This window comes from Odocoileus virginianus, chromosome 16, assembly GCF_023699985.2.
Source record: "Odocoileus virginianus isolate 20LAN1187 ecotype Illinois chromosome 16, Ovbor_1.2, whole genome shotgun sequence".
NCBI lineage: Eukaryota > Metazoa > Chordata > Mammalia > Artiodactyla > Cervidae > Odocoileus > Odocoileus virginianus.
This window is the reverse complement of record NC_069689.1, coordinates 46,671,816-46,815,994: the sequence shown is the minus strand read 5'-3', so window position 1 is coordinate 46,815,994 and position 144,179 is coordinate 46,671,816. Positions and strand designations below refer to the sequence as shown.

General features: G+C 37.5%; 1 long non-coding RNA gene across 2 annotated transcripts; it reads right to left on the bottom strand.

Moving 5' to 3' along the window:
• Nucleotides 1-23,160: 23,160 nt before the first annotated feature.
• LOC110150017 (uncharacterized) lies at nucleotides 23,161-26,264 on the bottom strand. Of its 2 annotated transcripts, none has more exons than XR_002317618.2 (3): nucleotides 26,123-26,264; nucleotides 24,857-24,965; nucleotides 23,161-23,922 (listed from the first exon to the last, which is right to left on the bottom strand). It is a non-coding gene; the product is annotated as an uncharacterized lncRNA (long non-coding RNA). The 2 variants fall into 2 exon arrangements; XR_002317619.2 differs by having other exon boundaries at nucleotides 26,160-26,264.
• Between the last annotated feature and the right edge of the window lie 117,915 nt (nucleotides 26,265-144,179).

Below are 144,179 nucleotides of genomic sequence, written 5' to 3'. Positions count from 1 at the left end.
CACCACTTGTTAAAGAGATTGTCTTTTTTCCATTGTACATCCTTGCCTCCTTTGTCGAAGATAAGGTGACCATAGGTTCGTGGATTTATCTCTGGGCTTTCTATTTTGTTCCATTGATCTATATTTCTGTCTTTATGCCAGTACCATACTGTCTTGATGACTGTGGCTTTGTAGTATAGTCTGAAGTCAGGCAGGTTGATTCCTCCAGTTCCATTCTTCTTTCTCAAGATTACTTTGGCTATTTGAGGTTTTTTGTATTTCCATACAAATTGTGAAATTATTTGTTCTAGTTTTGTGAAAAATACCGTTGGTAGCTTGATAGGGATTGCATTGAATCTATAGATTGCTTTGGGTAGTATAGCCATTTTGACAATATTGATTCTTCCAATCCATGAACACGGTATATTTCTCCATCTGTTCGTGTCCTCTTTGATTTATTTCATTAGTGATTTATAGTTTTCTATGTATAAGTCTTTTAAAATAATATGTATTTTACTGTTGTCAGTTTAGAATATGTGGGTTGATAATTTTGTTCTGTTTCTATCCTTATTGGTTTTTCTCTAGTTGTTCTATTAATGATTGAGAGAAGTCTATTGAATTCCCTAGCTATTATTTTAGAGTTGTCTATTTCTCCTTGAAGTTTTATAAATTTTACTTTGGTTATTTAAAATGTCATCATCAAGCACATAGATATTTATGACTGTAATGTTTTCTAACAGAAGTTTACCTCTTTATCATTATAGAAGAATGACTTTCTTTATCCCAGGTAATATTCTTTGCTCTAAAGTCTGCTTGATATGATCATATTAAAATCACTATAGATTTCTTTTTATTAGTGTTAGGATAGTATGTCTTTTTATCCTTTTAGCTTTTAAATGGCCGTGTCTTTATAGTCAGCATAAACTTGGTTTACTTCTGATCACTCACATTTTCTTCCTTTTAATGGGATGTCTGAGGCACCTACACTTGCCTCATTTATTGACATGTTTATATTAAGCCTGTTTTCTCACTATTTTTATATTGGTCTCCTCTATTTCTTTTTTTATTTATTTCATTGCCTTCTTGTGTATCAGTTGTGTGTTCTTAAATGGTTAGATAGCATCACTGACTCAAGGGTCATGAATTTGAGCAAATTCCGGGAGATAGTAAAGGACAGGGAAGCCTGATGTGCTGCAGTCCATGGCATTGCAAAGAGTTGGACACAACCTATGGGCTGAACAACAACAACTCAGCATTATCCCCTCTATTGGCTTATTATCTATAATTCAAAAGGGATCTGAAATGGTATTTCTTTTGCACTTGATTTATCTTTCAGTACTTCGATTCTTCACTATCTGTATGTTTGGATTGTGTCTGAGGAGAAATGCTGTATAATTCTTACCTAAATACTTATGAAATTAAAGTGATGTTTTCCTCTAGAAACTTTAAGATTTTCTTTCTTAATTGATTTTCATAAATTTAAATATAATTTGGTGTAATTTTCTTCATGTTTCCTGTGCTTGGTCATTTTTGATCTTCCTGCATTTATGGGCTCATAACTTTTATCATATTTAGAAAATGTTCTGCCACTGTTTCTTGGACCATCTTTTTGGGTTCCCCTTCTTCTTTCCTATATGGACCTCCCAGATGGCCCAGTGATAAGGAATCTGCCTGCCAGTGCAGGAGATGTGGGTTCAGTCCCTGGAAGGGATTGATCTCTCAGGAAGATCCCTTAGAGAAGGAAATGGCAACCCACTCGACTATTTTTGCCTGGGAAACCCATGAACAGAGGAACCTGGCAGGCTACAGTCCATGGGATTGTGAAGAGTCAGACACAACTTAGTGGATAAACACCACCAACAACTTCTTTTCTATAAAAGTCTCTAATTAGATGTGTGTTAGGCTACTTGATGTTCTTTTTAAATTTGTTGTGTTTTTCTTTGAATTTCCTTTTAGATTGTTACTATTGTTCTGTCTTTAAGTCACCTAATCTGTTGTTAATACTATCCAGCATATTTTCAACCTCACTTATAGTTTTAACCTCTAGAAGTTTGAGTTTTTTTCATTCATATTTTAATGTTTCTATTAAACCCTCTGAGCTTATGGAATATAGCTAAAATCTCTGTTTTATGTTCTTGTACACTAATTCTAATTCTGCATCAGTTATTGGTGAGTTTTACTTGATTGTTTTTTTTCTTTTTATTATGGCCTTAGTTTTCTGCTTCTTTGTGTGATTTGTAACTTTGGATGCCAGACATTAGAAACTTTACCTTTATTGGTACCTGATATGTTTTTTCTTCTGGTAACCTTCTTGAGCTGTGTTGTGGGATGCGGTTAAGTTATTTGGCAGCCGTTTGAACGTTTTGGTCTTAATTTTAACGTTTATTAGGTGAGATCAGATTTTTTGTCTGTGCTTAATTATTTCCTATTACTGAGTAAAGACCTTTCTGAATACTCTACACAGTGCCCCATTGATAGAAATAGGAACTACTCCCAGCCCTGTATAGGTACCATGTTCTCTATATTCTTTATAATCTTTTTGAATGGATCTTCTGGTTTTATGGGCAGAACAGCACTTTGCTGAATATTCACAGAAACTCCTTTAAGTACTTGGTTCTGAAAATTTTTAATTGTTCTGGTTTTCCTGAATTCAAAAGCCATCTCCTTAACTCAGGAAATTGACCTCTCTGCACTACAGCCTAGAAACTCTCACAAGTTAGTGATCTTGAGAAATCATAGGACTTACCACCTTTGTTTGCCATTTCTCAGAAATAAATGTCCTTTTTTGCCTGATGTCCAGTGTCTTGAAAACCAGTACTAAAAGTGATTTGCATTTATTTATTATTATTTATGGGGAAAGAGGATCAGTCTGCTCTGAGTTCCTCCCTTTTGACTGCAAACACAAGTCCCAAAATAATTTTATCAAGTAAATAGTTACTAATGGAGAAAATATTCATGGAAAATGGCTTTGTAAATTGAGGAGAAATAAGTAATAGCAACGATGAGGGTAATGATGATTGATGTTTGCATTTGTGTATCTCTTCAGAGTTTAAAATGATCTGCTTTCCATTTTCACAAAGTGGGCCCACTTCTAAGTTAAAATTCTAAGGACTTGGATTTGTATACTAGATTCTGTGGAAAGAGTGTTAAATGATTTGAACACACACCTTAATAATGGACCCTAAAAATGCGTTAAGAATATTAGTTTCTATACATACCTACTAGTAAACAGAGCCCTTAAAGAGATTCCAATCCCATCTTCACTGCTGTAGGTAAGACAGGTATTCATAGACTCTTAGCTAAGTCTCACTTAAATTCAGTCACTGAATAACTTGACATATAAACCATATTTTCTTTTAATGTTTATTATTTGTTAAGAGGACTACCAAGTTTGGGGGAGCTTTTTAATAATGTTCATCGCAGCACTGTTTATAATAGCCAGGACATGGAAGCAACCTAGATGCCCATCAGCAGACGAATGGATGAGGAAGCTGTGGTACATATACACCATGGAATATTACTCAGCCATTAAAAAGAATTCATTTGAATCAGTTCTAATGAGATGGATGAAACTGGAGCCCATTATACAGAGTGCAGTAAGCCAGAAAGATAAAGACCAATACAGTATACTAATGCATAGATATGGAATTTAGAAAGATGGTAATGATAACCCTGTGTACGAGACAGAAAAAGAGGCACAGATGTACAGAACAGACTTTGGACTCTGTGGGAGAAGGCGAGGGTGGGATGTTTTGAGAGAACAGCTTGGAAACATGTATATTATCAAAGGTGAAACAGATCACCCGCCCAGGTTGGATGCATGAGACAAGTGCTCGGGGCTGGTGCACTGTAAAGACCCAGAAGGATGGGATGGGGAGGGAGGTGGGAGGGGGGAATCGGGATGGGGAACACATGTAAATCCATGGCTGATTCATGTCAGTGTATGACAAAAACCACTACAATGTTGTAAAGTAATTAGCCTCCAACTAATAAAAATAAATGGAAAAAAAATACAGTCAAAATGTAAAGACAAAAGACAAACTGCAAAATATAGGAAGGTTCTTTGGTAATTCTTCATTTGATTCTGAATTCAGAGTACTGCTTGTGCAACAGTATCTCTTAATAACCTTGTCTCTTTGTTGGTGCCTTCCTCTGTCTTATCTAGGTAAGTACATCTCCATGTGGTCCGCCGACTATTTTACTTCCACTGATAACAGCGCAGGTATTCACCTATAAAGCAAATCCCAGGAATTTCTCCTCTCCCCAAGTGTCATGCTTTGAGGAAAGAACTTTGCTCAGAGTGTCTGTGTTGTGATGAACAGATTTAATATTTCCATTCCAAGTATATTTATTTCCAGAAAGGAAGAAAAAAATATGTATCAAAAATTTCAGCATGCAGTGAAAAATCAAAGAAGTATGGGAGCACCTCAACAAGACTTATTTTCTATTATGGTATCTGAGAAAGCAGAGAGATATATAAGGGGTAATTCTTCAACATCATCTTCAAATGAATTGCCTAATGACTACTGGATATACTTCTGTGGTTTTGTATTTTCAGACTTCTTTTTAAGTTAAATTGTAGGAAAATCTTTACTAGCAAAGCACAACAGTAGAACTACAGAGTGAAGTAAAGAATAGTAGCTATCACATGAACTGGAGAGTCACACAGTCACTTTAGGCTGAAAATTCTGAGCCTATTAATGACTCCATAAATTAACATATAATTACATCACCAGTTTTGGTGAAGTCTTTTGTACCAGATGTGGTTGCACAATAATGTACTAAATTTGAAATCTGAATTACTTATTTAAAGAAAGATTCCCCTGTTCAAAAAAAGAAAAAAGAAAAAAAGGAATCCTGAGAATAGAGAAACACAAACGTCTAACATGGCTAGGAGCAAGCCAAGAATCAGAAGAAAAAAGCAGTGTGGGTATTCGTCTCTAAGTGCATATGAAATAGATTTTTAAAGCTGTTTTCATCCTTCTACCATGAAGAGAATGCAACTGCCCTCCTTTCTCAGACTGTTCTATAGAGTCACAATCCTGATATAAAACTTTCAGATTTTTAAAAAAGTTTCTTTCTAGTCACATCCCAAGTATAAGGAAATTCTAGGCCTAACTCTTAGAGAAGATAAAAGAAACATTTTTGTTATGGGAACAAAAGGTGTGAGAGAGACCCTCAGTACAAAATAATAAACTATACGGGAAATAAAATTGCTTGTTTTAACCACCAAGTAATGACTTACTTTGAATACATAAATAGAATGAATCCAAGACAGGTTTTCTGCTTTACCAGCCATGGTTTACATGAAGAAATGTTTTTAACACTTCCATAAATACTGCTAATATCAAGGAAAGAAAATGATTGGGTTAGAAATAAGCACAGTGGAAATGCAAACTGGGGTGATCTTACCTGCAGTCAAACCTCCAGAAAAAGCATTTGGAGCTGACCTCCCACCCTCACTGCCTGAGCCCTGATCACTCCCACGCCTCCTGTTGAAATACTGAGACACCACAGGTGCTAGACTTAATTCTCAGGAGAAATCCTGTTTAGAAAAGAAAATGAATAAATGCATACATACATACCTACATACATAAGTGAAAGAAGGCAGGAAGCCCAAGCACACACCTGGGCTACCTCTCTCTGATGCACATTCGTACGTTGGGACCACATTCCCAAGAGACCCAAGGTTACTTCTCTTCAGAAGCTGAAGACAGTTAATACAAGAGAATGGAGGGTCATCCCATACGCTTTGTGTTGCCAGCTGCAAAGTGTTTCTCAAGCAGCAATTAAGCACACGCTGGGGACCATCACAGGACCCATAGCTGGGGAACTGGTGCCACTGACGTGGAGAATCTCAATCTCAGGGTCCTTGGGTTGCAGCTTATCAGGGTGAGGGGTGTCACAGGGCTGCAACCCATTCCCAGGCACTGACCTCCCTTCTGTTGAAGTGGATTTGTTCTGTCACTTGCAGTGAGGACCTCTTCATGTGCCAGGAGCACCCCATAACCTTTGTGCTAATTCCCATGACATCCTCTGTGTCTCACTGTAGGATTCTGTGAGCAGATCTTTGGAGAAGCCGGGAGAACAAAAGATTCTTCGGCACATCTGAAGAGAGCTGCTTGTGTGTGCCTGAATGTGGGGTCATGGTTTGAAAAAGACGCAGAACCCCCTACCTTGCACTAAAAGGTTTTCAATACACTGAGACACATTTTTTTAAAAAATGCACTCCTATAGGCCATGTTAGGCCCAGTTCATTTGTGAATTCAGTTCAATTGCATCTGAATCATCTGGTTCCCAAGTGAGTGGTTGCAAAAAATTCTAAGATGTCCTTTTCACTCTCTTGTTTTCTTCCCTTTTAAAAACTATAAATTAGCTACCATGAATCAAAACTTTGTTATAGATCAGAGATTTCTGATGAGAAAGGGTGCTACAATAAGTAAATTACAACCCCAGTATAATTCACATGTAAAATCTCCTGGGTGTTAAAAATTCTCTGCAGTTAATTTCTTTAGCTATTTCTCAGAAGTAATGATTGCAGTAATATGGGAATCATGTGAATGTTGGTTGGAAGACTATTTTCTTCAGCTCACTTCATGTATATTTTAAATCACTGTAAGAGCTGTTTAATTGTTATGTCAGTGAGGATGCTAATCATAGGAAATGAAGTTGTGTGTGTGTGTGTGTGTGTGTGTGTGTGTGTGTGTATGTGTGTGAGGGGGAGTGTATTGTGCCAATATGTGTTGTAGAGACCAAGGGCATTTGAATTAATGATTGCCTGATAAACTGGAAATGTATAACTGTATCTAAATATAAAAATAGTGTAACAAATCCAGGGAAGATCTGTGAATTTACTAACAGTATTTGTAAACATAATAAACTCACCTCTCTTTTTCATCTCCAGTAGAAAATATTTGATGTTGCCTATTTACCCATTCTCATTAATGGACCTGAAAAATAGAACCCTATTAAAGTGACAATCTCAAAAATGTTCATACTAGATAATTATTGCATAATTTTATTATGCAATTTTAATACTTAAAATAGCTAAATGACTTTAATTTACACAGTATAATAATTAATATTATAGTGGATAGTCTCTATTATATATATTTATTGATAATTTAATTAATATATCAAATTTAATCAATTTAAAATGAGTGTACTGATTTTTAACACCTAGGAACTTACCTCATTCTATGACATGAGCGTCCATTGACTGAGCACTCTCTTATGTGCCCTGGCACTCTTCTAGGCACAGTTCAGATGTCATGGCTAAACCTTGAAAAACTCTGTTCTACACAGTTTATTGACCTTATTTGGTAGAAAATCAATTGCAACTCATAGAACTTAAGTCTTGTCCTTACACAAGGACACAGAAGTCAAAAGCAGAAAATCCAGGTCTTCTCTTGCTTCTCAAATCAAAAAACATCTGGTTTTATGTACTTCCTAGTGGCAAGAAAACATTATGGATGGATGAACCTAGAACCTATTATACAGAGTGAAGTAAGTCAGAAAGAGAAAGATAAGCATTGTATTCTAATGCATACAGAATCTAGAAAAATGGTACTGAATAATATGCTTACAGCGCAGCAATGGAGAAACAGACATAGAGAATAGACTTATGGACATGGGGAGGGGGAGGAGAGGGTGAGATGTGTGGAAAGAGTAACATGGAAACTTACATTACTATGTGTAAAATAGATAGCCAATGGGAATCTGCTGTATGGCTCAGGAAACTCAAACAGGGGCTCTGTACCAACCTAGAGGGGTGGGATGGGGAGGGAGATGGGAGGGAGGTTCAAAAGGGAGGGGATGGATGTATACCCGTGGCTGGTTCATGTTGAGGTTCATGTTGACAGAAAACAACAAAATTCTGTAAAGCAATTATCCTTCAATAAAAAAATAAATAAAAAGAATGTTTAATCTGATACAGCATTAAATATAATACTCCAAATAGAAACACTTAACGTTCATCTTCCTGCTTAGTTACCCCACCAGGGAGTGGCCACTGCAAGCACTGCTTCTGGCCCCCCTTAAGACCTCAGTGTGAAGGCAAGAGCTTCTGATGAGAACCTGAAAGTCACTGGAACTGGTAGCTACCTCTACCCATTGCAAATTACAATGATTATCATGCTCCTACAGTCCTACTGGTGGTTGTTATTAGTGACAAGGGGATACACCTATATGACTGTCAGCAGTTGATTCTGGTAAATATCATGCCCATTAGAAATTCATGTTGAATTGAATTTGTCTACAATTAACATGGTAGTGTGTTTTGTAATTAAAATGGGCATTGCTATTGTTGTCTAGTAATTAATGTTGCTGAAAATACATCAAACTACTTTTTAAATGTTATATTTTTGGCAGAACACCCAAACTGGTTTTTCCAAACATTACTGCTCTTAATTCTTGAGCCCATGTGTACTTTGAGGAGTATTCAATTTATATGTGTCTGATGTTTTTGCATTTAACTCACCAATTGCTTTAAAGAAATTACATTGATGTCCAAAAGTATTTTAAATATAATTTTACAAGTGCTTTGTAAAGCCTATCTTCCTTTTAAAAGGCTAGTTACCAAAAAAAGTCAGTGAATCAGAATAAAATACTATTATATTGTGAGTACATTTCACACTATCAAGACAGTAAAATGGACGTCAAACATGGCCAGGGCCTCCCCTACCACTATCATACAGTGTTGTTACTATAGAAATTTTAAACTGCTGTCATATGTTAAAAGTACAGGAATGCCATTTAAAGCATATTAAGATGTTTGTTATATTGCTCTCTAAATACTAAAGTGAGGGAAGAACAGAAAACACATTGTGTGTATTTTAGAATCAGCAAAGTGACAGTCCTTCAAATCACCTTATTCTCAGAAGAACTAGATTCATCAGGAAAAAAAAAAAAAAAAGGAAAAGGTAGCCATATTCAACTCAGCAGTTTTATCTGCTCCAAAGTAATGCTCAAAATTCTCCAAGCAAGGCTTCAACAGTACAGGAACTGAGAACTTCCAGTTGTTCAAGCTGGATTTAGAAAAAGCAGAGGAACCAGAGATCAAATTGCCAACATCTGGTGGATTATAGAAAAATCAGGAGAGTTCCAGAAAAACATCTACTTCTGCTTTACTGACTATGCGAAAGCCTTTGACTGTAGATCACGACACACTGTGGAAAATTCTTCAGGAGATGGGAATATCAGGCCACCTGACCTGCCTCCTGAGAAATCTGTATGCAGGTCAAGAAGCAATGATTAGAACTGGACACAGAACAACAGACTGTTTCCAAATTGGGAAAGGAGTACATCAAGGCTTTATACTGTCAGCCTGCTTATTTAACTTGTATGCAGAGTACATCATGAGAAATGCCAGGCTGGATGAAGCACAACCTGGAATCAAGATTGCCGGGAGAAATATCAATAACCTCAGATATGCAGATGACCCCACCCTTATGGCAGAAAGCAAAGAGGAACTGAAGAACTTCTTGATGAAAGTGAAAGAGGAGAGTGAAAAAGGTCACTTAAAACTCAACGTTCAAAAAGCAAAGATCATGGCATCCCGTCCCATCGCTTCATGGCAAATAGATGGGGAAACAGTGGAAATAGTGACAGACTTTATTTTCTTGGGCTCCAAAAATCACTGATGAAAGTGACTGCAGCCATGAAATTAAAAGACACTTGCTCGTTGGAAGAAAAGCTGTGACCAACCTAGACAGCATATTAAAAAGCAGAGACATTGCTTTGTCAACAAAGGTCCGTCTAGTCAAGGCTATGGTTTTTCCAGTAGTCATGTATGGATTTGAGAGTTGGACTATAAAGAAAGCTGAGCACAGAAGAATTGATACTTTAGAACTGTGGTGTTGGAGAAGATTCTTGAGAATCCCTTGGACTGCAAGAGGATCAGACCAGTCCATCCTAAAGGAAATCATCCCTGAATGTTCACTGGAAGCACTGATGTTGAAGCTGAAACTCCAATATTTTGGCCACCTGATGCGAAGAGCTGACTCTGGGAAAGATTGAAGGCAGGAGGTGAAGGGGACAGACAGGATGAGATGGTTGGATGGCATCACTGACTCAATGGACATGAGTTTGAGTAGGCTCTGGGAGTTGGTGATGGACAGGGAAGCCTGGCATGCTGCGGTTCATGGGGTCACAAAGAGTCGGACACGACTGAGCAACTGAACTGAACTGAACTGATCCACTCCAATGCCACTTCCAGATGTGTGCTGACTCCTATATGCACCAAAGTGATTCTTATTCATGCACAATATATAGATTAACTATTTAATTTTCAGAAGATTCATTTATTCTGGTTCAAAATTTTAAAAATATGAACATATTAAACTAACTGAAGTACTTTTCAAACCACAAGAAAACAAATCCTGGGCTCATCAGTTCCAGGACAGCATTTTGTGTTGTCCTTAGCATGAAAGAGGATTTTAGAGAATATATAATATATTAGAGAGTGAATGATTATTCACAGCCATGAGGCCAACCCATGTTTCAATAAGACAAATTACCCTGGAGTGTTCTGGTGGCAACCAATGATAACTCATGATCCCAAGACAGAGTGGGTGAAAATTACAGAGAATTGATGAAAATCAGGAGCAAGAGGACAAATGACTTTAAAGAGTAGAAACTGTGATTATTATTTTCTAAGCCTTCATTCTGATAGAGCTTGAATCTATTTCCTTTGAAAAATCCAGAGAGCGATAGACACTATATGTCAGTGTGAAAATGGCTGTTACTTGTTTCTTGCCAATGGCAAATGATTAACTCCTCAGTGTGTTTGCAGGAATCAGCCCCCAAGGGAAGATGCATTTCCAAGGAGATGGCTTATACTGTTTATAGTTTCCTGATTGGTCAGATCAGATTCAGATCTCTTTAATCCCTCCTACACTATTGTTGAACAGTAATTGAGTTCCATATATTTTAAAGAAATATGCACATTTGTTTCAAAGCAAGGGATGATTTACTAAATAATAGAACACTACTGTTTTATATATGCTATATATCTGTTATTCTAATTATTTGAAAATGAGAAAGGACACTGAAACACAGGTAGGATGCATAGTACACTGGCAAACACATTATATACATGAATGAGTCTTCAAAACTGAGTGCAGAGAGTGCTGAAAGCTTGAAAACTGTAGATGGTGTAAGTTATTTCCTTGTGTGATATGAATATGTTCTCTGGAATTGCCTAAAAATAGCATTATACAGCAAGGTATTTCCTGGGACTTGTTATGGGGTCATTTCGTTTTGTTACCTCAGAATTAATCCTCAGTGTCACTGTCCCATTAAGGACTTTTCTTTGCCTCCATTATTCCTCCTGAAAGAGTAGGAGTGCCGAACACCACTGCCTCCTTAACTCTGGAAAAATTAAAGGACGTGCTTAATTGAGCACGTCCAAATCTAATTCCCATTTGGATGTTTATATATGGTTAGACTCTGAATGCAAGTCTCCCTTGGACTCCCTTGGACTCACCAGTTTGAAATGAGTGTGCTAATTTTTAACACCGAGGAACTTACCTCTCTAATGACATGAGCAGCCTACATGATAGCACTCTCCTATGTGTTCCTGGGAGCTACTCTTCTGCTTTTCTTCTGTTCTAACAATGTATGTCTTTTCCCAAACCCAGCACTTTACTCAGCAGGAATTGCTCAGTGTCTCTCTTTATTCCCTGTTTTGAAACATATATGTGTTGTCGCATGTTGGAATTTGTTTTTTCCTTTTTAGAGAGAGAGGTCAAATAATATTACACAGTATATATACCACAGTTCGTTTATGCAGTCACCTTTTAATGGACATCTCAGCTTCTTTAAAAGTTTTTTTCATAGTTACATACTGTTTCACTTGGATAAATATTTGATAAAATTGAATAAATGATAATAATTTACTTGGATGGATAGATGAATGTTTAAATTTTCCAAAGTGCTTAATCATCATGTATGAAATGTCTGGTTTTATAAGATACTATCCATAATTTGGCTTTGTCAGTTTTTTTTCTTTTTTTCTTTTTATATTTTGGCAATATGGTGGTTGAGTACTGGCATCTTATAATTTTAATTTCAAATTCTCTCATGAATATTGATGTTGAATGTCTTTTCATTTTCTTGCAATCTAATTCATATATCCTCCTTTGTGTGGTATCTGTTAATAGTTTTTGCCTATTTTTATTTGGATATTTACTTTTTTATTAGTGACTTATAACAGTAACATATATACAGAAGGTTGTTTCTGTCAAATACATGTTTAGCAAATATTTTCTTCAAATCTGTACTTCTTTTTGATTTTATGGTGTCTTTTGATGAGCAGAATTTTTTAATTATGGTGAAGTCTAAATTGTTATTTTTCATAAGAAAACTTTGCCTGTACCCAAGTCATATGTACAGTCTATCTTATCTATACTAATTGACAAACTAGACTTTAAGAGAAAAATTGTGAATACGATAAAGAAAGATACTTTATAAAAATAAATGATCTTTCCATTGAAAAGATATAGCAACTGTATGTATATGTAAATAAGAAGAAACCCAAAATACTTAAAGCAAAACTGATACAATAAAAGGGAAAGATAGGCAATTCAACAAAAATGGTTGGAGAATAAAATACCCCACTTTGAATGATAGCTGGAACAATTGTGTGGCAGATGTAACAGAAAACAGAAGACTTGAGAAGTGCCATAAATTAACCAGACCCAGCAGTCGTCTGTAGCATATTTGACACATCAGAAACAGACATTCTTAGACATGGAACATTTTCCAGAGTAGGCCATATTTTAGGCCAAAAAAATGTCCATAAATTTAAAAGACTAAAATTGTATGAAGCATTTTGTTTTCTGATTACAATGGAAGAAAGTTAGGAATCAATAACAAGGAAAATTTACAACTTCTTAAATGTGGAAATTAAACACTCTACTGAACAACAAATGGGTCAAAGAAGAAGTCAGAAGAAACACGTGTACCCCAATGTGCATCGCAGCACTGTTTATAATAGCCAGGTCATGGAAGCAACCTAGATGTCCATTGGCAGACGAATGGATAAGAAAGCTGTGGAACATATACACAATGGAATATTACTCAGACATTAAAAAGAATACATTTGAATCAGTTCTAATGAGGTGGATGAAACTGGAGCCTATTATACAGAGTGAAGTAAGTCAGAAAGAAAAACACCAATACTGTATACTAATGCATATATATGGAATTAAAAAGATGGTAACAATGACCCTATATGCAAGACAGCGAAAGAGACACAGATGTATAGAACAGTCTTTTGGACTCTGTGGGAGAATGCGACGGTGGGATGATTTGAGAGAGTAGCATTGAAACATGTATGTTATCATATGTGAAACAGATCGCCAGTCCAGGTTCAATGTATGAGATAGGGTGCCCAGGGCTGGTGCACTGGGATGACCCAGAGGGATGGGATGGGGAGGGAGGTGGGAGGGGTTCAGGATGGGGAACACATGTACACTCATGGCTGATTCATGTCAATGTATGACAAAAACCATTACAATACTGTAAATTAGCCTCCAATTAAAATAAATAAATTATAAAAAAATTTTAAAAATAAATAAATAGAATAATAATTTTAAATTATAACTTTTTATTAAAAAATTTAAAAAAAGAGAGAATTAGGTAACATTTTGAGGAGAAGGAAAAGAAGACAGCATAACAAAGCTTATGGGATTCAGCTAAAGCAGTGTTTAGAGGTGAATTTACACCTGTAAATGCCAAATTTAAAAAGAAAGTCATTAACTTAAATTTCTACCTACTGAAATTAGAAAAAAAAAAGAGAAAACTAAATGTGAGGCAAGCAGAAGAGAATAATAAGAGGTAAAATGGAAATTATCAAGACAGACTAGAAACCAAATAGAAATAGCAACAAAATTGTTTTTGGAAAATATTTGCAAAATTGGCAAAACTTTAGCTAGATTTATGGAGAAAAAGCAAGTGGTCTTAAATTACAAAATCAGGAATAAAGGGGGACATCACTGCCAACTTTATAGAAATAATAATAATTATAAAGGAATACAGCAAACAATTGTATACCAATAACTTAGATAGTCCAATTAAATGGACAAATTCCCATAAAGATAGAGCTATGTTAACTGCTTGATGAAGAAATAGAAAAAAATGAATTGATCATTAAAAAGTAAATATACTGAATTAGTAATAAAAAATAAGAAAAGCCCATGTCTTCACTGTGACTTCTAACAAATGTTTAACATGATTTATTCAAATCCTTCAGAAACTTCCCCAAATGAGCAGATGATAAAGCATTTTAAAGCTCATTCTATGAGGTTTCTATTACCCCAGCTATCCTATTTTGTTAACAGTTCAGTTCAGTTGCTCGCTCATGTCCGACTCTTTGAGACCCCATGAACCGCAGCATGCCAGACCACCTTGTCCATCACCAACTCCCAGAGCCCACCCAAACCTGTGTCCATTGAGTCGGTGATGCCATCCAGCCATCTCATCCTCTATCTTCCACTTTGCCTCCTGCCCTCAATCCCTCCTAGCATCAGGGTCTTTTCCAATGAGTCAGCTCTTTGCATCAGGTGGCCAAAGTATTGGAGTTTCAGCTTCAACATCAGTCCTTCCAATGAACACCCAGGACTGATCTCCTTTAGGATGGACTGGTTGGGTCTCCTTGCAGTCCAAGGGACTCTCAAGAGTCTTCTCCAACACCACAGCTCAAAAGCATCAATTCTTCTGCACTCAGCTTTCTTTATAGTCCAACTCTCACATCCATACATGACCACTGGAAAAACCATAGCCTTGACTAGACAGACCTTTATTGGCAAAGCAATGTCTCTGGTTTTTAATATGCTGTCTAGGTTGGTCATAACTTTCCTTCCAAGGAGTAAGTGTCTTTTTTTTTTTTTTTTTTTTGAGTAAGTGTCTTTTAATTTCATGGCTGCAATCACCATCTGCAGTGATTTTGGAGCCCAGAAAAATAATGTCAGCCACTGTTTCCACTGTTTCCCCATCTATTTGCCATGAAGTGATGGGACCGGATGCCATGATCTTAGTTTCCTGAATATTGAGCTTTAAGCCAACTTTTTCACTCTCCTCTTTCACTTTCATCAAGAGGGTTTTAGTTCTTCACTTTCTGCTATAAGGGTGGTGTCATCTGCATATCCAAGGTTATTGATATTTCTCCCAGCAGTCGTGGTTCTAGCTTGTGCTTCCTCCAGCCCAGCATTTCTCATCATGTACTCTGCATATAAGTTAAATAAGCAGGCTGACAATATACAGCCCTGATGTACTCCTTTCCCGATTTGGAACCAGTCTGTTGTTCCATGTCCAGTTCTAACTGTTGCTTTCTGACCTGCATACAGGTTTCTCAAGAGGCAGGTCAGATGGTCTGGTATGCCCATCTCTTTCAGAATTCTCCACAGTTTATTGGGATCCACACAGTCAAAGGCCTTGGCACAGTCAATAAAGCAGAAATAGATGTTTTTCTGGAACTCTCTTGCTTTTCTGATGATCCAGCGGATATTGGCAATTTGATCTCTGGTTCCTCTGCCTTTTCTAAAACCATCTTGAACATCTGGAAGTTTACAGTTCATGTATTGCTGAAGCCTGGCTTGGAGAATTTTGAGCATTGCTTTACTAGCGTGTGAGATGAGTGCAACTGTGCGGTAGTTTGAGCATTCTTTGGCATTGCCTTTCTTTGGCATTGGCATGAAAACTGACCTTTTCCAGTCCTGTGGCCACTGCTGAGTTTTCCAAATTTGCTGACATATTGAGTGTAGCACTTTCACAGCATCATCTTTCAGGATTTGAAATGGCTCAACTGGAATTCCATCACCTCCACTAGCTTTGTTCATAGTGATGCTTCCTAAGGCCCACTTGACTTCACATTCCAGGATGCCTGTCCCTAGGTGAGTGATCACACCATCCTGATTACCTGGATCATGAAGATCTTTTTTGTACAGTTCAGTTTTTTCTGTGTATTCTTGCCACCTCTTATTAATACCTTCTGTTTTTGTTAGGTCCATACCATTTCTGTCCTTTACTGAGCCCATCTTTGCATGAAATGTTCCCCTGGTATCTCTAATTTTCTTGAAGTGATCGCTAGTTTTTCCCATTCTATTGTTTTCCTCTATTTCTTTGCATTGATTGCTGAGAAAGACCTTCTTAACTAACCAGTTGTTCCTAAAATTCATGTGGAAATGAAAAGCACCAAAAATAGTCCAAATAACTTTGAAAGACCTCATGCTTCCTGTCTTCAAACTTTACCACAGAAACTATGACAACAGATAGTATGATACTGAATAAGGACAGATACAGAGATCAATGGAGTGAAATTGAAGATCCTAAATAAGCCCTTACATTAATTTTTCCATGGGTGCTAGGACAATTGAAGGCAAAGCAATTGTCTTTTCAACAAAGGGTGATAGAACAATTGGATATCACACGATGAAGATTGAAATCAAGCACCTACAACATGTTCTAGTTTTTAAAAGTCAACTGAAAATGGATCATAGACCTAAGTGTAAAGGCAATACTTATGGAACTCATAGAAGAAAACAGAGAAGTAAGTCTTTCTGGCCTTGGGGTAAACAATGCTTTAGAATGCAGCTTGGCATTTCCTCAGAATGATAAACATTGGTCAAGCAAATTTATTCCTATCTATTGACATATAAGAGGATGAAAAATGTATGTCTACACAAAAGCATGAATATTCAGAACAGTATTCATAATAACCAAGAGATATAAACAACTCAAATATTTATCAATGGATAAACTGGTATGTCTGTTCAATGAGTTGTTAAGCCCTAAAAAGAAATAAAATACTGATATGTGTCACTATTGTTTAGTTGCTAAGTTGTGCCTGACTATTTTGTGACCCCATGGACTGTAACCCCCCAGCCTCTGCCTTCCATGGGATTTCACAGGCAAGAATAGTGGAGTGGGTTGCTGTTTCCTTCTCAAGGAGATCTTCTAAACCCAGGAATCAAACCCATGTCTCCTGCATTGACTGGCAGATTCCTTACCACTGAGCCACCATGTGTAACTATAGGAATAAACTCTGAAAATACAGTGTTAAGCGAAAAAAGCCACATACAAAAGACCATGCATTCCGTGATTCTGTATATGTGAAATGGCTAGATTTAACAAATCTATAGAGACAGAGTATAAATTTGTGAATGCCAGCGACTGGAGGAAAACCAAAATCAGGAAAGATACTAATCAGTTATCGTATCTCTGGCCCTGTTGGTGACGCCAGTCTATATATTTATTTTAGTTTTCAGTACTAAGCATTTTCCTAGATAGCTAATTGATGACTAATTTAATATTATTATGGTAATAGAGCAACATTTTATATGATTTCAATGTGTTTAGAGTTGGTCTATGGCCCAGAATATAGAATGCAGTCTATCTTGGTGAATAGGCCATGTGTGCTTTAAACGTGTGTGTATGTATGTGATAGTTTTGAAGTATAGTATTTTTAAATATTTAAATATTTAATATATTTAAATATTTAAAATATAAATATTTGAATATTTAATATATTTAAAATATATATAAATATTTAAATATTTAATATATTTAAAAATATATAAATATATAAATAAATCTAATATAATTAAAATTATTGTGCTGTTCAGTCAATAACACTGTTTTGCAAACATGGACTGTAGCCTGTTTGGCTCCTCTGGCAAGAGGACTGGAGGGGGTTGCCATTTCCTTTAACAAGGGATCTTACAGAGCCCAGGAGCAGATCTGCATCTCCTGCACCTCCTGCATTTCAGGATTCTCTACCATGAGCCACCTGGGAAGCTCCTAAAATGGTTGATATTATTATTCAGATGTTTTATTTACTGTATTTTAGTCCACTTGTTCTACTGAAAGGAAAATCGTTAAATCTAATGAGTGTGGAATGTTCCGTTTCTCCAATTAATTCTGTTAATTTTTCATTCAGTATTTTGAAGTCTTGTTGTTAGGTGCATATACATTTGTAAAAATGGAACGTTTTCTCAGTATGAAACGTGGAGTTCTATCTCTGATAACCCATTTGTGTCTTGAAATCTAGTTTATTTGATATTATACTTAGCCAATTCAGCGTCCTTATGCTTATTGCTTTATGTATTTTCCCATCTGTTTACTTTCAATCTATCTATGTGTTTATGTTTATAATATATTTGTTGTACAAAACATCTAGTTAAGTCTTCAGTTTCTATCTATTTTAATTAGGTTGCTTACTCTATTTTTAATGAATATTTGATGTTACTTTACCATTTGTTTTGTTTTCAGTTTTGTTCAAAGTATTCTTTTGTTCCTCCTTTCTTACTTTATTTTGGATTAACTTCATTTTAATGTATGTATTGGATATATTCCTAGGTATGCTTATTGACACTCTTTTTAAATACATTTCTATGGATTACATGCTATATGCAAGCTTGCAGTTTTGATATTATGTAACATCATAGAAAATGTGGAATCCTTGGAATGATATAGCTTCATTTGCTACCCTTTCTGTCCTTTATTCCATAGTCTTCGTTTGCATGCATTATAAGTTCCAGAATACTGCATATTTGCTTTAAACGGCCCTATACATTTTAAAGAAATTCAGAGAAGTTTTAAAAATTTTACCCAATTATTTACCATTTCAAAAATTTCATCATTTTCCAAACGATCTGAGTTTTCCTCTGGAACTATTTTCCTTCAGCCTGAAAAACTTCCTTTGCCTTTTTAGTACTGTGAGTTTGCAGTTATTTCTCTTAGTTTTCATTTGACTAAAAAAATCAATTTTGACTTAATTCTTGAAGGGCATTTTTGTTGGATAAGGAATTCTGGATTGTTCTTGTTTCTAGGTGTTCCACTTTGGCCTTCTACCTTGTTTCTGATGAGAAGACACTGGTAAATACAATAACAGTTCTGCATGCCTGTGCTCTTCTGCATACACTGTGCTTTTTCTCTGGCTGCTTTTTAGATTTTCTTTTTTAAAAGGTTGAATATATTGTGCTTAGTATGTTTTTCTTAGCATTCAAAATGGTTGGGTTTCACTGAGTTCCATGTATCTGTAATTTTGTCTTTAATCAAAATTTGGAAATTTTTGGTTAACAGTTCTATGATTTGAGGGAGGTTTCTTTCTTCCTTTTTTGTTTCTGCTCTGATAAACGTCAATATGTTGACTTTTCAATATTGTTTCATAGGTCCCATCATTTTATTGAATGCTTTTAAAAATTTTTCTCTTGTCTTCTTTCATTCAAATAATTTCTGTTTATCTAATGGCAAGTTCAATGATTGTTTTATGGAGGAGTATTGTTTTTGTGTGTGTTTTTTTTTTTTTCATCTCCATTCTGCTGTTAAGATCATTTGGTGTATAGATAGATAAATAAATATATGTAGAAATATAAACTTATATAGATATTTGATTTTATAGTTCTAGAATTCCCATTTTGTTCTCTTTCATACCTTGTCTTGTTCTGTTGAAATAACAAATCTGTTTCTTTACTAAAAGCATATTTTATTTTACTTCACTGAGTATCATCATTAAGAGCTGCATAAATATCATTTCTTATATTCAATATTCAAATGTTTGGTCCATCACAAGGTTTGTCTCTAAAAGGAGAAAAGGAACTATCCATTTGAATGGAGAGTCCCAAAGAATAGCAAGGAGAGATAAGAAAACCTTCCTTGGTGATCAATGCAAAGAAATAGAAGAAAACAATAGAATGGGAAGGACTAGAGGTCTCTTCAGGAAAATTAGATACCAAGGGAACATTTCTTGCAAAGATGGGATCAATAAAGGACAGAAATTGTATTGACCTAACAGAAGTAGAACATATAAAGAAGAAGTGGCAAGAATACACAGAAGAACTGTACAAAAAAGATCTTCATGATCCAGGTAATCAGGATGGTGTGATCACTCACCTAGAGACAGGCATCCTGGAATGTGAAGCCAAGTGGGTCTTAGGAAGCATCACTACGAACAAAGCTAGTGGAGGTGATGGAATTCCAGTTGAGCTATTTCAAATCCTGAAAGATGATGCTGTGAAAGTGCTACACTCAATATGTCAGCAAATTTGGAAAACTCAGCAGTGGCCACAGGACTGGAAAAGGTCAGTTTTCATGCCAATGCCAAAGAAAGGCAATGCCAAAGAATGCTCAAACTACCGCACAATTGCACTCATCTCACACGCTAGAAAAGTGATGCTCAACATTCTTCAGGCAAGGCTTCAGCAGTACATGAACCATGAACTTCCAGATGTTCAAGCTGGTTTTAGAAAAGGCAGAGGAACCAGAGATCAAATTGTCAATATCTGCTGGATCATCGAAAAAGCAAGAGAGTTCCAGAAAAACATCTATTTCTGCTTTATTGACTATGCCAAAGCCTTTGACTGTGTGGATCCCAATAAACTGTGGAGAATTCTGAAAGAGATGGGCATACCAGACCATCTGACCTGCCTCTTGAGAAACCTGTATGCAGGTCAGAAAGCAACAGTTAGAACTGGACATGGAACAACAGACTGGTTCCAAATCAGGAAAGGAGTACATCATGGCTGTATATTGTCAGCCTGCTTATTTAACTTATATGCAGAGTACATGATGAGAAATGCTGGGCTTGAGGAAGCACAAGCTAGAATCACGATTGCTGGGAGAAATATCAATAACCTCAGATATGCAGATGACACCACACTTATAGCAGAAAGTGAAGAAGAACTAAAACCCTCTTGATGAAAGTGAAAGAGGAGAGTGAAAAAGTTGGCTTAAAGCTCAATATTCAGAAAACTAAGATCATGGCATCTGGTCCCATCACTTCATGGGAAATAGATGGGGAAAGAGTGGAAACAGTGGCTGACTTTATTTTGTGGGACTCCAAAATCACTGCAGATGGTTATTGCAGCCATGAAATTAAAAGATGCTTACTCCTTGGAAGGAAAATTATGACCAACCTAGACAGCATATTAAAAACCAGAGACAATGCTTTGCCAATAAATGTCTGTCTAGTCAAGGCTGTGGTTTTTCCAGCAGTCAGGTATATATGTGAGAGTTGGACCATAAATAAAGCTGAGTGCTGAAGAATTGATGCTTGTGAACTGTGGTGTTGGAGAAGACTCTTGAGAGTCCCTTGGACTGCAAGGAGACCCAACCAGTCCATCCTAAAGGAGATCAGTCCTGGGTGTTCATTGGAAGGACTGATGCTGAAGCTGAAACTCCAATACTTTGGCCACCTGATGTGAAGAGCTGACTCATTTTGAATGTCCCTGATGCTGGGGAAGATTGATGAGATGGTTGGATGGCATCACGGACTCAATGGACATGAGTTTGGGTAAACTCTGGAAGTTGGTAATGGACAGGGAGTCCTGATGTGCTGCAGTTCATGGGGTCACAGAGTCGGACACGACTGAGGGACTGGACTGAACTGAATTGAACTTCAAAGAGATTAATTGCATTCATTCATTCCTTCTTTCTTTTTGTTTTGTATATCTTATATTTTTATATTTTGTTCTCTATATTGGACATTGTGAAGAATATTCTATAGAAGTTCCATATTCTCTTCTATTATTTTAAAGAGGATGGCTTTTTAAAATGTAAGCAATCCATTAATTTGACTGAATTCAAACTGTAGTTTTTGTTTTCCCTGAGAAGAATTGAAATAGAATCTCAAGTTCAGTTCTTTAAGATGTAGCAGCTGGTGTATTAGGACTCTACCCTGTGTGTGTATGATTCAGGTGTCAGCCAAAGATTTAAACAAAGTTTCTAAGTTGAATTTGGTGCTTACTCAAGATTCTCCAACACAGCTCATTGCCATTCATTCCTGGTGTTTCAGTTCAGTTCAGTTCATTCGCTTGGTCACGTCCAACTCTTTGTGACTGCATGGACTGCAGCACGCCAGGCTTCCCTGTCCATCATCAATCCCAGAGCCTACTCAAACTCATGTCCATTGAGTCAGTGATGCCATCCAACCATCTCATCCTCTGTCATCCCCTTCTCCTCCTGCCCTCAATCTTTCCCAGCATCAGGCTCTTTTTCGTGAGTCAGTTCTTCACATCAGGTGGCCAAAGTATTGGAGTTTCAGCTTCAGCATCAGTCCTTCTAATGAATATTCAGGGTTGATGTCCTTTAGGATGGACTGGTTGGATCTCCTTGCCGTCCATGGGACTCTCAAGAGTCTTCTCCAACACCGCAGTTCAAAAGCATCAATTCTTCGGTGTTCAACTTCACTGTCATTAAAATAATTGTTTAAAAGCACAGCTATATAATACCTTGCCTCTTAGTAAGTACTTGCAATGGTCTCTGCTATGTAAAATATATAATCTTAATTATTATATTGATATGCAGTATTAATCACAGTGTTACCCCAATTTACTTCTCCAGATGATCCTATCATATACATTATCTCAAATAGCTCTATTTTATGTTTATGCTCTTTTGACCTTAAAATCATCATCGTATCCCAGTGAGAACTCTTTTGCATGACTTCTTGCCCACCCACCCCCCAGTGGAGTGACAGTTTTCTCGTTACCATTTGTTTGTATGTTTGCTTGTTTTTTAAGTTTCCCTGACCTAACAGTTGTTTAAAATAGACATTTTAGGATTTTTAAACTAGTGCTGGGATTTTAAAATAGATATTTCTAAAATTATTAAATATCACTCAAGCTATACTGAGTAAATGAAGGACAATTATAAAAACTGCATTTCTTCTTTTCAGAAACATGTCAATTTTTTTTTCTTTTTTTGAAACATGTCAGTGGATTGTTTTTAACCTTGTTATCTGTGATCTTGGTTGGAAATTGAGCCATAACTTAATATTTATGGGTAAAAGGAATTTGACCAAGAAAAGACCTTAGAGATGTCTGGGGACCAGTAGGATTTGAGTACAGTTGTTTATTAGAGACCCTGGTTATAGAATTTGCATTATAAAAAGATGAGTCCTTTATGAGCACATGCGTTCTAGATGTCGTAATCTTAGGGATATTGCTTTGTGAGTATCTCAGTGATATAGAATTGAGAATCATAAAATTCTTGCTTCCAGGGATTTATACAGGTTTTATGGGATTTTCAGCTTCTAAGACTTGGAAAACTATCTTTAAAATTAGAATCTAAAATTATGAATGCAAAATATGTGCAAAAGTGAATATTTGCTTCATGTGTAAAAAGAAACCATAACAAATTTTGAAATTTAAAAAGCTGAGAAATATCACAGATATTATAAAATCAAGCCAACAATAGAACATTTTTATTAGCTTATCTTCTGGCACAAGTCATAATAACTTTTTCTCCATTTTGGGCTGAATATTTCTAATAGTTTCTTCATATGCAAATAATTTTGTAATATTTTCTGCACTGAAAATAAAAAATTAATCCATAGTTTCCTTTAGTATGTTTGATCAACAATTTTTTTTGTTTGTTTCATGTTTTAGAAAATTCTTTTCAAATTTACCTGTTATTCATGGTTGTATCATTTAATTTTAATACTGTGGTCAAAATGGGAAAATTTTTACAATACATTGTAAAATGCATTTTACAATGCATCATCTCATGCATTGTTGTTAGAGATTTCCTCTTAAAGGTACTGTTACAGATTTATATCCTAGAAACACAGGGATTCAGATACATTTCATTTTGTGATGATCTCACTCAAAACAAAAAGAAAAAAAATTTACAGCATTTATAATTATATACACTGTGTTCTCGATTATATAACTGACAGAATAGAAATTTTGTTCTGAGTATGCATTCAGAAGAAAAAAATTTTTGGCTTACAGTTTTAAATGTTTACTGTTTGAAATAAGTTCTCATATGTTTGTATTCTTCAAACCTTGTGCACTTGTTGTAGCTAAATATTTTAGGTATTGTAAGACGTATTCACACAAAGATAGGTCCTTTGGACTGAACTTTGTGTTATAAAGCATGATGGGATGAAAAACGAAATATAGAACTATCCATGGAAGCCTTTCCAAGACAGGACACCGATACCTAGACAAGAACATATATCACATTAGACTCAATCTGAATAAATTCATGACTCAGATATTCTTTAGTCAGATTCTCAAGGCACCCACAGTCATCTCAGTGCTTCAGTAGCTATGGGGAGATAACAGTGGGAGAATGTACTGAGAAGTAATAGCCAATTACAATATAAATTTCTTTTGTGATATTTATAAATAGAAATGATCACATAAACAGTTTGGTCTGAAACTTAAGTTTCTTTAGCTCCACGGTAAATCCACCTCCACTTGTTTTATCTTTTTGTGCCAATGAATTTTCAATTTGAGGAGGGAAACTAAAATAACACTCAGTATATGCTCATTAAAGTCTGTGTAAAAAAAATAATGAAATCAATAATATGTATATTTTATAGATTTCATGCAGTCAGGTTTTATTGATTGTGATTTTACATTCAGCATGTTTTATAGTTTTTCTCTACATGCTAAGATAGATAGGTTAAGAGAAATGTTTTTCTCATTTACTCTCCAAAACAATATTTAAAAGGTTATCAGAATCACAAACAGATATGTGAATATCCCATCATAAAGCTCTGGATGTCAACGTATTTCTGCTTTTAAACTAAGAACAATGAGAGATGGCAGGAAAGAGAGCTTAGTTTCATTTTCTCTGTCTTTGTTTATCACTTGTCTCACCCATCATTCTGTACTCTTGTCTGTTTATAAGCTTTAGCCCAAATAGGGAAACAGCGAAGAGAAGGAATGCTGATGGCAGCTGCAGATGTGATTTAATCTAAAGCCTCGCCACGGCTCCATGTTTCTGTGTGTACCCACATCACATCTGTGCGGAGTGTTGCCTGTTAGGTTGGGATAAGCTCTGTGTGTTTTACCCATTTCTTCAACTTAACTCCATGTTGAGCACATAAGCCTCCCTACTTAGATGTTTGATCAAAGCTCTTACTTACTAGGGAACGGAATGACTCCCACTGGGGTATAGTAGCCACAAAGATTGCTGCTAAATTACCACCATTTTCACCAAATCACCTTCCAGATACCATCTCTCCAGTCTGCCACCTAGAGAAGATATTAAGCAAGGAAGCAAAATGAGTCAATGTATCTCATTGGGGGCCAGGTCACTGGGCCTGATGTGGTGAACTGAATTCATTTTATGTCAAGTCTGGAGACCTTTGGAAGACATTGCTTTGAAGGGAGCTGTTACCATAAATCCAGGCTTGTTGAGTATAAAAATGTTTTCCCCTTATAGTGAATGATTCTGTTACATGTAAACACTTGTATGAAATGACTCAAATTACCCTTTTTGTTTTTTTGGATGCTTTTTAAAAGTGCAATTAATTGCAATTCAGAAAGTTTTAAAATGCATACATTTGAGTGTTAAAGCTTAACTGTAATCAGCCAGCTTGACTCAGAGGCCAATTTTTAAATGTAAAAGCTTAAGAAAATGGTTAATAACATTTGGATTTTATATGCCCATATTACAAAATACTGGATATATAATTAAAAATTAGGACACCATTCCAAAAAATATTTAAAATGATAATCGGTTTTGGAGACCAATATTGTAACTCACTCATGAAAGTTTGGTTTCAGTAATCATCTGTGTTCAAACATTAAAGGATTACATGTCTTTTTCTGTCTTAGCAGATTAGTGACTATTCTCTGTGAGTGAAAAGATGCTGTGTATTAAACAGATACTCACTTGCATGGGTTATTCAGTACATAAATATGGCGTATTTAGTATAAAGGCAATGAAACAGGAATATGACCCTCTGATTGTAAACATTATAATACTAAAATTACTTTGAGGCTTTAAAATTCTTAAAAGAGAAAGTGAGAAAAGGCAGATAGGGCATGCTACTTTCTCACTATTTTATTTGAACTTTTTTGAGTCTCAGATTTATCATCTTTAAATTCACATAATACTTATTTCACTGGGTTAGTAGGAAGATCAGTTAAATGAGAATGCATGCAAAGTGCTTCACACAGTATTTGGAAATAAAAAGCACCCAACAATACTGACTTTCATAGCTTTGAAAAAATGATTTTCTTAAGAAGGGCTACTTTAATGTCTCACATTTTACTCAATAATATAAAAATTGTGTGTAAATTAGTTATTTTCAAAGCATGAAAAAATTATTTCCATTTCTCTTCCAAAGTGTCCTTACACACAGAGAGACACACAAAATATCAAAACATTTAGAACTCCTCCTCACTTTTATTGGGGTTGTCATTGTCTTAATCCATTCTTACTTTGATATCTGCTTCAGTCATTTAAACCACATTTGTTTTGGTCTTCTTATTTTATTTGAAGTGAAAGAAAAACACAACTGCGATGAGCTGGTAGTGAAAAACATACATAGAATTCAAGAATCATACATGGTTTGTTGTGGTTCCGTCACTAAGTGGTTTAACTCTTTGCGATCCTGGGGACTGCAACACGCCAGATTCCTCTGTCCTCCACTATCTCCTAGAGTTTGCTCAGATTCATATCCACTGAGTTGGTGATGATATCTAACCATCCCTGCCTCCTTCTTCTTTTGCCTTTAATCATTCCCAGCATCAGGATCTTTTCCAATGTGTCAGTTCTTCTCATCAGGTGGCCAAAGTATTGGAGCTTCAACTTCAGCATCGATCAATCATTCAGCATCAGTAAATATTCAGGACTGATTTCCTTTAGGATTGACTCGTTTGATCTTCTTACAGTCCAAGGAACTATCAAGAGTCTTCTCCACCACCACAATGCAAAAACATCAATTCTTTGGCACCCAGGCTTTTTTATGGTCCAACTCTCATATCTGTACATGACTACTGGAAAAACCATAGCTTTGACTATATGGACCTTTGTTGGTAAAATGATGTCTCTCCTTTTTAATATGCTGTGTAGGTTTGTCATAGCTTTCTTTCCAAGGAGGAAGCGTCTTTTAATTTCAGGGCTGCAGTCACCATCTGCAGTGATTTTGGAGCCCAAGAAAATAAAATCATGGTTTAATAAGTGGGAAATCTTCCTTTGACATATCAGTTAGAAATATATGTTACATAACAAGAAATACAGTCATAGCTATATGCAAAACAGAAAAAGAGACTCAGATGTATAGAACAGACTTGTGGACTCTGTGGGAGAAGGCGAGGGTGGGATGTTTCAAGAGAACAGCATCGAAACATGTATATTATCTAGGATGAAACAGATCACCAGCCCAGGTTGGGTGCATGAGACAAGTGCTTGGGCCTGGTGCACTGGGAAGACCCAGAGGGATCGGGTGGAGAGGGAGGTGGGAGGGGGGACAGGGATGGGGAATACGTGTAAATCCATGGCTGATTCATGTCAATGTATGACAAAAACTACTGCAATGATGTAAAGTAATTAGCCTCCAACTAATAAAAATAAATGGGGAAAAAAAATAAAAAAATAAAAAAATAAATATATACGGAAAAAAAAAAAAAAGAAATACAGTCATAGCTTTCAATAGGAAAATATTGCATGGAGGTGATACCTTACATGGTTGCATTTGCATCTCTCAGGCTTTAAGCACTTCTAAGTTGAAACTGAACACAAGGAGTACATGGGAAAAAATAGTGATTAAGAGTGTGAGTGTCACAGTCCAGAAGTTTGGTTCTCCCACTCAGTATCCGTTTGACTTTGTTGTTGTTATTGTTTCGTCACTAAGTTTTTTTTACTCTTTTGCAACCCGTGGACTGTAGCCAGCCAGGTTCCTCTGTCCATGGGATTTTCCAGGCAAGAATTCTGGAGTGAGTTGCCATTTCCTTCTCCAGGGGATCTTTGGGAAAATTTAATTAGCTTCTCCTTGCTTTCATTTCCTCTTCCCTTAGAGGGTTGTTTGAAGATTAAATGAGATGTTGATGTAAAGACATTAGAATAGAACTGAGACTTTACTAACTTAAATTTAGCTGTTTTGTTCAAGTTATGATTGTATCACTTCATGTAAAAAAGTGCAAATTGTCTCTCTTTAACACATAAGTATTCAAACAACAAACTAATAAAAAAATAGGTGCAGTCATTTGACATCTAAAATTTGATTCTCCACTATTTTGTTTTATTAGAATAAATCGCTTTTTTTACTCTAAATTCAAGACAAAAAAGCAGAAAGAGAAAAAGTAAAAGAGAGTTTTAAACTTAACATTTTAGGTGTGTAAATGCAATTCTAATTAACTGTGAGATAGTAAAGGGCAAAACTAATGTAGATTATTAAATAAACATTTAACTATGATTTAGATTCAATAAAACAATTATGTACATTAACTTATAATTGATCATTATTAAATGTATAATTAGTGAGATTGAATAACCAAGGAAAAGATAAGAGTCTACCTTTAATCTATTATTCATTCTCAATATGTAGGATTCTAATAATCATTGGCATATAATATAATTATGAAGTTATAAATAAGGTTACTTAAAAGATGAATTTAAAATCCTTCTGCATGTTATCTAATTATTATAAATTTGATTATGGATAAATAGCTAAACTATAATATGGCATTTGAGTAAAGCTTTTCTGAATGTTAATCTCAAGCTGTTTGATTTTATAGTGCTTGAGCAGCTGATTAGAGAATAAGACAAAATTGTAAATAATAGATTATGACTAAATTTGAGTTTCCATGCACAAAGGTAAAAACTTCGGAAAAATAAGATTTATTGTAAGACTGAAATAGTCTTATGAAATTAAATTATCTTTTGTTTTTACAAAAGCTCCTGATGAATCACTCCTTTTAATATGAGCAACCTCTTCCCTATAATTAAACTGATGATATTTCCTGTCACAATTATACCTACAAGTAAGGCAGCATGACCCATGAGACAACCCACACCATAGCAAATGTAGAGACAATTTCAATATCTCCTCATCATCAAAGGGCTTCAAAAAATATATGCACTTTCTTCTTTGGTACTGAAACTCTCATTACTTAGTATCCAAAAAAACTTTTAAGGAACTATAATCAAAGAGAAAAAATTCACATTAATTTTAGTTATTTTTATTTCAAATATTCAGCCTTTTTTTCCAAGCATAGGAAGAACTTTTAAAATTGTTTTAGGAGGGTAATTAATTCATAGTGAAAATCTATAAGAAGATTAGGGATAATACATTGAGAAAATTCCCACTCACAACGTAGTAAATCTATCAGTTACTCAAAGGAAAGTGGATAGGTCAGTTTCAGCCTAGTTAAGGAGTTCACTCAACTACATAAAACAATGCAAAGCACTTCCTTGGGAGAAGTGGGAGGAAGTGTGGAATCTACCTTCCCTGGCCTGTTCCCTCAGCTGGCAGTGTAATAGCAGCTATCACACATGTTGTTGTGAGCAGCAAATCCAATCAATCATGTGTCTAAAGGTCCTAGCACAATTCTTGGCACGTACTATTATTCTTTTAAAAGTAGGAAAATTACTATTGTAATTATCCCTTCTCCTACTCTTCATATCTTGAGAAGATGCTTACTAAGATGGATAACGTGGGAGAAAAAGAGACATCTGTTTTTCCTACTCCTGATCTATCAGTTTTAATATATTCTGTTTCCACCCTTGTCTCTGCATGAGGCAACCTTTAACTGTTAGAAGCACTTGCCACCCTTATATACAGCATTACATGTGAGTTACAGAGTTTATATGGCTGCCTTAAGACTCCTTTTGGCAGGAAGGGATGATCATCTTACATATCGCTAAAACAGTCAACTTTAAGGAGACATGGAAAACTAGACATTGTCTCCTAACCTTAATAAGAGATTTTGTTTTAGTAGAAAGTGTTTTCTGCATACATACCAAGTAAAGTTTTGCTTATTTTCTGAAATTAGTATAAATGAAATTTTAGAGTGAGCATTCTTTTCTGTTCAATTTATTTTACTATTTATATATTTCTGATGCTGTACTAACTTACTGAAATTTTATAAAGTCTTGTTTTGTGGTAGAACACTGTTTTTGTCCTTCATTATGATCCTGTTTAATTTTTCATGTCAGTATACATTTTTTAATCCATTTACAAGTTCTACTCCCCCCCTCCCCACACACACCTTCTTGGATTTAGGAAGCCTAAATCAGACATAGAATGTCCCCAAATTGAATATGACTTTTTAAGTGAACAGATTCTAGCTTTTATCAAATACTTTATTGCATTTTTGAGTGACCATTTGATAATAGTGGGGCTTCCCTGGTAACTCAGCTGGTAAAGAATTCACCTGCAATGCAAGAGACACCGGTTCAATTCCTGGGTTGGAAAGTTCCTCTGGAGAAGCGATAGGCTATATTCTGGGGCTTCCCTGGTGGCTCAGATCGTTAAGAATCCACCTGTAATGCAAGAGACGTGGGTTCAATCCCTGGGGTGGGAACATCCCCTGAAAAAGAGAACAGCTACCCAATCTAGTATTCTGGCCTGGAGATCTCCATGGACAGAGGAGCAGGCTACAGTCCACGGGATCACAAAGAGCCTGACACAACTACGTGACCTTCATTCATTTATGATAATATTTATTTCTTTTAACATCATGTTCAGGTCAATTGTACTGACTAGTTTTAAACTGTTAAACCAATCTTGTATTCCAAAAAAATGCTGAACTCTTGGTTTTATATATTTGTCTCCTGTGTATAGCTCGGTTTATTTTATGAATTTTATTTGTTTGTTTTAGTGAATGTATTTTATGATGATTCATTAGGAGCTTTTTCCATTTTGAAATGCCCTTGTCAGGTTTGAAATCAAAGTTATGATAGTCTCATTATTTAAGTTAAAGAATGTTTCCTCATTTTTACACTCCAAAAAATTTTGTGAAAGACTAGTGTTGTTTCTTTTTTAGAAAGAATTTATGTAAGTGCAACTACTATATCAAAATATACATACTTTCAGTTGTGATACATATTACAAAATGGATCTCCATACATGTGGTAGCAGTTTACCTACTTAAAGTTGTCCTTAGCCTGCATATAGTCAACTGGATGATAACAGAGTCTTCTAGCCTTTAACTGAAGCATAAGGTTTTAGTATTTTAATTTGGATTTAAAAATTACCATTAACATTAAAATTCTCTTCTAAATCAATTAACCATTAGTATATTTTATTTCTTGCATTCTGTCTGTGTTATTTGCCTATTTTCTGCCCTGTGGGAGAGCTTATTATTTATTGGCTGGTTAGTAAGTAAACTAAATGGGCATAAGTTTAAGCAAAGTCCAGGAGATAGTGAAGGACGAAGAAGCATGGTGTGCTGCGGTCCATGGGGTTGCAGAGTCAGACACAACTGAGTGAGTGAACAACAACAAATAAATAAACTTTAGATGTTATATATTAATATGAATTACATATAATATGCATGCATTTATATAGTAGAATGACTAGTTCTAATGCTATCATAAATGTAAATTTATTTTCCAGTATTTTAAAAATTTAGTACCAGTTAATTACTAGAATGCATAAAAATGTAAATAAAATTACCTGAAAGAAAAATTATTTTATTTATTGATTAATCTAAAGTTCTTCAGATATTTTATATGCCCTTTTTGTTACACATTAGTTCCCCATATTTGATTGATTAACTTCAGGGTTGTTTTTTCCATGGTCCACAATGTCTACTCTTGAACTATTACTGAAGTATGAGAATTTGATAACATTTTAGTATGCTTTAATAAATGTTAGTGCTAGTTTATCATTTTTTCAATACACTGCTGCATATTTTCCATTATTTATTCATCTGAAAGAACTTCAGATTTATTTTGTCCAGGTATCCAAAGTTTTCAATTAGAATTTTAACTGCAATTTTATTGAAATAATTAAGGATGTAAAGGCTTACTTTCTTTTATGGGGTAATTGAAAGTTATTAAATTTTCCCTTATTTTCTTAATTAAAATATCCCTTTACCCTGTGCTTTCTTTGTAGATACTTTACAAGATTTGTAGTTAAAGACTTGATTCATGTAGTCTTTCTAAATTATTAATATATTTAGTATTAAGAAATTTATATTCTGTGTATAGTTTTGGTCAAAATACTTTTTGGTCAGTTTAGCCCTGTCTGCAGATATAAGTTTAATATCCTATTGATTTGTTAGGTATTTGGAAATTTTTTTTTAAATGGGTTAGAAAGTTAAAACTTTTGATCTAGAAAAAAGTTACCAGGTTTTAGTTTTCTTTATTTCTAATATGTGCATCCAAACTTTCCTATGTAATTTGTACTGTGTGATCAAATTTGGAACCATGGCTTCTAGAATAGACTGACCCAAGTTTGAATATCACTTTTGAAGTTATTAGTTACCTGATCCAGGGAAAATAACTGATATCCAATGTCAGGTTTTTTTGTTTGTTTGATTTTTCGTGGGTCAAATGAATATAATAGAAATAATCCCTCAAGTAGTTATGAACATTATCTTGAATAACCCATGTAAAAACTCATGGAATAGGCAGGCCTTCAGGCAATCCTAGCCATTATTTTTATAGAGTAGTAAGAAAAATTAATATATATGAAGTCAACTTATGTTTTCTTATATTTTCTATTTATCGTGTTTTTATTTTTGCTGTATTTTTGAAATATCTAAAATATGTATCCAAATCTCCCAAAATAAGTTTGTTTCAGATAGTTTTCCTCGTATTTCCGATAGTAGACTTGCCTTTCTGTTGTGTGTTATTTGGCCTGTGATTGTCTATTGCTTTTATTGCCGTTGTGAACCGCACCTTATAAATATAAGTAGGTAAAAACTTGTATCCTGGTTAGTGACTCCTGATGACATCATCTTTGTAATAATACTCTGGAGCTCCTTATTTTCTGTTTATATTTTCTTATAAACTTTGCCCATTTAAAAACTTTTTTTTTTCTTTTTAATTGTGTCTTCTGTGTGAGTCCTGTACAAAGCATTTAGTTTTTATTTCTAACTTCTTATTTGTTTTGAATGGGTTATTAGAACTTTTCTTCATAGTGCTAGTATTTTATTTCTTATTACTTCTGTAATATTCTCTTATATTTTAACTATTTTCTTACTGTACTTTTAACTTTGCTTTCTAGTCTTTTGGAGAAAATAAGTTGGGTTTTTTTAATCATTATTTTTAATGGGAAATTTCTTCAACTTTCTTTGATTTTCAGTCCCCCACCTCAGTATTTTCAAGATAACCATCTTATACTAATTTTGTCTATGATTACTAAGCTTACCAAGAATGTTAGTTCATATTTTTCCAAATAAAGTTCAAATTTGTTCTTCTAATGAAAATAAAAATTAGACGTATAATTTTCCCCACTAACCCTGTTATTTTATTTTCTCTTTTTCCTTCAGAATGTGCCTTTGTTTCCATTTTGTATTACTCAATTATTTAATGCTCCATAATATTTTTAAAACAATAACCTCTGAAATTTGAACTTGATATTATAATCATATTTAGCATTGCTCCTTGCTATTCTTTGGATCTCTGCATTCACATGGATATGTCTTTCCTTTTCTCCTTTGCTTTTTGCTTCTCTTCTTTTCTCAGCTATTTTTAAGGCCCCCTTACACAAGCACTTTCCCTTCTTGCATTTCTTTTTCTTGGGGATGGATTTGGTCACCACCTCCTGTGAAATTTTACAAACCTCCATCCATAGTTCTTCAGGCACTCTTATCATATCTAATCCCATGAATCTGTCACTTCCACCGTATAATCCTAAGGGATTAGATTTAGGTCATACCTGAATGGTCTAGTGGTTTTCCCTACTCTCTTGAATTTAAGTCTGAATTTTGCAATAAGGAGTTCATGATCTGAGCCACAATCAGGTCCCGGTCTTGTTTTTGCTGACTGTATAGAGCTTCTCCATCTTCAGCTGCAGGAATATAATCAATCTGATTTCAGTATGGACTATCTGGTGAGGTCAATGTGTAGTCATCTCTTCTGTTGGGAGAGGGTGTTTGCCATGACCAGTGCGTTCTCTTGACGAAACTCTGTTAGACTTTACCCCGCTTCTTTTTTACTCCAAGTCCAAACTTGCCTGTTACTCTAGGTATCTATTGGCTTCCTACTTTTGCATTCCAGTCTCCTGTAATGAAAAGGACAATTTTTTTTTTTTTTGCTGAGACTTCTAGAAGGTCTTGTAGGTCTTCATAGAACTGTTAAACTTTAGCTTCTTCAGCATTAGTGGTTGGAGCATATACTTGGATTATTCTGATATTTAATGGTGTGTCTTAGAAATGAACAGAGATCATTCTGTCATTTTTGAGATTGTACCTAAGAATGTACCTGTACATTTTGGACTCTTTTGTTGTCTATGAGGGCTACTCTATTTCTTCTAAGGGATTCTTGCCCACAGTAGTATATATAATGGTCATCTGAATTAAAATTCCAATCCATTTTAGTTCACTGATTGCAAAAATGCCTATATTCACTCTTGACATCTCCTGTTTGACCACTTCCAATTTACCTTGATTCATGGATCTAACATTCCAGCATCCTATGCAATAGTGTTCTTTACAGCATCAGACTTTACTTCCATCACCAGTCACATTCACAGCTTGGCATTGTTTTCATTTTGGCTCAGCCTCTTTATTCTATCTGAAGCTATTCTACTGATCTCTAGCAGAATATTGGGCACCTACCGACTTAGGGCGTTCATCTCTCAGTGTCATATCTTTCTACATTTTCATACTGTTCATGAGGTTCTCAAGGCAAGAATACTGAAGTGGTTTGCCATTCCCTTCTCCAGTGGACCATGTTTTGTCAGAACTCTCCACCGTGACCTGTCTGTCTTGGGTGGCCGTACATGGCATGACTCATAATTTCATTGAGTTAGATAAGGCTGTGATCCATATGATCAGTTTGGTTAGTTTTCTGTAAAATAAGAGGTACCAAGGGAACATTTCACACAAAGATGGGCACAATAAAGGACAGAAATGATATGGACCTATCATATCAGAAGATATTAAGAAAAAGTGGCAAGAATACACAGAAGAACTATACAAAAAAAGGTTTTAATGACCAAGATAACCATAATGGTGTGAGCACTCACCTTGAGCCAGATATTCTGGAGTGTGAAGTCAAGTGGGGCTTAGGAAGCATCACTACGAACAAAGCTAGTGGAAGTGATGGAATACCAGCTGAGCTATTTCAAATCCGAAAAGATGATGCTGTGAAAGTGCTGCACTCAATATGCCAGCAAATTTGGAAAACTCAGCAGTGGCCACAGGACTGGAAAAGGTCAGTTTTCATTCCAATCCCAAAGAAAGGCAATACCAAAGAATGCTCAAACTCCCACACAATTGCACTCTACTCACATACTAGCAAAGTAATGCTCAAAATTCTACAGGCTAGGCTTCAATAGTACGTGAACCGTGAACTTCCAGATGTTCAAGGTGGATTTAGAAAAGGCAGAAAAACCAGAGATCAAATTTGCCAACAGCCATTGGATCATAGAAAAAGCAAAGAAATTCCAGAAAAAAAAGTGTACTTCTGCTCTACTGATTACGCTAAAGACTTTGATTGTGTGGATCACAACAAATTGTGGAAAATTCTTAAAGAGATGGGAATACCAGACCACCTTACTTGCCTTCTGAGAATCTGTATGTAGGTCAAGAAGCAATAGTTAGAACTGGACATGGAACAATAGACTGGTTCCAAATTGGGAAAGGAGTACATCAAGGCTGTATATTGTCACCCTGCTTATTTAACTTATATGTAGAATACATCATGAGAAATGCCAGGCTGGAAGAAGCACAAGCTGGAATCAAGATTGCTGGGAGAAATATCAATAACCTCAGATATGCAGATGACACCACCCTTATGACAGAAAGTGAAGAAGAACTAAAGAACCTGTTGATGAAAGTGAAAGAAGAGAATGGAAAAAGTTGGCTTAAAACTCAACATTCGAAAAACGAAGATGATGACATCTGGTCCCATCACTTCCTGGCAAATAGATGGGGAAACAATGGAAATATTGACAGACTTTATTTTTGTGGGCTCCCAAATCACTGCAGATGGTTATTGCAGCCATGAAATTAAAAGATGCTTGTTCCTTGGAAGAAAAGCTATGACCAACCTAGACAGCATATTAAAAAGCAGAGACATTACTTTACCAACAAAGGTCCATCCGGTCAAAGCTATGGTTTTGCCAGGAGTCATGTATGTTTGTGAGAGTTGGACTGTGAAGAAAGCTGAGTGCCAAAGAATTGATGCTTTTGAACTGTGGTGTTGGAGAAGACTCTTGAGAGTCCCTTGGAATGCAAGAGGATCAAACCAGCCAATCCTAAAGGAAATCAGTCCTGAATATTCATTGGAAGGACTGATGCTAAAGGTGATGCTACAATACTTTGGTCACCTGATGTGAAGAACTGATTCATTGGAAAAGACCCTGATTCTGGGAAAGGTCAGAGGCAGGAGAAGAAGGGGACCACAAAGGATGAGATGATTGGATGACATCACTGCCTCAATGGACATGCATTTGAGCAAACTTGGGAGTTTGCAAATGGACAGGAAAGCCTGGTGTGCTGCAGTCCGTGGGGTGGCAAAGAGTCAGACATGACTGAGTCACTGAATTGTGCTGACTAGTCTTCACTATCAGTAATTAATTTTATGAATTATCTTTTGTGAATTTGATATTAAATTCCTCATGTTATTTACCTGTTGCTTTGACAGGGATATCTTCTCCATATATTATTTCAAAGAAGCATACATACATTTTGTATTTTTTCATCATTTACATACTTGAAATTCATGGTAGAAAAATTTGTTATTTAGAAATGTACTCCATTAAAAAAAATTCCACCTTGTAAATTTGCAGACCTGTTTCTAGTGTCTTTCACCATTCAATACTTCAAAAATATCCAAGTTTAACCTAATTTGCATTTTTAAATATATTTGTCAACCAGAGAATGTTTCTTAACCTATGACTACACTTTTTTCTTTGACAATAAAATTTTTTTGTTCTTCTATAGAATTTGTAAAAGACATAATTTGTTACTTATATCTCAGCTTTTTGTGTGTTTGGGAAAAAGGTTATTTTCATTTTACTGTGTTTTTATTTTTAGTTTCTTGCTATTTCATTTTTCTGAGGAATGCCTAAAATTCTTAGATACTTTTTCATTGTCAGTTTCTTCCTCCATGTTTATCTCTGTGTCTACTTGCTGTTTTAAAGTACATTCTCTGACTACATGTGCAGTGTAACATAGTGATGGGAACAAGTGAGCCACACTCCAACTCACAGAAGACAGATGATGATCATTCTCCTATTTGGCTGAATATCTTCCAGTCCCAACCATCAAACACTCGTGAGTGAATGGCAGTGAGTCTTGGCACTTTGAGGATGACAGGTCTTCCTTAAGCCAAGCATCATGATGCCAGTGCCCATATTTTTAATCTGTCTCAGTATCCTGAAGTTAGTCCCTTTTCATTTCATATACCATAATATTTAATGGATCACTCATAGAAATTAGAATGGCTATATTATAAACAAATAAGTGAATTACTCAGAAGAGAGATGAAAATATCTGCTATTTATAAAGAAATGTGATGAACAAGTACATGTCAAAAGTTAGACAACTAAGATAAAATGGATCTATTCCTAAAAGGTCCAAATTACCAAAGCTGAATTTTGAAGAAATAAAACATTTTGCATACATTGATAATAAGTAAAGAAATGGAGTATGTAATTTAAAACATTTCCAAATAGGAAATTCCAGGCTTAGAGGATTTCTTGGGTGAATACCATAAATATTTAAAGAACACTAATCTTTCCAAAGCTGTTTCAGAAAATAGAGAAAGAAAAAACATGTTGTAACTTCTACAAAGTTGGTCGTTATTACTCTGACACTGAGGCCTCACAAAGACAGCACGAGAAAAGAAAACTGCAGACCAGTATTCCTCATGAAAGGTGACATGGATGTCTCTGTGCTGTGCTAGGCTTAGTCACTCAGTTGTGTCTGACTCTTTGTGACCCCATTGACTGCAGCCCGCAAGTCTCCTCTGCTCATGGGATTCTTCAGGCAAAAATACTGGAGTGGGTTGCCCTGCCTTTCTCCAGGGGATCTTCCCAACCCAGGGATTGAACCCAGGTCTCTTGCATTGCAGGACGATTCTTTACCATCTGAGCCACGAGGAAAGCCCAGGAATACTGGAGTGGGTAGCCTATCCCTTCTCCAGGCGACCTTCCCAACCCTGGAGTCGAACTGAGGTCTCCCATGTTGCAGAAGATTCTTTACCAGCTGAGCTACCAGGGAAGCCCTATGGATGTCTTTAACTAAATATTATTAATGAACCAAGTCCAGCAACATCAAACATCATGAGTAGAGAATTTTACTCCAAGAATCCAAATTTAAGTTAGCATCCCCCCCAAACCAATTAATCCAGTGTCCATCTTGCTAAGCTATCAGGGCTTCCCTGATAGCTCAGCTGGTAAAGAATCCGTCTGCAATGCAGGAGACCATGGTTCCATCCCTGGGTTGGGAAGATCTGCTGGAAAAGGGAAAGGCTACCCACTCCAGTATTCTGGTCTGGAGTTTTCCATGGACTGTATAGTCCGTGGGGGTTGCAAAGAGTTGGACACAGCTGAACGACTTTCACAAAATCACAGCATCACATAAAAAGGCATAGGAAAAGCACTTTACAAAATTCATCATACATTTTTGATTAAATCTTTAAGCAAGTTGATAATACCTTTATTTTATAATGCTAATTTTAAGAAAAATACCTATAAAAAACCCACAGCTAGAATCAAGTTTAAGGGTTAAAGACTGAATTCTTAACCTCTAAGATCAAGAACATGACAAGGGTGTTAAATCTAACCACTTCTATTCAACATTTCTCAGAAATTCAGAAAAGTGCAATAAAGAAAAAAAAAAAGGTACAAAAAGTAAAGGGACATAGAGTTTGAAAAGTATAAGTAAAACTGCCATTATTTGCATATGGTTTAGTCCCACACATAGAATATCATAAGGAACTCACCTCAAAGCTACCAGAACTGATTGATACACATATTTAGCAAGGGCAGGTGATACAACTTTGTCATCCAGGAATCAATGACAGTATACAACCAAGGAATAACTCAAAACTAATATTAAGAAAATGATTCAAATTAATAATACTATCAAAAGAAATCAAATGTTAAAAATAAATTTATTTAAAATATTTTAAGATTTGTGTATCAAAAACATTGCTGAGAGGAATTTTTAAAAGTATTTAAATGAATATATTCAACATTCATAAGTTGAAAGACGAATTTGTTGAGATGGTAATTATACCTGAAGTTACTATGTAAAATTCAAAGTACCCTTGCATGCCTCTTTGTAGAATTTGACAACTCAATCCTAAAATTTATATGGAAGTGAAAAGTATCCAAAACAATTTTGGAGTATCCAAAACAATTTTGAAAAAGGTGAGCAAATTTGGAGGAGTTACACTATATTTAGTAGTGTTTTGTTTTTTTTTTTTTTTTTTGCTATGTAGCAAACTACTATAAATTTATCAGCTTAAAGCAAAAGGCATTTACTGTCTCACAGCTCCATACATCATGAAAGTCCATCATGGCATCACTGGTTTCTCTGGTAAGACACTTTTTACAAAGCTGAAATCAAGGTGTTCTGCAGTTTTGATCTTAAATGGATCTCAGAGTCATTCCAGTTGCTCTAAACTGCATCACTTTTTTCTCAACTCGATCTTCCCTTCATAGCTTATTCTTGTTCTTGGATAAATTCACTTTCCTCCTACTGTAAAACTAAACCATAAGTCAGGGACTGATCTGTGTGTCTAGACTCCACTGCACTTCTTGTCCCATAGTTACTTTCACACTTGGGAAGCAAAGGTATGCTGTATCTTCGTCACACGTGAAGTCTTTCTCAGGTGTTCTCTTCTGCTACCTGGTAAAGAAACCTTTGTGCTTATAAGACACTAAGTTATTAGATTAGGCTCAGCCAGATGAACTCCGTTTTGATTAATTCGAAGTCACCTGATTAGTAAGTGTAGTTACGTATGCACATATGCAAAGTCACTCTTGCCATGTTGTTGTTTTTCAGGCACTAGGCTGTGGCTGACTCTTTGCCATTTCATGGACTACAGGGCACCAAGCTTCTCTGTCTGTCCCTGTCTAGTCCTAGAGTTGGCTCAGACTCATGTCCATTGGGTTGATGATGCCATCCAACTATCTCATCCTGTTGCTCCCTTCTCCTCCTGCCCTCAATCTTTCCCAGCAGCTGGGTCTTTTCCAATGAATTGGCTCTTTTCATCAGGTGGCCAAAGTATTGGATCTTCAACTTCAGCACCAGTCCTTCCAATGAATATTCAGGGTGGATCTCCTTTAGGATTGGCTGGTTTGATCTCCTTGCAGTCCAAAGGATGCTGAAAAGTCATCTTCAGCACTACAATTCAAAAGCATTAATTCTTCGTCGCTGAATCTTCTTTATGGTCCAACTTTCACATCCATACATGACTACTGGAGAAGCCATGGCTTTGACTATATGAACCTTTGTTGGCAAAGTGATGTCTCTGCTTCTTAATATGCTGTCTAGGTTGGTCATAGCATTTCTTCCAAGGAGCAAGCATCCTTTACCTTCATGGCTTCAGTAACCATTTTCAGTGAATCAAAATATGATATATTATTGTATCCACAGTTCCAGGGATTAGGGAAAGAAATACTAGAGAGGATTTTAGGATTCTGCCTACCACATTACTGTAAATTAAAAGATTACTATAAAGGCAGAATAATCAATACAGTGTTGATTATGCAGTCATAAGCATTTAGATTAATGATACAGATTTGAAATTCCTTTACATCTATTTTTTTGACAAACATATCAAGATATTTTAGTTGAGAAAAGATAAACTTCTTTTTAAAAAATGGTTCTAGGGCAAGTAGATACTACATAGAAAGAATATAGTTGACTTTTACCTCACACCATACACAAAAGCTAACTCAAAATGGATTGTATGCTTAAATGGAAGAGTTAGACAATAAAACTTCTAAATTTAAGACATGTTTGAAAATATACTGTTGACTATCAATTCCATAAAACATTCATTAACTTCAAAATTCTGATACAATCAATTTTACTTAATCAAAATTCAAATGAGAATGAAGAAGAGAAGCCATATGGAGAAAATATTTTAAAATCATATATCTGGTGAAAAATATTAGTTCCAAAATATATAAAGAATTCTTAAAACTCTATAATGAGATATACTTTTATTTTCAAAATGAGCTGAGATTTTAATAAAATTTCACCAAAGGCTTAATGAACTCATGAAAATATATTCAGCATCACTGTTCATTAGGGAAATACAAATTAACATGCAATGAGATATCACTACATACCCACTAAAATCCCATAATCAAAAAGTCACACAGTAGCAAGTGACGATGAGAATGTAGAAACACCAAAACCTTTATGCATTATTGGTGGAAATGTAAAACGGTGCAGCTACTTTTGAAAACTGTTTGGTAGTTTCTTTAAAAGTTAAACATAAAATAACCATATAATCCAGAAATGGAGCTCCTAGCTATCTATCCAAAACAAATGAAAGAACATATTCACATGATGACATGCTTGCAAATGCTTACAGCAGCATAATCTGAGAAGGCATTCTATAAGAATTTTTTTCAAATAGAGTGAGTTGAGAAGACAAGTCATGTTTGGGGAATGCATATGAACTGCAATTCGCAGACTGTATAATAAGGTTAACATTTTAGAACAGAATCAATAAAATGTATGTAATTAATTTGAAATCACTTGTTGAACACTTCACAGATGCTAAGCTCAGTACTTGCTACTTAAGGCTGGTTTCATAAGTATAAACTCATAAATAACCTGGTCTACAATAGGAACATACACTTAGCAGATGAAATGCTGAATCTGCTTATGCATAATAATAAGAATTAGCTAACTTTTACTGTTAAACATTTGCCATTTGTCCAGGGTTTCTGTACTTTATATACATTCATTCATTTAGTTTTTGCAAACCTAGATAAGCAAGATGTTATTATTATTGGCATATTGCAAAGGAGAAAAAAAGAAACCTGAAGAAGTTAGTTACTCACGCTAGGTCATTCTATAGTAAATGATGGAAGAGCTCATGTGCTGGCAGTATATTACCAGGACCCATCTCTTAGCAATTTAATGCATCTCTACCAGGACACAAATTACTCAGTGTCTACATTTATTTTACTACCTTATATGCTAGACCTGTGCATGTCCAGGCTAGTAACTCCTAGACAAATGTGGTTACTGAGCACTTGAAATGTACTTAGTCCAAATTGAGATGTGCTACAAATGTCAAATACACAAGATTTTGAAGACTTAGGATAAAAAAATGGAATTAAAAAATAGCTCAGTAATCATATTTTATATAATTACAGCTTCAAATTATAATATGGAGTACAGTCAGGTGGTCAGCTTCACAGGACAGGTGGATACTCAGCCCGGTGGGGAGTGGGGATGGGGGAGGAAGGCCACCTTGGGACTGGGTGTTCATTTTCTCTCAGGGAGGAAATCAGTGCTTTGTGAAGTAATGGGGAAGGGCCCCATCTCAGTAAGGGAAGGTGTGTGCTCACTTGTGTCCGACTCTTTGCGACCCCACAGGCTGTAGCCCACCAGGCTTCTCTATCCATGGAATTTTTCAGGAAAGAACACTAAAGTTGTTTGCCATTCCCTCCTCCAGGGGATCTTCCTGACCCAGGCATCGAACCTGTGTCTCCGACATCTCCTGCATTGACAGGCAGATTCTTTACCTGCTGAGTCACCTGGGAAGCCCATATATGAAGTATATATCTGATTAAATATAATCTTAAAATTTATTTTACCTGTTTTTACTTTTTTTCTACTAGAAAGTTTTAAATGGCATTCACAGCTTACATTTGTGGGCTCATCTCATATTTCTTTTGCACAGCACTACAAGAATTTTTTCAGTGGCTATTATATTTTTCAGTGTCAAATGATCCTGAACAAAAATACTCAGCAAAAATAGCATAATGCATTCAGTGACTCTGTTAATTTGAATGTATTTTCAGAGCTAAAACAAGACAATCATCAGTATTCCTCTCTGAAAGCAAACTATTAATAATAATAATAGTTAAGTAGCAATTCAAACAAGAGGACTGACAGTACATTGCACATTAAAATACACTCAATATTCACAAACAGGTTATAAATTATGCTGAAGAAAAGGGTTCCAAATTTAAGTTTTTGGATACTCATTTTTACGAATTCAGCCATTAAATATGTAACCTGATTATTTGCAGTTTCCTTAAATTTGAAGAAAGATGGACACTTAAAAGAATGAAAATAGATACATGGACATTTGAGGGGAAAATCCCTTTCTTATCTTTTTTTCTCCCTTTTTTCCTTTCTCCTTTCCTTTTTTCTTCCCTCCCTTCCTTCTTCTCTCCTCTCACTTTTTTGTCTTTCTTTCCCTTTTACTTTAAAACTATACCCAACTATTGGGCTTTATCCTGAAGCAAGATATTTGGATATTTTAAAGGTATTAACTTTAAAATTAATTCTTTAAAGCCAATATACTTTTATAATTTGCTACCATATCCCTATAAAATCTCATTAATTCAAAGATATAAGCCACTACTACCTTTTAATTATCAAAGCATGGATAATAGCATAAGATCATTGTAAAGCAGCAGATAAAGATGTGTATTCCTTTTTACCAAGCTATTAATGCATAGATGTTTAGTAATAAATTGTTCCTTAGAGTCACATGGTATTATTATGATCTTGCTGATATGAAAATGGAAGCATCCCAAGAAGAAAGATTTTTCTGTATTTACTTCTATCCATGGACTTATTTCTCCACATACCATTATGGTACAAGTTAAAATTCACAGAAGTACAAAGGATGGAATGCTGAAGCTTCTCGTGTGACCATGTCACACATTAGCTGTTTGCCTACAGGCCCGTCACACCCCCATTCTGGCCTGAATCCTAAGCAAGACAGCATAGCTACTAAATGATCCCTAAAATCCTCTTCACAATCTGCTCCATGAGAGACCGGCTGATGCTTTAGGCACAGGTAACAGTATGTCACAATTTGGATGTGTGTGACACGATGTGTCTTAACCATATAAATTATTGTTCAAACTGGGACCCTTTTGAGAGTGAAAGGGGATGCTGTTATAATTATGCTGAAACAAGCATTTACACAAGACTGTCTCACGCTCACTGGGACATATGGTCGCCCTGCCCATCCATGATCATGTACTTCACACATGCAGTATGACTTCTGGAAATATCAACATTAGCTTTAATAATAGTAATAATAAAAGCTAGCTTGTTAGTAGAAAATTGCCAAGATTTCCTATCTTGGTGAATGGGTTAATTTCATTGTTGGGTGGGTGTGTCTGTGTATATGTGTTTGTTGCTCAGTTGTGTCCAACTCTTTGCAACCCCATAGACTGTAGCCTGCCAGGCTCCTCTGTCCATGGGATTTCCCAGGCAAGAATAGTGGATTGGATTGCCATTCCCTTCTCCAGGGGATCTTCCGAACCCAGTCTCCTAAGTTGCAGGCAGATTCTTTACCATCTGAGCTACTTTAATTGCTTATAAAGACTCTCCCCGTCCCATCTAGATATAGCCACAGGCATGCAGTGTACAGATTATGCTTATATCTCCATGGGTACAGCCTTATATGTTTCATGAGTTCCTGGGGGAACCAATCTTCTGAATATGTGTTGCATCCCAAGACCAGCCCTGCCTGCTTCCTGTGGGTGGTCCACAGATGCTTTTTTTTAGGGAGTTTTTGTCCGGCTGATCTTTTAAGGTTTTGTCTTCCTGGAGATTTGTGCAGGAGCACACTTCATGTTCTTAAATGGGATGTGTTGCTTGGCTCTTCATCCCAAACACAGCTCTGTGGGAAGTGTGGGGTCCATGGATCAGCTTGTCAGGTACGACACTATCTCCACACCAGAAATTCAAATGTGTGACTTCGCCTAAGTACTTCAGTTTCCTCTTTTGAAAAACAATAATCTCCTGTCTCCTGCAGCTTTCATGAGTTTCAGCTCATGCAAGCAATTAGTTTTTTAAAAAAAGGTAAATGTAAACTTGGTAAAACAGTTCTGTACAGAGTGCTAATCTTGAAATCTCAGCTCCAGCATCATTCACAGTGATCCTGGGGCAGTTTCTGGATACTTTCTTGACTTTAGAAAGACTACACCTAAATTGGGTGAAGATATCCTCTTCGTGTGTTCCTTCAAGAAAGAAAAACAAGCCTAAGTGCCCCTCCCCATGACAAAGCTATGACTTTTACAATCTCCTGCAGTGTAAAATCTGGCCTCTCGATTACTTAGGAGATGATTCTCCTACAATGGATATAAATAGTAAGAAACAAATAACTAAATAAGACCTACCTGTATTTTATACACTTGTTCTCTTAGGAAGGGAAGATGAAGAAAGAAAAGAAGGAAGACATGGACTGCACATTTAATAGTTATACGACACTGATGAAATAAAAATCACTGCCAAAATGTGAAACAAAGAACCAGATTAAACTTCTGTCTCTACATAGTTCCCATCCTATTGACATCACCTAAGCAATTGCCACAGAGGCCATTTGTAGGAGATTCAACAGAGAGAGCTTTGCTCCAACGGAATTTCAGCTGCTGCTTAAGTTAAGAGTCAGAAATCTGAGTTCGGAGGGTGATAATCCACAGATGTTTCACTTTACGTGCTATGAGATGGTCTCCCAAAAACTGTTTCCCCTCCAGAAACCCCCTCTCAGACTCACCTTAAAAAAGATGATGCCTGAGCAGCATCATTCCCCCATTTTATCTGCTTAAAATGAAACACTGTGTACCTGCATGCTGACAAAAAGTTTTTCCCTGCCCGCTCAGAGTGATAAATAATTCAAGCAGTGCACTCCAGAGAACGCCAGGATGAGTTTCCTATCTTGTTGCAGTAAAGATATTTTTCTAATCTGGAGTCATCTAAAAAGGTTCTTGAAATATGTGTTTATGTATCATTTGGAAACAAAACCAGTGTCTGTATGAGTGCATGTCTCGTATTATAAGCTTTTGGAGGATAGGAACCAAGTCTGTTTATTTGGCTTTTTAGGTTACATTATACATTTTGACTAACTTTGAGTGAAAAAAAAAAAGCAAAACAATTTTTGAAAGCTTATTGTGGCACAAAAACTTTGCATAGCTGTATTTTTCTTTCATCTCAATAAAGGGCATGCATCACATAAAATGAGGGCTGCTTCTGCCATAAGTCATCATACAATTGCTCTTTTATTAATTTTGGAGTTTCCTGCCTCTGGACATCTTGAAACCTGCCCTGAAATCTGGCAATGCTGTTACTATTATCTTTTTTAAAGTAATATCCCATTGATCAAGTCAAGGAAAAAACTGGATTTTTCATATGCGAGTTATTTTCGTCAAGACAAATTTCCCTGAACCAAAAACAGTACTAATATAGAGACTGCAAAGTCCATGTGATGAAAGCATGTGTCACCATGTGCAAACTGTGAAATGTAATTGAAAGTAAAATGTTTAATTAAAATGGACATTTCTGAGCCTGCTTCTGGCAGCAGCCATCTTGCTGAAAATTATATTTGTTACACTGGCAACCTGGGAGAACAGTTCAAGAGATTGTGAGTGCCAGGTTCCATCCAAAAGTAAATGGGGTGAAAATCGCAAGGAGAGCTTGAATGCTGTTCCTTCCATGGCTGTGCATGTCCCAGACACAGGTGCCCTGGTACAGACCAGGGATTACAGGACGACCTGCCACATATAGCTCCTCCTAAGTCAATATTAATTAAAGCAAAGCATCCTTCTCCCTTCAAATGATTGTCCCTTTCACTCTTGTCAGCAAGTTTCCTTAACAATTGTGCTTTCAGATGCTCTGTTCTTTTCGTACAGCCTGAAATGTGAGGGTACTCATCGTCTCTTAAGTTATTTCTCCTTTGAGACCACGGGGATCTTTTTCTCCCCTCATAAAAGCCACTGATCCCAGATAATCCTCAGACTTGAGTGGGGATGAGCTTCACTGACTTTTTCAGTTCAAATTTGAGAACAGAATTTGAAAACGAGATTCTGTCTGGCATCTAAAGGACAGTTTCCTTCCCTGAAATCTGGGTGTTTTCAACGGCCGATCTGGTTGGGAAGTGCCCAACCTGAGCTGGGCAGGTCTGACCATTTGATGAATCACAGTCTCAGAAGATGTCCTTCTTGGAGAAGAATTACTTTGGCATTCTATAAAGGGCAAGTGAAATAAAGTCCCTTTCTGTTGTATCTCTCACAGTGTCCTCTAAAATCTCAATGGCTGATAGTAAATATAAAACTACCACAGTATTTGTGTATGCCTTCATAAAAGCAAAATTCCAACTTTTATCTGTTTTTTCCCAATGTTACTAGGTTAACTTGCACTTTCTGTGCATCTATCTGCTCTGGAATCCAGTTACCATTCCTAAACAGTGAAGGCACAGACAAACAAATAAATGCATAAACAAGAAATATGCAAATGTAAAACTCTTTAAAAATATTAATAGCAAAGCATTGTGGAAAAAAAAGATCAGAAGATTTGATTGCTATTCTGTAATCTACGATTTGGGTATAAAAACAACTCCCATTGGCTGGATCCAGCAACCATGACATCTGATCATTTTTTCCTACCTGAACTTGTTTAGTGAGCTCTTTCTCTATAATATGCTCTTTATTGCCCAAGGAATGCTCTTTGAATTTACTTTCTTTACAGGGTGATTATAAATCTTCATGACATCCCTCATGATTCATCTCTTTTGGCACAGGGCAGAAGCATAACCATGTCTATAATGCACACATTTCATTTAAGGTGAAACTAGTAGGAAATTTATCAGTCAGCCCAGGCGTTTTAGGCATAGACTGAACTCTGCCACTGTAACCATTTTTTCCTCTCCGTAAACACTTTTAATTTTGGTATCCTTTCTGCCTTTAATAACCCATAATCCTTTCAATCAGAGGTTGTTTTTAATTTGTACATGATTAAGTCCATGTACTGAACTTTTCTTCTACTGAGGAACAGATGTAAATTATATTTTTAGTCATAATATGGAAATATTTAGTTAATGTTAAAATATCCCCCAGATCACTTCACATTCCTTAAACAGAATAGACTACTCAACTCAAACTCTGATCAGCGTCTGTTTTCTGGGTTTTGCAGTATTATTTTTTCAAAAGCTAAATAATTTTAGAGCCACAAAAATGAGAGTGATCCTCTTCTTTATTTGGGGGTTCACTGTGGTGAGACAAATGCCTCATGCTATGAGTCGTTGGCCATGACTTAGAGCCCTGAGCCCGAGATTTCGATTGTTCTAGCAAGGTGTTCTTTATGAATGGAAAACCCGGGAATCCTGTGAGCTGAACACCTCTCCTAAAATATTTGTCGGATTGAAATCTTTCCCCCATTGTATATAATTTTTGTAAATCAGTGGTGTTTGTTTCAATCAGATGTTCTATCCCTCCTGAAAACAGAAAACTACATGAACAGATTAGAAACCCATACGATAGAAGCCAGCAACAGTGAGAGAAAGCCTTCTGCAAAAATACTTTTGAACTTCAGAGGAGGATACACATGCTTGGTCCTCTGAGCTAGAAGACATGGAAATTTTTTTCTTTCTTTTTTTAAAAAATAGACATGTGTAGAACATTTGTTTCCGTTTTATTTCTGCTGTCATAATATGATGGTTTTATTCAGGTTTTAAACATGCTTCAGCTGGAAACACTACATCTTTAAATCAGGCAACCCCGGCGTCTGTGTGAATTCCCTTGCTGCGCTCCCTCACCTTACCCAGGTGCATGTTAAATCAGTATTAATGACAATATCATTCTTGTGCAGTCATCTCCTGCCTGCAATTTGGTTTTAATTACCCGCCACGTTGTCTTTCCCCCTCACTGACAGCCATTAAATAGGGAATGACACCGGAGCCACGGTTGTGCGGAGTGTTCCCTTCGCCGGATTTCGTCCCCCTCATAAAGCAGGCTGCAGTGCCTCCTAGTGGCGGAGGTCGGAAAGGGCCCTCAGTGAAACTGCAGACTCGCCTTGCACTTTTCAGGGTGAACTTGGACAGCTGGGCAGATGAGCTTACTGTTTTTTAAAGGGGGAACGCGGGGAGAAAAACAAACAAACAAACAAAAAAACATTAAAACGTTATTTATCCATTAAGGAAAAATTGCTATTTGGTAAAGTGTTTTTTTTTTCTTCTTCATTGAAATACAATGGTAAATTGACGCGCTACTAAAGCCTTGTTTTGCCCTCCAAAATGGAGGCTCAGAAACAAGGAACTTGTCACCTAAAATGCGTCCGACCAAAGTTCTCCAAGCGAATGTACGGCCGAGGTGCGCGGCAGATCTTCCAGGAATCAGACCTTCACCTCTTCCTCCTGCCCTGCGCTATTTTCTCTTAGATCACAGAAAGGGGTTTGTTTTCTTTCTTTTTATTCCCCTTTCCTCCTCTTTCTGATTTTTTTTTCCCATTCTTATTCCCCTTCACCCCATTTTACAAACGCCTTTTATTTTTAAGAGCGTTTAAAGCATTCTTCTAAGTGATGAGTGTATAAATGTATGTAAAAAGTATCTTTCGTGCAATTATGCAGTTCCTAAATTTTTTTTTTAAAGAGAGTTCTCCATTATACGGGAGTTTAAAAGTGAAGTTGTTTGTTCAAATGTCCAAGTTAGGCAACCATATAGATGCTTTGGATTGAAGCTCTTCGTATAATTGCTATCGCATTTTGCATTTAAAAAATTGGTTAAAATAAATCAGCAGGCGTGTGCATTTCACAGAGAGGACGCTGTCTCTTTGGCACTGTAAATTAAAAACAACATTGCTTACAACAATACATCACGGCGCATTTGGAGAGGGAGCTTCGGTAAGGAACCAGATTCAGTTGTCACTTTCTGGTTTTTCTCCCCAGCATCTTCTCCCTGGTTAGAAGGTTGAGGATCCATGGGTTGGTTGCTCTTTCACAGTTGTTTGCTAGCTTCTTTTTAGCAAGTGTAATTACTCATTTCACATGCTGCTAAATGAGAGTCATAGCTAACTGCTTTAATTAGAATTTTAAGCATACATAGTATATGCACTAACTTATACATACACTTAATTGTGTTTGTATTTGTACGCCTGTGTTTCTAAAAACCCGAGCATAAAATAGAGATACCGATAATTATCACGCATTCTTCCTTCTGCTAACCAGCACAGTCATGTTAAAAGTATATTCATTTGTGGTTATTGCTGCTTCTTTATTTACATTTTAAAAATTAAAATAAAACTGAGCATTTTGTTGAAAAAACGAAATGTTAAAATTGGTTAGAACTTGGTCTCAAATTTTAAGAAAGACTTTGAAGTATGATGTTTTTGCTACATACGAAACTTTAAATTGCCTCATAAACTGATTTTCAGTAAGTCCGATAGCATCACTCAAAGGATAAAAAAAAAATAGTCTTCAACACTTAGGAAATTAACATACATTTTAAAAGGGAAAATGTGCCCAAGTCACACTTTTTTCCTCAGAATATTTGAGCTTTTGAATATTGCCTGAATTGATTCAATTTATTGTTTTAAGGACTATTTGACATTATTAAATAATAGCTAGGAAAATTGTTATTCCTTCTAGACTGAAATGGGAAGCTTATAAATGCAATGACGAAGGCTTAATCTCTGATACGGCTTACATATATTGGTTTACAGCTATATTGAGTTCAGTTAGACTGATTTTTTCGTTCCTAATATGAAACTTGATGCTGGGTAATCTGATAAGTGAGTTTCATTTCCCTGGAAATTTATTGCTTCTATATCCAAGTGCAAAGAAATCGCACAAGTAAAAACAATGAGGAGTCTGTATGCAAGGCATTAATGAGGGCCACTATTTTCTCACGAAGATTCTGCATCGGGGAAAAAGAGGTATTTGAGCTATTAAAATGACAAGGCATGCTATTCCTTTTAGGCACCACCAGCATCCCTTTGCCTGATGGGGGTAAGAGCAAATTGGCACTGTCTTCAGGCACTTTAGATCAAGAAGCAGAAACAGTGTGGAAGACGAGAGGGTCTGTGCTGTTTTCAAGACTCTTGGGCCGAGAAGCGGCCGAGGGCGCTGCGGAGCGGGGCAGGGCTCACCTCCCAAAGCCCTGGGCAGCCCGGTGCCACCTCCCCGGGCCCGCTCCCCACACACAGCTCCTGTCTCGTCCCTGCAACATGCTTTGCACGTTCTGATCTCCAGAGCGCCTGTGCCTGTCGGTTGATACATTACAGATGGGATGACAGAAGCTGAAGAACTTTTCAGAGAGCAAACAGTATCATTACGTTAATTAAACCAATGACTAAAATTGTCCTGTGACTGTGACTATTAAGGCCCAATGCTGGGCATCATGGGAGGGAGACAGCCCTCAGAGTGATGATATTTGTGGAGTGTCCTCGGGATATTCACACAAAGTCTTACTTTGTCCTGCTAGCGAATCCACAGATGCTATTCCAAGGACGACAGTGGGACTCTGAGACGAAAGGCTTGTCTGAAGCTCTACCACCAAGAACAGACTTGGGCTGTGACACTGCATCCATCTATCTGACTGTAAAGTCAGTGTGTGTGTGTGTGTGTGTGTGTGTGAAGTCGCTTTAGTCATGTCCAACTCTTTGCAACCCCAGCAGGCTCCCCTGTTCATGGGATTCTCCAGGCAAGAATACTGGAGTGGGTTACTTTTTATTTTTCTTTTTTTTTACTAAACAGTAACTGATGATTTCAAGAAACTTATATTCCCAACTTGGATTTATAAAAGATGGCAAGCAGTGTGATACCAGATATAAATGGCAGGTAACATATATAGGCAGGGGCCAAAAATATCTTCCCCAGGGCAACAGTCGTTGTCAGCTTAGACATGACAGGGATCTTCATAAGGAGATGGTAAAGCACGTTTTTTATTGTTGGAGATGGGCATTCCTGGTGGCTATGGAAGTGGTCAACTTCAGAAAACACGAGCAGGTACATGCACACACAGAAACATAAACATGTCCGCACACAGATAGAAAATGGGGGGGGGGGTACATGTGTCATTTGACAGAATGTAAATCAGTCTCATGAAATGAAGTTTTCTTTGAAGACAATGTCTGTCCCATTTGTTGAGATTCAAAAGGTATGGAAAGTTTGAGTTAAATGAAATCAAGCCAGTTTCTTTAACACGGGACTATTCAGAGCCTTCAACATGTTAAAGCAGGATGAGATAACAGAGAAACTTAGAATATGTGTTTCCCAAACTAATTTGTCAAATGTTTTTTTTTTTTTTTATACAGTCCCTTTGTCAGGAAAAGGTTATAGACATTGTAGAAAATGTTGCTGCAGGGAGGAGGGGAAATTGAGCTAATAGACAGGAATTCTTAAATACTTGATTAAGACAGACATCATCCTCCAGGCAGTGAAAAGCTACCAAGGGTCTTTGCATGCCGAGCTGATTTCTACTATTACATTAATAATAGTTCCAGTCTCCAAGGTTGAGACAGCAAGAGTAGCATATTCTCAAACACCGTGGGGCCAAACTTGTCAAAACAAATACTATATGCTTCCTTCTTGGTTTACATCATAAGCAAGCATGTGCTTTGCGGTGCTGATTTACTGGAATTAGTCCAAACACTGTGGTTGGAAATAACCCATGCTTTACAGGTCTTATGGAGTACTGGGTTGATATTTTAATCTTGCTGAGTATTAAAGATAGCAGAGAAAAGAAGCTGCCGTAGCTCACCAAGCAAAGCCTCTCAAAGGTTTCTGAGCACATGTGACATCTCACAAGAAGAAGAAAGCAGGAATCGTGAGCCCACGTGAAAACTCAGGCCACCTTAGGAAACACTCAGACGTTTGTTGCTCTTACTTACAGGTCTGAATTCTGAAGATTCCAGACTTCTCCCCAGAAGAGAATTTTCTAAATGTTGCCCATTTTCATGGCAATTTCTTAAGGTATCCATGAGTATAGAAGTATAACACAGGTATTCATTCTAATGATGTTATCAGATATTGAACCGTAGTAAAACATGCTGATGTTTAGGGAATAATAAAAGCTAATGTTTCACGTGCTGGAACTGTTGTAAGCACTTTAGACCAATTTACACATTTAATTCTTATAACCTCAGAACACATACTATCATTGTCCTAGCTTTCCTAGTTAGAAAACTGCATCAGAGAGAGGTTAGGTAATTTGCCAAGATCATGCAGCCAGATTAGTTACCTGGAGTTAGGCTCAGTTGCGTTTGGATTGGGTTAGTGAATGTTGAACTCGGTATGATCAGGTCGCTTGCTCTTAACTACTCTTCTGTTCTGCCACATTCTGGTTAGGAGTGTGGTTTAAAAGCCCTCTCTGTCCTTTCTGGTTCAGTAATGTAATGATAATAACAGCTAACAGGTTTAACTACACACCGGGTACTGTATTGTATGTGAAGTCGCTTTAGTCGTGTTCCATTCTTTGCGACCCTATGGACTGTAGCCTGCCAGGCTCCTCCGTCCATGAGATTCTCCAGCCAGGAATCCTGGAGTGGGTTGCCATTTCCTCCTCCAGGGGATCTTCCTGACCCAGAGGTCAAACCCACAATTCCTGGGTCTCCTGCATTGGCAGGTGGGTTCTTCACCACTGGGAATCTTGGCCACCTGGGAATTTTATTTAATTCTTGCAACTGTTCTGTCAGACAGGCAAACTTGTGAACCCACTAGATATGTGAGAAAACGGAGGCACACGGAGAGAAGTCGTGTGTTCAAGGTCACACTGCTTATAAGAGATCAGTATGCGGTGTGAGCCCAGGTCTAATTGCAGAGGCAGTTGCAACTACCTTTTATTTAACCATATCCTTTGTAAGTTTTCTGTGTTGAGGAAATTATAGATGAAAAAAATCACACATCAGATTTTGTATTTGGTGCTTTAAAGCATTTTTCCTGTATCGATCAAGGCAGTTGGAAGAAAATGGATGTACAAGAACGGCAGCCTATATATAGTAAAATACTTGTGGACTACTTTAAAAACTGAGCGTTGGAAACACTGCAATCAAAATGAAAGTTTCTTACACCCAAATGATTTCTTATCTTGTCATCTTTCTTTGAAGAAGTCAATTGAATATTTCTTTATGAATTCTTTCCTATAAAAATTAATTGCTTATTGCTCTGTGTAATTTCTTTTGAATTAAAAATTTAAACAATCTATAATGAGTTCTCTGATGTTCTTTTGGTCCTTGACAAAATTTTCTCCAAATCGCTGGAGATATTGGTATGTTGTTCTCAGATTCCAACTCTTCCTGCCTATGATAAGGATACAGATGTAAGTCATTATTTCCCAATGAAACATTATGTTGAGTGAAATATTAATACAATTTTCTCGCCACAGACTTTTTACTTGTAAGTATATCTAGAAAGTTTTTGAATACCAGTAAAGACCTATCTCTACAGCAGACTTATCAGTCCTTTGTTAATGATCCTTGTGATTCTATAAATGGGGCTATAATGAGCTGCACTTTGAAACTTGTTGCTGAAGAGTTTTTGATACAAAATATCTGTTAATATTCTTTTATAAAACAGGTATGAAATACTTGTGCTTTAGAGCAACATTTGGAAACATCTATGCAATTATCGACTAATGACTATACGTAATTAATTATAGATGTTTGAGGGTAATGGAGATAAACACAACGTGTGTTCAGGTCTGACTAGTTCTATAAAATGTCATTTCAGGAAAGAAAATTGTATTCAATGTATATAATTGACTACAGTTGTAATCTGTTTTCTGTGTACATGCATGCTAAGTCCCTTGTTATGCACGACTCTGCATCTCTATGGACTGTGGCCCGCCAGGTCCCTCTGTCCATGAGATTCTCCAGGCAAGAATACTAGAGTGGGTCACTATGCCCTTCCCTAGGGGATCTTCCCGACTCAGGGATCGAACTCACATCTCATGTCTCCTGCAATGGCAGGTGGGTTCTTTACCACTAACATCACCTGGGAAGTCCAATCTGTTGCCCTCACAAAGGTATACTCAGTGATACACTCTATAGGGTCATACAAGGAGTTGGACATAACTTAACGATTGAACAACAACCACAAACTTTCAAATGATAGTGTCCATTTGGTCTTAAGAGTTTTGAGATATAAGATCTCCATGCATAAAATAAAATTCTGAGCATTTTAAACAGAAAGGGTTTAAGGTAGAGGATTGGGTACTTTTAAGACCAGAGAACAAGCTTTCAGTTTTGACCTTAGGAGTGATTCCTAGTCGCTTGCATGCTTGATATGCCTGGGAAGCTATGACTCTTTGAGGAATCCCAGGGAGGTGGGAGTTCTGTGTATCGCCAATGGAAAATCGGGTGTGTTGTTGTATGCACACAGTGTTGTTCTATGACCTAAGAATCACAAAGGTGCCTTATTGCTTTTGTGACCAGCACTCCCACACCTGCCACTGGACCATGCGGAAGATGGGCGGGGAGGCTGCACTGTGGTGGCCGGAGAAGCAGTAACACGTCCCCATAAGCTTTTGTGGCAGAAAGAACCAACAGATGTCAGGAATTGGCCTCATCTGATAGACTTCTTCAGAATTTGTTTAAAAGTGCTCTTTACTGGTGGGACCTAATTCCTATTTGGGGAGATAAAAAATGAAGTTTCGGGCTTTGCGACCTCTGTAGTTTAGGAAGACACATTGGAAGAGTTGGTAATGAGTATGGAGGACTGATCGATCATATTTCACACATTCTGAAAAATAGCAGCTTAGATTCAGAAGACTGAGTGGTTCTTATCCACTCTAGGGCTGAGTAGGCTGCAGATATTCTATGATGGTATACCTCTAAGTTAAAGAATATATATATATATATACACACATATAAATAAAATATCTGGAATATTCATAAAATTAAAAAAAAAAGAAAAGTAACACTGAATTTGAGACATGGGAAGGGGAGATTTAAAGGAAATAATGTGTCAGATCAAGTTGATATCTTTCATGGCTGAAATGAATGCTAATGAGAGAGCAAGGTGAAGAATACATGCCAGGTTGACTCATGACATGCAGGCCAAAGGCAGCTTGGGACAGGGCATGCAGAGAGAGAGATGAAGCTAAGTGATCCTGGGCTCATATAAATTTTTGTTGAATTTGGTGAGGCCTTAATTACACCAACTTTCTGGATTCTGGTGTACACCTTGAGAAGATATTTTTAGAGATGTAGACTCCATGTCATGTAGATCACTTTACAAAATATATGATGGCTTTTATCCCATAAAGGGGCTTCCCTGGTGGCTCAGTTGGTAAAGAATTCGCCTGCAATGTGGGAAACCCGGGCTTGATCCCCAGGTTGGGAAGATCCTTTGGAGAAGGGAACAGCTACTCACTCCAGTATTCTGGCCTGGAGAATTCCTTGAACTGTATAGTTCATGGGGTGACAAACAGTTAGACATGATTGAGCAACTATCACTCACTAAGATCCTGTAAAAAATGGGAAATTGTCAATGGTTTTGGGGGGTAGAAATTCACCATGATTATACTGTTTTTTATAAAAACTATTCTGTAAAGCAGGATAAATTTCAATGGGAAAAAACTGGATTATAGTTTGCATCTGGGGTTCGATATCTGGGTCGGGAAGATCTCCTGGAGAAGAGAATGGCAACCCATTCCAATATTTTTGCCTGAAGAATCCCATGGACAGAAGAGCCTGGTGGGCTACAGTCCATGGGATAGCAAAGACATGACTGAACGATTCAGTTCAGTTCAGTCGCTCAGTCGTGTCCAACTCTGCAACCCTGTGGACTGAGAGATTAACAAAAGACTAAGAAGTCTAGTAATTAGGTGTTCAGCATTTTAAAATGGTTTTTGAAAAGAAAAAGAAGTGAATCAAAGACATTGAAATGAAAATAGACTTAAGGACTTTGAGGTTCTTAAGGGCATTCAAACTTGGATGAATAGGAGAAGGGTAATGCTATCCACTGAAATGGAGTCACAGCCTGTGGGGTTGTCATAGTAAAAGAATTGCATTAGAATTGAGATTACATGTTATATATATCTCTCTGTTGTAAATTTCCATTTTCTAGTATCTCTGAAAATTTACAAGGTTGTATTTAAGATCATTGTGAACAAAATAATGTTGTATTTGTAGTTGCTCACTACTCTGGTGGTAACCATCCATACTGGGTAACAAATTACCCTAAAATTCAAAATTCGGGGGCTTAAAGCAATAACAACTTATTACTTCTTCTGAATTTTTAGGACAGTTGGGTAGTTCTGGCAGTGTGGGTTGGACTCACTTAATCTCAGTTTGGCTTTGGCTCACTTATGAGCCCAAGGTCAGCTGGTCTGGGACTGGCTAGTCTACACTGATGTCAACAGCAAAGCTCGTCTTTTCCACTTGTCTTTTACATCATTTCACTAGGGTAGTGAGCGTGTTCTCATGACAGTTGTGGGAGACCAAAAGAAGGAAACGTTTAAACAGCATGGGGAGACACTGCAAGGGAAGGTAACACAGGGAGATACTGTTGGGGTGAATGTGTTTAATATAAAAGTTTTCAGAATCCCCTTCATGGTGTCACTAAAGAAGATGAGGCATCAGATGGTTGTCATCATTTTAACATAGCAAGTGCCCTGGAATTGGCTTGATGATATTTCTGGTCTGTGTTCACAACCTTATCCTTGAAATGTGTCCTACTCTTCTGAAGGTTCTTCCACTGATACCCAAGAGTCAATACCATAGACACACTGAAGCAATGAAAATATTGTTGGAAGTATCCCCTGCTCATTTCCACTTCCTCAAGTCATTTAGATGGTCTTCGAAATATAAGAGAGCTTATATTCCTGTTGAAAATGATCTGTACATTTGTATTTAAGATTTATTTTACTTTTTTCAAGTGGTCAGACTATTTTTTTTTCCCCTGAGGACTTTTCTTCTTCTGATGTTAAATAACTATGTTAGAAGATGTATTATTTTAAGAGTGGTGGCTTATTCTCATGTTTATTTTAATCCTTAATTTTTAGAGCTCAATTTCATTTTTGATACAGACCATTGCTTTGCGAAGCATTTTCCACAACTACGTTCAGTTGTGGGATACCATGTGGACAAGATACAAAACTTTATTCTGTACCTTTTGACTTTCACTCAAATATTAGTCACAAATGAGCAAATGCCCAACCTTCTATCAGGCCTTCTTCTTCTACAGATTGCATGTCTACCAAGGGGTGAGAGGCAGGCTGATGTTCTAGGCTTAGAAGAGCCTTCCGGAAGATGGGCAACATTGATTTATTTCCTACTCATTCTCTTTTAGATGTCAAGAACTTGAATTGCTTTAAAATTTATATTTAAAATACTTGGTTAAATGATTTTATGTCCTGAATGTCATTTCAAAAAATGCTTACTTAATTAGACTGAATCATTTTTATTTTCCCTTTACATTCTATCAGGGGAAAAAAGCAAAGCAAAACTGCTACCTAGTCATGTTTCCTTACTTTTATTGGTTTATGTCACCGTTATATATGCACCAATGTTGAAGACAAAAATGAATGAAAGCAATAATAATAGTGATGATGATGATGGTAACAAAAGAAGGACACGGGAAAGTCCTAACAAAGGGGTGTCTGTGAATTTCTGGGGTAAAAGGGCCATCAGCATCCCAACACGCATTTTTATTATTCTTTCTCTTCCCATGTGGTTTCCATCTGTTGCTTGTGAAAAATTTCACTGAGGTCCAGTTCACAGTAGGGCTAACTGAGTTCTTTAGAAGAGCCTGACCCTCAACTGAGCGTTTGGGTCTAAGGTGTAAGTCTTGTATCTGATTACTTCTCCGATCCTGGCCCAGTTCAGGAAATTGGAACCTGACCAGCTGTGTTTCCTGGTTTGTAGGTTGAAGGTTGTTACCTGGCTCTTTCTCACTCAGCTTGCTGTCCTTTCCTTGGAAATAGACACAGATGTATCCACTAAACAAGTTTTCCCCAATGTTCAAACATGATTTTGCCATGTCAAGTACCACCTATATTCTTATTAACTATTTGTGTGTATGATATTTGGTCATTTTTAAAAATATTCAAGTATATTAAAAAAATAATTTTGTGACTAATCAAATGAAAAACAACTACACTTATCTTAACTAAAAGATGGCTAGCCATAAAAAAATACATGTAAATCCATGGCTGATTCATGTCAATGTATGGCAAAAACCACTACAATATTCTGAAGTAATTAGCCTCCAACTAATAAAAATAAATGGAAAACAAACAAACAAACAAACAAAAATACAGTGACATCAAAGCAAAGTTTCTAAATTTAAGCTATTTACTCTAAGCTCTGAGCCTGAGGTCTCCATTTGGGCAAGAGAAAAATGATCAAATTTTCAAAAGACAAACATCAAAAAGAGCCTTCCTTTTTGAGATAGCCAGAAAGATGCAGACATCTTTGAAAGGAAACTTGCTATTTACCTCGTGATTTACCATTTATTTCAGGTCTTATTGAAGTACCATTTCTAGTAATTGTCTATAGGTGATTGCAACATTTTGGGAAACACTATGTTAAACCCAGTTTCCTATCCCAAGAAGGCAGCGCTGGGCACAGCTGGTATTGCCTGAGGTCCTGTAGGGAAGAGAGATGCTGTGAAATGAAGCTTCTGCGCCTCCGTGACCTCCCTCCCCAGCCTAGACCCTCCAATCACAGATTCCACTGTCTTCTTTCCTTCCACTCTTTTTATTTAGAGCCCTCTCCATGACCTTGTTCCAAGCCAACCGATATCCCTTTCTTTATGAACTAGTTCAGGATGCTGGCTCCTCATATGTTCTTTAAGGTGATGCTATAACCAAGTTTATTCAATTCCTTGGTGACTAATTTGGCTCTGAGAGGTTAGGAACTGGTGAGGCTGAAACAATTGTATACCGTGTCTGGTGAGGAGTAAAGTGCAGATTAATTTGTGAGATAGAGCACTTCTACCCTTTTCCCTTTGGCTTTAAGGTTTATTTAGAATTCATGAAGTTGTGTCTGTACTAAAAAGCTTTGAACCATTAAAGAGAATTATTTAACAAAATTTCTAAAAATGCCAGTGCAAATTGGTTTGTCTTGAAATTCTGGTGCTTTGTTATTTTGCCACCAAGAAAAGAGCTTAAAAAAAAGCTTGAGGGAGAATATGAATGTAATAAATATTTCATTTTTGTAGCACATCGTGCATTGTTCTTTAGTTTCAGACCTTGCCAGCAGTCAACACAGTAGTAAATTTCAGCACCTGTGGACCTGTTTCGGTAATTTATGATTTCCATTAGATTTCCATTAGATATGGGCTGAAACAGTTCAGGCAAGTTCATGCACTCCAGCCATGAGCATGGTTGGCCTGAGGATTGTTTGCATGTGGGTATTTGGCAGCATGTCTATTCTTTGTTGCCTTTTGCTATCATTGTTATCATTTGGGGGCTGCTCAAAACACAGAAACTACAGCCATCTACCACTTAGGATTCTTTTTCTGCCACAATCTGTACTTGTTTTATTCATTCATTTAGTAAATATTTAGTGAGCACTTGTTCACTGCAGGGGCCTGAGTCTCTGGGGTTACGTGGATGGGTAGGAGACACCCCCTTATATCAAGGAGTTCCTAGAAGAAGAACAATTAATTCATCAAAAAGAAATGGAATTAAGGGTGGCATCATAGTACTAAAGACAGTTAAACAAGTAGAATAAATGGCTAGTACAACTAGATACTCTTAGAAAGAAAGAAGAGGCAGGGCTGAAGACAGAAGGAAGGCTGGGTATTCTTGGCAGGAGAACTGGTGTGAGTAAATTCACAGAGGTCTGAAGCATTCTTGATGAGCACAGGGGGCATGGGACTTCTGGAACGTGAACTGGCCAGATAAGCTAGGAGCTTTGCAAGCCATCGGCCTTCTTACAGAGCACTGGAGTGGTTGACTATACATGATGATAATATTTTTAAACATTGTAATGGGATTTTTCTCATGCAGTTTCATGTATTTTAGCTTTTTCCCTAATCATTTCAAGCTGTCATTCTGATAGTAAAAGAGAGAATTGTTAGCGCAGCAAGGAGAGGAGAAATTTCGTGTTCCTTCTTTGACATCCAATAGGGGATCTTTGTCTTCATTCAAGGTAACGTGCTTGAAATTCTGACTTTGTCAAAGGGGAAGAGAAGTGTTCCATCCCTTCCACCTCGAGTCTTAAGAGTTTTACTGAGATGAGGAAATGGACGAGGGAATGAAAGTCCGTAACTCATCACTTCTGAGCCAGAGGAACATGGGCAAAAGAAGGGAGACGATAGAAAGTGAGGGCATGGGAAAATCCCCTTCTAAACTTCACTGTGTGTGGGGAGAGGGAACCTGTCGGTAGTGGTGTAGGAGCACTGAGAGAAGGAATCACGGCTTCTTTTGGAGATTCTCCATACGTAGTCACTGCCTACCCGATACAGAAGTGGTGGCAGGAGTGGTGAGAGAAAGAGGCTAGGAAGCAGAGCAGAGGCTTGGGACGCAAGGAGAGAGGCCCCAGGATGGGGCACCTAGCCACAAAAGCCAGATGACTGAGGCTGTAGACGTTGTCACCTGGCTAAAATCTAAGTGGAAAATGTCCTGCTGGTGCTCAAGCCGAGCAGGGGCCAATCCTGCCATACCAGGGAATCCAGTCTGGTTTAGCCTGACCTTCACTTTCCCCAATTCCTGGCCATCTGGGGGTCATAGAAGCCTGATTCACCTAAACACAATTTGTAGTGAGCAGGAGGAAAGAGAGAAAATTCAAGAAATGGAAAGTTTTACTTAAATAACTGAGCGTGTGCCTAAACTAATATGTAAGTATTTATATTGGGCGATCTTTGCCACCTTGAACTAAGATTTGTTATTTTCTGACACATCTCACTGGATCTATGTTTATTAGAAAAGATAGCTCAATTATTTAAAAAATGCTATGTTTTATGTGCATATCAGCTTTTAATGAGTATATGTGCTACAATTCACTAAAATGCTTAATATAATTTGATTAATATCTATTTTATCCATAGTCTAAGAAAGTCTAGGAGGTTGGCCAAAAAAAAAAAAAGAAAATTAAAGGTGAACAAGTAAAAAATCTAAAATGAAGACAACTCTTGCTGAAACAAAGATATTCATTAAAGCATTATTTAGAATCTATGTGTTAACATGATGTTTATTTTTCTCTCTGACTTCACTATGTATGACAAACTCTAGGCTTATCCACATCACTACAAATGACCTCATTTCATTCCTTTTTATGCTGTATAACACAGGATGCTCAGATCGGTGCTCCGTGATGACCTAGAGGGATGAGATGGGAGTGGGGGGAGGCTGAAGAAGAAGGGGATACATGTGTACTTATAGCTGACTCACATATTGTACCACACAGACTAACAGCATTGTAAAGTAACTATCTTCCAATTAAAAAATAAAAGCATAATTTTAAAAAAGTATTATTTATAATGACGAAAAGGCAGTAACAACTGTATCTCTAATTTTGGCAAGTTATATATATTTTAGACAAACTTTAAAGTGATTATGTAGTTGTTAAAAAGTTTGCCAGGAATTTTCAGCAGCATTAGAATGTTTGTAAAATTTATATTTCTGTCATAATTTTAAATGTATAAGATAACGTGTACCTGAAAATAAGTTACTGTTTTTTCCTATCAATTTTTGTTTTTTGGTTAGTCATTATTCAATTAAAAAAACTAAAGAGGAGAGTGAAAAAGTTGGCTTAAAACTCAACATTCAGAAAACTAAGATCATGGCATCTGGTCCCATCACTTCATGGGAAATAGATGGGGAAACAGTGAAAACAGTGTCAGACTTTATTTTCTGGGGCTCCAAAATCACTGCGGATGGTGACTAGAGCCATGAAATTAAAAGACGCTTACTTCTTGGAAGGAAAGTTATGACCAACCTAGACAGCATATTTGAAAGCAGAGACATTACTTTTTCAACAAAGGTACATCTAATCAAGGCTATGGTTTTTCCAGTGGTCATGTATGGATGTGAGAGCTGGACTGTGAAGAAAGCTGAGTGCTGAAAAGTTGATGCTTTTAAGCTGTGGTGTTGGAGAAGACTTTTGAGCGTCCCTTGGACTGCAAGGAGATCCAACCAGTCCATCCTAAAGGAGATCAGTCCTGTGTGTTCATTGGAAGGACTGATGCTGAAGCTGACACTCCAGTACTTTGGCCACCTCATGCGAAGAGCTGACTCATTGGAAAAGACCCTGATTCTGGGAGGGATTGGGGGCAGGAGGAGAAGGGGACAACAGAGGGTGAGATGGCTGGATGGGGTCACTGACTAAATGGACATGGGTTTAGGTGGATTCTGGGAGTTGGTGATGGACAGGGAGGCCTGGCGTGCTGCAGTTCATGGGGTTGCAAAGAGTCAGACACAACTGAGCGACTGAACTGAACTGAACTGAATTAAAGAAAATTGCAGAAGACTGATGGGAAATATACCAAAATATATTTTAAAAAATCCTTTCTTAGTATAAAGTTTATGATTTGTTATTTTATTTCTTCAATTTAAAAAATCTGTCCTATATAGTGCGTGTGTACTATTTTTATAACTAGAGAATCTAAAACAAGCTTATGTTACTTAACAAAAGTGAAAAAGAAGGCAAGAGGAGACACAGTATAAGAGAGAGAAGAGGTGGGGAGCTTTATTCCCATCCTTTGATAAAGTTAATAAGTGGGGATTTAAGAGATAGAAACATTTATCTCTAATACATCTAAGCTACTTCAGTAAGCTGGTACCTCCTGTTAGGGAAATTGGATAGTCTTGTTTAGGCTTCAGAGACGAAGCTGAGCAGGTCTGACTTACTTCTAACCTATCTGGACACCTCCCTGAGAGTTGAGTGCCCTGACTGCCTGCTATGAGTGCGAGACTTGCAGCCCCATAGACAAGATAGGGGACAAATCTTGAGATTGTTGAGCCCCTGGAGAGGGTCTGGCTAATCAAGTCCCGGGCTTAACGGCATTCCAGTATTATGCATTAACATGAAATCTGAGCTGTAATTTACTCATAGACTGATAATATCAGTTTGCATTCTGGGATTATAAGTGGGAACTTGAACTGTGATCTCTGAAGTCTCACCCATGGAGTGGATGTGCTGCCTGGGACCTTTTCCCAGTTGGGACTTCAGATATGCTGTGTCACAGTACTTCCCAGGGCTGTTTGAATCTAGATGTTGGTCAAACTCAATTTGGTGATGTAATCTCTGCTGTTTCTATTTCTTTTCTCTTTTAATGTTAGTATATTGAAAGTAAGCTAAGTTCAATTCAGTTCAGTCGCTCAGTCATGTCCAACTCTTTGCAACCCCATGATCCACAGCATACCAGGCCTCCCTGTCCATCACCAACTGCCGGAGTCTACCCAAACCCTAAGTAATTCTCTACTAAATATTGGTATTATTTATTTGTATGTAATGAGTGGCTTATTTTGTTAACAAATCCTTTAAACCTGAGACTAAAGTGAAAACTTTCAGCAAAACACCTCTCACAAAATGTATAAATTTATGAATCGTGCAATTTGACACAGTTGAACTATCATTTTTGCAATCTTTCATATGTCCTTTGTCTATTTTTTTAGAACTTTAGCCAAAATGTAAATCATTTCTTTATATTTTCAAATGTAACTTTCTCACTAGTCCTGGAAAAATATAAAATTTCATAAATTCCTCTCAACTAACAGTTGTCAACCTTCCAGGTGTAAATATTCCTGTTTTTAGTAGATTCATGGTCCAGGAGTCTAGACATTAGACACTATTGTCCAGCATTTCCAAGGTGTGTCCTTCGTCAGAGACTATTAAGTGTTCCTTGCGCAAAATGCTTCATGATCAAATGACTTTGGAAAATCTTAAAACTAAATAGGTCTCTTTATGGGAAGATTTCTCAGTTTATATCTTTTGTTGTTGTTCTTCAGTCGCCCAGTTGTGTCTGACTCTTTGTGACCCCATGGACTGCAGCACGCCAGGCCTCCCTGTCCCTCCCCATCTCACAGTCTGCCTAAGTTCCTGTCCATTGCATCGGTGATGCCGCTAGCCATTTCATCCTCTGATGCCCTCTTCTCCTTCTGCCCTCAATCTTTCCCAGCATCAGGAACTTTTCTAATGAGTTGGCTGTTCCCACCAGATGATGAAAATACTGGAACTTTGGCTTCAGCATCAGTCCTTCCAATGAGTATTCAGGGTTAATTTCCCTTAAGATTGACTGATTTGATATCCTTGTTGTGCAGGGGACTTTCAGGAGTCTTCTCCAGCACTGCAGTCCGAAGGCAGCATCAATTCTTTGGCATCTGCCTTCTTTACCATCCAGCTCTCACAACCATACATGACCACTGGGAAGACCATAGACTTGACTAGAGAGACCTTTGTCAGCAGAGTAATATCTCTGCTTTTTAACACACTGTCTAGGTTTGTCATAGCTTTCCTGCCAAGAAGCAAGCGTCTTCGGTCACCAGACACAGTGATCTTAGAGCCCAAGAAAAGGAAATCTGTCACTACTTTCACCTTTTCCCTGTTAAAAATTTAACAGTCTCTTTATGGGAAGATTTTTGTTTGTATCTTATGGTCTTCCTTGATAGCTCAGTTGGTGAAGAATCTACCTGCAATGCAGGAGACCCCAAATCAATTCCTGGGTCAGGAAGGTCCACTGGAGAAAGGATAGGCTACCCACTCCAGTATTCTTGGGCTTCCCTGTGGCTCTGCTGGTAAAGAATCCACCTGCAATGAGGGAGACCTGGGTATATCTTACTCCTGCATAAAGTTTTGGGGGGTAATTAAGCATAGAGTGTCTTCCAACTTTACTTAATTGAAAGCTCTTCCTATTCTTCAACAAAGGGAATTAAAATTTACCTACTTTTTCTAGTACTGCCACACATTGACAAGACTGCTGCTTCCATGAGAAGGTTTGTGAAAGACCTAGCTCGGGTGAAATCCAACAGGTAGGGAAGCAGACTGAAGAGTCAAAACAGAGAAGAGAGACAGAGATAGTGGGAGCACCTCAGAAGCGAGGCTGGGAGATGGAGGTTAACCAAGAGGCCGGAGGTGTACCTGCTCCATGGCTCACAGAGGAATAGTAGGAGCAGGCGTGACTACTTAATCTATTTCTGCAGCTCCCAGAGTTTCCCAGAATCACTATGTGTCCCTACAGTCATCCAGGCTCTAGTGTAAGAAAAAGAAAAAAGGTATTGTTACAAAGGTTTAACAAAGTCTAGAAATCTCCCAGGATGCCCCTGCCTCAGAGCTTCAGTATTGCTGAGTGGTGGAGGGCCAGGATGGCAGATCACAGCAGATTTGTGTCTCTTCAAAGCGAATAGGCAACATGTACTGCACTCTTGTCTGGTCAGCTCAGCTGAATCCACGGCAGATTCTCCTCTGGGGTGAAATCTGTGACAACCCAAATTATAGCATTGACCACTTCTCTGGGCTTCCCTGGTGGCTCAGATGGTGAAGAGTCCGCTTGCAATGCAGGAGACCTGAGTTGGATCCCTGGGTCGGGAAGATCCCCTGGAGAAGGAAATGGCGACCCACTCCTGTATTCTTGCCTGGAAAATCCCATGGACGGAGGAGCCTGGCAGGCTACAGTCCACAGGGTCGTAGAGTCGGACACGACTGAGCGACTTCGCTTTAACTTCTTTGATAAAGTTAATTATCTCCTTTAAATGTCAGTTATATATATATATATATATATATGTCACAATAACCTTGTGTTATTATGGCATATATATTTATATGTATGCCACAGGGTTATTGTGAAGACTAAATGACATTCGTAAAGTTTTCAGAGGAGGGTCTGTGGCTTTTCAAGGGCTTAATAAACAGTACTTATTATTGTTATTGTACTTAATACACATTAGTTATTTATATTGGTATTGCGATTCATTTTACATATAGCACATAAAACCTGAAAGGGGCATTAGAAATGATCACAGTGTTGAATTAATCAAGAACAGATAGAATCATTTAAATAACTCATTTTGGCATGAGTACTCATTTTCATCTTATTTTATTTTGGCTTCTTAATTTCCTGAACATGCACAGTCTCAAGCAGTGGGAATAAGGCATCTGTGAGTAATTAAATTCCCACTGACTACAGAATCTGTGAACTATCTCAGTAACTCTTCATGGGTCACAGTTGATATGGTCAAGAACCACTTCTCAACTTCATATTTCGAGCATTAAGTTTGACTCACAATTCACTCAGTCAATTCACCAGGCTGGAAACAGAGATGAGCAAACTTAACCGAACACATCCCTCAGAAAGCTTCTACTTCATTGCTAAGTAGTTTAAGCCTATTGTTATGAAAGTCAAGTGAGCAGTCAAAATATGCCAATAAGAATGGATAAACCTGGAAAAATAATAGTTCACAAATTTTGCTTATGGTGATATACAATCTTTTGGAGACTATAGCTATTTGTATCTCATGCTTTAACCATGGGAGCAATACATAATACAATTATCTTAAATTAATATACTCATTTGAAAGAACAAAGGAGTTGAAATGAGCAAGTTAATAAAACTTAATTTCGTTTAACTTTAGTGCAAAAAAGAAAAAAAAGAGAGAGAGGATTGACAAGCCTACATGTGTTTTGGTATGACCAAGTTCCCTGGGTTTGTAGCTGTTTTAGTTAATGCTGTTCTAAACTTCTCTGGGAGTTGGTGATGGACAGGGAGGCCTAGCATGCTGCAGTCCATGGGGTTGCAAAGAGTCAGACATGACTGAGCGACTGAACTGAACTGGACTGAAAATTCTCCGACATGGATTATGGAGGGTGTGGTTCACTATGACCACTGTAATAACATTCTCAACATTATGTCCGGGCTTCCTACACTTTTTGATGCCTCTGAGATACTAGCAGTCACTGTCCCAGAAAAATGCTCTGACTAGGCCATTCTGAGGCTTCTGAAATTTCTAAACCTTTTCAGTACTGAACATAGTACTGAAATCATGACTTGAATTTGCAGCTCCAGCCCCTGCTCTTTCCAGGCCCTCTGCTCCAGACAAATTAGATTCCTTCTGTTTCCTATAAAGGTCCCTGGTCTCCCCCTTACTCTCATGCCTGACAAGCCCTTTCCTTCATTTCCAAGTGAGCAAATCCCACCTGCCTTTCAGGGCTCAGGTCAAATATCTTCCCTGTCAACAATAATTTCTATTTCCTTGACTTCACATGGCTAAGGATCCCTTATGGCATCTTCCCAAGGTATTTATTCTCATGTGTAGAATATATGTATATAATTTTTATATTTGTTTTTATATCTTATATTTATCCAAGAGGATAAGGTGAAAGCAATGAAGAGAAACTCAAAGATGTGTATGCAATGCATGCACACACACACATACACATATACCATGTTCCAGTCTTTATGTGACTGTTGAATAGAGAGGTATACGCCTTGTCATCAGTTCAAGAAGGTGACTGAAATGGTGTGATACAATGCCTGTGTCTTTACTACAAAGGAGATGCCCATGTTAGATGGACTTATTAACTTACATGATTCAACTGATTCTTCTTTTTCAATTTTTGGTCAGTTGTGGCCCTTTATTCATAGATTCTTTTAATGCTTCTCCCTCTCCCCCCAGCCCTCAGTAATTCTATTGCAAAAAAGTCATACTTCTGTATGCCAGTGTTTGCTTAGAGAAAAATAAAATAAAATATAAAATATTTGTTTCATTGCATCACAGAGAGGTGATCAGCAATAAAGTAGGACTGCTTTTGCTTTGTTATTTTTAGCCTTTCTACTCCTTTCATGCATACAAACATGAGAGTACGTAGGAAATAATGCAGTCAGTATCCTATCATATTCGTGAAAATAAAACCTCCCGATATTGTAGCAGGCCGTGAGTCACTGGATCTAAGTGCAAACATTCTGCTCCTCACACACTCCACTTGGGATGCTTCCTGGAGTCTATCATTTAGGCTGCGGGCCACTCTGGGGCTCGTGTCTTGCTGTCACAATGTCTTCCTACAAGTGCATTTTACAGTGATTTTCAACAACCTGAAGAGTGACATTATCACAGTGGGATTTCCGATCGTCACCTTCCAGAGGGGAACCTCGTCCAGAAGGTCAGTACAGATGGAGTTTAAAGCAGTGATTAGCTACTAAGGCTGCAAATTCATGGAGGCCCAGAGTGAGAGCTACAATCCTCCAAAGGTATTACTCACATCAGATAAAAGGTGAGGTGCAGTGTGTGCTTGTGCGCATGGCTTCCTCTGTGTTTTAAAGAGTATGTTCCACTTTCTTTGCATTAATTTCTGTGTCACAAAATCAGAGAATGAATAAAACAAATTGATATTTCATATGTATCTTCAGATAAACTAAAGAACAAGAAATTAAAAAATAGACAAATTGAAAGTATATTATTTTGTGATTATTTCAAATGGACATAATTTACTTTGAAGATTTTGCTGTTGACAATATCAATACATCCATAATGTGTGCATATATGTTCATGTATTCTTAAACTGGGGCTTCCCTGGTGGCCCAGATGGTAAAGAATCCGCCTGCAATGCAGGAGACCTGGGTTTGATCTCTGGGTTGGGAAGATCCCCTGGAGAAGGGAACACTACCCTCTCCAGTATTCTGGCCTGGAGAAGCCCATGGACAGAGGAGCCTGGTGCAGCACAGTCCATGGGGTCGCAAAGAGTCAGACACAACTGAGCAACTTCCATTCATTCTTTTTTTTTTTCATTTATTTTTATTGGTTGGAGGCTAATTACTTTACAATATTGTAGTGGTTTTTGTCATACACTGACATGAATTAGCCATGGATTTACATGTATTCCCCTTCCCGATCCCCCCTCCCTCCCACCTCCCTCTCTACCTGATTCCTCTGGGTCTCCCCAGTGCACCAGGTCAATTCATTTGAAGCAGTTCTAATGAGATGGATGAAACTGGAGTCCGTCATACAGAGTGAAGTAAGCCAGAAAGATAAAGACCATTACAGTATACTAACACATATATATGGAATTTAGAAAGATGGTAACGATAACCCTATATGCAAAACAGAAAAAGAGACACAGATGTATAGAACAGACTTTTGGACTCTGTGGGAGAAGGCGAGGGTGGGATGTTTCAAGAGAACAGCATCGAAACATGTATATTATCTAGGGTGAAACAGATCACCAGCCCAGGTTGGATCCATTCATTCTTAAGCTGGAAACAAATTAATTTCAAAAACATTGATGTGCTGTTGGTTGTGTGTAAAGTGCTCCCAGTATTGTTTGCTTTGTAGGTAAAATGACTAGTTAGACAGTTTTCTATTAATTTGTATCTGAACGTTGGTATGAATGTTCCCAACTTGGATTGGCCCATCTTAGAGGGGGTTTGGAGCCAGCACTGTCCAGGTTTATAAATTCTGAGTCTATCCACTTTGACTCCATGCCTTTGGGGTGCTCTGCCCCACCTCACCCACCAGGTCTTTGTTAAATATCTATTTAACCCTCCTCCCCTTCTCAAGCTTAAAGGCCTTTGAAGGATGGAAGACATACTCAAGCAGACTCTTAACTTGTGGTAAGCCTTCCTCCGCCCCTCCATCCCGTAGCTATTGCTAGAGTTTTATTCTTGCTTATTTAATCAAATACCAAATATGTCTACAGCATCTTTTAAGATTCACATATCATTATATCAAGTAAACAATTTGAGGATACTTAAAGAAGTTTGAAATGTTTATGCCTTCAAGGGATTTAAATGCAGAATACAAGAGAAGATTTGCACAGTGCAACATTTAAAGGACAAGGCAATTATTGTGCCTCATGTTTTAATTTATATGAATATAACATAGAAACTTAAAAATTCCAGTCAGAACTAAACGAGGCTCAAAGGAACCTTAAAATTAATATGTTCAAAACTAAATTTCTGATCTTCTTTCTCTTTCTGAAACTGGTTTTCTCCTTTGTTCCCAAACAATTCAACTAGGAGTCATAATCAACACTCCTGCTTCCCTGACTTCTCACATCTGATTTATTGCTGAGACCTCTCTCCAGATCTATACTCTCTTACTTTCCATCTTTGCCGCAGAGACTCAAGCCCATCTACACTTGTCTAGTCCATGCAAACACCTTCTCCTTTTTCTACCTGCTCTGACGTTTTGCTCCTGCCAATCCTTTTCCCATGATACAAACATGCTATTTTAAAAACTCAGATGACTTAAAACTTCCCAAGAGCCTCTCTGGGATAAAGATAAAATTCCTCAACATGATTGCTAAGACCTTGAATGACTTCCCCCTAAATCTACTTTTCTTCTCCAACAATGATTAGAGCCCCATTTGTACTGATTTTCTTTCTGTCCTTCTTACCAAGACTGTATAAATGTCCAAATGTCCTTGCCCCAGGACCTTTGTATATGCTACACTGGCTGGTAAACTTCCCACATCTCCTGCCCAGGAAGTTCCTTCTCACTCCTTAAATCTCAGATTAACTATCACTTTCTCAATTTAACCTTCCTTAACTGACAAGAATTGCCAAAACTATTATTGATTCTTTGTACTGTGTTCATCCCTTTAGAGCTCTCACCAAAGTGGAAATTTTATATTTATGTTTATTTTATTGTATTGGAGTACAGTTGCCTTACAGTGTTGTGTTATTTTTCCTGCTATATAGCCACACATATGCATATATCCCCTCTTCTTTGGACTTCTTTCCCCTTTAGGTCACCGAAGTCCTAAACATTGAAAGAGTTTCTTCTGCTGTACAGTCGTTTCTCATTAATTGTCTGTTTTTATATAGTAATATATATATATATATATATATATATATATATATATATATATATTTCCTTCTCCAGAGATTCCACTTAAATGCATTGATATATGATATTTGTTCTTCTCTTTCTTACTTCACTTTGTGTGACAGTTTCTAGGTCTATTCAATCTATGCAAATGGCACAATTTCATTCCTTTTTTATGGGTGAAGAATATTCTATTTTTCTCTGCTTTTCTGAAATCTCAGTGATAACCCACTGGCCAATGCGGGAGACCTGGATTTGATCCCTGTGTCAGGAAGATCCCCTGGAGAAGGAAATGGTAATGTACTCCAGTATTCTTGCCTGGAAAATTCCATGGACAGAGGATCCTGGTGGGCTACAGTCCATGGGATCACAAAGAGCTGGACATGACTTATCAACTGAACAACAACAAACTCTTTTAATACATATATGTTATATGAGTAAACAAAGAAAATTCAACAGAAATTGAAAAGTGAAAAAAAGTGAAAGTTAGTCACAAAGTCATGTCCAACTCTGTGATTCCGTGGACTGCAGCCTGTCCCACTCCTCTATCCATGGAATTCTCCAAGCAAAAGTACTGGAGTGGGTTGCCATTTCGTTCTCCAGGGAATCTTCCCGACCTAGGGATCGAACCCAGGCCTCCCACATTGCAGGCAGATTCTTTACCAGTGGAACCACAGGGGAAATTGAATCTGTACTATTTGTGATGCAGGCTAAGCTATTACATGAAGAGATCCAAATATAAACTGGCTTAAAAGAAATAGAAGTTAATTTTTTTCTTGCCATATAGTCTCTATGTCAGCAATGCATGGATAGAAATGTAACTGTATTACAGAAGGTCCATCGTATTTCTCTACTATCTTCCCTACCAGATTGCTCTGGTGGTTGACTGAAGCTTGGGTGCCTGTTACATCCACTCTTCAGCCTATGGGAAGTGAGGAATGAAAAACTATGCATCTCCAAAAAGACAATCCAGAGCCTCATACCTCACCTCATTTACCTCTCATCGCTCCAAACTTGTCATATGACTATTGCTAGCTTCAAAAGATGATTTAGATGAGTAGCTATGTGCCCAGATAAAATCTAGGATTCTCTAAGTAAAAGAAAAGAGGGAAAATGGATACCGTGTCCTAACGAACAATGTGTGCTATAAGTCCTTCCTTACACATGCTTTGTTTAATTTTCCAGAAATTCCCGCTTTTAACCAAGGCTGAAAATTTCTTATATACAAAACAGTTCCACATGCAAGCGTGCTGTATGTATGTGCACACACATACACACAGGCAAACACGCACAATTCATCCACCCATATATGCGGATGCTTTCTACCGTTTCTCTTTTTTGTCTTTTCTCCCATACAAATCACTGCATGTTATAAAGATTAGTGTGTTTTATTTCACTTGTTTTATCTCACTTTATAACATGCCTTGGAATACCTTCCACATCTTATCACCTTAATTTTTTAAAATTTGGTGTTAATGTGTTTTGTGTATTTGATAATTAATAGGTCTCTGACTGATTGGGTTACAGATTTCTTCCAGTTGCTGTTACTGTTCATGTGTTTTCTTGTTTCTACGTTTCATTTTTTTTTCTCTTACACAAGGCCATCTTACATCCTTGGCCACAAGGATGTCTTAGCACAAAGGGCATTGCAGAGAGGCGGTTATGAGAGTATTCTGGAAGCGCACTCCCTGAGTGTCAGACTTGCTTCTACTTTGTAATTATGGGAAACTGAACCACTCCATGCCTCAGAATAGACAAGATTTTCATTCTTATCTCTTTAGGTTTTAAAGATTAGATGAGCCGACAAACTTAGGGTAATGCCTACATAAAGAAAATCCTCATAAATATGAATTACAATTGTTGGTCTGTTTTTAACTTTTTAATTTGAAATAATTTTAGATTAAAAAAGAAAAAAATAGTTCATAGGATTCCCATGTCCATCACCTAGCTTCCTTCAGTGATATATTATGCATTAGTACAATTATAAAAAGCAGAAATTGACTAAATAACTTACTTTGATTTCATTAGTTTTTTTGTTTGTTTGTTTCTGTTTTTGGTGAAAAGACTTTTTAAGAGAGGTTTAAAGTTCATAGTAAATTTGAGGGTAAGGTACAAAAGTTTTCTGTATATCTTCTGTCCCCCACACATTCATAGCCTCCTCCATTATCAACATTCCCCACCACAGTAGCACATTTGTTACAACTTGTGAATCTATGTTGGCGTATCACAATCACCCCAAGTCCATAGGTTACATTAGGGTTCTTTCTGTGGCTTTGGACAAATGTATAATGACATGTATCCATCATAATAGCATCAAACAGAATATCAACACTCACTATAGACCTTGTGGTCCTCTTGTTTATTCCTTCCCATCCAACCCCTGACGACCTGATCTTTTCACTGTCTCCGTAATTTCACCTTTTATAGAATGTCATGTGTGCTGTCCTTAGTCACTCAGTCGTGTCCGACTCTTTGCAACCCCATGGACTGTAGCCCGCCAGGCTCCTCTGTTCATGGGGATTCTCCAGGCAAGAATACTGGAGTGGGTTGTCATGCCCCCTCCAGGGGATTTTCCCAACCCAGGGATCAAACCCAGGTCTCCTGCATTGCAGACAGAATCTTTACTTGGAGCCATACAGCAAGTAAACTTTTGAGAATGGTTCTGTTCACTTAGAAATATGCACAGTTGCCTCCATGTTTTTTCATGGTTTGATATCTCATTTCTTTTCGGTGTGAATTATATTCTATTTTCTCGAGGTATGTCAGGTTATTGACTCACCTACTGAAGAGCATCTTGATTGTTTCTACATTTTGGTCATTATGAATAAAGCTTCTATACGTATCTCTGGGCAGGTGTCTGTACTGACATATTTTTCACTCTTTCGGATAAATGCCAAGGAATTTGGTTGCCAGGTCATATGGTAAGAATATGTTTAGTTTTTCTTTTGTTTTTCAGTGAAATGGGATAGTAACTATTTAATAATTATGCTGATAAACAGGCATAGTCTGAAAATGACCCAGGTACTTTGGGATATATTGTCATTCTATGTATAGTACCACAATATTTCCTTTTTAATTCTGTAATTAATTATTCTAAGTTTCATTTTTGCAGCACATGTTTTGCGTATATCACCTACGAATTGTTATTTGGCAGTTTAACTTTCTTTTTAAAAACTCATTGTTATTTCTTTAATTATTTATTTATTATTATTTGTAATTTAATTTTATTTTTAATAGTGGAATAATTACAATGTTGTCCTAGAAGACTGAAATGCAAAAGTAGGAAATGAAGAGATACCTGGAAAATAGGCAAGTTTGGTCTTGGAGTGCAGAATAAAGCAGGGCCAAGGCTAGCAGAGTTTTGCCAAGAGAACACACTGGTCATAGCAAACACCCTTTTCTACCAACACAAGAGACGACTCGACACATGGACATCACCAGAAGGTCAATACAAAACTCAGACTGATTATATTCTTTGCAGCAGAAGATGGAGAAGTTCTATACAGTCGGGGAAAAAAAAAAAAAAAGACCTGGAATTCACTATGGCTCAGATCATGAGCTCCTTATTGCAAAATACAGACTTCAATTGAAGTAAGTAGGAAAAACCACTATGCCATTCATGTATGCCCTAAACCAAATGCTTTATGATTATATACTGCAGGTGACAAATAGATGCAAGGGATTAGATCTGGTAGACAGAGTACCTGAGAAACTATGGATGCAGGGTTGTAACACTGTCCAGGAGGTGGTGACCATACCATACCAAAGGGGGAAAAAATGCAAGAAGGCACAATGGCTGTCTGAGGAGGGCTTACAAATAGTTGAGAAAAGAGAAGTGAAAGGCAAAGGAGAAAGGGAAACTTATACCTAACTGAATGCAGAGTTCCGGAGAATAGCGAGGAGAGATAAGAAAGTTTTCTTGGGTGAACAATGCAAAGCAATAGAGGAAACTATAGAATGGGAAAGACTAGAGATCTCAAGAAAATTACAGACACCAAGGAAGCATGCCATGAAAAGATGGGTTCAATAAAGGACAGAAATGGCAAGGACCTAATAAAAACAGAAGAGATAAAGAGGAGGTGGCAAGAATACACAGAAAACTGTACAGAAAAGGTCTTAATGACCAAGATAACCACGATGGTGTGATCACTCACCTAGAGCCCAACATCCTGGAGTGTGAAGTCAAGCAGGTCTTAGGAAGCATCACTACAAACAAAGCTAGTGGATGTGATGGAATTCCAGGTGAGCTATTTCAAATCCTAAAAGATGATGCTGTTAAAGTGCCGCACTCAATATACTAGCAGATTTGGAAAACTCAGCAATGGCACCAGGACTGAGATAGGTCAGTTTTCATTTAAATCTCAAAGAAAGGCAATGCCAAAGAATGTTCAAACTACTGTACAACTGTGCTCATTTCACATGTTATCAAGGTAATGCTCAAAATCCTTCAAACTACACTTCAACAGTATGTGAACTGAGAGTTTTCAGATGTACAAGCTGGATTTAGAAAATACAAAGGAATCAGAGATCAAATTCCCAACATTCACTGGGTCATGGAGAAAGCAAGAGAGTTCCAGAAAAACATCTATTTCTCCTTCATTAGCAATGTGAAAGCCTTTGTGTGGATAAAAGCAAACTGTGGAAAATTCTTAAAAAAATGGGAGTATCAGACCACCTTACCTGCCTCCTGAGAAGCCTGTGCACAGGTCAAGAAGCAATGGTTAAAACCAGCCATGGAACAACTGACTGGTTTAAAAATGGGAAAGGAGCACGACATGACTGTGTTTATTTAACTTATATGCAATGTACATTATGCAAAATGCCCGGCTGGATGAATAAGGTGGAATCAAATACCAACAATCTCAGATATGCAGATGATACCACTCTAATGGCAGAATGTGAAGAGGAACTTGATGAGGGTGAAAGAGGAGAGTGAGAAAGCTGTCTTGAAACTCAACATTCAAAAACTAAGATCATGACATCCAATCCCATCACTTCACGGCAAAAAGAAGTGAGAAAAGTGGAAGCAATGACAAATTTTATTTTCTTGGGCTCCAAAATTCCTGTGGATGGTAACTGCAGCCATGAAATTAAAAGATGCTTAATCAATGGAAGGAATGCTATGACAAAACTAATACAGCATATTAAAAGCAGAGGCGTCACTTTGCTGGCAAAAATCTATATAGTCAAGCTATGGTTTTCCCAGTAGTCATGTACCAATTTAAAAGTTAGTCCATAAAGAAGGCTGATTGCTGAAGAATTGATGCTTTTGAATTGTGGTCCTGGAGAAGACTCTTGAGATTCACTTGGACAGCAAGGAGATCAAACCAGTCAGTCCTAAAGGAAATCAATCCTGAATATTTTTTATAAGGATGGAAGCAGAAGCTCCAATACTTTGGCCACCTGATGCTAAGAGCTGGCTCATTGGGAAAGTCCCTAATGCTGGGGAATATTGAAGACAAAAGGAGAAAGAGGTGGCAGAATATGAGATGGTTAGATAGCATTATGCATCACTGATCCAATGGAAATGAATTTGTGCAAACTCTGGGAGATAGTGGAAGACAGAGGAACCTGGAGTGTTATAGTCCACAGGGTTGCAAAGAGTCAGAAATGTCTTAGCAACTGAACAACAACAACAACAAAAATCAGCTCACACAATGTGTAACATTGTGAAAAGGACATCTTTTATTTAGTATAATTCCCTCAAGATCCATGGAATGTACTGCACACTCCAATTTTTTGTTCCCTTTTTTTTTTTTTTTGCAGAGTAATTTTCCTTCGAATAGATGTACCACTGTTTTTCATTCACCCTGTGTATTATTTTTCTGTAGCTGCTATAACAATTTAGCACAAACACGGAGGCTTAACTCAGCAGAAATTTATTCTCTTACAGTTCAAGAGGCTGGATGCACAAAATCAGTATCACTGGAGAGAAATCACGGTGTCAGCAAGGCTGCCCACCCTATTCGTACTCCAGCTGGTATTTTGCCTCTTTGCTTATTTCAGTTTCTGTTGGCTTCTGGCATAGCTGACTTCTGGCTGCATCACTTAAATTTCTGCCTTTACCTTTCATCTGTGCATCAAATCTGTCTCTTTATAAAGTTACATGTGGATATAACTAGCACCCACTTGGATAACTCAGGATAATTTCTCATGTTACTATTCTTAATCACTTGTACTAAGAACCTCTTCCAAATAAAATAGTATTTATGAGGTCCAGGGATTAATATTTCATATCTTTAAGGGTTGTTATTCAACCTCCTAAACCCAGAGAAAGATATTTGTGTTGTTTCCAGTTTGAGGTTATTACAAATAAAACTTGTAGAAACATTCATTTGCAATTTTTTTGGAGTGAATTTAAGTTTTACTTTCTCCAGGGTACATACTCAGACAATTTCTGGCCCGTAGTATAAATGTGCTTTTAACTTTGTAAGAAAGAACTCAACAGTTTTCCGCAGAGACTCTAACATTTTCTCACAAGCAATGGATGTGATAACAATTGGCTCTGCATCCTTGTCTGCACATAGTATTGTTGATATGTTATTTGGATCACTCTAACATATGTGAGGGGTATCTATTCATGGCCTTAACTGACATTTTCCTAATGATTATTAATGTTGAGATTTTTCTATATGCTTATTTGCCATCTTTGTATTCTGTTTGGTGAACTATCTAAGTATTTTACCAATTTCTAATTGAATGGCTTTCTCCCTACTGAACTCAGAGAGTTTTTTTACTCAAGAAACAAGCCATTTATCAGATATTGTAAATATAGTTTCCAAGAATGTGGCTTATCCGCTGATTATCTTAGAATGTTTATACAACAAACATGGTGTTCCAGGGGTTAAGACTCCATACTTCCAATGTAGGGAGTACAGATTTGATCATCCTGGTCAGAGAATTAAGATCCATATGCCCCACTAAGTAGCATAAATAAATAAATAAACTATTTAATTTCAATGTATTCCTATTTAATTATGTTAAACTCTTAAGGATTCTATTTTTTATACATACCTAAGAATCTGTCCCTAAGTTACAAAGATTTTCTAAATTTTCTTCTAAAAGTTTTATAGCTTAAATTTTGATACAATTTTAATAAATTGTTGCATATGATATTTGGTTTAGTTCAAGCTTAAATTTTTTGCCAATGGATGTCCATTTTTTCCAATAGCATGTGTTGAAAAGTCTATTCCTTCTACATTGAATTGCTTTTGCAACTTTGTGAAATATCAAAAGTTTGTCATTATATGGGTCTATTTGTAGCTTTCTCCTCTTTTCCATTCATTGATCTATATGTCTCTCTTTCCACTAATACCACTCTTTCTTGAGACATATAGATTTCTTTTAAAAATCTTTATCTCTTCTAATTCTTTTATCTCTCATATATAATTTAGAGTCAGATTTACAATATCTGTAAAGAATCTATAAAAAAATCATGATGCATTTTAGATAAGAATTGCATTAAACTGATTTAGGGAAAATTGACATTTTACTATATTGAGTCTTCAAAACCATGAATACAATTTTTCTCTCAATTTACTTAAATTTCATTTCTTTCATCACCATTTGTAGTTTTCAGCATATACGTGCTGTTTATGTCTAGTTAGATTTATATCAAGTGATTTTATAATTTTGGAACAATTGTAAAAGATATACTGTTTTTCTATTTTTATGTCTACATGTTCATTGTTAGTGTACAAAAATAAAATCGATTTTGTGTGTGTGTGTGTTGATCTTGAATCCTATGAACTTACTGAACTTACTTATTAGTTCTAATAAGTAAGGATTTATTTTCTGGTATATTCATAGAAAACCATGTCATCTCCAAGGAGAGACAAGTTGTATTTATTCCATTCTTCTCTGTACATCTATGATTTTCCTTCCTTGCTTTGTTGCACCTGCTAAGATTCCCAGGGGTAGTGAGAGTAGGCGTCTTTGCCTTGTTCTTAAACTTTGGGGGGACAGCAGTCAATTTTTCACCATTAAATGCAATATGAGCTGTAGATGTTTTTTAGATCTTCTTTGTGAAGTTGAGGAAGTTTTCCATCTATTCATAATGCATACATATTTTTCTCTGTATGGTTGCTGAATTTTTTCCAATTCTCTCTGTATCAGTTAAGATGATCACATGATTTTTTTTCTTTAAACTGTTACTATGGTTGAATATATTGTTTGATTGTAAAATACCAAACAACTCTTGCATTTCTGCAGTAAACACCTCTTGTTTGGCATGCATTATTCTTTTTATATATTGTATATTAATTTGTCCAGATTTTGTTTCAGACTTTGAGTTTATATTGGTTGATGTTTTGCTTTTTAAATACTATTTTTGTTTAGTTTGCGTATCAAACCAATGCTGGCCCCACTAAGTTATATATCTGTTCTATTTTCTGGAAGACCTTGTGTAGATTTTGTTGCTTCCTTATCTTGGCTACTGTTCATTTCACACTTGGCTACAATAAACCTAGAGGTGCATATATCTTTCTGAATTAGTGTTTTCATTTTTTTCAGATAAATGTGAACAATATCTCTCTCGATATGCTTTTAAAGTATATTTTTGTATATTTTAAGTATCTACTTTAAAGTATATATAGTTATTTTTAGGCTTCAGAAATTTGATTATATTGTGTATGGACATTATTCAAATTTAATCTGTTTGGAGTTTACTTAGCTTCTTGAATTTACTAATGTTTGTCTTTCATCATATTTTAGAAGCTGATATTCCCTCTCATATTTTTCATCTCTGTTACTTCCTCCTGTTTCTGGGATTGTGTTGACACTCCTGTCAGATTATTATTTTTGCCTCACTGGTCCTGAGGCTCTGTTATTTTCTTTCTTTTGTCCTTTTAAATAAGTTTTTTACAGCAGTAAAAAATTGAGCAGAGAGTACAAAGTGTTCCCACACACTCCCTATCTCCCCGCAATCCGCCTTCATTACCAACATCCCCCACCAAGCAGAGTGGTACTTTTTTACAGTCAATGAACCTATATGGACATGGCATTATCACTCAAAGGCCATGATTTATTTTAAGGTTCACTCTTGGTGTTACCCATTCTATACTTTTTGACAAATGTGTAATTACTTGTATCCAGCACTATAGTATCAGACAAAATAGTTTCAATGCCCTAAAAGACCTCTGTGTTCCTGTAGAATTTATCATAGAATTGTAATTCCAATGCTTTTGAAACCGGACATGGCTACCTGACTTTCTCTGGCCATATAAATGTTAACAAAAGTAAGAGTGGTCACTTTTGGGTAAAAATTTAAACAGTTGATGAGAGATTGCCAGCTTTCTATCATGGTTATTGGATATGTTCCAAATGATGGGTGCTCCATCAACCTGTTTCCTGATGAAGATAACATGAGGTAATAACCCAACCAGCATGTAAACATGTGAAGTGCTTGTTTGAATAAGTTAAAAATAACTGGCTTTTGGCCATTGTCAACTTTTAATTTGTGACAGAAAATCAATTGAATGATACAATTTGTGTGTGTGTGTGTGTGTGTGTCTGTGTGTACCTGTGTGTGGTAGATTCTCAAGGAAGTAGATTTTAAAAAGCTTGTGCCCCTCTTTGTCAGTTATCCTTTCCATTTCTGGTGACTTAATCCCTTTGCCTTCTCACACTTACAGTTTTCTTTTCCAAAGTGGATCTGGTGATGGTGACAATCAGGATATGTGTGCATGCCTCCTAGTCATAATAATGAACACTTAATGTAGATAGACTGGATCAATCACAGAAACGTACCTCATCTAACAGGGTTTTGTGTTAGGGGTGGGCGTGTGACCCAGGCTAGGTCAATCGGACTGTCTTGAAAAATGTGAAATGTGCTGTCCTCAGATGGGGCCTGAGGCCAAGCCGCCCCCAGCAGCCGTCTTCAGTTCCCATCACTGTGATCACTCTTACTGCCTTCTCTCCTGTTCTCTCCTAGTCTAATCTTTAATTTTGTGGTTCTTCAGCGTGCAGTGAAAACTTTCCCCTGTTTTACCTATCTGAAATAACTAACGTTAGTTGGGTTGCTTGACTCTAAAGAAACCTATGTCATAAATTTAGATAATGATTTTTCTTTTATTGATTTACTTAAAGATACTTCCTTAGAATTACTCATCTCTTCTAATGAATGAATTTAGACACATATGCATACTAATTTTTCCTTGTACTTTCTTTAGCATTATCTTGCTACATTTTCTAATATTGAATTAAATATTGATTGGTTTGTTTGTTTTGCTTGCTTATCTAAAAATACACATTTTAAAGGCTATAAAACTTTCATTTAGATTTATCCTATGGTTTTAAATTTTAGCAATTTTGTTTTAATTATATTCCATAATTTTGAATTTTATTTCTTCTTTATCAAAAAATTGAGAATTTAAAATAATTGTTAATTTCCAATTCTGTTATAAATTTATTTTAAAATTTTATTTGTTCTCAATCTGATTTGCACTATTTCCACATTTATAATTTATTGAAGTGTTCTTTGAAGTATATTATAAAGTCAATTTTTAAATTTCATGAACATTTAAGAATAAGATGTATTTATAGTTTTAAGGTATGAAATCATATATATTAATTTTTATCTATCTCATGAATGGCTATTTACTTCTCTGTGTCTATTTTTTTATGTGCTTGTACTGTTCCTGGTAGCGCAGACAATAAAGCGTCTTCCTACAATGTGGGAGACCCAGGTTCGATCCCTGGGTCAGGAAGATCTCCTGGAGAAGGAAATGGCAACCCACTCCAGTATTCTTGCCTGGAAAATCCCATGGACTGAGGATCTTGGTAGGCTACAGTCCATGGGGTTGCAAAGAGTCGGACATGACTGAGCAACTTCACTTTACTTTACTGTCCAAAATGGCCAGAGGCAGATGAGTTATTTCTATGCTAAGAATCTTATTATTTATTTCACTATGATTTTGCATTATAAATATTTGGTGTTACAATTTTTAATGCAGAAAAATATATGACCTATATTTAGTGTGTAGTGTATATTGTGGTTTTTTTTTCATTTATTTTTATTAGTTGGAGGCTAATTACTTTACAATATTGTAGTGGGTTTTGTCATACATTGACATGAATCAGCCATGGATTTACATGTGTTCCCCATCCTGATCCCCCCTCCCACCTCCCTCTCTACCCGTTCCCTCTGGGTCTTCCCAATGCACCAGGCCCGAGCATTTGTCTCATGCATCCAACCTGGGCTGGTGATCTGTTTCACCTTTGGTAATATACATGTTTCGATGCTGTTCTCTCAAAACATCCCACCCTCACCTTCTCCCACAGAGTCCAAAAGTGTCTCTTTTTCTGTTTTGCATATAGGGTTATCGTTACCATCTTTCTAAATTCCATATATATGTGTTAGTATACTGTAATGGTCTTTATCTTTCTGGCTTACTTCACTCTGTATAATGGGCTCCTGTTTCATCCATCGCATTAGAACTGATACAAATGAATTCTGTTTAATGGCTGAGTAATATTCCATGGTGTATATGTACCACAGCTTCCTCATCCATTCATCTGCTGATGGGCATCTAGGTTGCTTCCATGTCCTGGCTATTATAAACAGTGCTGCGATGAACACTGGGGTGCATGTGTCTCTTTCAGATCTGGTTTCCTTGGTGTGTATGCCCAAGAGTGGGATGGCTGGGTCATATGGCAGTTCTATTTCCAGGATTTTAAGAAATCTCCACACTGCTTTCCATAGCGGCTGTACTAGTTTGCATTCCCACCAACAGTGTAAGAGGGTTCCCTTTTCTCCATACCCTCTTATTGCTTGTAGACTTTTGGATAGCAGCCATCCTGACTGGTGTGTAATGGGACCTCATTGTGGTTTTGATTTGCATTTCTCTGATGATGAGTGATATTGAGCATCTTTTCATGTGTTTGTTAGCCATCTGTATGTCTTCTTTGGAGAAATGTCTGTTTAGTTCTTTGGCCCATTTTTTGATTGGGTCATTTATTTTTTTGGAATTGGGCTGCAGGAGTTGCTTGTTTATTTTTGAGGTTAATCCTTTGTCTGTTGCTTCGTTTGCTATTATTTTCTCCCAATCTGAGGGCTGTCTTTTCACCTTGCTTATAGTTTCCTTTGTTGTGCAAAAGCTTTTAGGTTTCATTAGGTCCCATTTGTTTATTTTTGCTTTTATTTCCAATATTCTGGGAGGTGAGTCATAGAGAATCCTGCTGTGATTTATGTCAGAGGGTGTTTTGCCTATGTTCTCCTCTAGGAGTTTTACAGTTTCTGGTCTTACATTTAGATCTTTAATCCATTTTGAGTTTATTTTTGTGTATGGTGTTAGAAAGTGTTCTAGTTTCATTCTTTTACAAGTGGTTGACCAGTTTTCCCAGCACCACTTGTTAAAGAGGTTGTCTTTTTTCCATTGTGTATCCTTGCCTCCTTTGTCGAAGATAAGGTGACCATAGGTTCGTGGATTTATCTCTGGGCTTTCTATTTTGTTCCATTGATCTATATTTCTGTCTTTGTGCCAGTACCATACTGTCTTGATGACTGTGGCTTTGTAGTAGAGTCTGAAGTCAGGCAGGTTGATTCCTCCAGTTCCATTCTTCTTTCTCAAGATTGCTTTGGCTATTCGAGGTTTTTCGTATTTCCATACAAAGTATGAAATTATTTGTTCTAGTTCTGTGAAAAATACCATTGGCAGCTTAATAAGGATTGCATTGAATCTATAGATTGCTTTGGGTAGTATAGCCATTTTGACAATATTGATTCTTCCAATCCATGAACATGGTATGTTTCTCCATCTGTTTGTGTCTTCTTTGATTTCTTTCATTAGTGCTTTATAGTTTTCTATATACAGGTCTTTCGTTTCTTTAGATAGATATACTCCTAAGTATTTTATTCTTTTTGTTGCACTGGTGAATGGTATTGTTTCCTTAATTTCTCTTTCTGTTTTCTCACTGTTCGTGTATAGGAATGCAAGGGATTTCTGTGTGTTAATTTTATATCCTGCAATTTTACTATATTTGTTGATTTGCTCTAGTAATTTTCTGGTAGAGTCTTTAGGGTTTTCTATGTAGAGGATCATGTCATCTGCAAACAGCAAGAGTTTCACTTCTTCTTTTCCTGTCTGGATTCCTTTTACTTCTTTTTCTGCCCTGATTGATGTGGCCGAAACTTCCAAAACTATGTTAATAGTAGTGGTGAGAGTGGGCACCCTTGTCTTGTTCCTGATTTCAGGGGAAATGCTTTCAATTTTTCACCATTGAGGGTGATGCTTGCTGTGGGTTTGTCATATACAGCTTTTATTATGTTGAGGTATGTTCCTTCTATTCCTGCTTTCTGGAGAGTTTTAACCATAAATGGGTGTTGACTTTTGTCAAAGGCTTTTTCTGAATCTATTGAGATAATCATATGGTTTTTATCTTTCAATTTGTTAATGTGGTATATTACATTGATTGATTTGTGGATATTAAAGAATCCTTGCATTCCTGGGATAAAGCCCACTTGGTCATGATGTATGATTTTTTTAAATATGTTGTTGGATTCTGTTTGCTAGAATTTTGTTAAGGATTTTTGCATCTATGTTCATCAGTGATATTGGCCTGTAGTTTTCTTTTTTTTGTGGCATCTTTGTCTGGTTTTGGAACTAGGGTGATGGTGGACTCATAGAATGAGTTTGGAAGTTTACCTTCTTCTGCAATTTTCTGGAAGAGTTTGAGTAAGATAGGTGTTAGCTCTTCTCTAAATTTTTGGTAGAATTCAGCTGTGAAGCCATCTGGTCCTGGGCTTTTGTTTGCTGGAAGATTTCTGATTACAGTTTCGATTTCCTTGTTTGTGATGGCTCTGTTAAGATCTTCTATTTCTTTCTGGTTCAGTTTTGGAAAGTTATACTTTTCTAAGAATTTGTCCATTTCTTCCAAGTTGTCCATTTTATTGGCATAGAGCTGCTGGTAGTAGTCTCTTATGATCCTTTGTATTTCAGAGTTGTCTGTTGTGATCTCTCCATTTTCGTTTCTAATTTTGTTAATTTGGTTCTTCTCCCTTTGTTTTTTAATGATTCTTGCTAACAGTTTGTCAATTTTGTTTATTTTTTCAAAAAACCAGCTTTTAGCTTTGTTGATTTTTGCTATGGTCTCTTTAGTTTCTTTTGCATTTGTTTCTGTCCTAATTTTTAAGATTTCTTTCCTTCTACTAACCCTGGGGTTCTTCATTTCTTCCTTTTCTAGTTGCTTTAGGTGTAGAGTTAGGTTATTTATTTGACTTTTTCCTTGTTTCTTGAGGTAAGCCTGTAATGCTATGAACCTTCCCCTTAGCACTGCTTTTACAGTGTCCCGTAGGTTTTGGGTTGTTGTGTTTTCATTTTCATCCATTTCTATGCATATTTTGATTTCTATTTTGATTTCTTCTATGATTTGTTGGTTATTCAGAAGTGTGTTATTTAGCCTCCATATGTTTGACTTTTTAATTATTTTTTTCCTGTAATTGAGATCTAATCTTACTGCACTGTGGTCAGAAAAGATGACTGGAATGATTTCAGTTTTTTTGAATTTACCCAGACTAGATTTATGGCCCAGGATGTGATCTATTCTGGAGAAGGTTCTGTGTGCACTTGAGAAAAAGGTGAAGTTGATTGTTTTGGGGTGAAATGTCCTATAGATATCAATTAGGTCTAGCTGGTCCATTGTGTCATTTAAAGTTTGTTTTTCCTTGTTAATTTTCTGTTTAGTTGATCTATCCATAGCTGTGAGTGGGGTATTAAAGTCTCCCACTATTATTGTGTTACTATTAATTTCCTCTTTCATACTCATTAGCATTTGCCTTACATATTGCAGTGCTCCTATGTTGGGTGCATATATATTTATAATTGTTATATCTTCTTGGATTGATCCTTTGATCATTATGTAGTGTCCTTCTTTGTCTCTTTTCACAGCCTTTATTTGAAAGTCTATTTTATCTGATATGAGTATTGTGACTCCTGCTTTCTTTTGGTCTCCGTTTGCATGAAATATTTTTTTCCAGCCCCTCACTTTTAGTCTGTATGTGTCCCTTGTTTTGAGGTGGGTCTCTTGTAGACAGCATATATAGGGGATTTGTTTTTGTATCCATTCAGCCAGTCTTTGTCTTTTGGTTGGGGCATTCAACCCATTTACATTTAAGGTAATTATTGATAGGTATGGTCCCGTTGCCATTTACTTTGTTGTTTTGGTTCACGTTTATACCACCTTTCTGTGTTTCCTGTCTGGAGAAGATCCTTTAGCATTTGTTGAAGAGCTGGTTTGGTGGTGCTGAATTCTCTCAGCTTTTGCTTGTCTGTAAAGCTTTTGAATTCTCCTTCATATCTGAATGAGATCCTTGCTGGGTACAGTAATCTAGGTTGTAGGTTATTCTCTTTCATTACTTTAAGTATGTCCTGCCATTCCTTTCTGGCCTGGAGGGTTTCTATTGATAGATCAGCTGTTATCCTTATGGGAATCCCTTTGTGTGTTGTTTGTTGTTTCTCCCTTGCTGCTTTTAATTATTGTGTTATTTTAAAGTTCTCTTGCCTGCCCTGATTTATGAATATGGTTCCATTCTGTGAAAAGCAAGATTGCTCAGTGATCAATGACAAAATGAAGATAGTTCTGAACAGATAGTTCACATGAGAAAAAATGCAAATAGCCAGTGAGCATGTACAAAGAATGCCCAACGTTACTAATAATAATGAAAATAGCAGCATATAATATATTCCATAAAAATTCCTGTGATGACTTTACTCTGTATTTGGTGAAGTGTGAGGCAATTGACATTTTCTCTCATTGATGATGGTGGATGCATACAATTCTATTTTTAATAATCAAAATTTTAAATATGCATTGCTTCCAAACCTAGAAATTTATCTTAGCAAGAAAAGATGACAAACTTTCTTTTTCTTTTTTTTTCAGGATAGTAATTGAAAACTCTTGGAAGCTAACTAAAGAGTTCATCAGTAAGATATTTGTTAAATTAAAATACATCTATACAATAAGTTATTAACATATAATTATTTGAGAAGATATGTGGTTAAGAATGATGAAGTAAAGGTGTTTTCTTATTCTTTCTTCTCGAACCAACTGAAAAGAATAAAAACATAGAAGAATTGTTCACAGTTCATAAAGCTAGGTAAAAATTCCTGCCAGCTAGAGTAAGGGAGATAGCTGCCAAATACACTGGGGTCAGAATCAAAACAGGGGAAGGCAGAGTCATTTACATGATCAAATAAATACATACATGGAGGAGGAAAGATAAATCCTTCATGCAGAAATTTCATATAATTTATGTAAATATCCCTCTTCCTCAAGAAGATGAAGTATAGCTCCCTATCCCTTAAACATGGGCTCCTCTGACTTCCTTTCAAAGGGCGAGGCATGCGGGCTGAGTCATGTCAGACCCACTGTGACCCCATGACTTTAGCTCGCCAGGTTCTTCTGTCCATGAAGTTTTCCAGGCAAGAATACTGGCGTGGGTTGCCATTTCCTCCTCCAGAAGATCTTCCTGACCCAGGGATGGAACCCGCATCTCTTGTGTCTCCTGCATTGGCAGGTGGGTTCTTTACCACTGAGCCACCTGGGAAGCCCCAAGCAAAGTGTGGAAGGGAACAAAAGTATCTTTCAGTGGAGAAACCTGGCAAACCTCAGCCAGGTGCCTGATGGCAACATCAGCGGCCATAAGTCATGTTGATAGCATATACTCTTGACATGTCACTTTACCTCTATAGTCTTTTCCCCAGAAACACTTAACTCCACTCTAACCAATAGAAAATAATCAAACAAATCCCAATTCGGTCTTCAGAAATACTTGATTAGTACTCCTCAAAACTGTTAAAGTCATCCAAAGTAAGGAACATCTAAAAAACCATCATAGCTCAGGTGTTGAGAATCTATGATGTCTAAATGTAATATATCCTGGATGGGATACTAAAATAGAAAAGGGTCATGAGAAAAAAAAATAATGTAATTCATAATAATTAGTTATTTTCATTTCATTAATTATAACAATATTATTTCTTAGTTGTGACAAATGTTCCATAGTCATATAAGGTGTAAATGATAGGAGAAATTAGGTGTACTGTATATGGAAGCTCTATAGTATCCTTGCAAATTTTTTATGATTTTAAAACTACCCATAAAAAGGTTTAGATACTTAAATATTTTTTTAAAATCTTATGAAATACTACTAAATGGAAAAGTATTTATTATATTTGTTTCATTTGTTCCTTCAAAGAGAAGACAGAAACAATTGACAGAAGCTAAAAGGAAGCATGTTTTATTTCTAGAAAACATCTTTTTTTTTTTTTTAATAATTTGAGCAGTCTAGGGCTGGTTCATTAGTGGAGGTAATCAAGGTGTAGTTGGAGGAATGCTTGCTAGAGATTTTGAAAAATTGTTACAGCATCTCACAAGGGTTAAACTGACAGTAACAAAGACAACTTTATTGAACAATTTCATGTTCTTCATTTAATTTAATCCTCACAATGCCTCCACTTAATGGACAAGAAAAATGAGTTCCTATGAGAGCTCAAGACTTGCCTGAAACTATGAAGAAAGTACCCAGTCACAGTAGAAGACATTCCTGTCTCAGTTCAAAGCTCACAGCTTTTCCACCCACAAAGACCACAAAGACGTCTTCTGGGATGTGTCTGTAACATGTGACTAAAAAGAGAAGTTGATTCAAGAAGAAAATTTTCATGGAACAAGACAATGACAAATGGCAGACTGAAGAACTAGGAAAATACTGAGAACTAGAAAAGAAACTAAGAAAGTGATTTATGATAGTCTCCAAGTGTAAAAAAAAAAAAAAAGAAAAATAATATTACTATGAAGATAGTTGATCCATTTTAGATAGTTCTGGATGCCCTCCATCATTAAACATCACTAGTCAGCAGGAGATGCTGACGTTTAACCAAATAAAGTGCCAACAGTACTAGATTTCAATCCCTATTTTTCATTGTTTGATTATAACCAAGTGTGTTAATGAAACCGTGAGATCCTCTCTCCCAGGAACAGACAAAAATCAGGCTCACAGTAAAGGCATTCCATCCTGTGGAGGACCGAATTTAGAACCAGGGAGCGAGGGAATGTGCTGTGGTAAACCAACTCTGCGGAAAAGAACATACATAATAGACCTCATAAGATTTTACAGTGTCTGGGTTGTTATTTGAGAAAATTGCCCAGGGCTTATGAAATACACTTACCTTGATCTCTACAACCGTATTTTCCTGTAAATTAATCAGTAAGCAGAAAAGAAATAGAATCACCAGCATTACCAACTTAGAGATGTGAGTATTTTCTTTGTAAAGGGTCAGCTGTGCTTGCAGACTTGGAGTCCGTTCTGGGTGACTGTAGGCTATTGATCTCCTATTGTGGAATGTGTCCTAGCTGAAGGTTAGCCAGGGATACTCACAATTGTCTTTCTGCAGGCCAGTCGCCTTCCCTCCATTCACAATGAAACTGTTTAATTCATAAAGCTTTGATGCTTCAACTGCTTCTGACCTTCTGTGAGCACTTCAAAGGAGAAAATTAGCTGCCTGGAAAAATATAATGACCTAAATCCAGCAATTTGGGACACACATGTTACAATCTGTTGAACCCATGTTGACTATTTATACTGTTTCTTTGGGAAACAGATTGTCTTGGAGGCCCATAATTGGAGAAGGGTGCTAATTTGAAGAGTTTGAAAATGAATAGGTATCGATCCATTATTTAAGTATCATTCCTGTTAGGGGCTTAGCTCAGAGGCAGAATGTTAGAAGCTGTGCTTGAAGGTGGTTTCACTGTATTTAGTCTTTATTGATGGCATTTTCTAAAGTAAAATGGCACTCATAATAACATATACAAAGCAACCTCCATGAAATTTTTTTCTTTTGTTTTCTTTCAATTTTTTAAATATCTTAATGAATAAACTTTGTTTTTAGAGCAGTTTTATGCTCACAGTAAAATTGAGAAAGTACAAAGTGTTTCACATACCCCTTATGGTTGCATGTACACAATGTCCCCCACTAGCAACATCCCACACAACAGTGGTACGTTTGTTGCAATTGATGAATTTATAGTTGACACATCAAGCAAAGTCCTTACTTTACATTAGGGTTCGCTCTTGGCTTTGTATATTATATGAGTTTTGACACATGTATAATTTCATGTTTCACCATTCACTGCCCTAAAAATTATCTGTGCTCTACATATTCACACCATTCTCCTCTCTAACCACGCAACTACTAATCTTTTTGCTGTTTTTACAGTTTTGTCTTTCCAAGAATGTTGTGTAGTTGGATCATACGGTATGTAGTCTCTTAAATTGGCTTCTTTCACTTAGTAATGTGCATTTAAATTACCCCATGTATTGTCATGGCTTATTAGCTCATTATTTAGTGATGAATAATATTTAATCTTCAGGATATACCACAGTTTACTTATCCAATCACAACTAAAGAATGTCTTGGTTGTTTTCTTGTTTTGGTGATTATGACTGACTTCCAAATGTAGGTTTTTATGTGGACACAAGTTTTCAATTCATTTGGGTAAATGTGAGGACTACGATTGCTGAATTGCATGGTAAGAATATGTCAGTTTTGTAAGAAACTGCCAAACTATCTTCCAAAGTAGTTATATCATGTTTTGAATTCCCACCAGCAATAAAGGAGAATTCCTCTTTTCAGTGATTTGGATTTTGGTCATTCTAATATATATGTAGAGGCATCATTGTTATAATTTGTAATGCCCTAATGACATATGAGGCTGCTTGTATGTCATCTGTATATCTTGTTGGGTAAAATGTCTGTTCAAGTCTTTTGCCCATTTGGTAAATGGCTGCTCATTTTCTTTTTGTTGAGTTTTAAAAGTTCTTTATATGTTTTGGACAACAGTCTTTTATCAGATGAATATTTTCTCCCTGTCTTCTCATTCACTTGACACTGTACTTCACAAAGCAGAAGTCTTCAAATTTAATGAAGTCCAAATTTTGAATTTTTTTTTCCTGTGTATTGTATTTTGGTGCTGCATCTAAAATGTCATTGCTATATCCAAACTCACATATATTTTCTCCTGTGTTATTTTCTGGATGTTTTATTTTTTATGTTTTAAAACTTTTATTGGGGTATAGTTGATTTACAATGTTGTTTTAGTTTCAGGTATATAGCAAAGTGAATCCATTATACATAAACAAATGCCCACTCTTATTTAAATTATTTTCCCATATAGGACATTACAGAGTAATGAGTAGAGTTCCCTGTACTATATGTATATATATATATATTAGTAGGCCCTTCTTAGATATCTATTTTATATATATCAGTGCATATGTGTCAAGCCCAATCTTCCAATTTATGCCTCTCCTCCCTTATCCCTGGTAAGCACAAGTTTATTTTCTAATCTGTAACTCTACTTCCATTTTATAGATAAATGCATTTGTAGCCCTTTTTTAGATTACACATAAAAGTAATGTCATGTGATATTTGTTTTCCTCTGTCTGACTTACTTCTGATTGCCAGTATAACAATCTCTAGGCCCATCCAAGTTGCTGCAAATGGCATGACTTTGTTCTTTTTTATGGCTGAGCAATATTCCATAATATATATATGTGTGTATATATATATATATATTTACACTGCATCTTCTTTATCTATTATTCTGTTGATAGACATTTGGGCATTTATATTGCTTCCATGCCGTGGCTATTGTAAGTAGTGCTGCAATGAACACTGGGGTGCATGGATTTTTTTGAATTACGATTTTCCCCAGATACATGCCCTGGAGTGGGAGTGCTGGATCATATAGTGGCTCTATTTTTAGCTTCCCAAGGAAACTCCATAGAGTACTTTCAGCAGTGGCTATATCAGCTTAAATTCCCAGCAACAGTATAAGAGTGTTTCCTTTTCTCCACAACCTTTCCAACATATATTGTTTGTATATTTGTTGATGATGGCCATTCTGATTGATATGAGGTGGTACTTCATTATAGTTTTGATTTGCATTTCCCTAATAATCATTGGAAAAGACCCTGATGCTGGGAGGGATTGGGGGCAGGAGGAGAAGGGGGCGACAGAGGATGAGATGGCTGGATGGCATCACTGACTTGATGGGCATGAATTTGAGTTAACTCCGGGAGTTGGTGATGGACAGGGAGGCCTGGTGTGCTGCGATTCATGGGGTCGCAGAGTCGGGCACGACTGAGTGACTGAACTGAACTGAACTGAATTGAATAATTAGTGATGTTGAGCATCTTTTAATGTGCTTTATAACCAACTGTAGATCTTTGCAAGAATGTATATTTAGACCTTCTGCCCATTTTTTTGATTGGGTTTTTTGTGTTTTTTGATACTGTACTCCATGAGCTGTTTGCATATTTTGTAGATTAATCCCTTGTCAGTTGCTTCATTTGCAAATGTTTTCTCCCTTCCTGATTGTAGTCCTTTTGCTTTGGTTATGGTTTCCTTTGCTATGCAAAGGCTTGTAAGTTTAAGTGTTGTTGTCCTCAGTCATGTCTGACTCTGAGAACCCATGAACTATAGGACACCAGGTTTCCCTGTCCCTCATCATCTCCCAGAGCTTACTCAAACTCATGTCCATTGAGTCAGTGATGCCATCCAAAAATCTCGTCCTCTGTCTTCCCTTTCTCCTCCTGCCATCAATTTTTCCCAGCATCAGGGAATTTTACAATCAGTCAGCTCTTCGCATCAGTGGTAGAAGGACTGTAGCTTCAGCATCAGCATCAGTCCTTTTAATGGATATTCAAGATTGATTTCCTTTATGATTGACTGGTTTGATCTCCTTGCAGTCCAAGGACTTTAAACAGTCTTCTTCAACACCACAGCTCAAAAGCATCAATGATTCAGCATTGAGCCTTTTTTATAGTCCAACACTCACATCCATACATGACTACTGGAAAAACCATAGCTTTGACTAGTCAGAACCTTGTTGGCAAAGTAATGTCTCTGCTCTTTAATATGCTGTCTAGGTTGGTCATTGTTTTTCTTCCAAGGAGCAAGCATCTTTGAATGTCATGGCTGCAGTCACCATCTGCACTGATTTTGGAGCCCCCAAAATAAAGTCTGTCACTGCTTCCATTGTTTCTCCATCTATTTGCCGTGAAGTGATGGAACAAGATGCCATGATCTTCATTTTTTAAATATTGATTTTAAGCCAGCTTTTCCACTCTCCTCTTTCATCTTCATCAAGAGGCTCTTTAGTTTCTCTTCACTTTCCTCCATAAGGAAGGTGTCAACTACCTGAAGTCATTGATATTTCTTCCAGCAATGTTGATTCCAGCTTGTGCTTCATCCAGCCCCGCATTCCACATGATGTATTCTGCATATGAGTTAAATAAGCAGGATGACAGTATACAGCCTTGACATACTCCTTTCCCAATTTTGAGCCAGTCCATTGTTCCATGTCCGGTTCTAACTGGTGCTTCTTGACCTGCATACAGGTTTCTCAGGAGGTAGGTCAGGTGGTCTGGTATTCCCATCTCTTGAAGAATTTTCCACAGCTTATTGTGTGATCCACACAGTCAAAGACTTTAATGTGGTCAGTGAAGCAGAGGTACATGTTTTTTCTGGAATTATCTTGTTTTTTCTATGATCCACCAGATCATATTGGCAATTTGGTCTCTGGTTCCTCTGCCTTTTCTAAATCCAGCTTAAATATCTGGAAGTTCTCAGTTTACTTAATGTTGAAGCCTTGCTTGGAGAATTTTGAGCACTACTTTCCTGGCATGTGAAATGAGTGCAGTTGTGAGGTAGTCTGAAATTTCTTTGGCATTGCCCTTCTTTGAGGGCAAAACAAACTGACCTTTTCCAGTCCTGTGGCCCCTGCTGAGTTTTCCATATTTACTGGCATCTTGAGTGCAGCACTTTCACAGCATCATCTTTTAGGATTTGAAATAGCTGAGCTGAAATTCCTTCACCTCCACTAGCTTTGTTCATAGTGAGGCTTCCTAAGGCCCACTCTACTTTGCACTCCAAGATGTCTCACTCTAGATGAGTGATCACATCACTGTGATTATCTGGGTCATTAAGATCTTTTTTGTACAGTTCTTCTGTGTATTCTTGTCACCTCTTCTTAATCTCTTCTGCCTCTGTTAGGTTCATACTATTTCTGTCTTTTATTGTGCCTATATTTGCATGAAATATTCCCTTGGTATCTCTAATTTTCTTGAAGAGATCTCTAGTCTTTCCCATTCCATTGTTTTCATCTATTTCTTTGCATTGCTCACTTAGGAAGGTTTTCCTATCTCTCCTTGCTCTTCTTTGGAACTCTGCATTCAGATGGGTATCTTTCCATTTCTCCTTTGTCTTTCACTTCTCTTTTTTTTTTCAGCTATTTATAAGCCCTCCTCAGACAGCCATTTTGCCTTTTTGCATTTCTTTTCCTTGGGGGTGGTTTTGATCACTACTTCCTGTACAATGTCATGAACCTCCGTCCATAGCTCTTCAAGCTTTCTGTCTATCAGATTCAATCCCTTGAATCTATTTGTCACTTCCACTGTATAATCACAAGGGATTTGATTTAGGTCGTACCTGAATGGTCTAGCGGTGTTCCCTACTTTCTTCCATTTTACTCTGAATTTTGCATCAGGGTGTTCATGATCTGAGCCACAGTCAGCTCCTGGTATTGTTTTTGCTGACTGTATAGAGCTTCTCCATCTTTGACTGCAAAGAATATAGTCAAGCTGATTTCAGTATTGACCATTTGGTGATGTCCTTGTCTAGAATTGTCTCTTGTATTGTTAAAACAGGGTGTTAGCTATGATCAGTGAATTCTCTTGGCAAAACTCTGTTAGCCTTGCCCTGCTTCATTTTGTACTCTGAGGACAAACTTGCATGTTATTCCAGGTATCTCTTGACTTCCTACTTTTGCATTCCAGTCCCCTATGATGAGAAGGACATCTCTTTTTGGTGTGAGTTCTAAAGGGTCTTGTAGGCCTTCATAGAACCATTCGAATCCAGCTTCTTCAGCATTAATGGTTGGGGCATAGACTTGGATTACTATGATAATAAATGATTTTTCTTAGAAACATCAGAGATCATTCTGTCTTTTTTGAGATTGCACCCAAGTACTGCATTTCAGACTCTTTTGTTGACTACGAGGGCTACTCAATTTCTCCTAAGGTATTCTTGCCCACAGTGGTAGATACAATGGTCATCTGAATTAAATTTACCCCTTCTGGTCCATTTTAGTTCGCTGATTCCTAAAACGTCGATGTTCACCCTTGCCACCTCCTGTTTGACCACTTCCAATTTACACTGATTCATGGACTTAGCATTCCAGATTTCTATGCAATATTGTTCTTTTTTTATTTTATTTTATTTTTTTATTTATTTTTATTAGTTGAAGGCTAATTACTTTACAACATTGCAGTGGTTTTTGTCATACATTGAAATGAATTAGCCATGGATTTACATGTATTCCCCATCCCGGTCCCCCTCCCACCTCCCTCTCTACCCGTTCCCTCTGGGTCTTCCCAGTGCACCAGGCCCGAGCACTTGTCTTATGCATCCAACCTGGGCTGGTGATCTGTTTCACCCTAGATATACATGTTTCGATGCTGTTCTCTTGAAACTTCCCACCCTCGCCTTCTCCCACAGAGTCCACAAGTCTGTTCTATACTGGAGAGGGTGTGGAGAAAAGGGAACCCTCTTACACTGTTGGTGGGAATGCAAATTAGTACAGCCACTATGGAAAACAGTGTGGAGATTCCTTAAAAAGCTGGAAATAGAACAGCCATATGACCCAGCAATACTACTTCTAGGCATACACACTGAGGAAACCAGATCTGAAAGAGACACATGCACCCCAATGTTGATCGCAGCACTGTTTATAATAGCCAGGACATGGAAGCAACCTAGTTGCAATATTGTTCTTTACAGCATCAGATTTTACTTTCAACACCAGACGTGTCCACAACTGGGCATTGCTTCCACTTTGGCTCAGCCTCTTCATTCCTTCCAGAGCTATTTGTCTGCTCTTCTCTAGTAGCATATTGGGCACCTACTGACCTGGGGAGTTCATCTTTCAGTGTCATATCTTTTTGCCTTTTCACAGTGCAAAGACCCTACAGTGAATCAATGCCTGGTGTGTTGAAGAAAACAGCAGAGTGAAATAGAGAATAATAGCATGTCATTGAGCATTTCCACATGGAGACTGGCACAAGACCAAGCTCAAGACAAGAAACTCATAGCAGTTAATGAAAAATTGTTGCAAGGCTAAATGTATGTATGTCACCCCAGACCGCAGAGTAGAAGGATATGTGCTCATCTTGTTCTGCAGGAGCACCAAAATTGCAACTAGCTGCTGGACAACGATCAACAAGAAAATGTCGGATCCCACCCAAAAAGTATACCCTACATCCTGCGGCAAAGGAGAAGCCCCAACAAGATAGTAGGAAGGGTGCAGTCGGGTTTAAAATTAAATCGCAGACCTGCCAGGTGCTCAGAAGGTGCAAACAAAACCTTGTGCACACCAGGACCAGCGAAAGGAGCAGTGACTCCCAAAAGAGACTGAGCCAGACCTGCCTTTGAGTGTTTGAGTGCCTCCCGTTGAGGCATTGGTCACTAGGGACCTGCCGCAGGGACAGGGGCTCTGGCTGCAGCAGACCTGGGAGGTGCGACATGAGACAAGAGTTCTCTTGGAGGAGGTAGCCATGAGCACCACTATAGAGTGGCCGAGGAGGCGACTCACAAACTGGAGAACAATTATACCAAAGAAGTCCTCACATTGCGGCAAAAGTTCTAGGGCCCACAACAGATTTCCCAACTTGGAAATCCAGCACTGAGAACTCCCAGGGAAACAGGTTCGTGGAGGGTGCAACAAAGCCTTTTGTGCACCAGAACCCAGGAGAAAGGAGCAGTGATCCCACAAGAAACTGAACCAGACTTGCCTGAGAGTGCCTGGGAGTCTCCGGTGGAGGTGTGGGTCAATAGTGACCTGCATCAGGGTCAGAGGCACTAACTACAACAGTCCTGAGATCCATGCATCATAAGTCCTTGTGAAGGAGGTCGCCATTGCCTGTACCACAGTTTGAACTTAGGCCAAACTACAGGGAAGGCACACAGCCCACCCATCAGCAGAAAATTGGATTGAAGATTTACTAAGCATGGCTAGTTGAGCTATTTCAAATCTTAAGAGATGATGCTCTGAAAGTGCTGCACTCAATATACCAGCAAATTTGGAAAACTCAGCAGTGGCCACAGGACTGGAAAATGTCAGTTTTCATTCCAATCCCAAAGAAAGGCAATGCAAAAGAATGTTCAAACTACTGCAAAATTGCACTCCTCTCACACGCTAGCAAAGTCATGCTCAAAATTTTCCAAGCCAGGCTTCAACAGTACATGAACCGTGAACATCCAGTTTTTCAAGCGGGATTTAGAAAAGGCAGAGGAGCCAGAGATCAAATTGCCAACATACACTGGCTCATCAAAAAAGCAAGAGAGTTCCAGAAAAGCATCTACTTCCACTTTATTGACTACTCCAAAACCTGTGACTGTGTGGATCACAGCAGACTGTGGAAAATTCTTAAAGAGATGGGAATACCTGACCACCTTACCTGCCTTCTGAGAAACCTGTATGCAGAACAAGAAGCAACAGTTAGAACTGGATAGGGAACAATGGACTGGTTCCAAATTGGAAACGGAGTACATCAAGGCTGTATATTGTCACCTTGCTTATTTAATTTATTTGCAGAGTACATCATGTGAAATGTGGGGCTCGATGAAGCACAAGATGGAATCAGGATTGCAGGGAGGAATACCAATTAACTCAGATACACAGATGACACCACCCTCATGGCAGAAAGCGAAGAACTAAAGAACCTCTTGATGAAAGTGAAAGAGGAGAGTGAAAAAGGTGGCTTAAAGCTCAACATTCAGCAAACTAAGATCATGGCATTCAGTCCCATCACTTCATGGCAAATAGATGGGGAGACAATGGACACACTTTGAAAGTGTTTGAAAGTGAATGAAAGACTTTATTTTGAGGACTCCAAAATCACTGCAGCCATGAAATTAAAAGACACTTACTCCTTGGAAGAACCTAGACAGCATATTAAAAAGCAGAGGTACTACTTTGCCAACAAAGTTCTGTCTAGTCAAAGTTATGGCTTTTCTAGTAGTCATGAATGGATGTCAGAGTTGGACTATAAAGAAAGCTGAGCACTGAAGAATTGATGCTTTTGAACTGTGATGCTGGAGAAGACTGTTGAGCATCCCTTGGACTCCAAGGCAATCAAACCAGTCAATCCTAAAGTAAATCAGTCCTGAATATTCATTGGAAGGACTGATGCTGAAGCTGAAACTCCAATACTTTGGCCACATGATGTGAAGAACTGACTCACTGGAAAAGAGCCTGATGCTGGGAAAGATTGAAGGCAGGAGAAGGGGATGACACAGGATGAGATGGTTGGATGGCATCACCGACTCGATGGACATGAGTTTGAGCAAGCTCTGGGAATTGGTGATGGACAGGGAAGCCTGGTGTGCTGTAGTCCATGGGGTCGCAAAGAGTCAGACACGACTGAGCGACTGAACTGAACTGAGGAGGTAGAATAAAAACGATCTTGCTGAAATTTGTGTTAGAGAGTGTTTTGCCTGTTTTTCTCCAAGAGTTTTATAGTGTCCAGTCTCACATTTAGATCTTTAATTCTTTTTGAGTTTATTTTTTGTATGTTGTTAGGAAGTGTTGTAATTTCATTCTTTTACACATGACGGTTCCATTTTCCCAGAGCCTCTTACTGACGAGACGGTCTTTTCTCCATTGTATATTCCTACCACTTGTCATAGATGAGGTGACCATAGGTACAGGGGTTTACCTCTGGACCGTCTATCCTCTTCTGTTCATCTGCGTTTCTGTTTTGTGTATGGTCTTTCATTTCATAGTTGCATTTGTGATCCATTTTATGTTAGTTCTTATGAAAGGTATAAGATCTGTGTCTTGCCTATGGATGTCCAATTGTTCCAGCATCATTTGTTCAGAAGAGCATTTATGATCCACTCTATTCCATTTGTTCCTTTGCTAATGATCTGTTGAGTATATGTATGTGACCTATTTCTGGGCTCTCCACTCTCTTCTCTTAATCTGTTTATCTCTTCTTTTGCTGATACTGTACTATCTTTATCACAGTAGTGTTTAGTGAGTTGGGCAGGTCAGTTCTCCCAGCTCTTCTCCTTCAGTCCTGATGGGGCTATTGTGGGTGCTTTGGTTCTCCACATAGACTTTAGAATCGTTTGTTGATATATACAAAGCAACTTGTTGGGATTTTGCTTTCATAGATCAAGTTGGAAAGAACTGACATTATTGAATCTTTCTGTCCATGAACAAGGACTATCTCTTCATCGTTTACTTCTTTGATTTTGTTTATCAAAATTTTGTAATTTTTCTCATATAGATCATGTACATATTTTATATATATATATATATATATATATATATATATATATATATATATGTATGTATTTCATTTTGGAGGTTGCTATTTCAAATGGTAATGTGTTGGTAATGTATTTTAATTTCAAATTTCACTTGTTCATTCCTGATGTATAGGAAAATGATTTATTTTGTATTTTAAAATTAAAAGAAAAACAATGAAGGAAAAGTAATAACAAATAAAGGAAGTTACCATTTAAGATGGGGTGATCAGACATGACTAGGTCTAGCCTCATCAAAGTGGTCATATGCTATCTGTTAAGCAATATTTGGCACATCTTTAATTTTGTCAATTCTTCAAACTTTGATGTTGGATTTGAGTTTTAGTCATAGTCTAAAATCTCTAGGAGATGAGTCTATTGAATGAGGTACATGATCAGATCGTACAATTCTGGTTGGTGTCAAAGTAATGAAAGACTATAAAGTAAAAAAATAATTTTCTGTATCTATTGATATGATCATGTTTCCCTTATTTCTTTAATCTGCTGATATGATGGTTTAAATGAACTGATTTTCAAAATGTTAAACCTAATATAATAATAGATTCATCTATTTGCCTCGCATATTTTGATATTTTACTTTTAAGTTCACATTGAGGGTCATTAAATCTTCCTGAAGTACTGACCCTTTTATCACTTTGTAATGCCCCTCTTTACCACCGGTAACTTTCTTTGCTCTGAAGTCTGCACTGCCTGAAATTAATATAGCTACTCCCACTTTATCTGAACAGAGGTTGAATCTATATCTTTATCTCTATAATATATATGTAGTTTTATATTTAAGGTAAATTTCCTGTAGACATAGAGTTGGGTCTTGTTTTCTGATCTACTTTGGTAGATCAAAGTGATCTCTTTGGTAATCTCTCTTTTAATTAGTGTATTTAGATCATTGATATTTAAAGTGATTATTGACATAACTGGATTAATTGTTGTTATTAATCAGTTGCTAAATTGTGTCCAACTCTTTGTGACCCCATGGACTGGAGCATGCCAGGCTCCTCTGTTTTCCAATATCTCCCAGAGTTTCCTCAAATTCATGTTCATTGAATCAGTGATGCTATCTAACCATCATATCCAATGAATATTTGGGGTCAATTTCCTTCAGGATTGACTGATTTGATTTCCTTTCAGTCCAAAGGACTCTCAAGAGTCTTCTCCAGCACCATGATTTGAAAGTATCAATTCTTTGGCACCCAGCCTTCTTTATGGTCCAAGTAACACATCTGTACATGACTACTGGAAAAATTAACACCTACCATATTTGCCACTATTTTCTATTTTCTGCTCATGTTCTTATTCCTGTTTTTTTCTTCCATACACTGTTTTCCTTTTGTAGTTTAAATTGAGCATTTTAAATAATTCCTTTTGTCTTCTTTCTTGTCAATTGTACATCTTGTATGTGTGTGTGTTTTACCTTCTTTTAATGGTTGACTTAGAATTTGCATACGCATTTCATGAAATCCACATCCACTTTCATACAATACTATGCCATTTTACAGGTAATACAGATGCTTCATAGTAACAAAATATTTTTAATTCCTCCCTCCTATCCATTGTATTGTTGCTATCATTCATTTAACTTATGTGTTTATGCATATAAAAGCATACAAATGTCTAAGAATACATGATTGTTGCCATTATTATTTTGAACACATTTTTGTTAGTTTCTTAAGGATAAGAAAAAAGTGGCTTTTAGTTTTACCTTCCCTTATTTATTTTCTAAGACTCTTCCTTTCTTTCAGTTCAGTTCAGTTCAGTCGCTCAGTCATGTCCCACTCTTGCGACCCTGTGGACTGCAGCACGCCAAGCCTCCCTGTCCGTCAACAGCTCCTGGAGTTTACCCAAACTCATGTCCATTGAGTCAGTGATACCATCCAGCCATCTCATCCTCTGTTGGCCCCTTCTCCTCTTATTTTCAATCTTTCCCAGCATCAGGAACTTTCCAAATGAGTCAGCTGTTCGCATCAGGTGGCCAAAGCATTGGAGTTTCAGCTTCAGCATCAGTCCTTCCAATGAACACCCAGGACTGAACTCCTTCAGGATGGACTGGTTGGATCTCCTTGCAGTCCAAGGGACTCTCAAGAGTCTTCTCCAACACCACAGTTCAAAAGCATCAATTCTTCAGCACTTGGCTTTCTTCACAGTCCAACTCTCACATCCATACATGACCACTGGAAAAACCATACCTTGACTAGATGGACCTTTGTTGGCAAAGTAATGTCTCTGCTTTTTAATATGCTGTCTAGTTTGGTCATAACTTTCCTTCCAAGGAGTAAGAATCTTTTAATTTCATGACCACAGTCACCATATGCAGTGATTTTGGAGCCCCACAAAATAAAGTCAGCCACTGTTTCCATTGTTTCCCCATCTATTTGCCATGAAGTGATGGGACCAGATGCCATGATCTTAGTTTTCTGAATGTTGAGTTTTAAGCCAACTTTTTTCACTCTCCTCTTTCACTTTCATCAAGAGGCTCTTTAGTTCTTCTTCACTTTCTGCCATAAGGGTGGTGTCATCTGCATATCTGAGGTTATTGATATTTCTCCCGGCAATCTTGATTCCAGCTTGTGCTTCATCCAGCCCAGAATTTCTCATGATGTACTCTGCATATAAGTTAAATAAGCAGGGTGACAATATACAGCCTTGATATATGCCTTTCCCAATTTGGAACCAGTCTGTTGTTCAATGGGTAGATCCAATTTGTGTCATATCATTTTCCTTCTCTCTGTGAAATTTCTTTTAATTTTTCTTGCAGTGCTATTCTACTGGCAAAAAAACTTCCTCTTCTTATTTATATGAAAAGTCTTTAGCTGTCCTTCACTTTGAATGATAATTTTGTAGGATTCAACTTTCTAGTTTGGTGGCTTTATTCTTTGAACATATTAAGCATTTCACTCAGCTCTCTTCTTCCTTGCATGGATATAGTTTGGAATTTGGATGTAATTCTTTGCTCTTTTGGCTTCCTGGTGGCTCAGACAGTACAGCGTCTGTCTGCAATGCAGGAGACATGGTTCAATCCCCGGGCTGGGAAGATCCCCTGGAGAAGGAAATGGCAGCCCACTCCAGTACTCTTGCCTGGAAAATCCCATGGATGGAGGAGCCTGGTGGGCTGTAGTCCATGGCTTCGCAAAGACTCGGACACGAATGAGCGACTTCACTTTCACTTTGCTCTTTGATAGTAGGATTCCATTCCCTGCTTTCTTTCAAGATTTTTTTCTTCATCTTTGATTTATGTAGTTAGAATATAATGGGCTGAAGTATAATTTTTTGGTATTTATCCTGTTCCATATTTTATGAGTTTTCTTCATCTGTGGTTTGCAGTTTGACATTATTTTGGAGAAAATTTGCGTTACTGTTGCTTCAAATTTTCCTTCTGTTCTTTTCTGTTTCTTCTCTTTCTGGGTTTCCCATTATGCATATGTTACAGCTTTTGAGGTTGCCCTACAGTTCTTTGATATTCTGTTCTGTTTTTTTCTTTTTTTCCTCAGTCTTTTTTTTCTCTCCACTTTTTAGTTTTGGAAGTTTCCACTATCATATCTTCAGGCTCAAAGATTCTTTCCTCAGCTGTGTCTAGGTTACTAATAAGGCTATATAAGGCATTCTTTATGTTAAATTGATTTTTTATTTCAAGTATTTCATTTTGATTCTGTCTTAGAATTTTTAAATTTCTCTGCTCATATTACTCATGGTGTTTTCACATACTTTCTTTTTCTATTACAAATTAGTAGAAAATTTGTAGCAGATTCATCAAAGTTTTTAAAAATGCCTAAGCCTGATAATTCCAACATTCCCACCATGTCTGAATCTTTTTCTGATGCTTGTTTAGTCTCTTCAAACTGTGTTTTTTTATCTTTCAGTGAACCTTGTTATTTTTTGTTGAATGTTGATCATCATGTACTAGGTAAAGAAGTGAAGTGAAAATTACTCAGTCGTGTCCGACTCTTTGCGACCCCATGGACTACAAAGTCCATGGGATTCTCCAGGTGAGAATACTGGAGTGGGTAGCCGTTCCCTTCTCCAGCCAATCTTCCCAACCCAGGGACTGAACCCAGGTCTCCCATTATTGCAGGCAGATTCTTTACCAGTTGAACCACCAGAGAAGCCCTAGTAAAGAGAACTGCAACAAATAGGCCTTGTAATGTAGTGCTAAGTATTAAGGTAATCATCCCATTGTCTTATTAATTTTCAGACTTTTGGTGAGCTTCTGGTCCTGGACTGTGAACATCAGTAATATTTCTCAGGTATTTCCTTTCCTTCTGATACATTAGGCTCTAATTAACACCCAGCAGGTTAGTGCTAGTAAAATCGTTTCTTCTAATGTGAAGCATTATTAAGAAGAACGAAATGATCCAGCGTATTTCAAAATGTCTCCTCTTTCCCTCCCCCTACTGGAAGCACAGGGGAATTTTTCTCTGATATTCATTGTGAGTATCTAGTAGAGCTCTCAGAGGTAAATTTGATGAAATTATGATTTTTCCTATGACCGTGTCCCCTGGAGTTTTAAACTCTCAGACTTGTCCACAATAAGACTCCAGCAAGTATTCAAGTACAGTTTAGGTTTTCCTATACCAGACTCATTTCTATAGAAGTTTCTGGTAAACCATAATTTTTGTGTCTGCCTGTCTCTACAATTTGTGGGGCAGTTTTTTGTCCTGTGACCTCATTTCTCTGATGGGTCTAAGATTCTTAAGTTTTCAGTTTGTTTGAGTTTGTATTTGTTGTTAGAATTGGGCGACAGTTTCTAATTGTCACACAATTGAGTGTCAAACCAGAAACCAGAAGTCCAGCTATAAATTATGTCGAGGACTTCCCATAAAGTTCATACACTAAGCACAATTTTAAAGCAGTAATCATCTGTAATAATCCTAATGTAATATGAAGTTAATTTTAAATTAACTTCACACATTATATATATATATATATATATATATACACACACACACACACATATACACACACACACATATACACACACACACATACACACACACACATATATATATCCTTTCCATATTTATTAATGAATAGTTTCTTGACAAAGAACCTAAAATTTAAGGCACAGCTTGTAAAGCATTTATCCAAATCTTAGAATCATGGAGTGGAAACAAAACAATTTTATCAGGAAAAATAAAGAGGAAAATATGCCTGTAAAAGTGCAATGCATATAGATGGGAAAATTGTAATGCAAGATAATGATGGTATGCCTGTGATCACTGAGAAAGATCAAGAGTTGTAAAGAATTGCGGGGTAATAATTAATGTGATTGTATGTTTCAGTGTCCCAAGGACAGTCTCAGTCTATACCAATTTCCCTGACGTATTAATACCCTCCCTAGCTTTATTTATACAGTAAGTTTTATTGTCACCTTAGTATTAGTTGACACATGCAAAGGAAATATTTAGCATCATCATACCAATTTTTAAAAGAGAATGAGAAAGAAATTAGGTGTTACCGTGTTAGGGAAACCATTGATTCTAGGCTAAAGAAGCATGTTTAGTCTCTTCAAACTAAAGGCTAAAGGAGTATGCATTGGAGCGATTCTGTTTCATCCATCACTTCTGAGCTATAGACCAAGATCTCTAGTCGTTTCCTAGACATTTCCACATGATGTTCTAAGCATTACCGATACTATGTCCCGAGGGAACATTTTCTCCCCCACTTGCTTTGTTATTAGTGTTAGTATCATTATTCATCACTCTCTTAGGCTGTTACCCTTTGGCACCTGAACTTCTCGCTGCCCCTCATATTTTGGTGCAAAGAGATCACCATATTCTATTTATGGCCCACTGAAAGTTCTCATAACTCCCTAAATTTAGACCCCCTTTCTTTTTCTCAAAATACAGATTCATTTCCAGTCTCCCTACATCGACTGATTCTATACTGCATAAAACATTTCTAAAAAGTATGTTTTGCCATACATTGATATGCATCAGCCATGGATTTACATGTGTTCCCCATCCTGATCATGTCAATGTATGGCAAAAACCACCACAATATTGTAAAGTAATTAGCCTCCAACTAATAAAAATAATTGGGAAAAACAAACAAACAAACAAAAAACCAAAAGCATCAAAAAAAAAAGAAAATTGAGGTATAATTGACATATAGCAATACATTAGTTTCAGATGCACAATATAAGGATTCCATATGTAAATATTGTGAAATGATAACCTTGATAAATCTAGTCAACATCCATAAATAAATAAATAAATAAAATGTATGTTTTCCCATTGCATTAAATGGATTAATCCATATTTCTGAGAACAGTATAGAAGGTTCTTTACAATATGGCCCCAGGCTGTTTTCATCATATACCTTCGGGCCCCCAACTCCAGCTCCAATAACAGAGAACTGAAACCATTCTCCTGAAGAAGACATTCACATCTACATGCCCATGCTTCCACAGATCCTAAATGTTCCTCTTCCTCCAATTGTCAAATATTACTTCACCACGAAATGTGACAACTTTCTCAACGACTGTAGGCTGCCCTTGTCACTTCCTCATGTATGTCCTGCCAGTACAACATTCATAACTCTACCATAGTTGTTATTTCATTGTACTGTATTTGCTTTTTCAGTCATCTTTCCCCCCAGTGAGAAAATCAGTTACCCAACTGAGGTGAGGTTCTTTTCATCTTCTGCAATTGACATAGTGTCTGGCAATGAGCAGACTCAATTAGAGTTCTTTTTTAAAAAAAATAAATTCCATTTTTATTTATTGGCTTCCCTGGTACTCAGATGGTAAAGTACACCTGCAGTCATGGAGACCAGGGTTCCATCTCTGGGTTGGGAAGAGCCCCTGGAGAAGGAAATGGCAACCCACTCCAGTATGCTTGCCTGGAAAATCCTATGGATGGAGGAGCCCATCCTATATGGAGGGCTACAGTCCATATCAGGATTCGGGTCGCAAAGAGTTGGACATGATTGAACAGCTTCACTTCTTCTTCTTCTTTATTTACTGTAAATTCTAATAACTTAAAATTGAAAGGCTAGAATGGTTGTTGGAAGAGTAAAGGGATGTACATGGTACCTTTAAAAAGTCTCACACTGCCCACCTCCTTTACAAAGAAAGAATAGGGGAAAGTTCTAAGTCATTGATAAGCAGGAAATCAGGATTCTTGTTCTTCCTTGGATGGAGGTGAGGTTACAGATAGTTTGTGTACCATTGTGTCTGGGAGATAACATGTACTCATTTCATGGCAGCCAAGAAAATCTTTTAAAAATGAGAACCTAAGTTAAATCCTGATTATTGACAGACATCATTGTCAAGTTATCCTTTTAGGTAACAGATGCAGCTTATTAAAAATTTAATGCTGTAGCAGAGAACTACTGAATGTGAACTAAGCAGAAAACCCCTTGGGGTAAAATTCTAGGGTCAGTATATATTTAGCTCTGTGTGATTTCTCTAACCACAGAACTTTTAATATTTCTATAATGTTATATGCTAACCAAAGTGTATGCACATTTCTTTGCAAATGTGAACCTCCTGACAGCTCTGGAGGGTGGGCTGTCAAGTGCTACTCTCTCTGTTGTAAAGAGGAGGAAGCTGAGCTACAAGATGGGAAATGCTCAAGACACAGAGCAAGCCAGTGACAAAGATATGTCTTCTATTAACTTTTCATTTCCTGTACTTAATGTTATTTCATTCAGGAAGAAAAATCAAGTTTTTGCAAAAATGCAAAGTTAAAACTTTGCTTTTTGTCTGCACTATCTATGACAAGAGAAGGAATTAATACCTATAAGGCAGCCTTAAGCTATACTTGTTAAAATAAGGAAGTATTTTAGATCAACCTCAGTTAAACTGAAAATTCAATTAAACTAACCTATTCTGGCTTATCGGGTTTTTATAATAACACCAACAGTAATAAAACCCAACCTGGAATTTTCACAGTGCCTTTCCTTTTCCAGAGCTCTAAATGCCATCACAAAGATGATTCCACAAACTTGTGATGGGCCTGGAAGAGTTTGTCATAACAGCTATTCAGCTTTGATTTTAAGTTAATTAAGTGCATTTGCTCTGTACTCAACATAAACCTTCATCTTAATGCATGTAATTCATTTGGTAGTCTAGCTATAGACTTACATGAAGCCTCATCTCCCCACTGATGTAAATATCAAGAATATCCTTGATGTTTGTTATATAAAAGTTAGTTTGGAATGCTTTAGTTAGAAAATTATATTTAGAGACTCAAATCCTTAATTTATTATGGTCACTTTGCTCCCTAAGACACTAAATGCACATAAGCATTTTTTAAGCCTTCAACTAATTTTCCTTGCCCCCCAATTCTGACCAAGGGGGCACATTAATTACTCCAATTCATCATAAGTTAATGCCTATTAATGAATAACAAACCTACTTTGCTCCAGAGAATATAACTTATCTTTTAAGTCTGTCCAAGGGGAGGTTCCAATCCTCCCCTCAGTTGGAGACACAGACCCTTTGACTTCCATGGAAGATCCTAAAAGCACATTGTGTCCATCGACTTTTTCAATCAAGTGAACAATCCTTCACATTCATCATGCAGGAAGGAACTCACCCCAAACTTGGCTCATGGTAGACTATGGGCACCAGGAAACCTGGCCTCCGTGGGAGCTTTAAGGATTTTTCAGTGGTTTATGCTTCGCTTCAATTTAATCTCCCTGCTCTAGTTCGGAGGTCAAGTTCTGAGTCAATTAAATTACTTTTGAAAAGTCACAGAAAGTGTAGGAATTTTTCTCAAGATTCAAGATACTGCTGACTATTGAGTAGCTAAATGGAAAGTATGTTGTATTAACAATAACAAATTGAGAGTTGGTGGTGGGGGTATGAGTGAGATATGCAACTGGATAATCAGGCATTCAAGCAACAATTAAAAAATAAAATAGCATGGCGATTTTACATTCTCATTTCATTCTGCTTTATGACTCTTATTAAATGTATTTTTGTTATAAAGAAATATGTGCCACATGGAAAGCATGTATAGACATTTAAACATATAACATGAATGAAATAAAATTGAATGTAGTCCCATATGATATTTCATAATAGTGGATTCTGAGGCTCAGGAAGTGTATCCCAATGGGAAATGAGAATGTGTAACATTTTTCGTTTAAACTGTTAAAATTCCAGAATTCCTTGAAGAAATGATGGCTCAAACTTTGAACAGAGCTAGAATTCTTGGCAGCAGTCTTTAACTGGAATATACCTTGAACATTCCCTTGATGGTGAAAATTGGAACTGATCTTATAACTGAGGGGTTTGAGATATATTTGCTGAGAGACACCATCATTTTGGCAGAAAGTGAAGAGGAACTAAAAAGCCTCTTGATGAAAGTGAAGGAGGAGAGTGAAAAAGTTGGCTTAAAGCTCAACATTCAGAAAACTAAGATCATGGCATCTGGTCCCATCACTTCATGGCAAATAGATGGGGAAACAGTGGAAACAGTGGCTGACTTTATTTTGTGGGGCTCCAAAATCACTGCATATGGTGACTGTGGTCATGAAATTAAAAGATTCTTACTCTTTGGAAGGAAAATTATGACCAACCTAGACAGCATATTTAAAAGCAGAGACATTATTTTGTCAACAAAGGTCTGTTTCATCAAGACTATGGTTTTCCCAGTGGTCATGTATGGATGTGAGAGTTGGATGGTGAAGAAAGTTGAGCACCAAAAAATTGATGCTTTTGAACTGTGGTGTTGGAGAAGACTCTTGAGAGTCCCTTGGACTACAAGGAGATTCAACCAGTCCATCCTAAAGGAGATAAGTCCTGGGTGTTCATTGGAAGGACTGATGATGAAGCTGAAACTCCAATACTTTGGCCACCTGATGCGAAGAGTTGACTCATTGGAAAAGACCCTAATGCTGGGAAGGATTCGGGGCAGGAGGAGAAGGGGCCGACAAAGGATGAGATGGCTGGATGGCATCACCGACTCGATGGACATGGGCTTCAGTAAACTCCGGGAGTTGGTAGTGTGCAGGGAGGCCTGGGCATGCTGCAGTTCATGGGGTCACAAAGAGTCAGACATGACTGATTGACTGAACTGAACTGACTGACTGTTGCTAATAACAATAATATCAGGGTATGGCAAGTTTATAAAGAGGCTAACTTTTGGAAATAGACCTGAAAGTCATAAAAAATCGTCATCTATGACCAATTTCAAGATGAGCTTGTTTAAAATTTCCCTCTGCTTTAATTATTAAGCAGAAGAGCAGGCAAAGGGAAGAAAGGGAAGGGAGAGAAAGAGAGGAAAAAGAACCTTAAACCAGAAATTCACCCATAAATGTGGTTCTCTCTCTTTCAGCTTCCCTGAAATACTAAAAACCAATTAGAAGTGAAGAAAATTCTCCTTGGAGTACAGTTAATAGGCCCAGTTTTTATCCTCCTAGTTTAAATTTATTATTTTACTTTAATTCAAAGGACTTTTCTATATTTCTAAGAAATATTGATTTATAAACAATGAAGTTTTTTGAATTTATTTATTTTAATTGGCAGCTAATTACAAAATTGTGTTGGTTTTTGCCATACATCACCATGCATCAGCTGTGGGTGTACATGTGTCCCCCACCCTGAACCCCTTTCCCACCTCCTCCCCACCCCATCCCTCTGGGTTGTCCCTGGGCACTGGCTTTGAGTGCCCAGCTTCATGCATCCAACTTGCGCTGGTCATCTATCTCACATATGGTAATATACATGTTTCAATGCTGTTCTCTCAAATCATCCCTCCCATGCCTGAAGTTTTATCATTATCATCATTATTTTGTAACTGGTGACATGGATTAGTTAATACCACATATGAAGACATCATTCTGAAATTTCTCATTAGTCTACTTTAGGCCAATTTATTCCTATAAACTCACATATGGGGTGATACTGTGTTTCCACCATTCAGATTAAGCTGTGGTTTTGGCTGGCCCTTGCTCTGAACTTGCATAATAGGACATTCTCATGGTCTCTTTGCTGTGATGAATCTCTTCTCTATTCCTCACCCTCACCTTGAAAATAAATATTTTATTTAATTATTTAATTATGATGCTATTTATGTATATATGATATTAGCATTTATTTTTATGCATGCACATATACACACCTGTGGCACTAGTGATAGTCCACCTGCCAATGCAGGAGAAGCAAGAGATGTGGTTCGATCCAGGGCTTGGGAAAATCTCCCACAGTAGGAAACGGCAACCCATTTCACTATTCTTGCCTGGAGAATTCCATGTGCAGAGGAGCCTGGAGGGCTATAGTACATGGGGTAGCAAAGAGTCAGACATGACTGAGCCCAGCGCAGATAAACACATACCTGTGTATAACAATAAATAAAATACATTTAATAGGTAACAGATATCCTATGGAATAAAATTCAAAGATGAAAAAACTGTTTATTGAAAAATTAGTCTCTTTCTCTCCTTAACCCCTAGGCATCAAAGGTTTCTAGATTCAAGCACTGTTACAAATTTATTTAGTAACTTTTGAGGGACTTTCAATGCATTTGCAAGCATAAATTGTCTGTGGGTATATTTGCTGTTTCTGTATATTTTATGCTGGCAAGCACTTTACAGTTTTCAGAAATATATTTGTGTACATATGTTTGCTTAACCATAAAAGTATATTTCAGAGAGTTCCTTACAAGAATCTAGAGATTTGTCTCATCCTTTTCAAAGTTGGCATAGCATTTCATTATATAAGTTCTTTTTATTTTATAGAACTCATTTATATCATTTAATTATCTTTACCTTAAATTCAACCTTTAAAAATTAATATTATATTTTTATTTGAAATTATAAAAATTGGTTCCCAAATCTTATAATGAACTGAGAATTATAGTTTTCTTCTTAGATCTAAACTTTATTACTTATTTCTTATTACTGATGAATATCCTTCATGCTGTAAAACACACTATTGATTACCTACTTAGTGACCATCTTCTTTTTTCTATATCTCATTATAGAAGCAGAAATTTATAACTACTCCCCCTCCATCTTCCCTTGGTGAGAAGGTTACTTACGTGAGACAGTTCTTATGTATGAATGTCCACTAGGGGTGTTTAGGGAAAAGTATCTTTCCAAAAAGAAAGGGCGGTGTGCATGAGAGAGTCCCATGTTGGAAATCTTCTCTAGGACCATCGCTGTGTAAGCGTAGAATGACTGGAGCCGCCTTGAGTTACTGACATGATGAGGTTATGGACGGCATGGCTGAGGGTGGACAGGTAAAAGGGGAAAATGCGTATTTGAGCCACAGTCCCACATCCAGTCCACTAACCTCCAGATTTCTTTCTATGTGTGAAGAATAGCTTTACCTTTCCACGCTGTGCTTACTTGCTCAGTCGTAACCGACTCTTTGCGATCACATGGACTGTAGCCCACCAGGCTCCTCTGTCTATGGGAATTTTCCAGAAAAAGAATACTGGAGTGGGTTGCCATGCCCTCCTCCAGGGGATCTTCCCAGCCCAGGGATAGAACCCCTGTCTCCCACACTGGGGGCAGAATTTTTACCATCTGAACCCAAGAATACTGGAGTAGGTAGCCTATCCTTTCTCCGAGGGAACCTTTACATGACTTTTGGTTAAATGTTTTGTCACTCACAGTCAAAGACATTAGAACTCACTGGACTCCACCGTATTGCCAGGCACCAAGCATCCAAAAGCAAGTAGATACCCTCTGTGCCCTGTGTATAAGACAGACGCTATCTCTTTTTGTATCTGTGTGGCTGGTGGCATAACTGAGGCCATCTTGGCCCTTGACAGTTCCTCTTGTCCTTCACCTGACCCTACTTGGGAGTGTACTGTGCAGTGAAATCATTCTGTATTATCAAGGGCTTTGTAGTTAATAGATTTGTTTAATAATCATCAAGACCATGTAGCCTTTATTTTCTGTTAGTCTCCAAACAATGACAGAAACTTTTCTTGATATATTCTTGGCACCCATGATACTAGTAATCCCTTCATAAATCATATCTCACGCATATCCAAGAACCTACCTCCATACCCTAGGTTAGTTATAAAATTGTCCCACTGGATCCTCCAGGGTATGGAGTGCAGCTGTGAATGCTTCCAGATCACTGCCCACCCAATCTCAATCCCACCCTGTGAATAAATTACTCTAATAAACTGACCCGTTTATCATATGGAGCTGCTTGCCTTGTTTTTTAGTGTTAAGATGACTTATCCATTTGATGGGCACTTTCCATTCCCTCTGTCCTCAGGTCTAAAACAGGGTCAATGTTCTCAGTTTTCGTTTGTTGACTGACACAGATCTTCACCAGAATCTATGCTAAAAATATATATTTTTTGGTCATCTTAGATTGTGACCACTACCAAGTCGAATATATTTTCAGACTGTGATATAGTGGAGATAATGGCCAGTAGCAACAGTACATGGCATCTGGTCCCATCACTTGATAACAAGTAAGTGGGGGAAAAATGGAAACAGTGACAGATTTTATTTTCTTGGGCTCCAAAATAACTGCAGATGGTGACTGCAGCCATGAAATTGAAAGACACTTGCAACTTGTAAGAAAAACTATGACAAACCTAAACAACATATTAAAAAGCAGAGACTTTACTTTGCCAACAAAGGTCTGTGTATCAAAGCTATGGTTTTTCCCGTGGTCATGTGCAGATGTGAGAGTTGGACGATAAAGAAGGCTGAGTGCTGAAGAATTGATGCTTTTGAATTGTGGTGCTAGAAAAGACTCTTGAGAGTCCCTTGGACAGCAAAGAGATCAAACCAGTCATTGCTAAAGGAAAACAACCCTGAATATTCATTGGAAGGATTGATGCTGAAGCTCCAGTACTTTGGCCACCTGAAGCAAAGGACTGACTCACTGGAAAAGATGATGGGAAAGATTGAAGGCAGGAAGAGAAGGGAGTGACAGAGGATAAGATGGTTGGATGGCATCACTGACTCAGTGGACATGAGTTTGAGCAAACTCTAGGAGATAGTGAAGGACAGAGAAGCCTGATGTGTTGCAGTTCATGGGGTTGCAAAGAGTCACGCATGACTTAGTGACTGACCAACAGCAAGCAATAGTACAAATTACTTTTTCATAATGGATTTTAAAATTCATAAATATATTTTTGGAAGAGTATACTATATTACTGCATAAACTATCATTTTTACATAATCTTTATTTCCTGGCAAAAAAAAAATGCTGATTTCATTTATGAAATAAAATGAATGTAAAAAAATAAATTAATGATGTATGATTTCTTTAAAATTGTGTTTTTAATGCAAGTGCATTAGTCAGTGCAATATAAAATGCATTTTTTTAAGATTTTGGAGAAATACTCATAATAGGTCAATAATATCATTTGATTTATATAAAGAAAGAATTGAATATATTTTATACAGTTTTTTTTTTCAAGAAATAGAACAAAGGTAGTAAGAAAAATGTGATTTCAGATATATAAAAGTATATATCCTCCTGAAGACTCAGAGGTCCTAGAAAAGATACTCAGTGGTGAGGTGCACCAAAAGTTTTGGTTATATACTCTCTCACATAATAATTTAAAGCAGGGAATTGCTAACATGGCAAACTTCAAGGAAAGTGTTTGAGGTAAAGGATTCAAATCTAAGCAAAAAAATTTAGAAAGGGACATAAAGTGCACAACTGTATACTCTTGCCTCAAATGGCATTGGTACTTGAAGAAATGAAACAAAGCAAGCCACAAGAAGCTTTGTATCAATCATATATAATAAAAGTCAAAATGAATAGATGTTTCCTAAGATCCATTTCATTAAAAAAAAAAAAAAGGTGGTAATCTTTTCACCCTAGTAAGTGGTCAGGAGGAAAAGTAAATTAGAGAAGAGTTGTGGGATTAAAGAACCACTGAAGATTTCTAAAGTAAAGAATTAGAAGAGACTAACATATTCACTTTATTTTTACTTCATAGTCGTAAACTTATAAATTCCACTGAGAAAAAAAATGTTAATTATATGGCAATACAGTTAAAATTACTACTAAATTTTAGAATGTTAAATATTTTTACTACTACAGTTAGACGGTGGAAAAGAATTGCTACTTTTCCCTGACATTCTTCCAAGTTATTCTTCATGATCCTGTTTTATAATGCATTTATAACAGTGTAATCTCATCTCCACTATGTAAATTGAGTTGGATTCCTCTTTTCTTTCATCTGCAGCACGTTTGACTGGTGTAGGCTAAATAAATGTTTCGGTGAAGGATAATTTGGTTACCTTCCAGCCCTTGAATGTCTGGTATTGCACAATCAAGGAATCGGTGTCACATTAAGGCAATTCTTATAATATAATCAAAGTTCTCATGTTGTGCTTGCCTTTAGATGAAACAAACTAATGAAATGTATTGACCCTCCTCACGCACTTCTGAAGTGAAATGACTAAGTAGTGTTGAGATGACATGAAATACATTGACATTGATTGTGAAGTCGGCATTTCCCAGTCACATTGGTGGCTGATTAAAGTGTCACATTGACAATCTAGCCCCTTTTGAACAGGAAATTAATATCAGCTTGGTGGCAAAAAGAATCTTCTTCCACAAGGAAACTCGCATCTTCGTTATTCCTTCTTAGAAAAAAAAGGTCACATCTTTAGCACTAGCAGAGCCTTGAGTTTTCTTGTTATGAAAGAATAATCACAAGTGTCATCACTGTAATTATTTTAAAAAGATCGGATGCCCATGTCATTTCATGCTAACTTTGGCTATGAATAGCTCAAATATAAGGGGATAATAAAGAAAGAGTAAGAAAATTTTGAACCTTTCATTAACTCATTTTAATGAACATTTGGTTTAAACATTAAAAGGTTAAATTATTACTCACATTAAATAGATGTTTAGCATCCTTAATTTCCTATACATAAAATAAGAAAATATATGGCATATTTCTGAAATTCTAGCTATTTGTTATTATGCCAACATAGTTAATTCTATAGGCAGTACATTTTTATTTGTAGAAGTTACCATATGCCACTATTCTAGGATTCAAACTGGAAAAGAACCTACAAGATAAAGGATCAAAGTGTGAACATGCTTGATTTGTCAACCACATTACATCCTGTTACCCTGTTTCATGGAGGAAGGAAATTATTCCTCTAAGTTTCAGGTTTTCCAGTGCTTCATTAATTTCCCTCCCAATCTTGCTTAACAATTCACTCAATAGATAATACAGTATGGACACCCCTTAGCTTAACAGATGATCAAGTGCTTGTGTAGAAGAAGCATTTCACTAGGTTTCCTTTAGTAGAAAGGGTATGAGAGCTATGAGTTCGATTAAAACTAAAGATGAGGAAAAGGGTAGATGTGTGACTAGGGCTGTCTTTTTAAAGTTCAATCATGATAAGATTAAAGGTAATCACATGCAGATCTGAGTCCATCTAGATAAATGTAGAACCGTGTGTCAGCATTGTTCTTACATTATTTACCATTCTCCTTATGCCAGCTTTCACTTCCAGTAAGTTCCCTTCACTGCTGTCCTACAAAGTTGAGTAGCAATTTCCATCCAAAGTTGGGCAGTAATTTCCATCCACACTGGGCTATTTTCCTCCTTCCCCCTTTCCTGATCAATACCTTTGGTTACAATTCAATAGTCTTCAGTCCCAGTGAATTTAAAGAGCTAGTGACTAGGAATCAAGATTTTAGTCCCACCCCACCCCCAACCACACCACCACCAGTTAAAATGGCTCCCTGCCTTAAGTAGCTTTTGCCTGGCATTATCTGCTTTCCTTTTTAGTTATTTGCTCTAAATTCCCAATACATTTTGCTAATAACAAGGGCCTGCTCTACTTCTAAATGCAGATATGTTTCATTCTATAAACACTTCATAAAATGTTTCATTTATCTTCTAATATGCAATACTAGAAAGAAAATGTTGGGAAAAAACTCAAAGGAAATGAAGTTTTTTACTCTAGCATGCCTTCAATACTTCTAACCTTCAGAATTTAGATCCCACCAGTTCAGGCTTCCTAGCACAAGTTTAGTAAAAAAAAATAAATACGTAAAAAATGATAGCTGCTATGAAGGATAAATTAAAACACTCTCATGATTACCCTTGGTCTAACATTTAAAACGCCAGTTAGGATGACTACTATCCAAAAGTCTACAAGCAATAAATGCTGGAGAGGGTGTGGAGAAAAGGGAACCCTCTTACACTGTTGGTGGGAATGCAAACTAGTACAGCCGCTATGGAAAACAGTGTGAGGATTTCTTATAAAACTGGAAATAGAACTGCCATATGACCCAGCAATCCCACTTCTGGGCATACACACCGAGGAAACCAGATCTGAAAGAGACACGTGCACCCCAATGTTCATCGCAGCACTGTTTATAATAGCCAGGACATGGAAGCAACCTAGATGCCCATCAGCAGACGAATGGATAAGGAAGTTGTGGTACATATTGTTGAGTTTTAGGAGTTCTCTGTATATTCTGGATTTCAATTCTTTTTCAGATATGAGTTTTGCAAATATTTTCTCCCTTTCTGTGGATTATTCTTTTAACTCTGTTGGTTGTGTCCTTTGATGCACAAAAGTTTTACATTTTAGGGAAGTCAATTTGCCTACTTTTCTTCTGTGGCTTGTGCCTTTGGTATCATATCCAAAAAATCATTGCCAAATCTAATGTGATGAAGCTCTTTTCCTTTATGTTTTCTTCTAAGAGTATTAGAGTTTTAGCTCTTACATTTAAGTCTTTGATACATTTTAAGTTAATCTTTGTGGGCAAAAGACTTAGCTAGACATTTCTCCACAGAAGACATACAAATGGACGAAAAACATAAGAAAAGATATTTAACATCACTAAGCATGAGGGCAATGCAAATTAAAAACAAAAGGAGATGCTGCTTCACATATATCCTGTTAGGGTGACTATTAGCAAGACAAGCAAATAGGAAAAAAATCCCAGGTAATAGGAAGCATTGGTAAAGTTGCAGAGAAACTAGAACCACTGCGCATTGCTGGTGGTAATATGAAATGGTGCAACCACTATGATAAACAGCATGGCGGTCCCTCAAAAGTTAGAGATAAAATTACTCTATTATCTGGCAATTTCATTTCTGGGCATATAACCAAAAGATTTTCAAACAAAGACACATATGGACACCAATTTCAATACCATAATTATTCACATTAGACAAATTATAGAAGCAACCTAAGTGCCCATCAATGGATGAGTGGATAAACAGAAGGATGAGCAAAAGGTAATATAAAGTGTGTGCATTCATGCTTAGTCACTCAGTCGTGTCCAACTCTTTCAACCCCATGGACTGTAGCTCACCAAGCTCTTCTGTCCATGAATTCTCAAAGCAAGATTACTGGAGTGGGTAGCCATTCCCTTCTTCAGGGGATCTTCTCGAACCCAGGAATCAAAACTGGGTCTCCTACATTGCAGACAGATTCTTTACCTTTATTCTGAGCCAGGGAAGCCCGTTTCCATCTGTAAGTAACTTAAATATATATATTATGTATATAATATATATATATATATATATATATCAGTTTACAAAATCTACAAATTAGCAAGTTACCTAATTAAGACACACAATTTTCAACCTGCTATACAGAAAAAATGACTAAATCTGATGGCCTTGCCCAGACTCATGTGCTTTTGTTTTTGTAAAATAGACAAGCATCAAAATGATTGCAACACAGGTGGAATTGGAAGAAGGATAGGGTACTGGACTCTTAAAAAATAAACATCTGGACCTAGAAGAAGGATCTCGTCTCATTATTTCATGCAAAATCAGATTAGGAGGATTATAGGATACAATAAAAGATCAGGGAATCTCACAGATGATGCTCCTTTTTTTTTTTTCCTGCTGTGTGTGATGTGTGTGTTAGTTGCTCAGTCCTATCTGACTCTTTGCCACCTTCATGGACTGTGGCCTGCCAGACTTCTCTGTCCATGGGATTCTCCAGGCAAGAATACTGGAGGGGGTTCCCATGCTCTCCTTCAGGAGATCTTCCTAAACCAGGGATTGAACTTGGGTCTCCTGCATTGGAGGCAGATTCTTTACTGTCTGAGCCAGCCTTTTTTGCCTACTACCAAAAGTGAAATAAAGAAAAGAAAGCATTCTTATAGTTATTCTATTAAATCATTGGCATTACAACTGTAAAATATAATTTCTATCTAGAATTATTATTTTTCTAGAGTTGGGTATGAATGGGAGATGGAGACTCACAGCTTCTTAAAGGAAAGTTTTCAATGACCATTTTTTAAAAGACACAATTATTGCCTTTCACTGTAGCACAAGGTTATTCAGTTGTCAGGGGCAATATTTGTGAAATATGCACTTTTACATGTAATGTCAAACCCCAGGATTGGCATTACAGTCATAGATCCAGGTGGCTGAATTATATGGTTTCTTGCTATTTTCATCCACATGAGCCTTCACTTATTACAGTGCCCAAGTTTCATGGTAGGGGCCTGCTAACATCACCCAATAGCTCTTGTAAGCAATGCTCAAATCAACTCATCTTTTGTAGTTCTCTTTAATGGAGTCTGGATGATGAATTTACATCTATATATCAGAAACATTGTCTTCTGCTCTACATTGCTAATGTCAGAAAATTGCCTCTATATAATTCATCAAAGTATTTCTATAGACTCACTCCTTTATTATCTCTTCTCCTGTAAATTGTGTAATTCCTCTTCATTCCTCGTCAGAGAAGACCTTTAATCTTGCCTGGCTGCATTCTGTGTGTCTTTTTACATTAAAGGGCTTGAACTGGGAATACTGGAGACTATGGGAATGGCAGCAAACAGTGATCCAGATAGACTTACGGGAGTGACTTACAAATGGCTCAGTAGAAAACATTCTTCCAATAGATCATAGACCAAAAACATGTTTTCAATTTGTTTGATAAAATATAAGATATCACACCTATTTATACTTTATTTTTCCTTCAGCATCTTTATCCTATTTTACTGACTTATCTTTCTGGCTTCACTCTCTCACACACAATTTAATTCTTTGTTTTGTTTAATAAAAGAGACTAACGGGAGTGAAACTCTGACCATGTAGTCAGTGCCTTTCCATCCCAGTGTTGTGAAGGCACCCTGGGAAAAGACAGACATGCTTATATGATTCATATGATCTGATATTTCAGTGCTGATTTCGCTCTTCCCTTGTAGTTCGCTCCAGTAGCGCTTCCTTAGTGGCTCAGAAGGTAAAGAAGCTGCTTGCAATGCAGGAGGCCTGGATTCTATCCCTGGGTCAGGAAGATCCCCTGGAGAAGGAAATGGCAGCCCACTCCAGTACTCTTGCCTGGAGAATCCCATGGACAGAGGAGCCTGGTGGGCTACAGTCCATAGGGTCTCAAAGAGACATGACTAAGCAAGTACACTTTCACTTTTATTGTATCATGGATGTAGGCAGTACACCCTCTCTTCAAGAGCAGACACACCATTGATAAGTGTGTTATGAACACTGACTTCATACTGAGAAACACATTGAAAAGATAAAATCAGTATTCCATCAATAACTTCCAGTGAAATAAAAACACATACACTTTAAGTATGACTTTAAAACCCCAACAACAATCTGAAAGTGTAGGCTAGCCATACCACGAGAAATTTTACTTCTTCATCTGGCAGACTCGCTGTGCATAAGAAGGACAGGTCATTAAGTTATTTATGTCCTCAAACTCAACAGGTATAAAGATCTTCTGACAGTGGTACAAATGATTTGCTTTTAGCTTTGAAGAGTAATGAAATAATTTGTCCAAAGAATAACAGAAAAATACAAGACTATAGTAGAGATCATTTTTATTCACCTTTGTCTGCCCAAGGACTCATCTAAATTCCTGATACATAGTACCTGTTCGATAAATGGCTTTAGGATTGAGAGGGTATTTGCACAAGTTATTTGGTTTCCCTGAGTTTTACTTTTCTCATTTGTAAGTTCAGTATACAGTGGGGATTAGGATCTTAAGCTGTGGAGCCTCACCCTTGACAGTGCTAATCCTAACTGTGGCACATCTCTAAAATACAAGGATACTGGGGAGAGGATTTTCCAGTACTTTTTTCCTGATGTGGGCCTGGCCTAGAGCTGCTCCTAAGAGATTTTTTCATGAGATTTATACAGTGAGAGTGAAGGATCATCCAATGCATGTGACTAGATGCAGGAGGCCACTGCAGGACCACGCACTGTCCCGAGCCCACTGCTAACCTCAGGCTGTGGGGTAACGTTTGGGCCGCCTCCGTTTCCTGGGGCAGGCATTTTTTCCTATGGGAAAGAGCAGGAGTGCATCCTGTAGGTCACCTGCCTTCTCAGGTACAGGTGCAGTGAGTGATGGAAACAGGTCCACCTTGCTTTCGTGGGTTCTGCTTTGTTCTCGCAGGTTCCAGATTCCTCTTGCTTCACATCCGGCTTTTCCCCAATCTTCCAGTCTTCTCCCCTGATGATGATTTTTAGTGATTTCAGAACCACCAGGAATGGAGACAAAGTCTTCCTTAGATCTCTTTACCAGCCTCTCTTCATGATTTCTTATTAGTGACTTTTCTCTTACCCTCCAAATATACCAATTCTTTCAGAACTTTATACTTTCCCAGATCCTTCCAAAATTGTGTAATTTCTAATTTCTATAATAAATCCCATTCTCCAAATGACTCATTATAATTTTACTCTCCTGGTATTAGAAGATGTTGCAGTATAGGCTTTCCAAATGGGTTCAGAGGTCTAGAAATGATTCTATGTTTTGATGCAATTTAAAGAAGTCAAAGATAAAGTTTTCTAGTACAAAAAGAACCTTTGATTGTTCATACCATGAAGTAGCAAAATTCCTATGCACACCTACAAGTAAGTGACTGTGGAAGGCACAACCTGGGGTTATCAATTAGCTGCTGCTGTTGTATCTTTCCTTTAAAATTGGTAGGGTAAGGGTTTGTTTGAGTACTTAAGTGCAGTGGAGAGCTTGAGGATTCACAAAAACCAGATTCATGAAAAGAAAGCTGAGGTCTCTTTCTATGGGTTGCTGAATTACACTTCAAATGGAATTAATACCCAAGCAAAGTCTTTTGTGTTCTCTTTAGGCCATTGATTGGGCTTCGCTGGTGACTCAGATGGTAAAAACTCTGCCTGCAATGCAGATGTGATCCCTGCAGTGTGATCCCTGGGTCAGGAAGATCCCCTGGAGAAGGGAGTGGCTACCCACTCCAGTCTTCTTGCCTGGAGAATTCCACGGACAGAGGAGCCTGGTGGGCTACAGTCCATGGGGTCGCAAAGAGTTGGATATGACTGATTTTCACTTTGAATCTCTAAACTCTGAAAAATACTTTTTTTCACTATAAGCAATTATTTTCTCCTGCCTAAGATCATTGTCCTCTTTCTTGAAGAAACTGTAGTGCCCTCTTCTGTGGCAAATAACTTACAGAGAATCACTGAACTTCTTAGGGCCTAACCCAGTCACCTCTTTTTGCCTCTAGTCCTATAACCAGACAAGGTTTGGAAGATACTAGGGTAACAAATAAATTGCCTGGTTTTCCAATTTATAGCAGCAGACACTGGGGTATGTATATGGGTTTGGAGCCTAAGGATGTTGGATAAGAATGAAAGGAAACTAGTGTTGGATTGAGTCAAATTGGGAGATGTGATTACACTAAGCAGAGTGATTGGGAGTGACTGAAAGTTGGTTCCTTGATTGGTTGAAATGTGGAATCATAGGCTACACTGAATGAAGTTGAAATACTAGTTAGTGTGTGAGATTAGTATGCAAGAACTGCTTACTCAGCTCCTAACTATGTCTTCCAAAAGAGGTCAGATAATATTCCCCTCACTAAAGCTTGAGAATTACTTTTATGAGCAGAGCCCCATTATCCTAGAGAGTTCTAGGGTGATTATCCCCTATAGGACAAAAGTGAGGGTAGAAAATAGTGCCATCAAACCGAGTTCCCTGAATTCAATCAAAATGATGGAAACGTGAGGTTAGAGGTATCAAGTGGAAGCACTTAATCACAGAGACAGGGTTGGTGCGGTAACCAGAAGGAAAGTCAAACCATAGTAGTAATCAAAAGGATTTGACCCACAGAGATCTTTGGCATTGGCTAATTAATCATGGTGTCCTTCTAAATTAAATAGGTGTGCATCCTACCACTGTATCACCTTATGTGTTTGAGTTGAAAATCTCTATTTCTAGTGAAAAGATATTTGAATGAATCAACACACTATAGACATGAGTCCTCAACAAATTCCCAGACTTGAGCTAGTGAACAGTCCCAGGGTAAACTTGTATAAATGTGGGGAGAAGGGAATCAAGTCAATTTCAGGAACAATCTTACTATACCACCAAAATTTTATACCAAAATTTTATACCATAATTTATTCTGCTAGCCTTCTCCGGAGGGACTGGCAGCTATTTATCAGAGTAATGTGAATCAAGAAAGAAGAAATCACCTGCCTTTCTCTGAATCAACACTAATTGCTGAATTAGACCATTGTGGTCTACCAACCAGAGGAGAGCTTATTTTTTAAATTTTATTTTTAATTGGAGGATAATTACTTTACAATATTGTGGTGGTTTCTGCCATACATCAACATGAATCAGCCACTGGCATGCATGTGTCTTCTCCCTCACAAACCTCCCGTCTCCGTTCCCATCCCACGCCTCTAGGTTGTCACGGATGCAGGTTCCTTGCATCATACAGCAAATCCCCACTGGCTATATATTTTACATATGGTAATGCATATGTTTCAATACTATTCTCTCAAGGCATCCCACTCTCTCTGTCCCCCACTGTGACCAAAAGCCTCTTCTCTATGTCTGCGTTTCCCTTGTTGCCCTGAAAACAGGATCACCAGTACCATCTCTCTAGATTCCATATATACATGTTAATATACAATATTTTCTTTTCTATTTCTGACTTACTTTGTTCTGTATAATAGGCTCTGGGTTCATCCACCTCATTAATACTCACTCAAATGTGTTCCTTTTTATGGCTGAATAGTATTCCATTGTGTAAATGTACCACAACTTCTTTAGAGAATGGGAGCGTATTGAGATTAGGTGATCAGTGGAATTTTGGCTCATGTCCATGTAACAGAGAGCTCAATAGACACTTGGGTCTACCCTGTGGTTATTTCCATAGACATATTTAGTAACTGGCAAAATTCTTCTGCTGGGTCTCTGATTTGTGGAGTGAAGGTGATTATGATAGAAAGGGCCATGTAGAAGGGAGTAGAGCTGCCTTTACCCACTAAAGTAGCAAACACAAATAAGCAAACATGTTTCTGGAGTGATTGCAGAGATTACTTGATCATACCAAGAGCCTGAAATGTGCAATGTGCTGAGAGAAAAAAAGGAAGTAAATTCTTTAATTACCCCTTTCAACTTACATATTTGATCTGTGCTGAGACACTGCCTCAATTCAGGGCTATATCAGCTTTTCAGTTCTTTGTTCTAGTCTAATCATCAGGCAACTTGACCATCCCTCCATTCCATAGGACGTTATATCATCCTGTTACACTGATATGCTGATTAGAGTTGATGACTAGGAAGTCACAAATATCTAGACAATTTGGTATGACATAGGAATGCCAAAATCCCACAAGAATTCAAGAGCCTGAGAGATCAGTGAACCATGTAGGATTTTACTGTTTGAGACTTGTTGAACTACTATTTCCAAGCTAAATAACAAGTATTTGCATCTGGCTAGTTACTTGGTAAGTAGTTTAGAATAGTATACCAAAATGAGATATGTGTTTCTTCCAAAATTAAAAAAAAAAAGTCTACTATGTAGGGCAATATAGGAAATAAATACAGGAATAAGTTCCTTGACAAGGAACTGAACCTGGGCCCCCCCACCCTGGGAGTGCAGTCTTAACCACTGGACCACCAGGAAAGCCCACTCCATTAAATCTTGTTCATTTGCTCTTCATGCAGATCAGTTTTCATTGCAGCCTGGATCTGTTGCAGACCTCTTTTCCTGGGCTCCACTCAGAATCTTTTGAGTCACTTGTTAAGTACTTTAGAATAGCACACCAAAATGTGATTCAAAAAGTTTACTATGTATTGTCCGTACAAAAGGTCTACTATGTATTATCCCTACATAGTAGACTTTTTTTTTTTAATTTTGGAAGAAATACCTATCTCATTTTGGTGTGCTATTCTAAAGTACTTACCAAATGACTCAAAAAATTCTGAGTTAGACAAGGCTGTGGTCCATATGATCAGTCTGATCAGTTTTCTGTGATTGTGGTTTGCATTCTGTCTGCCCTCTGACATAAAGATAAGAGGCTTATGAGAGCTTCCTGATGGGAGAGACTGACTGTGGGTCTTGTTCCGTGGGCCATGGTCAGTAAATCTTTAATCCAATTTTCTATTATTTGTGTTCCCTCCCTGTTGTTTAACCTAAGACCAAACTGAAGGTAAAGAAGATAATGGTGACCTCCTTCAAAAGATCCCATGCACACACTACTGGGCTCAGGGCCCCCGACCCTGCAGCAGGCCACTGCTGACCCATGCCTCTGCAGAGACTCCTGGACACTCACAGGCAAGTCTGGGTCATCTCTTGTGGGGTCACTGCTCCTTTCTCCTGGTGCACATAAGGTTTTGCTTGTGCCCTCCAAAAGTCTGTTTCCCCAGTCCTGTGTAAGTTCTGTAATCAACTCCCATTGGCCTCCAAAGTCAGATTCCCTGGGGGTTCTCAGTCCCTTTGCCAGATCCCCAGGTTGGGAAATCTGTTGTGGGTCCTAGAACAAAGATATAATCTTAAATAACTAATTATTTAACTATGCATTGGTTAACTATTATTTATTTATTAACTCTTATGTAACTAATCCTAAATAACTAATGCTGATGGCTTCAGTTTTAAATGATTTTAAACATTTCAACCATCATTGTTATTAAAATGAGTATAAGAATTTCCCTGGAGGTTCCCTGGTTAAGACCCTGCTTCCTCTGCAGAGGGCACAGGTTTGATCCCTGGTCCAGGAACTAAATTCCCATATGCTGTGAAATGCAGACAAAAAGTAAAAAGAAACAAAGAATATGATTCTTATTTTTAACCCAAAACTATGTAAATAATTTAAGCCCATTAAAGAGCTACTAGTATTAATACAGTGCATAAGCACATAGTGCAAAATGCATCATTTATCCTAGATCTGTAGAAAAATACAGATAAAATACAAGCAAAACTTTTCTTGCCTTGATGCTTTCCTTAGATGAGTTCACTCACCTCGGTGAATTCAACTACAGCTCAAATGCAAGTGGCCCCAACATATATGTTCAGGCTCATGAAAAATTTTCACTGATGTCCCCTGACAGGTGAATTCCAGAGACTTAAGGTCTGTGCTGAAAGAGGTGGACTTTTCATAGGGAACCACAGTCGGAAAACAAGCCACCATAGATATGTGCACATAGACATGAACAGTTGTCAGCAACTGTCTTCCCTGAGATGTCCAATGCAGTTCTCCTGGCCTATGAAGTATCGATGTTAGATACACTGCATAGGGTAAGGTACCCACGTCCTCTTTTAGCATACAATTGCCCTTCAGAAACTTAGTGTAAGGAATACTATGTTTCTACTTTTCCTGCAGGGCTTCACAGGTAGTACTAGTGGTCAACAACTTGTCTGCCAGCTCAGGAGACATAAGAGACATGGGTACGATCCCTGGGTTGGGAAGATCCCCTGGAGGAGGGCATGGCAACCCACTCCAGTATCCTTGCCTGGAGAATCCCATGGACAGAGGAGCCTGGCTGGCTATAGGCCATAGGTCTGAAACAGTTGGACCTGACTGAAGTGACTTAGTGTGTACTTTGCCTGTAGAAAAATAGTATATATATATTTTTTTTCTTGCAAAAGACTATATAAGTTTTCTGTCAGGGAAATTGAATAAATAATCTTGTTTAGGCTTCAGAGACAAAGGAGAGCAGCCCTCTGACCTTGCTTCTAACCTGTCTGGACACTGCCCTGACTTGGAGTGACTGCCTGCTGTGAGTGTCAGACTTGCAGCACCGTGGATAAAATGGGGGAGGAATCTTGAGATTGTTGAGTCCCTGGAGGGGGCCTGACTAGCCAAGACACAGGCTTAGCAAAATTCCAAGTTTTATGTGACAAAACCAATGGCATTAACATGAAACCAGGCTTGCATTTGGGCACAAATTGATGATACTGTCAGTCTCCAGTCATCCTGGGATTATAACTTTGCTTCCCTGGTCGCTCAGCTGGTAAAGAATCCACCAGCAATGCAGGAGACCCCAATTCAACCCCCGGGTCGGGAAGATCTACTGGAAAAGGGATAGACTACCCACTCCGATATTCCTGGGCTTCCCTTGTAGTTCAGCTGGTAAAGAATCTGCCTGCCATGCAGGAGACCTGGGATCAATCCCTGGGTCAGGAAGATCCCCTGGAAAAGGGAACAGCTACCCGCTCCAATGTTCTGGCCTGGAGAATCCCATGGACTGTATAGTCCATGGGGTCACAAAGAATCGGACACGACTGAGCGACTTTCACTTTGGGATTATAAGTTCCCCAGCACACTGCAGTCTTTGAAGTGTCACCCACGGAGTGGACACACTGCCCAGACTCTTTCCCAACTGGGACTCCAGATGTGCTGTGACATGGGGCTTGCAGCGCTGTTTGAGTCTGGATGTTGGTCAAAACCCAATCTGGTGGTGTATCTTCTGCTCTTTCTATTTCTCTTTTCTTTTAATGTAAGTATGTTGAAAGTAAGCTAGATAATTCTCTAATAAATATTTGTATTATTTATTTGTATATAGCAAGTGGCTTATTTTTTTTTTTAACAAATCCCTTGAACTGAGACAAAAATGAAAACTTCTGGCAAAACGTTTTCTCATTATATTCCCTGGTTTGATTCTGGTTTGTTATATTAACATTTCTGAACTACAAAGCAAGTATGTCACTAAAAAAACACCAACAGGTAAGGATAAACGTACTCTGGGCCCATGCACAAAATGCTTGAAAGTAAAAAAGAAATAAATAAAAAGGATAAGAGCTTTTCAATCAATTTGATGAAAAAATTTAAGTTAATTAACAAAAGACTGTATCTTTCCCTAGAAGGCGACACTGATCTTTATTATTAATGCATACCAGCATTCTGTAGCTGTGCATAATGATATCTTGTTACATCAGGAGCAGTTTCATCTGGAGCCTAATTTGTTATAAAATCTTTTCTAGTATTCTTGAAGTGTGACCTCTGCCCCCACCTCCCTCCTGCTTCTGGGCTAGTTTTGAACTCTGAGAGAATGTCTTCCTTTTTACTTTCACCTGAGAATTAATTTGCAAGATTGTTTTCAGCTTTAAAGTAGTTTTCCAACTTTCCAAAAAATTACTTATAGGATTTTCACTTTGCTTTCATTTTTTTTTGCTTTATGTTCTATTAATAGACACTATTGTCAAAACCTCATACCTGTCATCATTTCTTCTGTAAGTACAGTCTTAGTAGAGAAAGGAAATTAATGGATGTCACATTTTAATTCAAATATTAGAGTTGAGAAAGATTAAACTATTTTCCTAAAATAAGAGGATGCAGCTTAATTGAGTCATTTATTCCTGTATTAATTCACATGAATGAGTATATACTGAGCATTCTCTGTATTTGATACTGGGAAGATATAGATGTTTAAGATAGTTTAGAACAATTCTTGAAACCAAAGGGATTATGGTATTTAATACCTAGTACTTGTTGCCTTAGGTACTACAAAGATAAAAGGAGAATTAAGGTATAGTGCCTACTTTCAAGGGATTATGATTTCTTACAAATGTATGAAACAGAGCCCAATATTGACCATTGTTCTGTCTTGTGTGTATAAAAGATGTCTGATGTGAAAATCCACATGGGCCAAAGGGTTTGAAGGAGACTTTGGGAAGGAGATAGTACTTAAATTGTATCAAGACAGATGGGCTTAATTTATGGTATATTAATACTGTATAATATTGTACAGCTGGATAAAACAATGAGTTATATGAATAAGTATATATAATATACTGTTGAGTAAGAGAGAGATTTTAGCAAGGAAAAATTTAAAAAATATATGTGTTATTCATTATTTGTAAAATTTAAGTCAAAGTCTCTAAAAAAAAGAAAGGAGAGAATGATGGGCTTAATTTGGACAGGTGGTGAGTAGGGGAAAGTGTAGCAGAAAGAAAAGTTTTCAAACGCCATATAATATCCAGGAACATGGAAAAGACTGGTCTATCCACAATAGACATATATGGAGTAACCATCTCAGGAGAGAAATACAACAGTGTGGGAAGAGATTTACACTTCTAGGTTATAATCTGCAAATCAAGAGCTAAATCAACAGCAATATCTTCTCTTGAGTTAGAAAAAATGCGGCAGTGGCGCAGGACAGCCTGGGAGTGCCCGGAGCCTGGAAGTCTGCTTCCCTCCTCTGTAAAGATAATTCTGGGGAAAATGGTCAGCTACCCAGAAGAAATCAATCCTTGAGAGAGGGGGGGTGTACCTATGGTTGCACATAATAAGAAGTCATGCAGAGACTAAACGGTGGTGTGCAGATATAATATTCAAAGTTCTTGGCAGAGAACTTATTCACATTCTCTGGTATAAAACCGCAGAGAGAGAAGAAGAAGGCACAGAATTTGATCTAACATCCAAATAGAAGTCAAGGTGAGGAAAAGAGAAGAGAAAGAAAGCTAGATAACCAAAACCAATTTGGATAAGTGGGAGGAAAAGTGTGTGAAATGGGGACCAAATGAGGATCAAAGAAAGGAGACTTGCACTTCCTGCCTCTTAAGTGGCTGGGCTGGTAGACCTCCTCCCGTCTAGTTCTTTTACCCACTGAATCTTCGGATGGAAGATCTAGTAAGAAAGGTGGAAATTAAATACCTTGAATCATTAACTTTCCAAGTACCGGTTCATTGGTAACATGACCCAGTATTCTTGAACTTGGCCAGTCCTCAGTGGTTCTCCTCTTAAGAAGGGGGTGAGGGGGAGTGGAAAGAGATGAACTGTAAGGATCATTTGGCCAACAACCTCTTGCTTAAGGCTCACAATACAGAGACACTGAACTTCATGTGGGTTGCTTCCTAAAGTAAGTGTCCAAGTTTGAAAACTGTGTGTAATCAAAGTGATTGCTTGTGTGGCTTCGAGTATACACTGAAAAAATGAAAATGTTGGTCACCAAGTCATGTCCAACTCTTTGCGACCCCATGGACTGTAGCTCACCAGGCTCATCTGTCCATGGCATTCTCCAGGCAAGAATGCACTAAGATGCTGTTAATAAGAAATCATAAAACACAGTGATTCTCTCAAGGAACAGGTTTGGGGACAGGTAGAACAGGACGGCCCGGCAGCTCTGCTACAAGTGATCACTCAGAGATATGACCTTTTTCTCCATCGCTTCAAATCAGACATCACTGATGAGAAACTGGTCTCATGGCTGCACTGATCTGCAAGAGATTACAGAAAATATAGCCTCTAGCTGACTGGCCTTTGCCACCCTAAAGAGACAGAGGACCAATGAAAGCCTATGTTCTTAGGTTCTGTTTCTATGGAAGAAGAGGGGAAGACTTTTGAGAGAAAATCAAGTTTCTATCCCTCTCTGCCTTTCGTGGCCAAACAAAGCATGCATTACCCTCTCAAAACTTACTCAGCTCGAATGCAAAAACTCAGGGTCTCATCCACCTACTGTAACCAGTTCAAAGTCCATGTCTGTGCATGATATGGATTCCTCTTTCATCAAGCCCAGCTCTGGCTCCTTGCAGCCTAGCAGCTTATAAACTTCTCAGCAAGTTATCTGCCTTCCCTCAATCCCAGTATATCATGGCAATGATATACCTCAACTCAATTCCCATTGAGGAAAAGGAAAAAATAGAAAGCACAGAGAAGTCAGTGATCCGTTGTAGTTACCAGATCCTTCCAGGCAGGCATGGCGAATACTCGCAACCTGTCAGCAAAGTTCTTTCTCTCTGGGAGGAGCTCTCTTGTCGATCATGCTCCAGGCATTCTGACTTAACAATCTGAGAAATTCTTCTTTTTCATTACCTTTGGGACACAACAGAAGCTGATGAGGGAACACATTCAGCTCTTGGAAGTGCATAGTTTTGTAACTGTTTGGGCCTCCCAGGTGGTGCTAGTTCTTTAGAACTCACCTGTCAATGCAGGAGATGTAAGAGATGTGGGTTTGATCCCTGGGTAGGGAAGATCCCCTGGAGTAGGAAATGGCAACCCACTCCAGTAGTCTTGCCTGGGGATTCCCATGGACAGAGGAACCTGGTTGGGCTACAGTCCATGGGGTTGTAAAAAGTCAGACACAACTGAAGCGACTGAGCACGCACGCAGATATAGGACAAGCATTGCTACAAGGAGTGAAAAATCACAGGCATTTGTCAACTGGGCTTCTAGTCTCATCAGCAATACAACTCCCTCAGCTGTAGTAGACAGTATATTTGCTTCTATCAGTACCACGTGCAACAAGCTGGACTTGAAACTCTCTTCTAGACAGAAATCTGATGCCTCTGCTTTCAGTTCTATTTTCTGAGCCCTGTGCTTGGTTTCTGTCTCTCTCGCCTTCATTTCTGTGGCGATTCCTTAGGTTCACGGAAGCAGCAAGCTTGGGTGAAAAGGCCCCATCATTTTGTCTTTATTTGGACTGCCTTCTATTTTCTGGTTGACAAATCCTAATGAGAAATGCTGGAGGAAGGTCTGGAATCTTGTCACTTGATGTTTTGGCTGCAGCACCAGTAAAGCTGTTCCATCCTAAAGCTCCCCAATATCTGGATATCCATTTGGTTTACATTTAAAGAATATCTTTGTCCCCAGAGCTCAGTTTCATTCCACTTTGCCTGCTCGTGGGCTTGTTCTTACTCAAGATTTTCCTCTTGTAAGGTTTTGCCAGAAGCAGCAGGGAGCACTTGACACGTAAACGCATTCCTCGGTTTTCAAACAAGTATTTTTGGAGTAAGTCTTGAAAAACTAACAGTCTTTCTTGAATGTTATAACTTGCTTGCTGTGGTATCTGTGTTTTTGCCACCCAACACCAAACCATTAAGAAAAAGAAAAAATGTTTTAAAGTTTTTGTTATGGCAGTGCACAACTTACTTGTTACAATTTCTCTATTAGTAATCATGGCTAAGATGCTGTAAAAAATATACAAAAATGTAGTGGCTCCAACAAGATGCGATGTATTTTTTTCCTCTCAACATAGAACATTTATATGATATATAAAGAGAGAGAGCGAGAGAGATAATGTACATGGTAAAATTCAGTACACAGTAGAGTGCATAATCCATTGTATTTTTATTTATTTATTTTATAAAAGAGAAAGAGAAGGTGGATACAAACAAAATAACAGAGTTATGTATTACAGAATTTACAGGAAGTTAAATGAGGATATGCTACATCTTTTCTAGATCACTCTTCTGGGCAAATAAAGTATAAATTGTCCTTTATATGCCTAATGATAATTTATTTGTTGCCAAATTTTATTCTTTTTTCTTGGTTCTTATCCTAGTTTTGATGTCAAAAATGTTTGCTGACATCTGATGTCATGAAACATCTTTGGGCCTTAGTTCCCTTCCTAAAAATAATAATTAGAACCATTATGTTTCTGAAATCTCTACCAACTAGAAATCCTGTGTTTCACCGTCATTAGCATCAGAGCTAGCTCTTGTCCGCTGTGACCCTGCGCTGTATCCTTGCCTATAGAACCTGTAGATCTGCTAGGGGATGGAGCATCTCTCCTCCCAACAGTGGCCTGCACTTTGATGCCATATTTTCTCTTTTTGGGATTCTCAGATGCCTTCCTTTAACTTCTTTACCAGAAAATGCTGAAGACCTAAAAGTGAACTACATCTTTTAAATTTCTATTGCAATGAAACTTAAACTTCATAAACCGATTGCTGAGTGGCTTCTGAAAAATTTGTAAGGCCTTATTGATATGCTATGTACAAACTACGTGCTGTCCTTATTCGCTCAGTTTCGTGTTGGACTCTTTGTGACCTCAAGGACTGTAGCCCACCAGGCTCCTCTGTCCATGGGATTCTCCAGGCAAAAATACTGGAGTGGGTTGCCATGCCCTCCTCCAGGGGATCTTCCCAACCCAGGGATTGAACCCAGGTCTCCTGTGTTGTAGGTGGATTCTTCACTATCTCAGCCACCAGGAAGCCCAAGAATACTGGAGTGGGTAACCTATTACTTCTTCAGGGGTATTTCCCAACCCAGGAATTGAACTGGGGTCTCTTGCATTGCAGATGGATTCTTTACCAGTTGAGATACCAAGGAAGCCCACACAAACTATATGTTTGTTCTTTCTATACTAGCCTTCTCTTATTTTTCATTTTCCAGGTGTTCTATTATGCTATAAATATGAATCTTTGATATTTTCTTTACATTTCCTTGGAACATTTCACAGATTACAAACTCACAGAGAAATTCAAGCTCATGCCTGAAGACCCTCATTGATTTTCTTTCTTTCTTTTTTTTATTTACTTTTTTTCATTTGTTTTTATTAGTTGGAGGCTAATTACTCTACAGTATTGTAGTGGTTTTTGCCACACATTGACATGAATCAGCCATGGATTTGCATGTGTTCCCCTTCCCGATCCCCCCTCCCGCCTCCCTCCCCATCCGATCCCTCTGGGTCTTCGTTCCATATATTTGCCATTTCCATTAAACATTTCCAATGACTGCTCTTTTTTTTCCAATCTGAAATATTTGATTTTTTTAAAATTTGGCATAATTTGCCTTTTGCCTGGAGATGTTAGCATTTCTAATTGCATAATTCCCTTAATGTTCTTTTTAAAAATATAATGTCTTTATTTTACTTTTACTCTGAAGGAATATTTTCACTGATGATAGATATCTTTGTGTGTGTACGCATATTTATTTTTTCTTTTAGAACTTTTACGACATGATTTCATTTCTTTTCTGGCCTACATTTTATCTAATGGAAAACCAGTAAAGACTCTAAATGGTATATAATTTTTCTCATCCATATTTAAAATGTTCTCCTCTTTTGGTTTTCTGTAGTTTGGTGCTAATGTGAAATGATATGGCAATATATATATTTACTATACATGCGGATCACTGAACTTGTAGAACTTATAACTGTATGACTTCGGGAAATTTTGGTCGCTAGTTATTCTAATTTATTTTTCACTTTTCAATTCCACCTCTCTTTTCCTTCTGGGACTCCAATCATGCATATATTAGACATTTTTATATTGCCCCCACAGGTTTTTGAGGTTCTGTCATTTTTTTTCCACTGTTTTTTATCTCTGTCCTTCAGATTTGTGTCTACTGGTCTGTCCTCATCAGGACTTCCTTCTGTTATGTCCATTTTTTTAAGTCCATTTTTTCTCCAGTGATTTTCCTTGTATATTTCAGATATCTATGTTTGTATCATTTTTATGCTGAGATTTATGATATAGCTCCTTATGAGCATATTTTTCCTTACTTCCTTAAGCATAGTTATACAAACTGCTTTAAAAATTTGTCTGCTAATTCCAACATTAGATCATCTCATGGTTATCATCTTTTTTCTTTAAAAGAATGTACTTTTTTCTTTGTATGTTAAATTTAGCTCTTATCCTAGCCATTTCACTTCAGTGTTTTAGGATTATGGATTTTGTCATATTCTTTCAAAGAGTATTGAGAAATTTTTTAGCTGGCAGTTAACTTGGCTGAACTCAACTGCAAACTGTCTCCTCTACGGTTGGCCATCTGTTCTCAGGCCTGTTCCTTTAGTTTTAGAGGCACTACTTGAAATACACTTTGTATTTCAATATACAATAACTGGCTCAATACCTGGCTCAAGAGTCATCCAGAGATCTGGGAAGAGTTGTTTTACAGTACTGGGGGCTTTCCGTCTCTTACTTTCTCCTTTCCAGGATTTCTCCCCCTATTTTCCAATGGCTATAGGTGCTTAACTGTAATCCTCTGTTTTTTAGTAGAGTAAGACTGTAGAATTTCTGTTGAAGCTTTGCCTATTTGTAGCATGCACTATCTCCTTCAGATAATTTATAGAAACAGAGTATTCACCCAGAACTGTTTTAGCATTCTTGGGGAAAGAGAAACAAGTAGATAGGTAGATATGCACAAATGAGGAATTGGTGTACATGATTAACATGATTATGAAGGCTGAGAAGTACCCTGATCAGTCATCTATAAGCTGGAGACCCAGTAAGGATGGAGGAGTAATTCTAGTGCCAGTTCGAAGGCTTGAGACTCAGGAAAACCAATGATGCATATTCCAGTCAAAGCTCAGGAGAAGACTGATATCCCAGCACATGTAGGCAAGTAGGAGGAAAAGGGCTGAATTGCTTCTTACTCTTCCTTTTGCTCTATCCGTGCCCTCATCAGATTTGATGGTGCACATCCGTACTGCAGACGGCAGCCTACGCTACTGAGTTGTCGTTTAGCTGCTCAGTTGGGCCCGACTCTTTCGCAACCCCATGGATGGTAGTCCACCAGACTCCTCTGTCCATGGGATTTTTCCAGGCAGGAGTACTGGAGTGGGTTGCCATTTCCTTCTCCAGGGGATCTTCCTGACCCAGGGATTGAACCTGTGCCTCCTGGAAGTCTCCTGCATTGCAGGCAAATTCTTTACCACTGAGCCACCATGGAAGACTGGGACTTCACAGAATACATGGACTCAAAAGATAATCTCATCTGGAAACACCCTCTTAGCATCCACCCAGAGATAATCTTCAGTTGAGAGCTCTATGACTCAGTTGATACATAAAACTAATAATCACAAAAGCCATGCCCTTCTTTGAAATATCAATTCCTACTCCATTCTCTCTCCTATTCCCTTCCTGGAGCCTTTGTGTGGTTGAATTCTATACTTTGTTCAGAGTTTATGGTTGCTTTCTCCTAGAAGTTTGTCTAGTAGGAGCTATCTGCTATTATTAGAAAAAATTCCCATCCACCCACCTCCATATAAGACAACGGCTACATTGCTTAGGCTGGCATTCAGTACATACTGTATCACAGTAATTCATCGAACAAGAGATTTTTTTGAGTACTTCCTATATATCAGGCAGCTGTGAACAAAAGAACTAAGGAGCCTCTTGATGAAAGTGAAAAAAAAGAGTGAAAAATTTGGCTTAAAACTCAATATTCAGAAAACTAAGATCATGGCCTCCAGTCCCATCACTTCATGGCAAATAGATGGGGAAACAATGGAAACAATGACAGACTTATTTTGGGGGGGCTCCAAAATCACTGCAAATGGTGACTGCAGCCATGAAATTAAAAGACGCTCCTTGGAAGAAAAGCTATGACAAACCTAGATAGCATATTGAAAAGCAGAGACATTACTTTGCCAACAAAGGTCCATCTAGGTAAAGCTTTGGGTTTTCCAGTAGTCATGTATGGATGTGAGAGTTGGAATATAAAGAAATCTGAGGTTGCTTCCATGTCCTGGCTATTATAAACAGTGTTGCGATGAACATTGGGGTGCACGTCTCTTTCAGATCTGGTTTCATCCATGGCTGATTCATGTCAACATATGACAAAAATCACTACAATATTATAAAGTAATTAGCCTCCAACTAATAAAAATAAATGAAAAAGAAAGAAAACTAAAAAAAAGAAGAAAAAAGAAATCTGAAGGCTTTAGAATTGATGCTTTTGAACTGTGGTCCTGGAGAAGACTCTTGAGAGTCCCTTGGACTGCAATGAGATCCAACCAGTTCATCTTAAAGGAAATCAGGCCTGAATATTCACTGGAAGTTCTGATGCTAAAGCTGAAACTGCAACACTTTGGTCACAAGATGTGAAGAACTGACTCATTGGAAAAGACCCTGATGCTGGGAAAGACTGAAGGCAGGAGGAGAAGGGGAAGACAGAGGATGAGATGGTTGGATGGCATCACCGACTCAATGGACATGAGTTTGAACAAGCTCCGGGAGTTGGTGATGGACAGGGATGCCTGGCATACTGCAGTCCATGGGGTTGCAAAGAGTTGGACAGGATTGAGTGACTGAACTGAACTGAACAGCTGGGAACAAAACCAGTATTACCATTATCATCCTGACAGCATGGAAGACTTCTAAGTGTGCTTAATCATTACTGCCCTGAGTCTTTGCTGATGCTCAGTTACCTAATCTATATTTTAATTTCTTCAGAGATGCTCTTCTCTCCTTTCTACTTACCAGATGCTACCCATCCCCAAATCCTGTTTCATCACAACCTATATTATTTTTTTTTCTTGAGTAAACAAAAGAAGCATTGCCAGGCATTCAGTACACTTTGTGCTGCATCGTTCAGCCTGCTGTTGTTGTATGGGAATGCTGAGTACATGAATTAATGCTGCTACCTTCCTCATTACTTGATTTATAATTCATTATAAAATGTATTGAACTTATGTTTCTGATGAAACAACTGATTGTGTTAAAGGCCATAAGATTTTCATCCAAAAATGAAAACTGGGCTTTTTAATAACTTTCAAAGGGTTCTGATGCTTTTATGCATTCAAGATGCATTCATTCATACTGATCTGAATCATCAGCATGTCAAGATCAATGCTTTACTGTTAATTAATTTGTTTCTCCCCCTATATCATGATGATATTTGAAATACTTTTCAAGTAAATTTTTATGTTCTACCAATGGAGAGGTGAATCAAGAGAATCTGAAGGTCATAGAGATGCATTATCTTTATTGTGCCTATTTGAATTCATCAGTCTATTTGGTCTTTCATCTGCTAGGCAGCAGAGTTCTCAGCAGTTATTGTGGCAATGGGAGCTATTCATGTCAACAGACTGGTTCAAGTCCAGGAGAGGTCAAGAGAATAGTTTGTGAGACTTGGAATCATAAGTCTTTACTTAGAATTTATTGTCTATGCATTAGTGCCTTTCTTTTGGAAAAGAAAAAAAAGAAATACATATGTGAACGTTCAGATAAAAGCTAGATCGCCATTATCCATCCTATGGGAAGCTACCTCCAGAACTATAAATCAAGATGCTGACCGAGTTTTCTGTGCCACTGCTGAGTGTAAAAGGATGTATGTGAAGTATAGGTAACAAAATGAAATGATGGAATTTCAGAACAGTATGGTGACTAAGAGAGTTGTGTCTTAATTAGAATCAGAACTACCCTGAAAAACCCAAAGCATGCCGCCCTCATAGGTGATTCATTTTAATGCAGAACTGGTGACCTCCATTATTTGCATTATCGAGATCTTTAGTTTCTTGGGAAGAAGTCTGCATCTTGTTTTGGACGCAGCGTCCACACTGTGCAGTCCTGGGGCACACGGGCAGGGCTGACGTTGCCCCAGTGAGGCTGAAGCGATGACTTAGCTGCCGTCTATGCTGTCAGTGCCCATTCCTTGCTAGATGGTAAATATTTTCTAATATCCTTCCTCTCTCTCTTTCTTTCCTTATCACAAAGATATTTTATCTTCTTTTAGAGCACCTATTTTCACAAAAGGGAAAGGAATATATTGTAGAAGGGAGATAAGACTGTATATTTTTGCATCCTGACATAATGCATTTCTTCTATATTTTATAGGAAGGTGATAAAATACACACACACATACATATATATGTGTGTATACATACAGTAGTATGTGTATACATATATGTACATTGTGCATCTCTATTTACTCTCCAGAGCATATGTATGTATATACATAGCATGCATATGTACAAGTTTATGTAAATGTACATATTATGTATCACCTCCCTATAAAATATAGAAGAAACACATTGAGTAGCTGTGTAAAAATATGTGGCATTATCTCCCATCTGCAGTGTATAGCGTTTGATTCCCTCTAGGGAAACTGTGCTCTAAAATAAAACCATTCACCTTTGTTTTTATAAGTGTGCACCAATAACAAAAACATAAAACTGGAAGCCCAATCACACTTCAAGATGTCATTCTGCGCAATTTAAATCCCCTGTGCCAACTTGCACAGCTGTGACTTAGGGAGCTTCCCAGTCGTTTACTGAGAATTCTGGATTGTGTCCTAAGATGTGGATGGGGACAGAGAGTGGAGCATTAGGGGCAGGGGTTAGGAAGAAGAAATGAGCTGAAAGCAAGCCGCAGCAGCTCTGAAAAGCCAGTGTGTGCGCCATGAAAGAGACCATTAGTCTCAGGAGGAAGGCAAGAAGAGCTATCAGCTTAGGATTAGACAGAGCTGAGTGAGTCTCAGCTCACCAGTTTATGAACCTCATTGATCTTTAGACTGCCCCCACAATGCTGCTTCACAATTTTACTGTATTGTTTTCCTAATAAGCAGTTTTCCTGCTCTCAACTAGAAACAGACAATATCAGGGTTCTTGTCAAACCCTCAGCAGATCCTCTTCTCAACCTGTTCTACAATTTGTAGACCAAAGAACCATTAGATGAGACCTTCCTCAAAACCTACAATCTTCCTGTCGTCATTCTCCCCCTCTCCTATTGGGGTGAAAGAGCTGTGTCTTCTTTTGGGGTGTGAGCTTCTCAAATAGGCTCTAGTTCCCATCCCCTTCTGACTCCCCAGGAATCTTCTCCAGAAACGTTGTAATAACGCTCTTGTATCCACTGATATTTGCCATAGATCTAAACAAAACAGCACTGATAGGATACACTGAGGAATCTTAACCGCTAGGTGACAAAATGCTTTGCTGGCTATTGATCAGTCTGTTTCAAAGAGCTTAAATCAGTTATATCACCAACAACAGACACCACTTCCTTTTCGTCACAGTCTTGCCAAAAGTTAACATTCTCAAACTTCTTTATGTTTTCCAATCTAAAGGGAGTAAAGCTAGATCTTATTGAATTTTAATTGTATTTTCCTAGTAATCAAAGGGATTGAGAATATTTCATATATTGTCCATTCATATGTCTTTCTCTATGAATTACTTGCCCAAGTATTTTGCCCAATTTCATATAAGATTTTTGCTTTCTTCTTTAGAATATTATTTTCCCAGAGATCAAACCAAAAGGAAATAGCTTTCTTGAATAAAATAGTTTTCATTGAATAAAATAAAATATGTGAAATCAGCTTGGACTTGACCACTGGATATTTTTATTCTTTGAAAAGATAATAACAAAAAGACTAAAGTCCATCACTGGGCTATAAGAGTATTTGGGATCTCATTAAAAAATTACAAGTTGGGCGTTGAGAAGGGCTTTTCTTTCAGCATAATAGCACTAGAGCGTTTGCCTTTCTCACGGTGGTCTTCTAGTCTGGAGAGCAGCCTGATATAACAATGGAGAGAGCCTTGGCGGTGTCCAGGAAAGATACTCTGAAGGGCCTGAATCCAGCCATTACTTATTTTGACTTCTCTCACTGATTACAGAATGAGGCTGCTATCCAGACCTTACTGGCTCTTCCAAACAGCTGTGTGCAGGTGGCCTGCAATCTCAAGTGCTCCTCTATAAATAAAATTTGTTAGGGGATTAAGTGATCACTTGTCAGTCTTGAAAAGAGCAGATTGGACCCCTGAGCCTGACCACTGGAAGATCTGAGGGATGTCCCTGGCATCTCCTTGTTCATGGAAGCTGTTTATTCTAGATCTGTCTTTGTACCTCTAGAGATTTCTGACTTCTTTTTTTTTTTTAGCAAAATACACAATCCATAAGCAATGTACTGTATTAGATTATATAGGGCATAATAAAGCATTCGTGTTTTCCTCTCTCACCAGATAGAAAACAGATGTGTTTCTGAAGCAGCTCAGAAAGTGAAGGTGTCAGGAAGGAAAAACCACATTTTGCAGCCAAGAAAATGAAAGAACTATATTTTCAGGCTCGGGTCATGATGTGAATACGGGCTCACCTCCACACCTGGGTAAGGCCATTTGTCAACTTAAAAAATGGGAAAAAAGTGAATGGTCCATTTGAGTTTCAGCTATCTGTGTGTAATATTTGCATTCACATTGAGATAAACCTATGAATTAATGATAATAATAATGAAGCAATAAGTTCTTCAATAGATTGAAGTCTCATCTTACTGAGTGCTGCTGAGATCAGTGTCCTCTTCTGTGGATATTATAGATCACATTACAGTGGGACATTGAATTAATTCATTTGAGTTGCAGTCTCCTGGTGTGTAATATGGGAATGCTGCCATTCTCTTTGAGCCCAAGTACTAGAGGTAGAACCGAGGTAACAAAAAGTACAATCTTATACCATCATTCATGCAATAAAAAATCACTAAGACTCAGTGTGGTTTTCTGCATTTCCCATGGTTACACAGTTGATAAGTGAATTCAGATTCAACCTAGACCTTAAGCCTAGTAATATTTCTGTTATTATACTTTACTTCTCCTCTTGGTACAGTGAAGTTTGATGATCCACTGAGGCAAGTGTATGAAAGTGGTTTTTTTTTAAAAAAAAAAAAAAACTAAACCTGCAGTCAGTTATGTGACTTACAATACAAATTCTTGAAGAGAGAGAGAGGAAGGGGAAGGCGAGAAAAAGGGAGTATTCAGCCTAGGTCAGCCAATTAAAAATAAATTGCATGTCAAACTATTATGATAGGTGCCCATGGTCCAGAGAAGGTGTTCCCAAATTCGGCAATTTTGACATTTTGAGTTCAGTAAACCTTTTGGTGGGGTGCCTTGTGCATTGCTTCTATTAGGTCCATACCATTTCTGTCCTTTATTGCGCCCATCTTTGCATGAAATGTTCCCTTGGGATCTCTGATTTTCTTGAAGAGATCTCTAGTCTTTCCCATTCTATTGTTTTCCTCTATTTCTTTGCACTGATCACTGAGGAAGGCTTTTTTATCTCTCCTTGCTATTCTTTGGAACTCTGCATTCAGATGGGTACATCTTTCCTTTCCTTCTTTGCCTTTAGTGTCTCTTCTTTTCTCAGCTATTTGTAAGGCCTCTTTGTAAAGCCATTTTGCCTTTTTGCATTTCTTTTTCTTGGGGATGATCTTGATCACTGCCTCCTGTACAATGTCACGAACCTCTGTCCATCATTCTTCAGACACTGTATCAGATCTAATCCCTTGCATCTATTTGTCACTTCCACTGTAGAATTGTAAGGGATTTGATTTAGGTCACATCTAAATGGTCTAGTGATTTTCCATGCTTTCTTCAATTTGAGTCCAATTTTTGCAATAATTTGAATTTTATATAGAATTTTGTATAGAAGAACTATACAAAAATGATCTTACTGACCCAGGTAAACATGCTGGTGTCACCTAGAGCCAAACATCCTGGAATGTGAAGTCACGTGGATGCTTTGAAGAATCCACTATGAGCAAAGCTAGTAAAGGTGATGGAATTCCAACTGAGATAACCCAAATCCTAAAAGATGATGCTGTAAAAGTGCTGCACTCAATATGTCATCAAATTTTGAAAACTCAGCAGTGGCTACAGGATGGGAAAAGGTCAGTTTTCATTCCATTCCCAAAGAAGGGCAATGCCAAAAAATGTTCAAACTACTGCACAATTGCACTAATCTCATACACTAGCAAGTTGAGTTCAGTAATTCCATCGTGTCCAACTCTTTGTGAGCCCATGGACTGCAGTACACCAGGCTTCCTTGTCCATCACCAACTCCTGAAGTTTACTCAAACTCATGTCCATAGAGTCAGTGATGCCATCCAACTATCTCATCCTCTATTGTCCCCTTCTCCTCCAGCCTTCAGTCTTTCCCAGTATCAAAGTCTTTTCAAGTGAGACAGTTCTTTGCATCAGGTGGCCAAAGTATTGGAGTTTCAGCTTCAGCATCAGTCCTTCTAATGAATATTCAGGACTGATTTCCTTTAAGATGAACTGGCTGGATCTCCTTGCAGTCCAAGGGACTCTCAAGAGTCTTCTCCAATACCACAGTTCAAAAGCATCAATTCTTCAGCCCTCAGATTTCTTTATAGTCCAACTCTCACATCCATACATGACTACTGGAAAAACCAAAGCTTTACCTAGATGGACCTTTGTTGGCAAAGTAATGTCTCTGCTTTTCAATATGCTATCTAGGTTGGTCATAGCTTTTCTTCCACGGAGCGTCTTTTAATTTCATGGCTGCAGTCACCATCTGCAGTGATTTTGGAGCCCCCCCAAATAAGTCTGTCACTGTTTCCATTGTTTCCCCATCTATTTGCCATGAAGTGATGGGACTGGATGCCATGATCTTAGTTTTCTGAATGTTGAGTTTTAAGTCAAATTTTTCACTCTCTTTTTCACTTTCATCAAGAGGCTCTTTAGTTCCTCACTTTCTGCCATAAGGGTGGTGTAATCTGCATATCTGAGGTTATTGATATTTCTCCTGGCAATCTTGATTCCAGCTTATGCTTTATCCAGCCTGGCATTTCTCATGATGTACTCTGCATGGAAGTTATGTAAGCAGGGTGACAATATAAAGCCTTGACACACTCCTTTCCCAATTTGGAACCAGTCTATTGTTCCATATTCAGTTCTAACTGTTGCTTCTTGACCTGCATATAGATTTCTCAGAAGGCAGGTCAGGTGGCCTGGTATTCCCATCTCTTTAAGAATTTTCCAGTTTGGTGTGATCCACACAGTCAAAGAATTTGATGTTGTCACTAAACAGATGTTTTTATGGAACTATCTTGCTTTTCTGATGAGCCAACGGATGTTGGCAATTTGATATCTGGTTCCTCCTCCAGATTGAATATCTAGAAGTTCACAATTCATGTACTGTTGAAGCCTGGCTTAGGGAATTTTGAGCATTACTTTGCTAGCATATGAGATGAGTGCAATTTTGTGGTAGTTTGAACATTCTTTGGCATTGCCTTTCTTTGGGATTGAAATGAAAACTGACCTTTTCCAGTCCTGTGGCCACTGCTGAGTTTTCCAAATTTGCTGGCATATTGAGCGCAGCACTTTCACAGCATCATCTTTAGGATTTGAATTATCTCAGCTGGAATTCCATCATCTCCACTAGCTTTGTTTACAGTGATGCTTCTTAAGGCCCACTTGACTTCACATTCCAGGATGTCTGGGTCTAGGTGAGTGATCACACCAACACGGTTATCTGGTTCATGAAGATCTTTTTTGTACAGCTCTTCTGTGTATTCTTGCCAACTCTTCTTAACCTCTTCTGCTTCTGTTAGGTCCATACCATTTCTGTCCTTTATTGTGCCCATTTTTGCATGAAAAATTCTCTTTGTATCTCTAATTTCCTTGAAGAGATATCTAGTCTTTCCATTCTGTTGTTTTCCTCTATTCTTTGCATTGATCCCTGAGGAAGACTGTCTTTTTTATCTTTGCTACTCTTTGGAGCTCTGCATTCAAATGGGTATATCTTCCCTTTTCACCTTTGTCTTTTGTGTCTTTTCTTTTCTCAGCTCTTTGTAAGGCCTCGTCAGACAACCATTTTGCCTTTTTGCATTTTTTTCTTGGGGATGGTCTTGATCACTCCCTGCTGTTCAATGTCACAAACCTCTCTCCATAGTTCTTCACTCACTCTATCTGATATAATACCTTGAATCTATTTGTCACTTGCACTGGAGCAAAATTCAGACTTAAATTGAAGAAAGTAG